This window comes from Nelumbo nucifera, chromosome 5 (genome assembly GCF_055504915.1).
Source record: "Nelumbo nucifera cultivar China Antique chromosome 5, China Antique-T2T, whole genome shotgun sequence".
Taxonomy (NCBI): Eukaryota; Viridiplantae; Streptophyta; class Magnoliopsida; order Proteales; family Nelumbonaceae; genus Nelumbo; species Nelumbo nucifera.
This window is the reverse complement of record NC_142653.1, coordinates 10,344,827-10,460,438: the sequence shown is the minus strand read 5'-3', so window position 1 is coordinate 10,460,438 and position 115,612 is coordinate 10,344,827. Positions and strand designations below refer to the sequence as shown.

Genomic DNA, 115,612 nt, shown 5'->3' with positions numbered 1-115,612 from the left:
TTATCTATTCTCAAGCATCATTTATTGCACATCTATTTTGAAAATTTTCAGTTTGGATCTCCTACCCATGCCTCACTACAGTAAGAACATACTCCGTATTTGCATGTTACCATTCACGGGGAGATGTTTGCACTTGTTGTTCATCATGAGGCTAAAAGCCTAAAACACATTCAAATTTACTATTTGGGCCTGTTCACTTTTTGGGAAGTTACTTGCTTGGGTAAATGCACTTACCCGGGTATCTAAGTAAGTGCATTTATTCATGTTGTTTTATTTTCCATGTAAATAAGACAATAATCGGTAAGTGTTTTCTGAGTGCATTTACTCATGTTATTTTATTTTTTATGTAAATAAGACAATGACTGTTTTAGCCATAAAAAAGTTATTGTTGAAAAGGGCAATTTTATCCCATCCAAGTGTTGACAATGGCACATTTGATCTATCAACATTCAACGCTTCAGCAAGGTGCCAACCAGCTGGTTGATAAGGTGTCTTGTTGGTTGTAGCGGAGACTTAGAATCAAATTCTGCCTACACCTGGTTTGCGGGATAACTACTATAGCCATTCAAATAAAAAAAAAAATCAACATTCAACACTTCCAGAATCCGTATATGGTAATGGGTCAATGGGTTTGTGTCGAGTAATTAAGAATGTCCTCCGTCCTCCCAACAAAAACTGTGAATGTGTCTGCACATTTCACCATCCCATATACTATGTCCAACCATATATTAGACGTGCATATATAGGCAAAGATTATGTTGGAACTGTCTTGCAATGATTTTTTGTTGGGAGGGGATCTGGACTCGGATCCTGTGCTTCTTACCCGAATTATAAATCATGTATAAAGGTGAATCCGATCCGAATCGAGTTGAATATCTGCTTATTTAAGCTTAATTCGATTTGAGTTAGATATTTGAACTAATTTGACTCGAGTCAAAATGTTTTATTTGACATATAACATTTAGGGAAAATTCCTAATAGGTACCAGTACTTTAGGCTGAATGCGAATTTAATACTTGAACTTCAAAATATAACATTCTAGTACTCGAACATTCATTTTTCGCGAACTTTAACCCGAACAAGTAATAGTCTCGACGCCACTCTGTTCATGCAACAGGAATGGCAATATTTGTAATTTTAAGAAAATTGCGGACTTTACAATTCTTCGTCCAATAAAACCCTAATGTATTAATTATCAACGCTCCCGAGTTTCTCTTTCTTCTCTGCCCAATCTCCCGTGTTCACTCCCCGAGTCCGAGATAGGTTTAGGGTTTTGAGAGCACAGAGAAAGCATCCACCTAATGGCGGCCGTGGAATCTGTTCAGTGCTTTGGTCGCAAAAAGACTGCCGTTGCAGTCACCTACTGCAAGCGAGGTAGGGGCCTCATCAAGATTAATGGCTGCCCGATTGAGCTTGTTGAACCGGAGATTCTCCGTTACAAGGCCTACGAGCCAATTCTCCTTCTGGGTCGTCAGAGATTTGCAGGTGTTGACATGAGGATTAGGGTTCGGGGAGGAGGTCATACTTCACAGATATATGCCATCCGTCAAAGCATTGCGAAGGCCCTTGTAGCTTACTATCAGAAGTATGTTGATGAACAGTCGAAAAAAGAGATCAAAGACATACTCGTTAGATATGACAGGACGCTCCTCGTGGCGGATCCAAGGCGCTGCGAGCCTAAGAAGTTTGGAGGACGGGGAGCTCGCGCTCGCTTCCAGAAGTCATACCGTTGAGTGGAGAAAGAAGAACAACAAGGAGGAAAAGACGAAACGGAGAGGTGTTACTTATTTGTTCGGTTTTTATTTTTTATTATTTTTTAGTTATTGCTTATTGGAACTTTGGAAGTCAGGATGTCAAAGCCGTTTACCATTTTCTTTATTTTGAGAGATTTTGCATAAACCTCTATTTCTTAATCTAAAATAGTTTTTATTTCTGGAGATTTTTTACGGCATATTTAATGTTGGATGATGAATTAGGGCCTTGGGTTTAAATTGAAAAGTGCTTATGCTTTTCTCAAGTGGAAAATGATTTACGAAATCGGTTTTTCCCTTTTCATTTGATTTTTGCAATGCTAGTTTGTTATTCCATCTTAGATTTTTGTCGCTTTAGCGGTAATTTAGGGTTTTAAAGTTGTATAGATGATCCTGCCTATTTTTTCCTCTCGGGGTTGTACTAAAGCGAGCTAGTGTTCTATGAAAGTACTTATTCTTGAGTTAGATAGATTGTAGTCAACTGTTTCTTTGGGAATTAGGATTCACGTCATTTTTTTTGTTGTGAAACATCTCTAGCCTTTTAGGAGTTTACTCCCTGATAGGCTGCTGGGACTAGCCGGGAGAGCAATGATGTTCTTAGTTTCTCACCTTTTTATTTCCCCAAGTTCTGTCTGTTTAAACTCTATCAGCATCTGCTAATGTATATCACTGATAGCTTGATGATGGAAGGTATGCCATGTTTTCTGGTAGACCCATTTGTCGTTTCTATTCTTGGTGCATGTAGTTTTATCTTTGTTGGTGTTTTTTAGTAATGCATTTATTGTTACCTTTTTTTTTTCTGAATAAACAAAACATAAAATTAACCAACAGCATCATACAAGTCTGAATAAAATAAAAGGTTTCTCATAGTCATATAGGAGGATGAAACCAAACCATCTAAGGTTGAAAAGTTTTTAGCCTTTTGTGCTACAAGGTGAACAGTACTATTACCCTGTTTTTTAACATAACTAAAAGCGTGGTTCTCAAAGTTAAAGCATAAAAGTTTAACAAGGTTCAAATTATAATAATAGGATCATAGAGAGGACACGGAATCATTGTTAAGCCCAGAGATAGCAACAATAGAACCAGACTCAATGACATCATGTTTCCACTGTTGATCTAAAGCAAATTTAAGGACCATCAAAATAGCTTTCTTCATTTCCAAAACACCTGTAGTTAATTAGTTATATTTTTGATAAGCCACCTAAACCTGCAGAAAATGAACCATTATCACATCTTACAAAGTACCATAAGAATCCAAAGATGAAAGAACTATACAACCATACAGTTAAATACCCCCCCGAAAAAAAAGAATACAACCATACAGTTAAATTTGAAATACTCAGTAGGAGGTTGGGACAGGCAGACAACCTACTAGACTCTTCATCTGGATTCCAGTGAATGGAATTTCTATGGGAAGTGATAGACTTATTATTCTCTTGATTCTTAACTAGCAATGAAGTTACTGTTCCGAACATTCTGATTCCTGAAAGTTTAAAACTTATCCAGATGATTGTTGAAAATGATTAAGTACCTATAAAAATTTTCGCTGCTTCTCTCGTAGATGCTCTACCAATTTACCATAAAATAGATAATCAGCAAAAAGAAGATACTTTACTTTAGAAGCACTTCTAACTACACTAATAGTCTATTATCCTGAATATTGATAAAAAAGTCTATTACCCTGAAATTTATGCTTCCCTTCAGCTTTTTAGTAATCTTGTAAGCCCATCCATACTCAATATAAATGTATTTGCTGATGCTTGAATCCAATTGATTATTGTATTTCAGTGTTTTAGTGTGTGCTGTTAATGAGAAGGGAGTTGCTGATTAGTTGAAAGTTGAAACCGGGAGTGTTCTGGACCATGAAAAAAATGCACACACATACACATATATTTGTTGACAAGAAAAATGCCATATTGTACGGTCGGCTCAGTTTGTGAAGAGTGCAAATGCAAATATATTCAGTGCAAAACCTTGTATTTGTAGTGTACGTATTTGTATTTGCATTCTACCTAGACTGAGCCTTAACTGTAAAAAATTCAAAAGCCTCAACTGTAAATTTATGTCAGATAAGACAAAACAGAAAATGATAGTGTCGCTTAGGCTCAGTTTGGAAATAGTACAATACTAATTAATATATGCAGTACAAATACAACATTTTGCACTCTACAAGTAGTACAAGATTTTGCACTCTTTTCAAATTGAATCTAGTCTCAGTTCGGAAGGAGTATAATTGCAAATATGTAGAGTGCAGAACCTTATATATTGTATTATTTTGCATGCTAGTGCACTGTACATATTTGTATTTGTATTCTTTTCAAGTCCAGGCAACACTGAATCTTCTGGTAAATCTGACAGTCAAAAGGCATATTGAACTTTTGCATGAAGATCTGAACAGTTAGAAGTTAGTTTGGCAGATGCATGTCTTTTGTGTCTTCCTGTGTTTTTATGCGCGAGACGCAAAAGGCTTTATTTGGAGCTTCCTGAAACTGATTTTTTTGTCAATTCTCCCTTTTTTTTTTTATTAGATGAAGTAATTTTATTGGAAAATGGATAAAATCAGATACAAGTGTCTCATGGAGAGTACAACTGTGCCTCGTACAAGTGTTCCCTCTTTGTTCCCTGCTTCGCCGATCTATTGTCAACTCCCTCTGTTAGCAAGAGTAATAATAAAGAAAGAATAACTACCCAGGAATTCGAGTATGGAGTTCTTGCCATCTATGGTCACGAACGAAATGAATCCACCGTGTCTAGTTTGGTATATACAGAATCTCGTTACGAGATTATTTCTACCTGGCTTGGTAGGAATCGGATTCTCGACGGTAGATTTATGAAAAAAAATTATTTAAGTATCACCATCCGTATTTTTTTATTTTGCATTTGATTAAATATCACATTATTCATATTTTCATCCCAAATGCTCTGTAGTTCTTTTTGGGCGGCCAAAATTAATTGTTTTTTAGTGCCTTTATAACTAATTGAATGTGAATTATGGGTTTTGCTTTAGGGAAAACCCACCCATGAATTTTGATAAATAACATTATGCTCCCTACCACGTTTATGATTCTGGTTTATTGGTCAATTGCTTTTTGGATATTATGTCTTTTCCATATCATAGTTGAAATGGGAAAATCTATGATGTGGAAAAGATATGGTATGGTATGAGTTTTGACCAATCAAAACCCACCCATGAATTTTAATAAACACCATCTGATTGGTTACGTTTATGATTCCAGTTGATTGGTCAGAAAATTTTTAGATATCAAATCTTTTCCATATCATAGTCGAACCCTTTGTTTTTTGGCCCATTCTTTCTTCTTCCCCATCCCATTTATTTCCCCCTTTCAATGGTTGGAGACCTAGTTATTTTCTTCAATGTCTCCGTGTGAAGGTTTGGCCGGACTGAAACTCCATTCTCTTTCTTTTTCATTTTCTCCCTGGTTTTCCATGTCACAACTCACAAGAATAGTGGAAATAAGTAGTGTAGCATCAGAAAATAGAGAGGGCCAAATACACAGGAGGTATGGTTTTCAGTGTTTTATTGTGGTGTGGTTGTACCAAACTTATCAGCGAATGTGTGCCAATACATAGCTTGCAATCCAGAAATATTGAACAGCCAACAATTATTGAGCTCGTGTGCTGTTGGAGCTTGTGTGTTGTTTACCATCGCAGCAGTTAGGTTGTCTAGCGCTCTCTGCTTGTGGGCTTTATTCTGCTTTCCTCCTCCCTATTCGTACTACAACTACTCATCTGATAACAAATTTAGGATGCATCAACCTGGTGTTTTCTTCTTCTTCCCCTCTATCCTCTTGGATAGGTCTTGTTTTCTTTCCACAAAACAAACATGTAAAAAGGATTATGCCCACTAATTTCCTTTCTATAAACCAAACAATGATAACGGAAAATTTTACACATTATCATTCCATCTCATCCCATTCCACTCAAATCTTCCCACAAACCAAATGGAGCCTAAGAAATTCCTTAAAAAATTTCACCACCTTTTTTTTCCGCAAAAAAAAAGATGCCCTGAAATGGTGATCAGTGCCGACTGCCGAATGGAATTCTGTCTAGATAGGGTGTTTTTAACTTGTGATGGCTCAACTCTTCAGGAACCAAAAGCCTGATAAAGGGTGAGCCTACTTGGGTTTTGGGGAAGCCGGGTTGGATAGTCGTAGCTTGCGCTCTTGCCCAAGCCAGGCCCTAACATGCTCAATTCAGCTGAACTCTAGATTTGCAGTAACTTATGTTTGGGTATGATCTTGTATGTCTCATGCCCATAACTTGGCAGATTTGTTGTTTGTTAGGTCCTTACCCTGCACAATTCTGTGGTCATTTACTCATTTATGGTCTCCTATCCTTCTATAGTCATAAAGCATGTAATGCAGAAAAGGAGCAGGATTGAACGAATGCGGTGGCTGATGAATCAGATTTGAACCCAAACCTAAAGTTGTTGTGTCTCAGTAGAAAAGGGAGAAAGGGAATTGATGATCATTTCCATCTAAACCAAACCATACACTTCTACCTCCGACAGCTACACCTCAGATGTTCCTACAAGTAAACCTGAAAAATCCAAACTAAAATCATCTATCGGGGCTGGATAGAAGATTAACGGTAAGCAAATATAAAAATGGATTTAAGACAATAATAAATAAAAAAATGAAGTGCTTTTTTCAGTCTATTATGTAAATACTGGAACATCTTTCTACTACCAGTAGAGATGCCATATGAAAAAACTGATAGATGATCATTTCATAATTTTGCTTAGCATTTGGACCCACAGTATCACCTGAAACAAATTTATTTTGGAATTTCAGATTTGATGAGTTCATTTTCAAACACTCACTGTGTGTTAATAATTATCAAACAAACTTGAAATGACCTTTATCCCAATTTCTTATTTGAAGCTGGGAATAGATCCATTTGATGTGGCTAACTTGTTCTCTAAGATGTCAAAGAAAACCACATCAGACACATTTCGTTTCACATGGCATCCAAAGAAGTAATTATGCACTCTTAAGTAGCTTGCAGTGTCTAGAAATGTACTCATAGCTTTGTAATTGAGGTTTTCGATTTGATCATTCCAGGGGTCTAGAGCAACAATTGGTAATTACAGTAAGTAATTCCTCTCAAACAGAGAAACAACACCAATTGCATTACACACACGAATGGCCATTATATAGTAATATATTTGGTGATTGTTGTGCCACAAAAAATCTCAGTAGTTCACACTTCACACATCAACAATTCCACACCACTCTCCACACAGTCTTATTTCCAACTCCATTAGTGTGAACTGGTCCACAGTGACCTACAACATCTTTTGATAATATGAAACCCTAATGTTCTCTTAACAATTTTGTTGCAACTTATGGAAGGTTGACTTATCCCAACAAATAGAGTGTAGATTTCCTGCACAGACATTAATGAACCAAAAATTGCTTCAGGATGTATGCTCAAGATTTGAGAGCTGCTAAGAACCTAAGTGGGGGCAAGCAGTTAAAAATAAGTCAGTTGCTTCTAGTGTCCAACATTTTGAGATAATAGTGCTACTAATCAAACCGTTATGATCCAAGAATGGTAGCTTCTAATGTTTAAAGGACTCCGCTAGTACCATTGTAATAACCACACTTAACAAACATAATACAAAAGTTCCCCCGTGAAATAAGTACTCACACACATATACTTACAAAAAGTGATTTAACAAAAAATTCCCTCACTAAATAACATCTCTAGCTGACCATTAGGACTCTAAAATATCTTAGCTTCCTTTCCATATAAAGTAAATAAGAGATTTCCCATTGTTGCACAAAACCTAGAAACACAGATTCGAATGACACAGTAAAACAAAGCAGAACAGAGATATGAGTTTTGCCTTTGGCCTATGTCCACAGGCAAAGGAGGAACAGAAAATCCACTATATTAACTGTAAAGGAAGGTACAAGGTTGAGCTACCTCTGTCACAGAAAAATCCTAAAGTACAAGGTTGACCTGCCTCTCCTCATGCCCAATAGAATGGCATACAAATATGAGAGAGACCCCAACATAATATATTTGGATCTGGCCCATAAACAACAAACAAGGGTCGGGTCTAGAAATTCCCCTTCCCCCACCTCCATACCCTGACAATCCAATCCAAGCCTTCTGCATCTACCAGAGATCTCAATAAATTTTCCATCTTCAGGTTTTTCTCCACAAATGTTGGGTCAGGTCATGAAGCAGGCCACAAAAAGAATTCAATGCACAACTCAACACCCATTCACACCAGACTGTAACTCGTACGAGAGTGACCAGTACAACTAGACCAGCTCTATATGGGATTGAACCACCAAAATTTAGGTTGATGGGGCAGGATAAAGAGGGCCAATAGAATGGAATACAGTCCATTAACTCTTCCCAACTTAGTCAAGATGGGAAGTTAACTCTGTCCAAATGGTCATGTTGTAACCCAAAAAGAAAAAGTAATACTAAAAAGTTTAACTTTAGGTTTTGCCAAGAAGTCAATCATCAGTTTACTAACCTAAAAATTTGTACAATATTGAATACACAAGCATCAAACTATGCACCCAGTAGTGTTTTCCTACAAATCTCCATCTAAGAGGAGGGGAAAAATCTAAAGTATTTCTGAAACACCAATCAAGGCAGACATGGTGTAGGGGTTTTGTATCCCAATGTCAGTTCCCCCAATTCTTGCATATTTATGTTTATTCCCCCTCTCCACTCACTCTTTGCACTGTAAACACACACATTAAGAGCCATTACACAATGTTGGTCCCAGCTATCTAGGGTCTTGGGAAGGGTGGACTGGATGCAAACCTAACCTGTGACATGTTATAAACAAAATTGTACCCAATGTTGTACAGAGACACACATTGGTCCAGTGCAAATTCATCAGAACAGTCAACCTATGATGCATGTACACCGGATCCACAAATTAAATTCCCAATTTATCATGTAGAAAGGGAAGTTAGAATTTCCCAATGTTACCCTACTACTGTTATACAAAATCAAAGGTCAAGACTCTCTTAGGGTTCTTAATTTGTAGTGACCAAATCAACTAAAAGTTCCTACATGAATAACTCCTAGTGGATAATGACTTTGGAATTTCCCAATGTTACCCTACTACTGTTATACAAAATCAAAGGTCAAGACTCTCTTAGGGTTCTTAATTCGTAGCAACCAAATCAAATAAAAGTGCCTACAAGAATAACTCCTAGCGGATAGTGACTCCCACATAAAGTTTTCTCCGCATGGATGTTGTTTGAGTTAGTTTGGTAATCTATATTTGATAATTGATATCAGTCAACTACTTCAACAATGCAAAACAATGAAAAGATGTATTCTGGCTACCAGAATTTCATGAACACCAATACGTACCTCTTCCTAGTTGATAAACTTATTCGATATATGAGTCTATAACAACAAATAATAATAAATTAACTTTTCTGTACTATATTCAAATACATACTCTATACCACCATTTCAATGTATTTCTCAAAACCCTTGCCATATTTTTGAATCTGATGTCATTTTAATACATTTCCGGCCAATATATGCAATATTTTCCAGTATCTAAAAAACACCAAGAGATATCTAATGCTAGTAAGGTTCCAATACTGATGCAGTTTAGTGCTAGATGCTGTCTCAATTTATCCATTTTCAAATGACATCAGATTTAAGAATGGATTTGTAGTTTTTGCTTTTTCAATAATAAAGATTTATCCTAAAGAAAAAGAAGGTGGGACAAGAAAAGGAGTACAATATTTCCTCGAGAATTAAAGGAAGGAGAACAGGATATTCCAGTTCCAGGTAGTCATTAGGGATTAGAATTTCTTCTTAATCTGTAAGAGACTCTCTAAGCCATTACATAAATTTTTGCATTGTAAAAACACTGTAAACATAAGTATCAGTAATAACCATTAGTCCTCTAAAATTTCTCTTTCCTAAGTTAAACATTTGGGTATTGCATCTAAATTTGTAGAATTTACTCCAAATTTGTAAGTCAAATGTGGATGGAATTTCTTTCTCTTAGATAAACATTTGGGTATTCATCACAACTTTCAATAGAATTGTCATGTTTTCCCTCTGGTAATGAACAAGGTATAAGGTAGAAGGACAAACAATATCAATAACATATCTCAGACAACACATTTTGTGGTCTCCTTCTACCTAGTACCTTGTATAAGCATATAGCCCGGCAAACAGATTGATTGAAAGCATGAGCTTCCTCACCATAAACATCGTATGTTTCAGTTGAAATCAAAAGTTTAGCTATCAAACAAGTAAATTTAGAAGGGTTCAATGAAAATGCAGTTCTAACTAACTATTATCTGCCTCAATTGTTTTCAAATTCCAAGCACTGATGTTCGCAGGAAAAAGATTAGGTTCATCAATAAAGAAATGAAGAAGAAAGTGATAGCTCATCAAGACCTCCTGCCGAAGAGAAGAACGGAACAGAAAACTGTGATATTTCTCATACAATAGTGACAATAATAGATTCATTTGTATTTCAATTTCACAGTGCTGAAGCACGATCAATAAGATAACTCCTAAAGTGGCATATACCTGAACCACCATTTTGATACATTGGTATTTTGGTGTCTCTTGACTTCTATCTACCAAAAATCCCCAAAACAAATCCCACCTCAACTTTCAACTTTCGCCTGAGAACTCAAAAGAGTTGTTGCTTCCACAGTTACGTTTAGTATTCCAGCTAGCCTGTCTCAACCTTCCACTAGCCAATGCAGAAATTTAGTCAACTTGTTCTAAAGCCCAAAATTTATGTAATGGCTTGCAAGGCTATATAGAGTAGAAATCAATCATCTATCTTGTGATGTTAATAGTTACAATGACAAAAATGCCATCAGTGAAAGGCAAAATAAGTTAAGAATCAAGAGATTTAAAAAATGGTTTGGTGAAGTAGAACTAGATAACTGAACATATCCAGAAAAGCTGCTTCCAGTCCTTGCTGTAGGAGTTCTATTAGTTGCAGCAGTTTCCTTGCATGATCCCTTTGGTGCTCCAACCTGCAAAAGTTTCATCAGGGGAGTGACTCTTTGAAGGAAATACATGAAATAATATTCATGTCATTATGAGAGGGTTGGATGAAGGCATCCTCCATGATATATCATAGGTCCAATTGACCCATCAAGATGATCCTAACCATCAAATTTATTGCCTTATGATTATCTAAATACAGTTTAAAAGACTATAAACAATCTCCATAGTAGGTGGATGAATCATTGAATTGAATCACTATTGAACCAAGAACATGTACTTCCATATGCTACTCTTTCACGTGATGGAGTGAAAGTTCATAAACAACTGAAATGGATAAGCATAGTCATAAACCTGGCAAGCGGTAACAGTACTACACCCACATAAAGTCAGTCCATTCATTCTGTCGAGAGCATCAAAAACACCTCCTCCATCACTCCTCTGCAATATTTGAGTTTCCCATCAGGGTGCCGAATTTTCATATATTTATCTATATATTTCCCTTCTAGAAATAAAAAAGTTATAATACCATGTAAAAGTTTATGGCAACAAAGTTAGGCATCACATTTCCAGCTGCTTTGTAACAAGTACCGACCATCCCAATAAGTGTAGCTGAGTTCTCTTTGCAGCTTTCAGATTCTACTGGAAACGTAGGGAAGTAGTTCTGTAGAAACAGGGATGCACTTCTTGAATTTAGTGGTTGTGACTCCTTTCTGTTGGAACATGAACCTTGTACAAAACCAGGATCTCCAGCTGAAAATCAAAACATGATTGCACTATAAAACAAATATAACATCAAAACTTCAAACTCATGAAAGTTTTTGTGCTTACGCTCATTTTCCAGAATGTACTTCCACTGATATGCAATTCCTTCGTCAGCTTCCTTGGAAGCATCAGAGGTGAAGACCAGGAGTCGGTGATTCTCTGCAACCATGTCAGTAATAGTAGGCCAATCCTCACCCTTCTTTGGCATCTTTGAGACAGGAAACCAATACTCTAGTAATCCAGCATTAGTGAAAAGCCTTGTCAATGCCTTAGGCGTATGCACATAGTCCTCAATTATAATGGTCACAATCTCCGATGGGTTTTCACTCAAAAATGCCTCTACTTCCTTCAAGGTGTTGATTGCAGGTTCCTGAAAATGCACGCAGCACACAGTAGTAAGATCATTTGCAAAAGAAGTTTAGATTACAACTGAATTGGTTAAACCGAAGTTTAGATTACAAAAGCAGTGAAGTTGTAGCATTGTCCACGCATCGAATGGCAGAGCCAAACATCGTCCTCGAAATCATACATGTCCAACATCAACCCTCTTACACCATTCTAAACAAGTCCCAGAATTTGAAAACTAAATTAGTTGCCAAAAGAAGAAACAATCACTCCGATGAATTGAAATTTTGGAGAGAAGGATTCTAGTTATTGGTGCATACCCTCAACTGATTAGAAACAGAGTCTTCTTGATTATAAAATGTCATCCTCTGGACACCGGGCAGGGGCGGTGCGTCAACAATAGAGAACGAGTTGTGGGTCACCAGCCATGAATACTTGTTGAAGGGAAGCCCCGGAATCTACCAACACCCAGAACACGGTAACTCAGATACCACATCAGAATAAATAAGAAGAATGAGTTAAGAGCATAGAATCTGAAAGGAATTGTATCGGAAAAACAAACCCAAGAAGAAAAGGAAGAACATACAAATGATGTCGGCTGGATGGCCTGGCCTCTGGTGCAAGTGGGCTCTGTCTTCCCGCTCGCAGGGCAGTTGCCGCAGTACAGACCAGGTCCACAGTCGGTAGGAGTGGAACACGAGTCGAGAAACTGAGAATTTGGAGTATAATTAAAGTTGGGATTTGGGAAAAATGAGAAGTAAAGAGACTAAACAATTTCAGGTTGTGCTTAATCTGATCAGAGATCAAACCTGACAATTCCCGTTAGAGCAAGCACGGCAACTGAGGACAAAGGTTGAGATGATGAACAAAAGAAGAGACCCCCCTGCAGCCGCTCTGCATGTCTCCCGGTGATCCTTGGAACAGGTTAACATGGGAAGAGATGATTGCAGAGCGGGAAGGGAAAGAAATCCGGACAGGAGTAGAGCGGAGGGACAGTGCAACAGAAAGCAAGCAGATAAATTGTTCTTGTCTTGAGGTGGCCTTTCCTTTTTTATTTTCTTGTCTTTTCGCTGTTTTTCTTTTAATTCTTATTGATTTTCTTAAGTGCTTTTCACGTGGTGGGGTTGGAACTTATTAATAAGTTAGGTTAGGTATACTGCTCCGTCCGATCGAGGTCTACCGTCTACGGTGTGATTGATTTTACAGTACAACATTTTGTACATAAAATCGTATGCAATTACAGTTAAAACCGTTGGATGAGTATTCATCTCTTTTGTGAATATAGGATCCCCGTCATAATCAGCTTTTCGACAATAGTTGTGGGACATACCCAACTGATCATTTGTGTCGTCGTGGATTGTCCGTCTGATCCAATCAGTTTTGATTATAACTAAGTAACTTTTCTCCTCGATATGTATTCCATGATGTTATCTCACGTTCAACAGCTTCGGATCGTCCGATTGATCTAATACAAATGTACGGCGGTGTAAATGAAAAGACTGCAAATTAATAAATTATGGTTTATTTTTATTTTGGGTTTTTAGAGTTTTTCCTTATTTTACTGCGGAGTGAAAACAAACAAAACAATAACATTTAAAACAAGAGTTTGCAGCCAAAAAAAATATATATATGTTTAAAAAGAATCATCAGAATTTACGGTCAACTTATTTGTACTTCTGTACTGTTGCACCACTGCAAATAAAATTGCACAACAAACAAACAATGCCTAAGTTCACTTAGCAATACCTTAACTTATTTACCAAACAACGCCTAAGTTCAATTGCACGGCAAACAACTAAGCTGAGATCAAGGTCCATGTAGTATTGCTATTTGCTACTTACTTACGTGCAGACGAACCAATGGCTGAGATCAAAGTTTTAAAAACTGACCTAAAATCAGAATCGTTCTTGATCAATGGTTCGACCATTCAGTTTGAATGAATGGCCTATTTTAACAAAAAATAAAAAATAGTAAAAAACCATTGAATGGATTGATGATTTAACCGTCTAAATCAACGGATTGTTGACCAAAGACAAGTTTGGGGTAAAATGGAATTGGTTGCCTAAATGGTTCCTAGGCCAAATTGTCTGACCATCTAGGTCAATTGAGATTCGAAAACATTGGCTGAAATTAATGGTTCCCGAGAAATCACCCTATTTTGTAAGGGTGCAACTTGGGTGTGCCCGGGTTGGGATTTTGTATTGGGCCGACTTGAGTTACACCCATATTGCTTTGTTACAATGTATATGAGTTTATTTAGGCTATGTTTGGAAAGAGTACAAATGCAAATATGTAGAGTGCAAAACCTTATATTTTATATTATTTTATATGTATTTAAGTTGTACATATTTGCATTTGTATTCTTTTCAAACTAAGCCTTAACATTTTCCCATCTTCTGGTAAATGCTTATACTGTTCAGAGAAAGAGAGATGCTTTAGCATTCAATCTAATACAAAAGGGCTTGGGAGGACATTACCATTTTTAAAAAGGAGACTCTACTTCCCAATTTAGAGAGAGATGCTTTGGTATTCAAAGCTAGTACAAAAGGCTTGAGAGGACATTATCATTTGAGAAAGGAGATTCTACTTCCCAATCTTGTGAGAGAATTTTTAAGCCTGAGCCTGCAAGTCTTTTCTTGTCCTTTTACTCATTTTTATCAAGTTTAGAAGAAAAAAATGTTGTTTCGAATATCATAAGCTATATGGTTTGTCTATTTTCTGTTTTTTTTTTTTTTCGCTAGCTGCCTATCTGTTAGGCTTGCTTATGTAGTGTTGCTCTCTATTAATAATATTTCAACTTGCCAAAAAACCTAAAGCTGTAGTAGCATACTTTAAAATTAAAATGGATATTAATTACTTCCAAATTGATCAAATAAGATCCACTTGAAATCATCAATAAATGGATGATGAGATCATTCAGAAGAAGAGTGAGTTTGGCCACAAAAACAACATTGTGTGTATGCATTAAGGGGTGTTTAGTTCATTGGATAAGAATGAAACTTTTGATATCAACAACCCATTAGGTTTAGTTTGGAAAGAGTATAAATACAAATTTATAGAATATAAAAACTTATATTTTATATATATTTATATTTGTATTCGACTCAATTTAGAACAAGTACAAATACAAATATGTAGAGTACAAAATCTTGAATTTTATATTATTTTGTATGTATTTATATTATACATATTTGTATTTATACTCCTCCCAAACTGAGCCTTAATGAAAAAAAGTATAATTAGTTTTTCCTCTATGAAGTATGAACTGGCTTGCTTAAGCAATGTGTAAATTGATGACGAATAACTAATGCGACAAGCAACTTCTTGATGATCAACCATAAAACTACAGACGAACCAAATACCGCTTAGCTAGGATGCCAATGTGGAATTTATTAAACAAGGGTAATATATATAAGTCATTCAGCTTTCAATTAAAAAAAAAAAAAGGGAAGGGGTTCAAATTTAGGTGCACCAGTCAGCTTTGTATGTTGATCCAAGATAAGTTTTATTAGAGTCTTCTCTGTGTGCTATGAGGTTGTTAAGAATTTTGGTGCTATAATAAAACCAACTACTCAGTATAGATTGTTCAACCGCTACTTAATAAATTAATTACATTTAATTCATTTAATTAGTATTTTTTCTGGGAGGGGGGTTTATCAGATTAATCAATGGACCGGATCAACTTTGCATGCTTAATTAAATCAATCCAACCTTACTATGCAATCATGAAACAAGCCCTTGATCTAAGAAGCCTCCATTGTCCTGTCCCCGTGTACTAGGATTTTATCAGCTACAAGTGTTTTAATTAACGAATTGTACAACCCTATAATGGTTGGACCGTTCAAGCCAATGGTTCATTGATAAAGTCAAAGATATGTGAAACGAAACTGATTAATTTTATCCTCTAGGAATGGGTTGAACAATTCAGATGTTTTAATTTGAACCACCAATGGCTTGGATATACAAACACACACTCACAATCAAAATCAGACCTATAATCAACCGGTTACATCAAAGTCTGGATCCGCTCCTCACACCGACCTCACCCCATGTCCTGGCCATACATCGGAAACATTTCTTATATTTGTATTTATTATTAATGGGGAAATAATCCCAATACACAATGGGATGTGAGTGTGACTGTAAGGCTAGTGTAAAGAGCGCTCTGTAAGGACCCAATCCCAATTGTTACATCAATACAGCTTTGGAGATTTACAACTTTATTTTTAATTTTTCTTTTCTATCAAACCAAACACAGCCTAAGTGAAAAAGATTTACCCTTCATATTTCATCTCTCACATCTTTTGATGTTTTTGCACAATACCACTCATTGTTACCATATCACATGTAGCAGAGAAGTATATATCCAAACAGTTAAAATATATAAACGAGGTTTTTAACGAATAAATAAAAAGGTTTACCAGGTATATAGTATATGGCTATGGGAATTGAATAAGAATACAACAAATAGGTGCAAGGTAAGTCTGTCTGTTTTAGAAAATACTAAAATGAATTTAATTAATTTTCTCATTTTGTCCTTGTAAATAATTTACCTTTAAAAGAGGTTACTTGTTTAGGTCACATCATAATTTAGGAATTTGGCTAAAAATGAACCCCAAGACTTGTTTGATAGATAACTGGATTTCAATACTGAAATCCACCTTTTTAACATTGACTGATTTTGCAAACAAATGTTCCCTTTTTTGAAAGCAAACTTTTCTCCCATTTTGAATGTAAAAACGTTTGGTTGGGTGTAAAGTTCCACTCTCAGTCCGTATTTGTTAGCGTTTAGATGGAATGTAGTTTTACATCGAAAATTGATGTAAACTCCACTCGCGGTACAGATTTACATCAATAATCGCTGTAAATACAACTGATAATTACACTTTTCAAAGTTACAGCGGTTCCTTCATTTAAATCGGTCAGTGTTGAATTCCATTGGTGTACATTTACATCAATAAATATTTACACCAAAAACAAATACAGCCTTAGGCTCAGTTTGGAGGTGTAAATATAAATATCTACAATACAAATGCAAGGTTTTGAACTTTACTGGTATTTGCATTCTTCTTTTTAAACCAGCTTTATTAAAAAAATAAATTTAGGCTGTATTTGGTTGCAGTGCAAATTCATTTTCACTGATGCAAAACTATGGTAGTGCAAATGATTTGGCTGCAAGTTTTGATTTATTTTTGTTTCAAGTTTTATCTTACTTTATTTGGTTGCATTAAGAATGAAGTAAAATAAGACCTAAAGAAGAATAAAACAAAATTAAACCAAAATTTACATTTTCTTTTTTATTTGCACTCCCGTGCATTTATACTAATGCAAATAAAATTACACTGCAACCAAATACGGTGTTACTTTCATTTTCAGTGCAAAAAAAGATATTCTTACCAAATATTTACAAAATTGAATCAGAGCACAAATTTACTTCAATTCAGAAGTTGCACTCCTATGTCAGAAACGAGTGCAAAGAATATCTCTCTCTCTCCCTCTTAATTACAGAGTTATCCAATAGAAATAGAAATAGCATTTGGGAATAACTAATTGTGAGTTTGTCTTTGTCACTAGATGATGAAAGCCGATAAAGATGCATCGACCATAATAAAAGAATCAATAATAAATGCATTAATAACATTATTGTGTGGTTTGCTGCAAATAAAAGCCAAATATAGCAGAGGTCGTGGATGGGACCTTAATCATGCTTGAGGGTTGAGATGTGGGAACAATTTGTGGGTAAGAGATCCTAGCTTATCACAACATTGGTAACAAGGTTGTTGTAATGCAAACTCTTTAGTTTTTTCCTGATTCCATGGGACCACACAGTAGGATAATCTATTCTCATCTTATCCCCAAACACATAACTAATAACTCTTACAATCCAGGTGAAGGGAAGATTTGATCCCAAGTTTCCACTATAATCAGACACAGGTAGTCTTTGCCAACTAGAATCCCCATTTCTTCTTCACATAATGGTCCTCACAGCAGCAGCCTTGCATTGAGATTTGAGAGAATTTCACAATGAATGAAAACATACAAACACAGGAGATTATTTCAGATATATGACTGCAACTGCTGTAAGTTGGGTGCAAGGAGATTATATGAAAAAATCTTAATTCTCAGTTCAGATCATGTAAGCATAACCTTGTAATCACGTTTAATAAGCGTTTAAAAATTTTTTTGACACTTGTCCCTTAAAAGATTAGAACCCACTAATGGTATAACGAATTTTTGGTTGCTTTCCTCTTTTTGGATGATGAATTTGCTTTCCTTATCACAGTGACGAATAGTCAGAAAAAACTGTTATAACCGTAGTTGCATGCAACCCCACAATGAATGGTGATTGCGCCAGTGATTGAAATAAAAATTCAGTTGATGTGATGCCTCGAATCTATTTGAAAAAAGTTGGTGTTTTCGCATTTCATTGGAGTCACAGCAGAATTTTCTCTTTGATGTCTGCTTTCTCATGCATTTTGTGGCTATTGGCTGTAGATACTTATTTTATTATATTAGTTAATAAACCCATTAGATAAATGATATATGTAAAGTGATTAAAATTGTTTTCTAATTAAGATATTTTTTTTTCTCAAAAAAAAAAAAGAAAACAAAGATATATTTAATTATATATGAATTAATACCTCTGAATATCATTGGATGGCAAATACCCATTTCCCGTACAATGGAACATCAATACAAAGGAATAAACCTCCAACCTTTTTTAAATAAGACAATAAAAGGCTTAAATATTATATGAAATTTCAATACTTATGTGAAACCATACTACTGTATAAATCGCCTCTGGGCTTTATCAAAAGAAATACTAATGACTAAATAAGCTGGATTAATCCACACATTAATACAAAATTCTTCCTTAAAAGAATCCTTGGGAGATGGTAAACCGTTATTTAAGAGTTAAGACCAATAGGTTAATCCTTTGGACACTTTTTTTTGGTGTGTGTCTCTTTTTTTTTTTCCTTTTTTGAGTTACTAATAAGTGTGCATGCGTTACGTGGCAATTCTATATGATAATAATGACAATAATAATGTTTTTAGATTTTTTTATTATTAAATACCCCATCCAAATGATAATCAAATCGAGTTGTAAAGTTTCAAGTATAACAAGTCTATCTTTTTGGCTAAATTCTTTTTCTTTTGTAATGTTTTATCTTTTTTGTGTATCTTTTTTATTCATTTATCAAAAAAAATGTTAGATTTAAATAGAAGAAATTGAATGGGGTGAAAATGTATTAGTTCAATTTATAATTTAAACTTCACAATTAAATAAAGACTAAATCCAAAAATGAGTACTTTAATCAAAGTAAAGTTCCACAATTTTATTCATATTTTTAATAGTAGTGTAAATATAAAATTATAGATGTGTGCAATTTTTTCTATATATATATTTTTTTGTATTTGTGTAAAAAAATTTTGATATGTCACGCTTACTTTTGTTTAATATGATAATTATATGATATTATACATGTACCTAAATATTTTTTTTTTGCAAAATGTATGTATTTTTTTATATTTTATTAATTTTTACTATTTATTTATGACATTAAATGCTAACACATTTAACCCAAAAATTTAACTATTGATCTTTGTCAAATAGTAAAGTAATCTCATTTTTTGTCAATTCTAAATTATGTATTTCATTTTCGTTATCAATAAAATGTTATTGTTTATTACACTTATTTTTTAATTTATTTAATAGAAATATCATAAATGTGTCTAATTTTTCTACATTTTTAATAATTTCTTATATTTATTTCTATTTAAAAAAAATTATTACCTAACTATGACTTCATAGGTTGATAAATTTGATTTTGATGGTTGAATTGCTTAGCCACCACTTGGATAAAAAAATTATTTTGTTTTTGAGTTGGTTTTAAAATATATGGGTTTATATTATTAAATAAATAGATCTAATTAGTAGCATTTATTAATGAAAATAACTTAAACGTAGGATTTAATAAAAGAAAATGAGAGTTAATAACTTAATTATAAGACTTAATGATAGAGGATTAAATGAGGCGGAAAGTAATAATTGAAGTTATATTTTCAACCCTTACAATTAGATATTGACTAAATACACAAATATGGGCATATTAAAATTGTAATAAAATGACTTTTATACCCTTTCTCAAGCAAATAAATAGAGGGTAATTTTAGTCTAAAACATCTTTCACTATGCATCCACACTATATATAGTATAAATTTATATATATGTGTATGTATAACTCAGAATATAATGCCTACTATCCATCCTCACAACTCACAAATCTTAAAAGCATTAGCAAGTAAGTTTATGCAGACTCATGGGGTGGAATAGGATTTTGATTAGGTTTGGGTTGAAATATGAATTTTGATATCAGTTTTGTTATAGGCCAAGGCCACGTTTACGGTTGGTATTGGATGGACCCTTAACCTCACTCAACCCATCTACATTCTGCCCGTGTTTTATTAGAGAGGGTCAAAAGGGGTTTAAAGATATTTAAGAGGAAATGGAGGGATTTAATGGGGGAGGGGATGTGTTACAAACATCCAGTATTAAAGTGAGATAGTGAGAAAGATAATTGAGAATAATTTTAGGGTCATTTACTAAAACACCCCTATAGTTTCATGGATTTACTAAAACTTACCATATATATAGTTTGTGTTTGACTAAAACACCCGTATATTTTGCAATCGATTTACTTAATCAACCTTTTATTAGATGACAATGGAAAATGACAGTTTTGACCCTAATGCCCATTTTAATAAGTTTAATCAAAAGGGGAATAAAAATAACAATACCAATTTTTTCCCTAATAAAACACAAGCAACCACTTTATTTGGCTCCATTAGATTAATTTTGTTTTCTGTATAAAGAAGTGTTAGGGGCACTATACTCAGTCGGCAAAACAAACTCTTCGTAGTGAAAGGGTCAATTAATTAATTAAATAGGTTACTATACTCAGATGGCAAAACAAACACTTCGTAGTGAAAAGGTCAATTAATTAAGTAAATAGGTTACAAACTATAGGGCTGTTTTAATTATAAAATGAAAATTATAGGGTGGGTTTATGCAAATCCGTGAAACCAAAGGGGATGTTCAAGTAAATGACTCATAATTTTATTAAAGGATAGTAATGAGAGTTTTGAATAGAGAAAATTAAAACAGCTTTTCTGATGAGACACGTTTGTACCCTGAGTCATCAGATTTTATGATAAGAGATTAAGATACTTAATTTGGGTTGAGTTAAATTATATTAGGTTTGGGTTGGTAAATTTGGGAGAAAGTATAGGGGGTGTTCTAGTAAATCATCCATAATTTTATAATTTTATTAAAGAACAGAAATGATAGATTATAATAGAGAAAATTAAGACATCTTTTTTATGGTGAGACATGTTTGTACATTGAGATTTATGAGATTTTATGATAAGAGATTAACATGCTGGCTTGAGTAGAAATTTGGCTAGGCTTGGGGTGGTGAATTTGGGTTTTGGCATCAATTTGGTACTAGGCCAAGGAGGTTCATATTTACAAATAGTCTTGTGCTGGCTCCTAACCCCACCTAACTTATCTAAACTTATACCCATGTTCTAGAAGGGTCAAAAGTGGTTTGGAGATTTCTAAGAGGAAATAGAGGGATCAAATGGGGGAGGGAGATATTACAAACATTGAATATTGAAGTAAGAGAGAGAGAATGATAAACTTTAATAGAAAAAATTAAGACATTAAGATTGTATTTGGTTTGAGGAAAACTTATACAAAATTTGTAAAGGTTTTCCTACCTTTCCCTACATTTTTCTTCAAACCAAACATAGAGTAAAGGGTTTTTATGAGGAGACATATTTGTACCTTGAGATTTATATGAGATGCTTAATTTTTTTTTTTTTCATTTTAGTAAATTCTCTATCTTCAACACTTGAAGTGGTATGGTTACTTGTCAAGAAATGTAACTGAATGATTAAAAGCATCTGCAACACTTTTTTTTTTTTCTTGTATAAAAACCATTTATATATATAGTTTTGGTTATGAGTATTGTGTTCCGATTATATTTGGGTTTGGACCAGATCTTGCTGTTCTGAATTGATTAAAACTTGAACGAATTATGTTGGCTGATTAGCCTGTCTTCTCATGCGGTTGACGGAGAAACTTGTAAAATGCTCGTGCACTCAGTTATATAAACACCATGGGGAGAGAGGTTATTCTCCAACAGGAGCTGGACTATCATTTGTGCATCGCCTTCAAGATGAACGGGGGTGATACCAAGGTCCCCAGCAAATCGGATACCTCTTAGAAACGCTAAAGCTTCAGCCTTCAGCGACAATAGGAGGACCTGGCTATTCAGGTATTGCTCGAGCATAAATGAATAAAGTTGAGAGCATGGTTTTTAAAACCGACCCGGTGATCGAACCGGTCAAGGGTTTGGTTATCGGGTCGAACAGTTCGATCGTTCGAACTGAATGCTCGACCTGTTCTGACAAAAAAAAAATTGGTCAAAACTGTTTGAACAGTTAACCATCCGGTTCAGTGGTTCGCTGACCAAGATCAATGGTTTTGAGGGAAAATTTAGTTTTTGGGGAAAACGGAACCGGTCAAGTGATCGATTCCCAGTTTTTTCGGTCCGACTATCCGGTCCAATCCGGTTTTGAAAACCATGGTTGAGAGGGAGTCTCTAAGGATGATGCCAATGCCAGAAGCTGAAGTCCACGTAACACCATACATTGAATGCATGAGAACTTACAATTATCTTCATTGGCTCGAAAGGTTTACCTTAAAAAACATTTAAGGTCTGTTTGGTTCGCAGGCAGAATTGAAATCAGGATCGGAATTAAAATATTTTGAAATCGAAATCAGAATGATCTATTCCCATAGTCTGTTTAATTTATATAGGAATGAGAATGTGAATTAATGAAATCAATAGGAATGAAATTTCATTCTTAAGAAAAGGGCGGGGAATGACTATTTATATTCCTTCAAATGGAAGAATGTTATTCCAACAATAATAGAAATAGATTCCAATTTCAGACCCCATATTCCTGCAAACCAAACGAGGCCTTTTTCGTTCTCCAAATCTGCCACATGATTGCAAATCCGCCAACAAACAGGTAAGTAGAATTGGCTGATCCATTACCAAGAGTCCTCGACTGCACAAGCCAGTCTGTAGTTGACCTGACCAGTTTGGGTGAGAAGCGGTCTTTAGGCTCATGGATGATCCGAACCAGATCTGCTGAGAGAGAGGACAGTAAAATAAGATGTGTTTTATCGTTTCATCCTCCCCTTGGCAAAGAGGGCATGATTTATTGAATAGGATATGGTGGGTAAATAATTCAGATCTGGTTGGTAAAGCATTTGTGATGCATTTTCATTAAATTTAAATTTAGATACTTTTCACTTCAATCAATTCCTACTTATTAAATTTAAATCTAAAATATCAATCCTCATCCTCTCATTAAATCTTATATGTAAAGTGTTTCTCATCAATAAATTGTACCACCTATATTATATCCAATACATTTGACAAAATAGAAATCATACTCTCTAAAACTAACCCAAAACAAAACTCAAATTATTCTTCTATCCATATAATGGATGAAAAATTCAACCATTTAGGTAAAATGGATCAATCCATATTGTCATAGGTAAACAATAATATTTTAAAATGGAAATACATACAAAAAATTAAAAAAAGTTGAAGAAAAAATTGGACAAATTATTATTGTTATCATTACATCATCTTCATCTAAATTGCCGTGTCTAAAGCATGTGCACATTTGCATATAATTTATAAAGCTTTTTTTAATTTTTTTTATAAATTTTGTTATAATGTAATGTCTGAAAGGACAAATTTCAAAACAAAATAAAAACTTTGTTTTATCAACATATAAGCACTTTGCCATTTACTGCCATTTTTATTAAGGCTGTATTATCAAAAATGAAGCTGCAACTTGTTAAATTTAGCTAATTATACATACCAAGTATAATTGGGTCGGGTAAGACCCGATTAATAGTCGGTTCTAGGTCTGGTCTTACAGATTACAGAACCGATGCTTCGATAGAATTTGGTTCGGATTTCGGAATCAATTCCATCCTTCCCGGGCTAGGCCCGAATCCTTGACAGCTGACAGCTCTAGGCTAAAGTCCATATTAAACTGGGCCCAGGGCTTAGAGGATAATTTTAAGGGCCTACTCTATGGCCCAGCCCAGTTAGATCCCTAAGTAAAATCGCTTCACGGCTCACGCACAGAGAGAAACGGCCTTCCTCCGAGTTGGTACTACTCATTGTGTCTTGCATGTCTGCTGTTCGTTTATTGCAGCTCAATCCTGGATTTCGGAGTTACTTCTTTGTTGCAACTTGCAACACAAACCCAAACCCCTTAACACTATTTCTCTTGTTCGATTCCTCGTCGAATTCAGATCAGTCTATCGTCATAGGAAGACTTCTCTATCGTCGTACTCGTAGTCTCGAACACCAGAACAGGTGAGCTCTCTCTTTCTCTCTCTGCGTCTCTCTGTCTCCCGCTTACCACTTTTGTCTACTTTCTGTCATTATACATTACTGTCTTAATCTACACACGATCTCTCTGGTCCTTCTTTTGATTTAGGGTTTTTCTTTTCGAAGCTTCGATTGATCAGTTCCCTGTGGTCGAGGGTATAAGTAGAGATCTGCTTATTTGGGTTACAGTGCTTATAGTTACTTAGGTTTTAGTTTCATTTTTCTTTGCAGGCTGAGCTCTATTCTGAATCCGATTCTGTGGAGACAAAAATTGTTTAATCTATATGGGTAGAAAGAAGCCTTCAGCGCGGGACGACGAGAACCCTGCTGTTTCTCAGGGTGGGGCCAAATCGAAGAAGAAAGGGCATGCCATCGACGACGAAGAATACTCCATTGGGATTGAGGTGTCCGAGGATCAACAGAAATCTGGTTCCGAGAATCAAAACCACGAGGATGACATCATGCCCATTGCCGGCAAAAAGAAGGGGAAGAAGGGCAACTCCAAGGCAACAAAGCCCAAAGATGAAGATGAAGAGAAAACCGTAGAAGAAGAAGTGGAGGACGATGTTCCTGCTATTTTGCTTACTGGTAAGAAGAAGTCGAAATCAAAGAAAACTGGTAACAGTGTGTTCACTGTATCTGCTTTCGATGCCCTTGACGAGGAAGAGAAGACCGTAGAAGACGAAGCGGAAGACGATGCTCCAGCTATTGTGCTTACTGGTAAGAAGAAGTCGAAATCAAAGAAAACTGATAAGAGTCTGTTCACTGCGTCTGCTTTTGATGCTCTTGACGAGGAGGAGGTGGGGGAGGATAAAGATGATGAACGTCCCCTCAGAACTTCTGTCAAGGAGGATGACGTTGGAGAAGAGGAAGAGGAAGAGCCCGTTGTTACTTTCACTGGTAAGAAGAAATCTTCGAAATCCTCCAAGAAGAACAATAGTCTGTTCACTGCTTCTTCTTTTGACGCCATTCTCGATGAAGGTGATGGTCTTGAAAATAATGAATCTGCACAGAAAAGCACCAAGGAAAATAAAACTAGGGATGATGATACTGCAATTGTTTTATCTGGCAAGAAGAAGTCTTCCAAATCGTCTAATAAGAGTAGTAGTTTGTTTACTGCCTCTAGTTTTGTTGGCCTTGTGGATGAGGTCGAAACCAATGATGAAAATAAAGAAGTGGATGAAGATGCTCTGGTTACCTTCTCTGGTAAGAAGAAATCATCAAATTCTTCCAAGAAAAGCAGTAGCTTGTTTGGTGCTGCTCTCCTTGATGAAGATGATGGCAATGATATTTCTGTATCTGAGCAGAAATCATCCACCAAGTCTGGTGATGACACCATAGATGAAAGCATAATGGAGAATGAAGATGCCCCAGCAATTGCTTTCTCTGGTAAGAAGAAGCCTTCGAAGTCAAAGAAAAATGTTAGTCTCTTTGCAGCCAGCAGTTTTGGCACAGGCCTTGAAGATGAAGCGACTGCTGTAACTGAAACTGGGCAACCTTCTCTAAGAAGCAGTAGTAATGAAGCCAATGGAAATAATGTGATTGATGCCAAAACTAGTAACCAGGGAAGTGAGGATATGGTGGAGACATCAAAGAACAAAAAGAAGAAGAAGAAGAGTGGAAGGACTGCCCAGGAGGAGGATGACCTTGACAAAATTCTTGCAGAGCTTGGTGAAGGCCCTCCTCTTCCCAAACCTATTGCTCATTCTCCGCAAGAGGAAAAGGATCTGGTTCAATCTGAACCAGTTGCTCCACTTGATGACAAGGGTGAGAAGGAAACTGAAGCAGAAGCTGGGGAATCTGCAGCTGCGAAAAAGAAGAAGAAGAAGAAGAAAGAGAAGGAAAAAGAGAAGAAGGCAGCTGCAGCAGCTGCAGTCGAGGTAAAGGAGGAAAAAGCAGAAGAAACCAAGAGCAAAGTTTCAGACAAGAAGGTTCCAAAACATGTTAGAGAAATGCAGGAGGCACTGGCAAGACGCAAAGAAGCTGAAGAAAGGAAGAAGAGAGAAGAAGAGGAAAGGCTTAGAAAAGAAGAAGAGGAGAGACGTCGACAAGAGGAACTTGAGAGGCAGGCTGAGGAGGCCAAGTGGAGGAAAAAGGAAAGAGAAAAGGAGAAGCTTTTAAAGAAGAAGCAGGAAGGAAAGCTCTTAACAGGTAAGCAGAAAGAAGAAGCTCGTCGTCTGGAGGCAATGAGGAACCAATTTCTTGCTCAGGGTGGTATTATGCTTCCTACTGCAGACACTGGTGTTACAACAACAAAACGACCAATATATCAGACAAAGAAGACAAAGCCTAGTTCCACACAAACAAATGATATTGCCCCTGTAAAAGATGTGGACAAGATAGAGTTAAAGGAAACCCAACAGGATGCTTTAGCTGAGGTTGAGCAGCTGGAAGTTGAGAAAGTTGATGAGTCGGTGTCAACTGTGGAAGAGAAACTTGAAGTTGATCATGGGGTTGAAGAGAATGGTATAGAGGATGAAGATGAAGATGATGATGATGAATGGGATGCAAAGAGTTGGGATGATGCTGTTGTGAACTTGCCTTCTAAGAGTGCGTTTGCTGAGGAAGATGCTGAGCCTGAGCCTGTGGTGAAGAAAGAGATGAAACCTGTCAAACCAATGACTCCTGGTGAAGTAAGAGCGCCCCCTCCAGTGTCCAAAGCCACAATTGCTGCAAAGAAGGCTATTGCTCCCTCACCTATGAGAACAAAAAGCATTGAAAGTAAAGAGGATCAAGAAGAGATTGAAGTCACAGCCAAGAATATGAAAAAAGAAGGTCCAGTGAAAAGAAAAATGCAGTCTACAGAGGTTCCTTCAAACCGGAGTGCGGAAAACCTCCGTTCTCCAATTTGTTGCATTATGGGTCATGTTGATACTGGCAAAACCAAGCTTTTAGATTGCATACGAGGCACAAATGTTCAGCAGGGAGAGGCTGGAGGGATTACACAGCAGATTGGGGCAACCTACTTTCCAGCAGAGAACATTAGGCAGAGAACCAAAGAGCTAAAAGCTGATGCAACATTGCGAGTTCCTGGTCTTCTAATAATTGATACACCAGGACATGAATCCTTCACAAACTTACGGTCACGGGGTTCAGGTTTATGTGATATTGCAATTTTAGTTGTCGACATAATGCATGGCCTAGAACCACAGACAATTGAATCTCTCAATCTTTTAAAAATGAGGAATACAGAATTCATCGTTGGATTGAATAAGGTGTGTTTTTCTCCTAAATTGTTAACCCTACAATATTTCTGCTTTCTGGTGATGTAGCACAAAACATGTTCATTTTGGTAAATTTATTCATGTTTCCCTATTTTTCCTTTGGCCATGAAGGTGGACAGGTTATATGGGTGGAAGACTTGTCCAAATGCACCTATTGTGAAAGCTATGAAGCAACAATCTAACGATGTACAAAATGAGTTCAAAATGAGGCTTACTCAGGTAATGTATATCTGGATCCCCTTTTTTTGTGCTGAGGCTTGTCAAAGGCTAACCTGGTTATAACTCCCTTTATTGTTCCCAGATTATTACCCAGTTCAAGGAGCAGGGCTTGAATACGGAATTGTACTACAAAAACAAGGAAATGGGGGAAACTTCTAGTATTGTTCCTACAAGTGCAATCAGGTTTATTTCTGATGACCTTTTTATTCTCCTCTGGATTACTAACCTTCATCAAACAAAGTTTGTCAATGATACGAGGAGAAAATCCTATACCTAAGAAATCTTCAAGCATAGAGTATGAAACACATGTAGCTGACTAACCCCGATGATTAGAAATGTATAGATGAACAAGATAGGGAAATTGTATACTTTTGTACTACAAAAAGAAAGAAATAGGGGGAACTTCAGTATTATTCCTATAAGTGCAATTGATATGTACCTTTTTTTGGATCAGTAACCATGATAAAAAACTTATTAATAAAATAAGGAAATAACCCTGCACTTAAGAATCTTTCAAGTGTGGGATAAAACACAGCATCTAGCTGAATGAGCCTTCTGATTAGAAATGTGTAATCAGGCCAGGTGGCTGCATCCCTAAGCCTGGTGCCCTGCAAACTAGACTGGACATTGTCATCCTATCCTTAGCTAGAGAATCAGCCAGGTTTACTTTTAGTTGCATAAGAAATAGAATATGCTTTTGTTTTTTGTTTGATTTTATTTTCTCTTTTATCCTTTCTTTCATTTGTTCTTTCTTTCTTTTTTCCTTTTTTTGTGGATGTTGTTAATCCATTTCTTTTCTGGTTGGATTCTGATCTTCTGATATTCTGGGAATATAACAGTGGTGAAGGCATCCCAGATCTTCTGTTGCTGTTGGTGCAGTGGACTCAGAAAACTATGGTGGAAAAGCTTATGTTTAGCAATGAAGTACAGGTGTGTCTTTTCTCTGGTCACTGTTCAGTTAGCTATATGCATCTAATTGGTGGAATCTGCTATCTCTAATTTTGGGATGGGACTGTTCAGTGTACGGTGTTGGAGGTTAAAGTTGTTGAAGGCCATGGGACAACTATTGATGTCATATTAGTTAATGGTGTGCTTCATGAGGGAGATCAAATAGTTGTTTGTGGCATGCAGGTAAGCCGCTTATCTTTATTGAAATACATGCATATGTATGTTTTTTTCAGGATTTTCATGTGTCAGTATTATGATTGCAGGGGCCCATTGTTACCACAATCCGCTCTTTAATGACCCCTCACCCAATGAAGGAGATCCGAGTAAAGGTCAGAGTTCTTTCATTATTTTATTTTGCTTTAGTTGTCATCTTGCCCTTATTTACATGAAAGTATGAAACCACTGAACCTGGAAAGATGATATTGACCCAACTATCAAGCTTCCATGCACAGCCAATATGATGCATCATTATTTTCTTCATTCTTTCCAGTCTAAATCAACATTTTCATCTACTTAGTTTTTGGTTTCTTTTGTCTTTAATACGCAGTCTAGTATACTGCTATTGTCTTTCCTCGTTTTCTTGTTTAATTCTAGAAATTAAAGTGTCCATTTAAGTTGATCACCTAGATTCTTGGCATGTTTTTTGCAATGTAATGGTGTTATTTAATTACCTAAACAGCTTTGGTTTCATGCTAGGGGTGATCATTGGCTGGGCCAGGCCAGGCTTTGGGCCTAAGTTACAAACTAAATTTTATAATATATATATTATAATATGTATTATTTTATAATATTTATATACATAATATATTTTTTTATGAATAAATGTACATAATATAATATAGAACATGTACACAAGTATGTACTTAATATATATATAAATAATATATTGCGGGCTGGGCCAGGCTGGGTTGAAAATGATCACTCTACTTCATGCCATGGATGCCAACCATCGAAGCTATCTTTTTCATTTAAAAAGTTGATATGCAAGTTAAGAAAGAGGAGGAACCTTCACATGGCTCTTATTGATCTATGAGAAGCATATGATGGGGTCCCTAGGGAGATAATATGGTGGGTTTAGGGAAGTTATCACTAGAGCATCTAAAGAGAGAGTTAAGTTCCTATTTATCAAAAATAGAAGAGTAAGTTCCTAGTTAGAACTTAGAATATGTCTACAGCATGGGTCGAAATTTTGTGCTTATATATTTGCATCAGTCATGGTTAATCTAACTAGGCATCTATAAGAGCAATGTTTTAAAAGATGTCTTAAGCATATCTAGGTGCACAAATAAAGCACATTTTAAGGTGTGCACCTTGCTTCAACCTAGGTATGACTCCTTTCAAAGGCACATCCTAGTGCACCTTGCACCTTGGCCCATGCAGACACTTTTATGAGTTTTTTTTTTTAGTTATTTCTTATCCATTCTAATGTGGTTCAAACTTTTACAATGGTTAACTTCTAAATTACATTTTTGGGTGCTTGTGCAATAGTAATGGTTTATTAACTTTAAAAGAAACAAAAACCAAAGACCTTTTGAATACCTAAAGTTCTAGTTGTTGCATATAGGATATAGTAAAATTTTCACTAAAGAAACAACAACAATACTAATTGAGCTCTGATCCTTTTTTTTTTTTATCAGAAACGATAACTTTCATTAGAGATAAATTAAACTGAAATACAGAATTCAACCCTTATCAGAAAAGGTTGATCCAATAAACATCAAACATTACAGCACTGCCCAATAAAGACTCTCCCTTACAGTCCCTTGTTTTGCTAGGGCGTCAGCAAAACCATTTGCTGATCTCCTTACCTACTTGAACCAAACACCCACCTCCCTTGTTATGCTAAGAATTTCCCTTATCAGCTGTCTATATTGCCAAATTCCCAGCTGCCCTGATTGCATCCACCCAATTACCAACTAGGGTCTCCTATCTCAATCTGCTGTAGCCCAATTGTTTGGCCAGTTTTACACCTTGATGTAGTACCAAGATTTCCGCTCTTAAGGAATCTCCAACTCCTATTGTACCTGAAAACAAAACCATTATCTTGCCTTCATTATCTCTGAAAACACCTCCTATACCAGATGGGCCTGGATTACCTATAGAGCTTCCATCAAAGTTCAATTTCACCCTTTGTTGTGCCGGTGGGGACCAAATTTCCTGTATCATAGCTTTGGAAGTAGTAGTAGATGCCACAATACCCCAACTTCTATAAATGTCTTCAACTAAGAAATCCTTAAAAAGATCATAGGATTTCAACCAATGGATAACCTTAGTAGTTATTCCTTCCACAACCTCTTCCTTGGGTCTAGAACTGCCTTTGAAGATCCTATTGTTTCTTTCCTCCCACACTGACCACAATGCAGCAGCTCTAGTGGCTGTCCACATAATCCTTCCACGAACGGTTGGTTGCCTATAAAAAGCTGGATCAAAGAGGTTCACCATGCTCGAGGAGGGAGTCCACCTGCAGCCAAAGAGAGAAGATGTTTGGGTTGGTTCTCTTCTTTTGTTTTGGGAAGATGTTTGGGTTGGTTCTCTTCTCTAAGGGAAGATGTTTGGGAAGACGTATCAACAAACACTAAAGATATCACTTTTCTTTTGTTTTCAGACAAGGAATAAATAGAAGGAAATCTATCTCTAAGGGAGTTTTCACCAACCCAAACATCTTCCCAAAACAAGACTTTATTTCCAGCGCAGACATCATATTTGAAATAAGGAAGCATAAGAGGCAAAATACCTTGAATAGCTTTCCAAGGAGAACACTGAGAAGCCCTAGGGTCGAGTCCTGCATCCCAGCCGTTATTTGCCAATCCATGAATACTAACAATCACTCTAGACCAAAGTTTGTCATGTTCCATCGGTAGTCTCTAAATCCATTTCCCCAGCAAAGCCGTGTTTCTTAATCTTATATTTCCTAACCCAAGGCCTCCATCATCCCTATTCCTAGAAACCACCTCCCACTTCACTAAGTGATCATTCTTAGTATCCCCTGGTTCCCACAAGAAATCCCTCATTATCTTCTCTAACTGGTTAGCTACTTTCATTGGTACTCTAAAGGTAGACAGGAAATAAACTGGCAGGTTGGCTAAGGTTGACTTGATCAAGGTTATCCTACCCCCTAAAGAGATGTAATTCCTCTTCCAATTTGCTAACCTCTTGGAGAATCTTTCAATTACAGGGTACCAAAAACTCTCAACCATTGGGTTCCCTCCCAGTGGTAGCCCCAAATATTGTAAAGGCCAGCCCCCCACTTCACACCCCAAAATCCTAGCTAGGGAATCCACCTCCTCTCCCCCTAAATTGAGCCCTGCCACACAAATTTTTCCCATGTTCACTTTAAGATTTGACTTCCTTTCAAATTGAAGCACTAGACTCTTTAAGTTCTGTAATTCCCCTTCCTCCCCGTCACAAAACAAGATGGTGTCATCTGCAAATTGTAAGTGTGTGGCCACCACCTCCTCCCTACCAATCCTCCAACCTCTTATCAAATTGTTAGCATCGGCCCTTGAAATCGTGGCACTCAACACATCAGCTACTAGGGTAAAGAGGAATGGGGACAATGGATCTCCTTGCCTAATACCCCTCTTTGCAGGAAAGAAACCCCTAGCTACACCATTCAACAATATTGAGAAATGACATGAAGAAATGCATCCCTTTACCCAACTGCACCATCTCTCCCCAAACCCTCTCCGCTTGAGAACCTCTAGTGAAAAATCCCAGTCCACCATGTCATATGCCTTTTCAAGATCTAATTTGCAAACCAACCCCTTTTCCTTTCTCCTCTAACCTCAACACATTCATTGGCAACAAGTATTCGATCTACAATTTGTCTTCCTTCTACAAAAGCCCCTTGATACGGTGAGATTAGAGACGGGAGGATCTTTTTTAATCTTAGCGCTAGGACCTTAGAGATGATCTTATACATGCTTCCCACCAGGCTTATAGGTCTGAAATCCTTTGGTTGGAGAGTGTCCTTCTTAGGAACGAAGGCAATAAAAGTTGCATTTGCTCCCAAATTAAATTTGTCTCTCTCATAGAACTCTTCAAAAACCTCAAACAAATCCTCTCTAATTATCTTCCAACAATCTTGATAGAAGGCCATTGAAAAACCATCAGGCCCAGGAGCTTTAGTTCAATCCATGGAGAAGATTGCATTTCTCACTTCTTGGACCTCAAATCTTTTTTCCAAAGATTCCAATAAGACACTATTTTCCACCCTCCACTCCAAGTCCTCTAAGCTCTCACTAGGTCTCCCTGGGTTGTCATACGCTAATTTGAAGTGATTAACCAAAGCTTGAGCTATATCATCTTCCCATGTCAGCAATTGCCCATCCCACTCCAATTTTGAAATAGAATTCTTCCTTCTCCCATTTGCCAACGAATGAAAAAACCTTGTATTGATGTCCCCTTCCTTTAGCCATTTGCACCTGGATTTTTGCCTCCAACTTATCTCCTCCTTCCTAAGAAGATCTTCCAGTTCCTATTTCAAATTCCATCTTTCCACCCTACCCTCTTCCCCTAGTCTTCTTTCAGCTTCTAGTCCATCTAGCTCCTGCACTCTCTGACTGATTTCCACTTTGCTCTAATCTACCAAAAACCGCTTTATTCCAAATCTTGAGTCTAGCTTTCAAGAATTGTAGTTTCTTGTAAAACCTATTACCCCTTCCATCGGAATTCCACTTGGTCCACTTCCCACCATTCTTTTACCTTAGCTAGAAACTCTAGATGAAGTAACCACATGTTTTCAAACCTAAAAGGGCACGGGCCTCCATCTAGTCTTTCTTGAGACCTGATTGGGCAATGATCTGAAATAGGTCTCGGCAATGCTGTAACACCTAAAATCCCCCATTCAACTTCCCAATCCACTATAAAGAGGAACCTATCCAATCGACAACAGATAGGGTTTTCTTGGAAGTTTGACCAGGTAAAATTTGCTTGCTGAAGAGGGAGATCCCGCAATGCAAAATTCTCCACAAAGAGATTAAACTTCCTCATGCTAGATGTAATCCTACGACTAGGGTTATTGGACTCGTTCAAGAATCTTATTACGTTGAAATCCCCACCCAAACACCAAGGGCCATCCCACAAACCCCTAACGACTGCTAGTTCTTCCCATAAACCTTCCCTTTCCCTGTAAGAGGTGGAACCATAGACATTAGTTAGCACTCAAGCCCACCCATCTTCCTTTCTCTTCAATTTTATTGACACCGAGAAGTTCCCAATTAATTCTTCTTCACACTCCCAGTCTTCATTTCTCCACAAAGTAATAATTCCCCCTGAAGCTCTCCACGATTGTGCAAAGGCCCAACTCAAATTTCTTGTTGACCAGATGCTCCTCACCCATTTCTTGTCCACCTCAGTCAATTTTGATTATTGTATTAAGACCACATCTAGCTTTTCTCTTCTCAAGAAGTCTTTGATCACTCGCCTTTTCTTTGAACTCCCCAAACCTCTTACGTTCCAGCTTATTAACTTCATGGACAAACATTTCAGGTAGCCCCAACCAATCCACCCTCTTTACTCCTTTTTTCTATCCTATCCCCACTCGCTTTATCATAAACCACCCCACTCTTCAACCTCTCCACCTCACTCAGCTTTTTTTTCCTCTTCTTAGAAAGCTCTCCTACCTTCTTATTAGACTCTTCCACCTTCTCATTTCCTTCTAGTTTTTTACCTGACCCCTTCTTCTTTTTCCGTTGTCCTTTTGATTTTCCACTATATCCACTTTTCTCCACTGTATTTGGGAAATTGAATAATCTCCTCCTCAACCCTAACCTCTTTCACATTCAGCTCCTCTTCCATTCTGATTCTAAATAGTTCCAAAATCAACTCCCAAATTTTGTCCCCAAGTTCTCTCTCTTCTACTTCTGAATTTATCTCCCCCACTACCTCTGTCACTTGTCCTGAATCAAACGAATTGACAGACTTTATAGCTGGGCTAGAATCACCTGTAGGCCAGACACACACAGGACTTGGGGAAACAGAGGTAGTAACCAAAAACTGAACCCGAAAACAATCCAAACCTTGGGAGGAAGAAGACGCAATATGAGTTGCTGGAATAGCCTGAACCCCTTTTGTTTGACTTTCGCTGGGAATAGGACCCTCGAAATCAAGATCTGGATTGATTGCAGTGGGAAACGGGCAGTTTATAGCTCTGCTTGGAGGAACCAGATTGCCAACACACACCGTACAAGCACCCATTTCCTGGTCTTTACAAAAGATTGAATCCCCCTTTCTCCCTGTTTCGGCTTTCTCCTCACCCGAGTCTGTCTTCTTTCTTTCCAACTCCTTTCTAGGCCGAACCAACTCTCCTGGAAGTGTACAAGCCTCTCTTTAATCCTAGGTCATCTTCCTCCCCAAACCTTACTACCATAGCTGGACTCTTCAACATACAACTCCTCTTTCAGAGACTCATCATCTACACTTACCCAGTCTGAAGCAGAATCCTCCTCTTCTAACCTCGTGCGATTATATCTCGGATTAGGTTTATCTGGGCTATTGGAGTAAGAGACCAGTCTTGGCTGCCACGCTAAAGTCGGACCAGACATTCGTTTTTCTTTCGAGCCAGTTGCAGACCAATCTGAAGAGGACGAAGATATACCACAGCGAATGTCCATAGTCTTTTGAGCCTTGTTCCACCTCACGTGCCTATTTAAGTGGTCACCTGATTTATCTATGGGCTTAGAGTCTTATTTCCAGGACCATCCACTTGAAGTTTAAGACTGGGCCCACCAGTACCCCTCACCTCAACCGTTGGCCCATCTTTATAATTTTGAACCTGACCCAGTCTTTTTAAAAGTTTAGTATTGGTTCCCTCACTGCAGGCCTGGGCCATATCAAATGACAACCCACCTGCTTCCTGTTCCAATCTACCTCCACCTGTTCCCACCTTTGGACACTTGTTCAAATTCAAAAAAGTCTTCTGACAGACTTTCTCCACCTTTGGACGTTACTACCTGAGCAAAAGTCCTAGCCCGATCCTCTGATTTGCCAATTAAAGTGGAAGACTGGGGTACTGCTTTCCTATCCCTTGCTTTTACAGTTTCCTTCCCAGTGTTAACTCGAACCTTGGAGGCCACGTCATCTTCTTCTTCCCCGCTCCTCCCCAATCTCCACCATCTAGCTTCTGTAGATGTTGCAATCCAAACCCTGAGGTCTACATTATCTGAAGTTAATTCCAAAGACCTTGGGATAAGCTCCGGCTTTGCTCCAGCTACATTAATCTGCACGGCACTCAGGTTGGAAGCATCAAAGGAAACCATCTCGCCACCACAATGCTTCGCAACTTTCCTGAATACCTCCATCTTTCATGGATGGAAAGGCAACCCAATAATTTTCAGATTGATAAGTTCTGTGGGTTCTACCAAGTGTACATTGCATAATGGCTTCCATTTCTCCAACACCACCACACCTTGCTCTATTACAGCCGAAACAGTAGCAAAATCCAGAGGAATCCCCTGAAAATACACTACAGCCTTGTGGTCATCAAAGGGAGAAATCTGCAACACCCCTGTAGTCTTCAATATCTGTTGAACTTCTTCACCTAGTCTCTCCCAATCTTTTACTTTCTTGTTTACCGAGAGGACAAGTTTAAGCTGCCAATCCTCTTTAGGTTTGTTCACCCACAATTTCACCAAACCTAGTCCAGCATCAATCTGCAATTTACTTTCCGTCCCTATCTCCTCCTCTCCTGGGATCTCCCTGAAAACCTTCCCTGACTGCCCTTCAGATTGTTCCTTTATTTTTTGACCATCTTTTAGGGCACCTTCTCTGTCATTAGTTACCACCATAAACTCCTGAATTGCTTCTGCTAACTGGTCCCATCCCGAGGCCTCCCTTCCTTCAGGGAAACAGGTAAACTGCTTCAGCCCCTCACCAAAGTGTTCCTGCTCTCGCAAAAATCTTCCGTGCTTGTTCTCTTTTCTTTCAGCTACGTACTTCCTGTTCTGTTCCAATAGACAGCACCTCCATTCCCTTGATTTTTCTGTTATTTTAGCTCCATCGAGAACTCCTTGGAACCATGGTACCGCCCTTCCTTCGAGAAGCAAAGAAGCTTTCCTCGATTCTACAATCTTTAGCGAGAGTTCATTTCTAGTCCAGATTTCTTCCAAGATGAAAGTCTTCGCTTCCACCTTCAACACTTTCTTCCATCTTTTAGCTCGCAGGAACTGACCTTCCCTCCCTCTTTCCAATCTTCCCCCGCTGACCTTCCCTCCCTTCATGGCTTAATTTTACTTATGATCCGAGGGTAGTATCACTGTTGTCTTGTGCATATTAATAGCAGACTTGCAGTTGCCTCTATCTGCCTTAGCACCTATTGAGCTCTGATCCTTAACCACAAAATATATTGAACTTAACCAAAATCATAAAAATCTCTTGTACTACAGGCCAAAATTTCAAGTCTATGGCACTGTCTCCAAATCCTCAATGTGTGCTTCTCAACAGATTTTTAAGAGGTATTAGTGTAAAGGCCTCAACCTCCTATAGGATTAGGAATGCAAAATGTCTAATATCACACTAGCCACTTAAAGTAATGCAATTAGGAGATAGACAAGAATATTTTAATTTCACGTGTTGGATGCTTGAAGCATTTTAGCACAATCTAAATTTGTTTGCTTTTACTTTTACTTTGAATTTGTTTTATATGTTATGCTTAGGTATTTTATCTTGTGCTAAAAAGCTTTTTAAAACATTTGATTTCTTTTAAAATTCAAGTTTTCATATTTTTATGTATTAATGTCTATTTATTTATTTTAAGAATTTGCACATTGCTTTGCACTGTTGTGTGCCTCGGGTGCTAGAAAGCCCTTCCACTTTTCTTGTGCTTTAACACTTTTAAACTACTAGGTAAATGTAACATAAAATTGTTAGAAACACTTTAGGAAATATGTTCTAAGTCTGAAATTTAAAAGGTGTGCCTAGGCACATTTGTCTTGTCCCAGGTACTACTCCTTTGAAAGACATGTGCCTGGTACACTTAGTGGTGAACTTGGTGCACCTTGCTCCTAAGCCCAGGTGTATGCCTAAGTCCAATCTTGTGCTTTTCTAGCATAGTAGCCCTCAGACCCCTAATCAAGCCCCTTGGGCCAAGCCTATACAAGTTCTCGTGGAGGTCCTAAAATATATGAAGAGATTGAATTTGTGATTGTAGTTGCATTTCATTATATTTTAGGATTAGGATTCAAATAGTTTGATGAAAAATGTCTTATATGATCCCCCCCCCTCTGGCGAGCAAAAGCTCTAAGTTGTTAACTTGTCTATTTTCAGGGAGACTTCTTGCATCATAAAGAGCTGAAGGCAGCACAGGGTATCAAGATTTCTGCACAGGTGGGAATAGTATCAACAATGTTTTCTGAAAATGCACTTCTACAATCCCATGACCCCAGATAGGGACCAACATTGGGTGTATAGAGAAAGAGTTTTTGTGCAACTATCTGACATTTTCTCTTTGTATGTTTGCTTGCAGGGCCTTGAACATGCCATTGCAGGCACTGGCCTATATGTGGTAGGGCCTCAGGATGACCTGGAAGATATCAAAGAGGCAGCCATGCAAGATATGAGGTCAGTCATGAGCAGAATTGACAAGAGTGGTGAGGGTGTCTGTGTACAAGCCTCTACTCTTGGATCATTGGAAGCATTGTTGGAGTTCTTAAAGAGCCCAGCAGTGAATATACCTGTCAGTGGTATAAGCATAGGCCCTGTACACAAGAGGGATGTTATGAGGGCCAGTGTCATGCTTGAGAGGAAAAAGGAATATGCTACAATCTTAGCATTCGATGTCAAAGTAACACCTGAGGCTCGTGAGCTTGCAGATGAAACCGGTGTTAAGATATTTATAGCTGATATAATTTATCACTTGTTCGATCAGTTCAAGGCTTACATTGACAATCTCAAGGAAGAAAAGAAGAAAGAAGCTGCTGAAGAAGCAGTCTTCCCATGTGTTCTTAAGTTAATTCCTAACTGCATTTTCAACAAGAAGGATCCAATTGTTTTGGGGGTTGATGTTCTTGAAGGCATTGCTAGGGTATTGTATTTCTTTGCTTCATCTTTACTGTTTCCACCGAACTCGCTGTTTCGGGAGTGTGAAGCCTTGTACTTTTTAGATGTTTTTCATGTCCATAATATAATTCTAAATATGCTGCATTTTACTCAGGTTGGGACTCCAATCTGTATTCCTTCAAGGGATTTCATTGACATTGGAAGGATTGCATCCATTGAAATCAACCACAAACAGGTTGATGTAGCCAAGAAAGGCCAGAAGGTGGCCATAAAGGTAAAGGGTGATGCAATGGAATCACAAATGATCCCAAGTGTTGTAAAGTTGGTTACAGAAGTCGATTATCCTGGATGTAATTTGCTTCTGTTGTTCTTTACAGATTGCTAGCACAAATCCTGAGGAGCAGCAAAAGATGTATGGAAGGCACTTTGAGGAGAATGATGAGCTTGTTAGCCACATCACAAGGAGGTCCATAGATGTGCTAAAAGCTAATTATCGGGTAATCTCAATAAATTCTTGTAGGTATTCCTTTTCTCACAGATTAATGAACAATGACAATGGAGATAAAGTGTTTTTTGTTGCCTGTCCCGACTTTTACAGGATGATCTCTCTATTGAGGAGTGGAGGCTAGTTGTGAAACTCAAGAATATATTCAGAATACAATAATTTACAAAGTGGTCACAATATTCAACTGGCTGCGCTGGCAGATGTGTGGGAATGACTGGTTGTAACCATCTCTCTTCCAAAAATGCAGGTTCTGATGTAGAGGTTGAAGAGAGTTGGTTCATGATGAACTGTATTTTTGGAGCTCTAGACTGGTATTCTTTTCAGAAGATATTTTCAACATGAGAAAAGAAGTTGCGGAAAAGAGCTTCTGGTGCAAAGCATTTTGGGAGGGGGGACACCCTTGTCTCCATTGGGCTGGAAATTGGCCTTTTTCTGCTGTTTTCAACTACCAAATTAATATCCTTAACTCTATGTGGCGCCACAGAAGGTATGGGGGAGATATTACTTTTGTTCTGAGGTAATAGCTCACCTGTAGGCTGTAAAAGTTGGGAAATTGGAAACTGTTTAGAGATTTGAAATTTATCTTCAAGATAAATTTTCTGCCATTTCAAGTTTCTGGAATACATAAGAACATTGTCAGTGATTGTTTTCATTGCAGGTTTGGTCGCAGGATATGGATATCTTTCACTAAAACAAGAAGGGCTTTTCTATCCCCATTTTCAATCCTTTCTTTAACTTTGCTGCTCCTACATAAGTTGCACTACAAACCATTTTTCTGGAAGGAATTAAAGATCTCTTTGGTTGATTGTTTTCTGACAAGTATTAAAGAGTTATGGGGTTTGTTTTTGGTTCATGAGATGAGTTCATCCCTCTTGTAATAAAATTAGCCGAGTTATTTAGTCTTTACTCTCTTCACACACATACAGTAGTTCCACCTTATGAACATGCATTTCCTGACCTTTGAAAAAAAATAAATAAATGACATGATTAGTTTGGCTCCAAAATGTAGCAACTAGTAAATGGTACATATTGATTGTTTTCCACGTTTCTTCCTCCAAAACTCCATCCTTTCAATCTAGTTGTCCTAATTCAAAGAAAAAAGTGCTATTAATTTCTTTTCTTGATCCAAAGTTATTATTTATTTGAACTTTTTGTGTGGATTAGTTTCTTTTTGGTTCTGTTTTTGTTTATGTTGTATTAGTTCTATTTTTTTTTCTTGCACTTATATTTATCTATGTAGTGAGAAAAAAAAATGAAAAATAGGTTTGTTGTTCATCTTATCATTGTTAAGGTGTTGCCTTGTTATATACCTTTTTCAGAGATGAAAACTGATATGTAAACTCCCTCAAGCAATAACGCCGGAGCGCCGCTCAAAGAGGGGTCCCCACTGAAGATGAATTTGCCCTTTCTTATTGGTTTATCTTACTTATATAGGCTCGTGGCCGTTGCAAGTAAATGATTTGCAATAATTACAATTACTGAACATGATGGCAATGATTCTCCAGTCTTTCTAATCAACTCTAACGGTCTCCAGGAGTGCCCATGGCTTTTACATAAATACCTATGCCAGTCCCGTACACGTCAGCCGTGGTAGGGGTTGAAAGATTTTCATCCCGCTGGAACATTAAGGCTTGTAACATGCCTTTTATTGTTGAGGAAGATATTATCCACAAAATTAGAGCAAGATGAGCAAAATGGAGGGGTGAGTCTAATCTAGAAAACAGTTGTAAGGCCAACAATGTTGTATGGAATAGAATGCTGAGCAGTTTAGAGACGTGTTCAAAAAATGAGTATGGTGAAAATGCAAAGGTTAAGATGGATGATTGGAAAAAGTAGAAATGAAATAGGATCAGAAATAAACTCGTGCCAAGGAACCTAGGAATAGGTTCAATGGGAGAAAGTAGACATGGGTGGTTTGTTCATGTGGGCTAGGGTTAGACAAAAAAGGACATGGGTTGATATAGACATAGTAAGAAATGATTTTAGGGAAGGTTGTAGATTAGTAGTACCCTGTACTTTGGGTCTAGTATCATTTTGGTTTTAGAACTTTAAAGTGTGTCAATCTAATACTTAAACTTTCAATACGTGCCAATTTAGTATCTACCATTAACTAGCTGTCAGTTACGTGTATGTGTAACTTAAAATTTTTGACAATATCAAAATTATTCTTTGAGAAAAATAAACTGAAGTTGAAATAGAGGTGTAAGTTTTGGGTACAGTTTTGCAAGGGACTGCTAATGATCCAGCTCCACAAAAACCAAAATGACTCCCCTCGAATCCATCAACAGCAGCAGGGTCCCTTTCATGCATCAGTGTTTCTATTAAAACCAGAAAATAAGCATAAAATACCTTGACATCATGTGCGACTTAAATCCACAAAAACCAAACTGACTCCCCTCAAATCCATCAACTGCAGCAGGGTCCCTTTCATGCATCGGTGTTTCTATTAAAACCAGAAAATAAGCATAAAATACCTGCATGTTGTTATGGATTTGTTCTGTTCTTGCGTGTGACTTCCGAGACCTGCGGTTCCAGAGTCCCATCAGCAATTCAGTACTCTTCACCACAAATTAAGTAATCAGTTGATGAGAATGAATAACGCATCAGGGAATGGATTAGGGGCTGTCCTAATGCAAGAACAAAAACCTCTTGCTTATTTCAGCATCGCCTTGAAAGGAAAACACCTGTTGCTGTCCACTTATGAAAATGAACTTATGGCATTGGTTCTCGCAGTAAAAAAAATGGTGACCTTACTTGCTTGGACGTCACTTTGTGGTTCGAACTGATCAACACAGCCTCAAATTCCTTTGGGAACAATGAATAATGACAGAACCACAACAAAAATGGCTGTTCAAATTAATGGGTTATGATTTTTCCATCGAATACAAAAAGGGCAAGAATAATGTGGCAGCAGATGCTCTCTCAAGAAGAGAAACACATGGGGAGTTCAATGCAGTCTCTAGCCCCCTTCCTCAATGGCTGGAGTTCATTAAGGGCGAGAACTAGTCACACCCGGAGCTGCAATGAATTCATCACTTATATGAGCAAGGAGAAGCTATTGGGCCATGGGAAAATCGACATGGCGTAATGTTCTTTAAGGGACGTATCTATCTTCCATCAAACTCAGAACTCATCCCAATCATTCTCTAGGAAATCCATGGTGCCGGACATGAAGGACTTTACAAAACTCTTCATCGCGTAAAAGCGATATTCTATTGGAGGCAGATGAAGAAAGTTGTACTGGATTACATCAAGCAATGTGATGTATGTTAAAGCCATAAGATAGATCATCAGAAACCAGCTGGACATCTCCAACCATTGCCTATCCCTACACAGGTATGGGTCGACATCTCTATGGATTTTATTGATGGCCTTCCCCCATCTAAGGGGAAGACGGTCCTCTTTGTGGTGGTAGATCATCTGTCCAAATACGCACACTTTATTCCAATGTCTCACCCATACACTGCACCAAAAGTGGCCCAAATATTCTTTGAAAATGTGTTCAAACTCCATGGCATGCTGAGTTCAATAGTATGTGATCGAGACTCCACTTTTATAAGTGCTTTTTGGAAAGAGCTTTTCAAATTGCAGGGGACTAGTTTCAACTTCAGTTCATCTTATCACCCCCAAACAGATGGCCAAACAGAGGCAGTAAATCGAACTCTTGAGATGTACCTGCGTTGCTTTACTAGTTCAAGACCCAAGGAGTGGGTCCAATGGGTTCCTTGGGCTGAGTTCTGTTACAACACTAGCCTATATGCTTCTACTCGCAAAACTCCCTTTGAGGTGGTGTATGGAAGAGAGCCCCTCAATTTGCTTTCCTATGTTCCGGGTACGTCAAAGGTCGGGGCTGTAGATGACATGCTCCAAGCAAGAGATCAAGTGGTGAAAGACCTAAGAAGCCAATTACAACAAGCACAAGCTAGAATGAAGGCTGCTTATGATCAAGGAAGAGTCGAGAGAGAATTTGATGTGGGTGACTGGGTATATCTGAGATTACAACCTTATCAGAAAACTTCGTTGGCACTGAGAAGATCACATAAACTATCCCTGCGATTTTATGGGCCATACCGGGTGCTGGAACGGATTGGTTCGGTGGCTTATCGGCTTGATCTTCCGCCAGGAAGTAAGATTCACCCAGTTTTCCATGTGTCACTCTTAAAGAAACAACTAGGTACAACTGATAAAATTGGTTCTTCTCTTCCATTAGTATCAGAAACATCAGGTCACCTACAACCTCAGCCAATAGCAGTTCTAAACTCTCGAGGCAAAGGGAATAAACGTGAACTACTTATACAATGGCAGGGGCTTCCAACAACCGATGCTACTTGGGAGGATGAGATTAAACTTCGAGAGGAATTCCCAAACTTTATGTGTCATTGAGGACAAGGACGTTTCCACGGGGAAAGGATTGTCATGTGCAGCAATTTACCCAGCCCAAAATAACTAGTTGTAGCGAGTTAGAGAGTTACTATTTCTTTTAGTCTCTATTTTCTTTTAGCAGTTGCTATTTTCTACTATTTAGCAGTTGCTATTTCCTAGTAGCTGCTATTTTCTGGAATTTCTATTTCTTTTAGTTTCTATTTCCCAGAAGTTGTTTTCTTTTAGTGGTTACTATTTTTTGTAGTTGCTAAGTTTGTTAGGCCTGTAAGCTATAAATATCAATGTTCTCAAGTAATGAAGAGGAGTAATGTTATGGTCCCGCACATAGGATCCCGTCACGGGTCGGTCCACGGTGCGAAAGCCCCCTGCTTCCCCTTGCGCCTTCCCTTGCTTACAGACCCTATTACGGAAACCCAATGGGTGATTTGTCCAAGAGACCACCCGAACTCTCCTCACTCTTTTCGTGGCTGGAAAACTGAATGCTTTATTTCAATTCGTGGCTCCTTAAATAGGAGCTTTACAGAAGGAAATTCCTAATTAAACTCAAACTCCAACTTGAACTCAAACTCCTAATTACCTACTCCTATTGGTAACTCACTCTTACTTAAGATAAGATAAAGATGAGATTAAGATAAAGCTAAGGGATAAGGGATAAGATAAGGATAAGGTAAGCTGGCGGCGAGTTGGCTTGATGTGTCCAGATAAGGGTGGGCCCACCCCCATGAGCTGTCGTGTGGGCCCCGCTCTACTGCTGCTGCCGGGTGCGTGTGCGCGGCTCATGGTGCCACTGCCACGCGGTGCGTGCGCGCAGTGCTGCTGCCGCGCAGTGCGTGCGCACGCCTCAGGGTGCCGCTGCCGTGCACGCGCCTCATGGTGCTGCTACCGTGCTGCGCCATGGTGCCGCTGCCGTGCGGTGCCGTGTGTGTGCGCGGTGCGTGCTGGCGTGCAGTGCGTGCTGTGCGCGATGCTGCCTGGCGGTGTGTGCTGCGCGCCATGGTGCTGCTGCCGGGCGTGTGCATGGTGCGTGCTGCCGTGCGGTGTGCGCTGCTGCCTGGCGATGCGTGCTGCGCGCTATCGGCGGTGCATGCTGCAGTGCTGCCAGGCGGTGCCCACTGTTGTGCGGCCTGTTGTGCGGGCTGCTGCCTATGACTGCGCCACGGTGCCTTGCCGGATGGTGTGACCATAACATTACACCCCTCCCGGACTACGAGCTTGTCCTCAAGCTCGTGTTCTGGATACATGGCTTGGGATTCTGCGAATGGATCCAACGACTGCACACAATTTCTCAGTCCAGCAACAGTTTGAACAACAGGGACTGCCCCGTCTCTCCGTGCGTCACGCTGGATTATTTGGTGCCGATCCCAGCCACCTTCTTTTGTTTCCCGTTCCCAGGCATAGCCATGGCTTATAGTGACTACACGCTCTGCTGCACTCAGGCCAGCCGCAAGGACATTGAAGTGTTCCCTACCTCCTGGGTCATATAGTTTGTAGTAGTTTTGTGGGAGGTCCACATAACAGAAATCACGTACTGGACCATGACCCCGTTGTGCTCTATTGTGGATCATAAGAATGCTGTACCGGGTGTGCTTATAGTAGAGGACCTCCAGAGCGGCCTTACCGAAGAGGACCATGCGTTTTAAAATATCCTCTCGGCCTTCCCCATATATTCTTTCCTCAATATTACAAAACATTGGACTATCCATGAACACAAAATCTATGTCATCAATGTTATGGTCACACCATCCGGCAAGGCACCGCGGCATAGTCATAGGCAGCAGCCCGCACAACAGTGGGCACCGCCTGGCAGCACTGCAGCATGCACCGCCGATAGCGCGCAGCACGCATCGCCAGGCAGCAGCGCACACCGCACGCGCCGCACGGCAGCACGCACCATGCACACGCCCGGCACCGCATGGCAGCAGCACCATGGCGCGCAGCACACACCGCCAGGCAGCAGCACGGTAGCAGCACCATGAGGCGCGTGCACGGCAGCGGCACCCTGAGGCGTGCGCACGCACTGCGCGGCAGCAGCACTGCGCGCGCGCACCACGCGGCAGTGGCACCATGAGCCGCGCGCACGCACCCGGCAGCAGCAGTAGGGCGGGGCCCACACGACAGCTCATGGGGGTGGGCCCACCCTTATCTGGACACATCAAGCCAACTCGCCGCCAGCTTACCTTATCCTTATCTTATCCCTTATCCCTTAGCTTTATCTTAATCTCATCTTTATCTTATCTTAAGTAAGAGTGAGTTACTAATAGGAGTAGGTAATTAGGAGTTTGAGTTCAAGTTGGAGTTTGAGTTTAATTAGGAATTTCCTTCTGTAAAGTTCCTATTTAAGGAGCCACGAATTGAAATAAAGCATTCAGTTTTCCAGCCACGAAAAGAGTGAGGAGAGTTCGGGTGGTCTCTTGGACAAATCACCCCAAAGGAGAGTTCGGGTGGTCTCTTGGACAAATCACCCATTGGGTTTCCGTAATAGGGTCTGTAAGCAAGGGAAGGCGCAAGGGGAAGCAGGGGGCTTTCGCACCGTGGACCGACCCGTGACGGGATCCTACGTGCGGCACCATAACAAGTAAAACTTTCAAAAGACTTGTCTTGACTTCTGTTCCATAGATTCTTAAGTTGTGCTCTCACCTTAGCAACATAGTTCGAGGTCGAGGTAGGGGGCGAGGAAGGGGTCGGGAGCGTGCCACCAACCCAGAACGTGACACAGTCCCCCCACCAACAAAAGAAAAAGAGGAGTAAAACAGGGAAACTTGATTAAAGAAAGTGAGACAACAAGACGCATTTGTTTGTAGCTAACTGACTAATCACGCGTGTTCGGTCTCATTGTATAGAATACTGGTGTATTTACTCGTATGGAACATGCATAGATTTATTAAATAAGAGGGCTGATAAGTTGATGAAGTTGATAACCCGTAACCTTTGAGGGAGTTGAGATAATCTGCTCTCATCTAATCTAAGGAGATATAGGACAAGTTGAAAATTAGTATTAGCGGGTTTTTTCTATCTATGCCCAGTCGGCAGTCGCGTATTGAAGATCTGTTTGGACTGAGTGTAGCGACCCGACCCGTGTGTCATAACTTGCAAAACACTTCTCTGGGCAGCTGACTTCCTCATAAATGCAGTAATGAATGCCCAAATTAAAACTATTTGCGGGTTGGGCTCTCCTTGGTTGTCACGTGAACGCGACAAGATGAAACTTGAGTACTTGAATGGCGGAATGGTGAAGTGATCGGATTCCCATATAGCAGCTTCTGCTTCTGCTTCTGCTTCAGCTTCGTCCCGCATGTGCAGACCACTACCAGGAAATTAAGAATAGGGATTTATTTTTATATTAGCACACATCTTGTGTTAGTTGGCCTCGTTTGAAAGCTACAAGAACATATATATTGGTATACCACACATCTTGTATTCTTGTGTTGGAGATCATTTTATGGCTGAGAAAGTCGGTCTTCACACGTCTACCACCGCAACCGCAAGTGAGTGGGTGACTGTGTGAGGCCAACCAAACCAATTGGACAGTCAAGTCAATAATAGTGGATGGTTTGATTGGCAAAGCAATGTCTATTATGTCTTCACTGAAAATGGCCGAACAAACAGGGAATATCTCTTTAATTAATGGACGATTGGTTTTTGTGTTGGAGGATAAGTCATGTATTCTCTGTATTTACTGTCAATTGGCAGTGCTACTGTTAATATTGGGTTTTTCAAATAATTGAAACTTGGTGCTTTCAAAACGAGCAATCAACGTTACGTACGCTACGATATAAAAATCGACGGCCGGCTGTAAAACTGCCTTTCACTGTACGCAAAGCTTGGCATCTGACTTCTGCGACTTTATCCTATTACATTACACACATGTGATCTTTCTTTCTCTCTCTTGGCTTTTTGACGACTGACGAGAATGATGGAGCGAGAAGAAGACGAGCCCGTATCACCGGCCGGACGGTTTTTCCTGCGGCCAGAAATGGATCAAGTGATTAACTGCGCACTGGGCTTAAAGAACTCCCTCGATGTTAACTACTTGAAAGAACATGTCAAGAGCTCCATCATGATACAACACCCAAGATTTTGCAGTCTGTTGGTGAGGGACAACCAGGGGAGGGAACACTGGAGAAGAACTGAGGTGGAGATTGACAGGCACGTACTTGTTCCGGAACTCGGTGGTGAATTCGACGCTGAGGGTAGTCCTGAAGACGATGAGGAGATTGTGAACAGGTACTTGGCAGATCTAGCCGTCTCATCGCCACTGGGCACGGATAAGCCGCTCTGGGAGTTTCACTTGCTGCGGGCCCAAAAGTGCTGCGTTCTGAGAATCCATCACGCATTGGGGGATGGGATCTCCTTGATGTCTCTATTCCTCTCTTGCTGCAGGAGGGCGGATCGTCCAGATGAGGTGCCATCCATCTCAATAACAGCATCTTCTTCGAATTCGAATTCCTCAAAAGCTAAAGAAAACAAGCTGAGCAGAAGCAGCAGAGGAGGTTGTGGAAGGTTGTTATGGAAAGGGGTGTTGGTGGTGTGGTTCACGATAGTTTTCGTGGTGAAGTTCATACTTCGGAGCTTGTGGGTGAAAGATGAGAAATCGGCGATAACGGGTGGCGCTGGGGTGGAATTGTGGCCAAGGAAGTTGGCCACGGCCAAGTTCAAGCTTGACGACATGAAGGCCGTCAAGAAGGCCGTCGCTAACGCGGTACGTAACGTTTCGGCCCCCCTTTTTTTTCTTTTACGTTTTCTATGATGATGCCACAAGCCCACAGGACTATCATACCCCGCCATGTATTGGGAACATCTCCCTATGATACTACCACATCCGATCATATCATCATCGGGAGATGTTGTCAATACATGTTTTATATTTCAAAACATGTATTTACACTGTACATATTTATATTTTAATCCTTTTAAACTGAGTGATATGTACAATTACGGTGTAAACGGATCGTATTGGAATTGAATCACTCAAAATTCGAATTCCATTAAAATTTTGATATATGATGGATACTGAAAATTAATATTCGAATTTGATCAATTAATTAATTTAAATAATTAATGTATACGTATATAAAATAAATGTTTTATTTATATAAATAATATAAATAGTTTAATTATTATATATAATATATAAAATAAGAATTAAATAATTGATCTAATTCGGATATTTATCGAATTAAATCAGGTTATATTTGACTTAAATTTAAATTATCTAAATTCAATTTGATTATGATGAATCTTGAATTCTAAATTGAATTTTGGAATTCCATTGACACATTTATGTCCAACTTCTGTGACATCATATTTGCAAAATTTTGGACTTTAACATAAACCTCTCATTGAATTGAAGGCTTGAAGCATAACGTTGAAAGTACATCAGAAAATAAAATATTTTGGTACGAGATATGTTGTTGTACAATGTTTTTATTAAAAGCCGATAGGACAAAATAAAGTGGGAAATACCGAAATAGAAAGCAGGAACGCCTTTCAAATGACGTGTGGGTCAGGTAGGCACAGCACATATTAAATGTTTTTTAATATTTTTCAAGTGTAAGCTGAGGGTATAAACAAAATTTAGCTTACAATGCTGTACCTACTTTCATATGAGCTGTGTAAAAAGCTACATAATAGATGATCTATGATTGGACAAGTCAACATTTAAGTAGGTATTTATTTACACACAGATGCGTGCCCAATCGGAGGTTTTCTTGTTGGGTTAGGATCCGGTACGATTCTTCCATCAAACAAAAATATGGGTGGTGTCATGGTGTGGTTTTTTGTTATCTACAATTAGGATGGAACATGTATGGTGGTGCAAAGATTCAGTTTCAATCCAATCTTTTTTCTATTTAATTGAATCTTTGGGGAACGCTTGTGGTGGGGGGGGGCTGAGAGCCTGAGACCATGGTAGTAAAATTTACCGATTAATTTACATTAAAAAGTTTCCATAATCGGGTTTAATAAGGGACTTTCTCTGCATTAAAAAAAAAAATCATATTTCTGCCGCTTGGCATATTATATAACAAATCTAAGCCATCCATAATTTAGACCAATCCAGATCTGCTGGATTTGGAATATCTTCCCTCCAACATGATTTATGTCATGAACCAACCCACCATAAAATTGGGGAACCATCATGCATGAGATCTGTGGATACGGATCATATTTGAACTGTTGGGACTGTTTTTTGTTTAGAGCAGATCTGCACTTGATTTGCGGCCCGCGAATTGTACATCAGAAGTTATCTTTATCTTTATTATCATAAAAGGGATATTTGTCTTGGTTTTGATAAGTTTAATTGTACAATATCAATTTTATCTTTACTATGCGTGTGCCCTTGACACCTATTAGTAATAAATCCCCATTCAATTCAATTATGATGAATTGTTGATTCCTCATTTCAACCATATATGATATATGGTATTTAGATTTAATTTTTATCACTTGGTATATATATATATATATATATTATTAAAATTTTTTAGAATGAAATGTTTTGACAGTGTATGAAAATGCTTTTTTATAAGTGCTTTGGCAAAAAAAGAAAAAACTGTTTCAAAAGAAACATTTATTGTGTTTCTGGCCCATCTTGGCCTGCCACTTAATTATCAAAATACCCTGTTTGAAAGAAGTGTTTTCTCACCAAACATTTGTAAAATGCTTATTCAATTAGAACTTATTTGAAAATACCCATCAGAACAATAAGTAATCCCCAATATTATTATTATTATTATTATTATTATTATTATTATTATTATTATTATTATTATTATTATTATTATTATTATTATTATTATTATTATTATTATTATTATTTCCTTTCTGGTAATAATATTTCTATATATTTTGTGCAGACAATAAACGATGTTCTCTTTGGAGTGATATCATTCGGGCTGACAAGATACTTGCAAATGCAATCTCCAAAAAGTAATTCTCATTCAAAATTTCTCTTTTAATCTATATTTAGCTATAAGGCACTTAATTGCCACAATTGAGTGGATTTTGCCAGAACAACGAGAAGGGCTTCAACTCACAGGGTTGGCAATGGTCAATTTACGACAGGAAAGTGGGTTGCAGGTATTTGTTTGAAAACCCATTCGGGTCCCTTTGGTAACAACTGAAGTGGTTTAACTGAATGGTTTAATCCATATCTTCAAATATTTTATAGTTTAAATACTTTTTCCATTAAATGAAAAAGTAATAAGTCATTTCAATGCTTACATGGACCTTTTTCTCTCATTTCTCATACATGATCATATTTTTCTAACTAAATTATTAAAAATATAATAAGAAGTTACAAATAAAATCCTCTTATGTCTTAATTTTCTTTAATAAAATCCATCACTAACTTCTACAATAAAATTATTCTTGATATTTTTTCTTTCTTTCTATCCATCATCTCTAAAATATCTGTGAACCCATTTTGACTCTCCCTACTTAAACCTAGGGTTTAAATTAAATGGATTGAGTGTTTAAAGACCAATCCAAAACATGGACCTAGGGATACAAGTTGCATTTAGTTGGGTTGGAAATTTTTTAAATTTTCAATGGGCCTGAACCGAAATCTTAGCCGATTTAGTTTAAATTCTTCCTCTTGGGCAACCCGGCATAGTTGTGGATGCCTAAACCCTAAGTGATGTCAAAACCCTTTGCCAATTCAAGCATAACCAAACTTCTATTCAACCCCAGACATGCATACATTGCATTGGTTACAGTATGTAATATGTTCAAACCGAACAACTCAGAGATTAAAACAAGTCAGAGAAACAAATGCGCTCTGTAACTTACCTTTTCAATGAAACAATGTGGTCGAAGTGAATTAAGAAGGATGTTGAACTTCATTCCCTTTTCTTTATCTTTTGAAATTCATCTAAATTCAACTGAATCACCTTGAAGTTATTCGCAGGATCTGTCGAATATGATGAAAAACAACAATTCGAGATCAAGATGGGGCAACCAATTCGGATTCCTTCTTCTTCCTGTTTATTATCATGAAAATGTGGATGACCCTCTTCAGTATGTAAAACGAGCTAAAGCTATGCTCGATACGAAGAAGCAATCGTTTGAGGCACACTGCTCATATGCGATTGGGAAATTAGCAATGTGGGTTCTGGGTCCAAAGGTGATGACAATTCAAATCATTACACTTTATCCAGAACTTGTCAGCCACAAAAGAAATGGATTTTCTGATATTGCTCCGATCCGGTGGTTTCTTCGCAGGTGGCGACCATGCTTAATTACAGGATACTGTGCAATACGAGCTTCACAATCTCGAACATCGTTGGACCACAGGAAGAGATCATGGTCAGCGGGATCCCTGTAACATACTTTAGGGTAAACTCGACTGGTTTACCCCACGTAAGATTGCCAACACCATTGATCTATTCTTGGGTTTTGTTTTCCAAAATAACAACTCTGTAATTGATTCAGTGGAGAGAAGGGAGCTTAATTATCTACCAATGGAACTTGCAGGCACTTACAATGCACATGGTGAGTTTTGCCGGAAGAGCAGAAATGCAAATCCTTGTGGCGAAAGAAATCATCCCCGACCCCCGAGTCCTCGCCAAGTGTTTTCAAGACGCATTGCTTGAATTGAAGGATGCTGCTGCAACATCCATGAAAGATTGATCCCATTGCTCAATTACTCTGGGTTACAAGCTCAAATACACGGAACCTACTACTACTACTACTACATTTTCAACATTTGTTCAGGAAAAACTGCAAATCGAAATCACTCTCGGGGCCTCGCCTTACAGACCTTTCGAACAAGGTTCAGCCCAAAAGAAAAGATGTGAGTAGCTGTAAGTTTGCTTAGTTCTAAACTGCATCTCGGACTCGGACAGATGTGTCCATGCACTCTCGTAAGAAAAGAGACCCCACTCAAAAGAGAGTTGGCATAAAATCTGGCTGGTTGTACAATTTTAAGACTAGCTTTATGATAGTTTTTCCGTACATTCTTTTTTATGAACTCTGTGGGGGCATTTCCGCATTTGGTTCTATAGATATTAAACTTTTTATTTTTCTATGAATATCAATGGAAAAAGTAAAAAAAAAAAAAAAATGTTTGGTTTCCATCTCCAAAATTGCTTTGAGCTTGCGTAATTTAGGCCAAGGATAAGAATCCCAGTTTATAACTGACAAAAAATAATTCACAACAAAAGAACTGATAATAAGTATAAATGCATTTGGATAAGCTTAAGGATTTGTGCCTTTAAAATTCAAAAGCACAAAGCTCTAATTTTAGGCCTTATGCGTTTGGGGCGTGAAATTGATTTGGCCTTAGATTATTATGTCATAAAAATGAAATTCTTACCAAACGCTCAAGACACTTTCCGGCTCTTTTTTTTTTTATTTCTCACAGCTTATAAAAGCAAAAGATTATCCAATCCAAACAGAGCCTAATTTATAAGCTTATTAGTTACTTTTTGATAAATAACTTCCCATAAACATAGTGGTAAACCAAACGCCGCATAAATGATAGAATGCTGGTAACGGCCCTCGTAGGACTGTCAATAGGTTAGGTATCAATTCCAATCTGTCGTTTAGAGAAAAGAGGGAGCCCAAGACCCAAGAGGCCTCAAATCATCTTTGAAAAAGAAAAAGAAAGGTCCCAACTCTATGCTCACACAGACTTCCCTTACTCACGTGGTTATTTGTGATCATTTATTTTAAAGTTAAATTATTAAGAAAGTAAGAAGTTGAATTGGGATCTGTTCCTCACGAGCCACATCCCACTGTTTAATGGGAACATCTCCCATGAATAATAAATATGAAATTAACGGAGATGTTCCCGATTCACACAGACTTCCCTTACTCACGTGGTTATTTGTGGTCATTTATTTTAAAGTTAAATTATTAAGAAAGTAAGAAGTTGAATTGGGATCTGTTCCTCACGAGACACATCCCACTGTTTAATGGGAACATCTCCCATGAATAATAAATATGAAATTAACGGAGATGTTCCCGATTTGTAGCTGGGACATGCTGTCGGGTCAGTGTGAAGAGCGCAGTGAGGAGCAGATCCGATCTCGTCATCATTCTAAAAACAAATTTTAAATTCTGCAACGTCATCTTCCCCATTAAATCCTTCATTTCCCCTTAAATTTATCTTAACTTCTTTTGACCTTCCCTAATAAAGTTGGGGTATAAATATAAATTAGATAGGGGTGACCATGGACCAGGGCAGAGCTGGATTCCGGGTTTGTGGCTTTTATGTATAAATTATTAAATATATATAGTATTCTATATTATATATATCATACTGTGTATGGAATTTATTTTATGCATTATATAATATAAAATGTAACATAAATATATAAAAAACAAAAAAATTTGTGGGCTGGGCATAAACACAAACCTAAACCCAAGCCCAGAATTTCCAGGCTTGACTTTCCCAGCTGGGCGGCAAAATGATCATTCCTAAATTAGATGGTAGGCCGTAGGCCCAACCAAAATCCTGACCCAAATTGTGAGACAAGTCAAATTTGCCAACCCAAGCAAGCCCAACCAAATTTCAAAGTAATTTTTCAATGATACGTCACCAAATTTCCGTTCAAGTCCTACCATTTTATGGTTCTAATCTAGACAGCAAAATGCATACGCACAGGAGACTCAGACTGTATCCATAATTGTAGATTGATGTCCGTCCCGATTCCTAGGTGACCCTTTTTCTTCCATACCCAAGATAATTGGATCAACAAATCAGTAGCAATGCCTTAAATATCTTGCTAGGTAGTTCTCTAAAATTTCCTGCTTCGACAGAAGACTAATAACAAATTAACAATTGCTTAAAGTTGAAATCAATCACAATCAAAATTCAGGAATTCCTGGATGGAGAAGAATGTCATTCCCACCCAATGGTAAATAGGAAAAACCATGATATTAATGGAGATGATACTTCTTACAAAATGTTAAAAGAATGACGAAAAATGGCATGCCATTCTATTAATAGGTTTGAACTAAGCGAGCTTCTTTGCACGACCACTTGAAGAAACTTCCTCCTTTTTGGACCCTGTAGCTTCAGGCTTTTTGGCCCAAGCAGGAGCTCGGTCTGGCTCGTAGCGATAATCATAAAAGAGTTCCTCCCCAGCATTTATCCGTTCCTTTGCAAATATACCCACCCTGTGATCCCCTGCTACCATGATGACCTACATACAATAGCATTCTTACCAGCATGAGCAACCAATAAATCCAACACATTGACCTTTCTCTTGGAAGGTTTGTTGTACATGCATACATTAGTCACGCGTGTGTGTGTGTGTGTGTGTTTTAGAGAGAGAGAGACCTTGGCATAGCAATTTGGATCAGGAGAATGATTAGCAAATTTCAATTTATCACCCTTCCGATAAGCATCAAGAACAAACTGAAAGAAGAAATAACTTTATCAGTAAAAAATCAACTAAAAGGAATAAAAAGACAAAGAAAACTATCATATATAGAATGGATGATGCCTGATCATTCAGATTGAAAAGAAATGATGAATTTTCACGATCATATATCTTTCCACGCTTATCAGCTTCTCGGTGTGAGATAAGTTCTCCGGTGTACTCTCCCAGGTATTCATGTTTGCCAACACTATTCTGAAGAATTTGAAGACCCTTAGTATTTATAGAAGCAGCCATGATACAGCACTATGTGTTTAAAATGAAAAGAAAAGAAAAGGTTACCTTAAGAAACGCTCCCCAGCCAGATACATCAGACCTTCCAAGTAAGACCTGATCATGTACATAAATCAAGCTTGAATCCTAATAAAATTATGGCCAAAGAGAAATAGCCTCATCTCCAATTTATGCAGTTGGCATATTTTTACTTCTGCTCAATATTATATTGATAAAACCAGCAACGCCATATGCACTTTATGATCATCTATACCATACTGTAATTCAGCTAGGAATAGGTAATATTCATGAAATGATAAAATTTGGTAGCCTATGTGAATAAAAATCATGAACAGTGTCATCAAGATTACTGAAAAATAGCCAAAATTGGATATGGAACAGGCAGAGTAGCAAGTCAGGCTCCTGGAAGAACAGGGACATAAGGGTAAGCCAATATAGCAAGGCAAAACAGGAAGGGAATCAAAGGAGAAAAGGTGAAAATAATTTATCATAAACATCATGATCAGGATATCTGAATTATCTCAAAGGATGCCATTATAAAAAATGTGCAACTATGTAACTAAGATTTCTTGAACTAAAAATTTTCCAGCAGGGTTGTATCTGAAATTGGAGGGAAAAAACACAAGACGAGTAGAGTGGACTCCACAGAAAGAATTAATGTACCCAGAGAAAACTGACCAAATTTCTACATAGTGCATTTGTATGTGTATCTCTATATGTGTTTTCTGCAAAACAATTAAGAAAACTTTGGGTTCCACCAAAAAAAGATGAAAAAAAAAACAATAGCCGAGTTTAGTTGCATGGCTTCTGGATGCCAACTTTTGGCAAAATCAGCCAAACCGGTCATAGATCACAGCTCATGGTGACATTTGGGAAAGGGAAAAAGTCTTCTTTCAAAATTAAAAATAGATTATAAGATGAAATTTAATTTTTGGAGGTAGTATGTCACTGCCTTCTGGCACTCAGAAAAAACTTTGCCCTAGGGATGTGTTCTATTTTTCAAATGCTTATTCCAGATTTAGTAAATGCAATCTACTGGTATATCCTTCTCCATATGATATATGCATCAAATAATATTCAGCAGAGTATGATGAGAATTTGTAAGTTAAAGGTCATCCCATAAATAACTAAACAAGAAATGCTTAAGCATTATTACCCTTTGTTGTTGCTTGAGAAGAAGCTTCATATTCCTACATTCATAATTATCACCTCTCTGGGAAGGGACTCCAAGAGTACCATCACCGCAACTGTGAGGAAATGTCAGAACACAAGTGAAAGAAACCTTAGATAAAACACTAAAGGGAAATAAGAAAAAGAAGTGAGGAAAGCAGAGCAAGATCAATAAATAAAGTCAATTATGTTGCAAGCAAATATGCATAAATTACTCAAAAGTTTGTTATTCAAATAAAAGTGATTGTTGATCTAATCACCCAAAATGGCCCTTTTAGGACTTCAAGAGGATCTGAAGTTTTTCAATCATCCAATGCAATCATGCATTAGAACATCCTCACTAAAGCATAACAGCCATGCTTGGAAATATATCCTCGTATGATGGGTACAAAGACACAAGTCACACAACAGAGTCACATTTCATGTTTATAAGACAAATTATCTACTGTTCCAATTAATTTATTTATTTATTGAGAAAAGGTGAGTTTTCTATTAAAAGAAGCAAAGATAAAGGCTGCTGAGGGAGGCGTTTCCTCAACAGCCAAGTACATCAAAGCAGTAGTAAAACATTGGCAGGAAAGCCTTATAGAACCAAATCATTATCCCACCAAATACTACTCCAATGACTAAAGAACAGACTAAAGTTGACGCCCTTAAATAAATTGTTGACTGAAGCCACTTGACTAACATCCTTTCCGCCTTGCCCTGCACCTGCTCAATTGGGAATGCCTTGTCTTTGAAAGTGTGGCTGTTCCTTTCTTTCCAGATGCACCAACAAATAATGAAAGGAGCTAAGCGCCACAAAATCTTCCCCCTTCTACTAAAGGGTTTCAATTCCCAGGAAGCCATTAATGACTCTAAGGTAGGGAGAAGGACCCAATTTACAGCAAAGAGCTTTAAGACGTGAGAACACAGACTGTAAGAAAAGCCACATATTATGAAGAGATGATGTATGTTTTCCTCCACCATACCACATAAGCAAAACCCATTAACCAGGTACATTCCTTTCTTTAGAATATTAATAGTCTGGATTTTACCTTTTAGTGCAACCCACATGAAAAACAAGACCATACAAGGGATCCTAGTATTCCAAATCTAAACACAAGGAGGGGGCTGACACAGTACGGAAATGAAACACGTGAAAAAAGCTTCAAAGAAAAGAGCAGAAGTCGAAGTTTAGGAAGAAGAATTCTTCACTAAATAATTAAGAGAAAATTGATAACAAGGGAACTGCCTTAACTTTCCCCTAGATACTCTTTGTATAGGCATACACCCTTATGGCTCCTATTCCTAATCTGAAAACACTCCTTAATAGAATCCTACTAAAACTCTTTAAAAAAGAAAATCCTAGTCTAAGAAAACACTACATAATAGAATCCTACTAAAACTCTTTAAAAAAAGAAAATCTTAATCTAAGAAAACACTCCAAAATAGAACCCTACTGAAATCCTTCAAAAGGAAAGTCCTAATTGAATATAAATTCGAAATAATGCTAACATGGTAAAAACGAACTAAGATAGAAATCCTATGATGATGCTATCTTGGTAAATATTTACTAAGCTGGCCCGGTGGCATCATCTCTGCTTCTTATGTGTCTTGAAATGGTCCCAACTTGCATAGAACTTATCGGCCTTCTCCTGTACTGCATCAGGGGCCCAGAATTCGAAGGGTTCAAGAGAGTCAACATTGACTTGGTGATGAAAATTCCAGACTTCTCCAAGGGCCATCAGATTCTATCTTCAGCTTGCGATTGGTGTTTAATCTGTTCTAGCTGTTGTAACAGAGTTATTAAAGCCTCCAAAATCCAATCATCTACATTTCTTCTTAGCCTCAATATTCAGGTAACCTGAGAAGTGCTAACTTCAAGGCAATTACAGACTCTAGCATCCCCGTCTTGTACTAAAGCAAAGGACTCTCTCACCTGAGCCTCGTTTCAAAGAGACAAGGTTGAAATTTGAAAAAGAGGTTCCTGTTTTGCATTATTACCTTCCAAAGACCAATGCCATAAGACACACTGACCGGGCCTGATTCCCACCCCAAGCTAGCTTCCCCATACTTGTTTTTTATGAGATTTCTCCACTGGGCATCATGTTCTGTGCCAAACCTCCACAGCCATTTGGACAAAAGGAACAAGTTTACTTGCTTCAGAGGCTTAACACCCAAACCACCTAACATTTTTGGTTTACAAATCTTTGACCATGCAACTAAGTGAAATTTCCTTTCATCATCCTTTCCCTTCCACAAGAAATCTTTTCTTAGTTTCTCAAGGGAGTTTAAGACAGATATTGATGCTTGGAAGAGTGTAGTAAGTGGATAAACTTTAAAGGACACTCTAAACAAGAGTTAACTTACCACCCCTTGACAGATAGTGTGTCTTCCACCCTGCTAGCTTAGACTTTACTCTTTCAATCACTGGGCCCCAAATTTCTCTAGATAGCCTAATAAGGTCAATTAGGTTACCAGTCTGCACAACCTCTCTAATTTCTTTCACGTGGAGAAGTTCCATTGCTAATCCAGAACATCTCATTATGGGATGGCTCTTAGCTGGCCATGCGTTGGCAACTTGGCATCCACTTGTATTATTTGCCCAATGGGCATTAGATTGTCCAAAATTACCAAAAAAGTCATTTTTTATAAATAATTACCAAAAAAGTCATTCTACACAAAGATAGTATTATTTGCATTTATAAAACTTTTATCTAAAGGATGCAAGATGCATTTACCCTGGATAAAGTGGATTCCCTATATGAATGAAAAATACATTATCAGATGAACTTGCTAGAAAAGAAACAAATAAGGTGGAGATTTAGTGCACCCCTACTAATATAAGGTAGGAAAAGTGATGTAGGCCACCTAACTTCAATTTTTTTACAAGATAAAACGCATGATCCATGAAGAAAATTTAAAGCAGAACAGAGGAAATATACTCTGATGATATAAGAATAACTCATCATTTTTTAGGCTGCAGAACATTCTAGGTTTCATCTTATGAAATGCAAATAAGCCGGCAATATAGGCAGGAATCAGATATGCACTTTGATGATTATGGATTCTTTTGCATTTCAATCACATGTGCAACAATTAGTTAAAACTTCCACAAAAAAGAATCCCCCAATGAAAGTAATCCTGAGAATATGATATGATTTTCTACAATAAATGATGAAAATGGCTGTAGAACCCAATGCTAGAACAATTTTGAAATTGTCAATCCTGGTAAGAAAAAAAGGATAAGCAAATGCACATACCCAACCCAGCAATTTCTACAAACATCTGGATCACATTCTCTATCTGCAGCAAAGCATGGGCATTGTCGACTTCGGCATTGGCTTTTGGCACAATGGCAGCCTCTAAACCGATTCTTGCAACTCTTAGGACACCTAGATTCGAAATTCGAGGAAAAAAAAAGCATTAGTAAGAACAATCTCTGCAACAACATTAACATACTTGAGAATACAATATTTAAGCCTATGTAGAAATAATTACTGAAAGTAGTGAAAACTTAGGGGCATACCAGCAAACTATTCCTGTACAAAAGATATTAGCACATCGAAAAACAAAGAAAAATCACAAACGAAAATCTTATATTGAAAAAATAAGGTATAGAATGACTAGAAACATCTCAGATAAAATGTCCAAATACATATATTCTTCAGTCAGAGGGTGGGTCATGGCCCTTGGCGCAACAGTTGGGTTGCTCCATTGTGACCTGGGTGACCAGGATTCAAATCTTGGAAACAGCCTCTCTGTATGTACAGGGGTAAGGCCGGGTACATCTGGCCCTCCCCAGACCCCACATTGGCAGGAGCCTCGTGCACTGGGCTGCCCTTTTTTATATATTCTTCAGTCAAATTTAAAATGAGCTGAGAAACACTGGGACTGAGTGAAACAAACAAACAAGGAATAACTGATTTTTTTATGAATACAAGAAAAAACCGCTATTTAAAATTCTATTTTAAGTGCATGATTCAGAACGAAAATAATAGGGCTTACCCACAGTATTTCTCACAACAGGTTCCATTTAAAAGGCAAGCACACTGCTTCCCACATGCTGATTGGCAACCACAAGGGTTATATTGTCGGCATGGCTGGTCCTTCCTCTCAGTAATCCGTTTCCTAATTGAATGGTAACCAGCAGACTTCCAAGTATACTTCAACCGGCGAACTCTACCCCTCCTGCGCACAAACCTTGACCTTGTTCTCAGTTCACTACCCTGAAATATTTACCAGGAAAGGAGTGGGAGAGGGAAGATATTCACTCATTGTCAGAGAAAGAAGGGTCCAATGTTGACATATTGAGGCATAAAAACATACTAACCATAGTATCATTATAATCAACTTTGGAATGGCCTTCAACCAGAGAATTTGCACCATCACCTACCCTGTATGATAGCTTGTTTTCTGTGCAATTCATGTACTGGAAGACCTCTGCACATGTCCTCATTCCATTCAAAAGATTCCTTGAAATTAGACAGCTGTTCAGATAAACCAAAGAACCCTTGTAAAATGCATAACATAATCAGTGCATGTATTGTTAAATCTCTTTTTTAGAAAAATAGAGTACCACAGTGCTGTAGAATATGTCTCCAATAGGCCAATGTATTCCATCCCCCCCCCCACCCGAAAACAAAAAAGTGATTCACCTTTACTGTCATGGAGGAAGAAACAAAAACAAGCTAAAAGAAAAGAGAAAAAAACTGAAGCAGAATATCTAACCCCTGGTTTTTATTGTTTTCTTGATTTTCTTTTTTATATTTATTTTAAATCATAATCAATTCAGTATCCCTAGTATAAGCTCTTAATCTTCAACCCTATCCGTTCTTTAATCTCATTGATTCACTCTCTTATATTATTGTTCTCTTGAACCACTTAAATCTCATTGATTCATTCTCTTATATTATTGTTCTCTTGAACCACTTCTTCAAATCCCTTAGTCCCATTATTATCACCATCCTCAGAACCCTAACCAAATAGGATTTTGAAAATCTAAGTACATAGATGATGGTCATTTTTATATCCATAAAAAATGATTATCACTTTTATTTGCGATTCCTATTTATATTATGGTTGAAAGGCTAACAAGAAAGTTATAGGTGATTATTTACTACAGTAGGAATCCAATGAAAATTTTGGATTAAGATAGAATGATTGCAAGAATTTATCATTTTCCTTTTTATTTACTTATATGAACATAAAATACTTTTGCAAACTTCAACTCAAAGCCAGATATGGATGTAAAGATCCATAAGAAATAAAACAAAGTTGCAAACATATCCCAATTTCAGAAGAAAATTAATAAATAAAATATGTACAAAAGGAGTGCATCATAAGAAAATCAACAGAAATACTTTTGCAAACTTCAACTCAAAGCCAGATATGGATGTAAAGATCCATAAGAAATAAAACAAACTTGCAAACATATCCCAATTTCAGAAGAAAATTAATAAATAAAATATGTATAAAAGGAGTGCATCATAAGAAAATCAACAGAAATAGAACAATATCAATTCTCTAAGAATTCTTAAAAGAAATATCTGAAATAGAAATAGCAGACAAGACAGTTTTACTATTATGAAAAAGGCAGATCTACATACAAAACAATTAAGCAATTTGCATAATTGTCAAGGTGATGCCTAGGTGCCACCTAGGTGATATGGCATCATTCAGGGATCACCACATGCCTCATTTTGGTGTTTCCATATGGTAAGTGTAAAGACCAGCTAAGCTGCATCATGTTGTGACAAATAATGGAAAAGAATGTAAAAGGGCATCATAAAAGACCAACTTTAAACTTAAAATCCATAAAATTGGCTTTGGTCTTTTATCTTTCTATTTTAAGCTTTTGTAATCATTCCTCTCTATCTTTGTAACTGTGACCAGAATAAGGACTCTAGGCTTTCATTTTTTCCTTTTCTCTGCAATTAACACAAGCGCATATTCTCTCCTTTATATCTTTATTGTATTTAATTCAAAATAACAAAGGCTTCATGCCTTGTTTTCTTCTATCCTTCTGCTTAGCACACATGCACACACAGACACATTCTCTTTGTATCTCCCTCCTGCATTAACAGAGTAGAGATTCATTCCCTAGTTTTTCTTAGGCTATATAACATTGTCTTAATTCTACCTAGAGTGTTTGACTATTTTATGCTAAGACACTTTCAATGTTTCCTAGTTGTTATGCCAACTAAGGAAACAAGTTAATCATAAGAGAATGGGGAAATAAACTAAAATTACCCAAAATTTTAATTAAAAAAAAAAAACATCGTGCACCAGGGCAACAAGGTGATCTGCTGTTGCCCAGCCTTGAGTTATCCCTTGGAGGCTCGCCTCGCCCAGTCGCCAAACAGTTTTGCATACTGTGTAATAAAATACTTTTATATTGATATTTTTTTTAGATTATAATTATAAAAAGACATTATTAAAGAAAACTATTCATTTTTTGCATTTATAAACTAATTTCTTTTTATTATTTTCTTATTTGTTAGGGTTTAATCAACACAAACATTGCTAACTGCTGCATTGAACCCTCAATGACTTCAAAATCTGAACCAATAAGGGAAGAACTTAAAATTGTGTCCAATCAACACATTTCTTGTTGCACATCTCCTTTTCTTTTCTTCTTTTCTTCTTTTTTCTTTTCCTATAAATAACAAAAATACGGGTTCAGCCCCTATATTTTTTGAATTTTCTTTCCTTTTTTCTTTTTCTTCTCATAAATATGTTGATTTTCTAGACTTAAACATTAAGTTTATAATTTTCTTATGAAAATTATGGATAGTTATTAAAGAAAGTCGGTTATGGAACCTAGGGAAATACCCTAGGATATGTGATTTTTACTTAAAAAAAAATCCATCACCTAGGCGATGCCTAGGCGACTAGGCGCCCCCTTGTCACCTAGCCTCACCTTGGCACCTTGAAAACTATGCTTGACAATGTGTTGCTATAAACTTCTGCAGTGTCAGTATGTCAAACTTGTTGACAGTTAACACCACCCATGTCTTAAGAGTCTCATACACCTGACTGGACACATCTAGAGTGCTCATTGAAATGAGAGACAGTTGGCATCTCCCGTGACAGGGACAGGAACAGCTGACAAGCTTACCTGTTAGCACATATCTAGAGATTCTAGACTTGTATAGCTCCATTTACTTCTAAAGAATATAGATAAACACTTGCCATTTGCAGTTTGATTGCAAACAATTACATCTATTCTTTCTTAAATTTGGTGGCATATTAAGTGTACAAGCACATATATACACAGAGGCCAACTTTCATATGTTGATATATGTAGATTTGGGGGAATTGCCATGTCTGGTATGCCATCTCTATGTTGAAACACGACACTCATGCCTGTGTTCACAGATCATAGAAAAAAACTTGCTTTACAAATCTATTTATCCATTGAAAATTTTCAGCAGCCTTCAAGTTAATGAGATTAGTAAGTTCAGATTTTCAACCAGTCATATGCCTTGGGAATATTCAAAATCTGTCATACCAAAACACAAGCCTACATGCAATTTAGATGGATTCCAACACAGATGGAATGCTTATGCACTAACCTATTCCTTCCAAAAATCTCTAAGCCTTTCGCAAAAAGGCCCTTCTCGATAGCTTTCCAAGATTTATCACCAGTTGCTTCATGTTTGCAGACATTGTCATCAACAAACTCTTCTTTTCTTGAGGTTTCATCACTAGTAGCCACCAGTGGGCCTTTTGCCATCTCATCAGATGGTTCATCATGAACTTCAGCCAATGCAGATTTCTTACTTTCCTGAATTGGTGATTCCTTCCTCCTAGACTTTCTAATGGGTGGAGTTTTTACTTTCCGTTGTGAAGAAATAGCCTCCTCATTTTCCTTGCGTGAATTAGATCTAAGCTTCATATCTCTGGGCCAAATGCATCCACTCACAACAGAATCAGAATCAGAAGTGACCATTTTCTTCTGTCTCTTCCGCATGCAAACAACAACACGCTCAGCAACTCGTTTACTGTTTCTCTTACGAACTCCACATTTTCCAACAAGCTTAGCCTTTGGAGGTGATGAAGAATGGTGGATGGAAGCAGAATCCTGCCTAGGTCTTATCTCTGATTCACTGCTCTCTGATGCATTTCTTGCATTAGATGAAGCACTTTCACTCTGATTAGATTTTGTTTTTCTGCCAGCTGATGGATTAGCACCTTTCTTTCTAGGAGATATCTGATTCCCAGCACTACAAGATGAAGGAACTGGTTTTTCTTCAAGACCATCATGCACCGGAGAGCTCATCGTAGCAATACTTTCAGATTTTTGTGCCTGAAAAATCATTCAATTCACAAGCACATGAAGAAAACTTGACAAGCCAGGGATTATAAATGCCAGTTTGATCTTCACATAAAAATTTCAGGAAGCAGTACAGGCAAGGAAACAACAGCAACCATTTTCATCATATTGAATTACATACCAGCCGATAGCAATGCATGCCACATGGTACTTTTTCCTCATCTGGATGGTTCCATGGGAGTTGCTTATCAGCCTGATAAGATGGGAATAAACAAAAAAGAACATCAATCCAACAAGCATCTAGACAGCATGAATCTCAGTGCACAACTTACAGGAAAGACAAGATCCTGTGAACATCCATGTAATCTACAATCAAATACCTGCCGGAATAAAAAGAAATTGCATCAGAAATAACCATTGGGATAAATTATCAGAGATTATGGCAAAACATAGAAAATGGTACGGATGGTTCTTACTAGACATCGCCGACAAAATAGATTATCAAAAGAATCCAGAGCTGCATCCAGATCTTTATCGAAAAAAGAATCATCCATTTGTGTATTATCTTCAATATTACCCTTCTTAATGAACAGTGCATCTTTCTCTTCCTTCGTTAGAAGTTCGTATCTTGCCTGTATAGAATGTTTGACGTTGTTTCATACCTCTGTAAAGCCAGCACAAATTGATTGGGAAACAGCTGGACCAAAGTTTCACACTATGACCAGTTTTTCAAACAAACTGCAGGGAAAAGTAAAGTGGGGCAGAGAACAAAGACAAATGCTTCCTTTAACTACAGAACTAGGGCACAAAATTTTTCCAACCAGTATCATGTTTATTATTGTAAGAAGCATACCTTAACCTCACAAGGTCTTCTTGAAAAACATTGTGCTAGTAGATCGAGCACATCATCAGATGAACCGACCTCTTGGATAGCCTTTCTGGTAGAAAACACAAGGACACAATGAGTTTCCCTTGAAGCTGACCTAGAATGTAAAAGCTATGGGGAAAACCAAAATAGCTTTAGTACATTTTGTACCCAAATTAGTAAAGACTGTTTCAGTTGTTTGTGTGCTGGCTTAATGAATCTTTTCTTTACTCCCAGAGAAAGATAAAGTCCACACAAGAAGGAATAAACCAAGTGAACAAGGAAGTGCATGAATCCAATATAGATCCATAAATAAAAATAGAATCTTCACATATCAATTACATACATCAAACTGTCCATAGCCAAGTATGGATAAATAAAGGTGGACCAGAAGCATTTGCAACAGACCATGGAAACAAGAAAGAAAGTTTTTTTTTTGGAGCAAAGGTAAATTATAATTATATTAATCAACAGGTCCTTTGTACATAAAACAGAGCAAGGAAATAAACAAAACCCTGCATAGGGAAATAATCTAATGGCAAGCATGAATTTAAAAAAAAAAACGTAAATCTTGTGCAGCCACCAAAAGGGATAAGATATAAGATAAATCAAATATAGGTGAGAAAGTATCAATACATTCTGATGAAACATATAAGGTAAATCCTAAACCATAGAACCCCCTGTTTTCACATCCTTAAGAAATGCAAAATATTGAAGCAGCAAGAAATCAATAACTAAAGTTCATTATGTCAAAGAAAAATATCCATTGCATTTTAGAACAGGAAAAGGGAAAATCCTCTTTTCTAAGGTTAATATAAAAATTGATTACAGTATCATGTTATTAGCATGATATTAGCATGAACATTGTAACATTGTACATCTGAATCCTACATTCAACTCTAAACACCATAGATACACCTTACAATATAGTAAACCATGTATTCAATGATAAAAGCTTGGCTGTTTGTAAGAAAACATCTTGGGCTGTTTCAAAGCTTCATGTGCATACACGTTAGCATGGGTGTGGGCTAGAAGAGTAATTGCAATCAATATCCTCTAATTAAAAAGACAAACAAGGAACTGATTGGGAATTGGGGTAACATGTCATGTATAGGAAGCCCACAAACAGCCAACCCTTTCCCGTATTCAACAACAAATTCAAGGTTACTTCATAACATAGCAAGTTAGCAACAAGCCAAGTATCAGGGAATACTCATCCTAGAAAATGAGCCTCGCCTGTGAGCCCAAGGCCCTAGATGCACCTGAGGTGCACCATTTGAAACACTGTCCAATCCTATGCTTGTATGGACTTCTTGAATTTTTTTTTTTTTTTTGAAAAAAGGTTAACTTTATTCGATAAAAAGAAGAGGTACATGAGGAGATGTACACAACAATTAAGCACTCAGAAAGTTACATAGGCAGAAAACTATCACTAAATAGGTAATCCCTGTGAGCGCCAGATTTAGCTAGACTGTCAGCTTCAGAGTTTAGCTCCCTCGGAATCCAGACCACATGAGCATAGGAAGAGAGGATGTCTCTCACTTCAGCCAGGTAGTGAGCTAAGGACCAAGGCCCACTGTCAGGATTAGAAAGCCAATTAATGGTGTTGGCTGAATCTCCTTTAATGGTAAGATTTAATAAGCCCGTGTCTTTTGCAATCCTGATGCCGGTTAGAGCTGCTTTATTTTAATTTGATCAACAACAATCATACAATGGATACAGCTCCTGTATCACTAGGTGGATGGCAGCCTGGCAGTAGTGCATAATGTTTTCTTAGAACAATTTGATTCATTACACCTATGAACATTTTGCACTGTACATACTCAAAACTATTACAAGAACAAATTTAGGGAATGAACACATGAATGAAACGAACTGTCTAAGCCTGAGGATTTCCTTCCATGAAACAAATATTTTTTTATAGCAAAATAAAAGAAAGAAATTACAAGAAAGGTGACAAGAAGTCACCCAAGATAAGGAAAATAAACAAGAAAAAGATGGAAAACATCCAGTCAAACCCATACAAAAATCTAAACAACCAAAACAAAATTAAACTTCTACCCTCCAAACACAAAAACAAAGACAACCTCCCCAGCCAGGCCTCAAACAAACTCAAACCCCCAACAAAAAAAAAACACTAGGTTCCAAACAAATAATTGAAGGAAAACAAAAGGAAAGAAAATCATAACAAATAACAGTCTACGAAATGATAGAACATGAGAGGACAAATCATGGATTTCTATCAGGAATTTTAAGAGCAGAAAAAGTAAAGTAGAAAGCACATCCACAGATGTATATATAAACTTCATTTGGCTTTATGGTTATACCAACCGAAGGATATAATCTTCACAATTCCCAAATTCTCTCTTGTCTTCTTCCTCCTCAACTATTTCCTCCTCGCTGTCACTGCAAATTAGAGCTTCTCCACCATTCTGGTCATAATAAATTCTTCTTCGCCCAACCACTGATTGATCCTCAGTCATTCGCTGGTTTCTGCATAGATTTGATTATGAAACCATTCAATAACTAGCATAATCTTCAAAAATGGAATAAAAAAAAGTGCCCAGCATGAGCTCAAACTTTAATCAAAATTAATCTAAAAAACTTTGAAACTTGAAGACGCTAATGTGTTTTTATTTTTTTGATCAATATTGAATACACTAATGTATTTCCAAACAGACAACAACTCAGAAACGGTCAAGCCTTGAAAAGAAATCATGCAGCCAAACAAAAACAGTAATCACAAAGAAAGCACCACCACAATGAATTGGCTAATACTGGAAAATGGATAAAGAATACCCCATCTGGATGGATAAAGCTTAGTTGACTTCTGATCAGGTGCATGATAATGAAAGATACAAGCTACCATGTATTTTTTATGAGAAAACAAAGATAAATTGTATAATAAGCAAACAAAGAAGTATAAAAAAGGCAGAGAGAAAATCTTTCTCCACAGCTTGCTCTACAATATAATGTAAAATCTAGCCTGCTGTGTTCATTGTTGTCAAGGCATTCAGATGACTCTGGGCAACAGTTGGGTGCCCATTCACCTAGGCTACAAGGATTTTATAAAATAAATTAAAAAACTATGCTCTGGTTAATTCCCTATAGTTTTATATACCAATCAACATGCATATTATTTGAAAATTAGTGATTCTCTTTATCAATAACATTAAATTTTCTCTCAAAATATGGCAAGTCATCATATCTAAAAGACATAGTATTTTAAATATATTAATTCAAATATTTTCAAAAATAATAAGAAGCTAGCCCACTAGAAAATAAGTAATTACTGCACAAAACTTTAACAAAGGAAGCTAGATGCCCTTAAAAGTTCTCCTAATTCTTTCTTTCCAATATATGCTGATGTCAAGAATGGAGGGCTTTTTCTTTCTTTTCTTTGTTCAGGTCAAACATTGGAACTAGGTATGACCAAAATTCATGTTCAACCTTGACAACAAGAGAGAGTGTTGTGTTTGTTTAAATTAGATGACAAATTTTGTTAAAGTAGTAAGTTGTAACTACATTAGACCATAAAGGAATTCTTACAGGCAAAAACAACAAATATCAAATTCACATATATATAGCAGATAATTAATTAATCAATAATAGGATAAATTACAGACCGCCATCCTATACTTTGGGGATAGTGACACTTAGCCCATCAAACTTTCATTTGTGACAAAGACCAACCCTGAACTTTCAGAATCAAGCACTCTGCCCCCATCATTAGCAATGGGGTATCTATCCAAAAATATCCATGTAGTACAGGATGGCAATCTGTAATTTACCCTAAATAATAATTACCTCATAAAATTCATATTAATGAGATTTCTAAGGACAAATAAATAAGAAGCCTAAGATCATACACCCTATGCAAATAAACAAGCACAAATGTATAAAACTAGTGAAATATTTGTCAATTTGCATACTGAAAAAAATCAAGCATTTACTTATAAATAAGCTATATGTGACAAATGTAAACAAAATAAGAAAATCTACCATCACATAAGTCATAGAATAAACACGACAAATGGCTGTGCAAAAAATGGTTGTTTAACATACCTATCCAAAAATATCCATGTAGTATAGGGAGGCAATTTCTTCACCTCTGGGAGCTTGATAGGGCGAACTATGTTATTCTTCACTCCAAAACTAGTTCCTATAAGAACTGCTGATGAGGCATGGTTATCTTCCTGAGCGCCATTTGTATCCTTTTCACCATTATTTAGATCAAGACCATTCAGCATACCAAGTGTATCTCCTTGTCTCTTCACCAGTAGGCCTAGATTTTTGTTGGTACCATTTATCCCATTGCATCTTCTTTCTTTTGACAATGCATAAACATGATTGGTAATACCCATCAGCTTTTCCTTGTTTTCTTCCATTCTTTTCTGAACAAATTAAAATCAGTTTAATAAATATTTTTAAGGGCCAAATCCATAAGAATACTAGCTCAAAGTTTGAAAATAGCTATCATAAGAATTCACCTTTATAAAAACGCATCTCTCAGCAGCAACTTGTTTCTTCAAAGAATCAATAATTGATACGATATCCTTTCGACTTTGACTTGCTTCCACTATCTGTCAATTAATGTACAGTACTATAGTTATAAATAACAGAAAAATAAGGGATGATGAAATAAAAACAAATCTGTGACAAACGGCCCGTTTGGTTTGTGGGAATAGGGGTCTGGAATCAGAATCAGAAGGGCCATTCTGATTCCAACTGTTTGGTTGGGAGGAACCGGAACCCCATTCCCGTTCCTGGTGGAATGGCATTCCCCCATTTGAGGGAATGGTCATTCCCTCCCCCTGGCCCCTCCCTTGTGAATGAAATCCCATTCCATCTGATTCTAATTCCCATTCCGATTCTTGACTGAATCAAACAGACTATGGGAATAGACCACTCCGATTCCGATTCCAACTGTGAACCAAACGGACCCTAAAATGTAATTAAAAAAGAAAGCCTACTGCAATCATTTTGTTATGGTTAACAAAGACAAATAACAACGTTAGTTAGAAGTAGAGCTTTGGTGCAAATTGATGACTCTAAGAAGGGCAACAGGAAGGCAAAAAGATTGAGGCAGCAAAAAACATATTTGAAGACATATTCCCTGAAGGGATAATTGGTTCTAAATAGGAGGGGGAAAAAAAGAATAGGTCAGGTACTGTACCAGTAGTCAATCAGAAACCCCAAAATAGGTTGCTAATTATTTAAAAAAAAAAGTCTTAAAATCTAAGGTAAAACAAAAGGTGTGATAACCCAAGGTCAAAAGTCAAAATTAATAACCAAATCAGTCCTACGATTTGAATTTCAACTTTCAAGTTTTGACTGGTTACAGTCAAGCATATGTGAACCTAGAACAACAATGCACTTAAGTACAAACAATAGGAAACAATATAACAAACAAAAAGTAAAGCTGCTAATAGACAGAATATGTACACAATTTCCATTTGTTATCTGGCAAACTGAGTACACTTAAAGCCTTTTTGCCTTTAGTTACATAGGTCAAAATTTGGGCTCAAACTTGCAGACTTCTAGCAAGGCTTAGATTCAGTTCATGAAAATTGGCAAGTCAATTCTGAAAGCCCACAAGTTTATCTGGCACTACCCATGATACAAGATTGGGCCCCTATTCCAAATGTCAAAAATCTGCTCAATATGATAGTGGTGTGCTTTGATATACCTCACTGCTCCATATAAATTCCTTTGCTGGATTATCTTCTAGTGGCAACTTGGCATGTCTAGGAACCAACGGAACAAGTGTGTCACTTTGAAAGCCAAAGATCCTACATCTCTAACCCAGTAAGATAGTATACCAAGGCCATTAGCAAAGCCTTGGCAAGATGAATTTCTTCTTAGAGGTATGGAGTTAAGAGGTTGCTTAACTCAAACAAGTGAAAGTCCAATTTGAAAGTGACAATTTCTCCTTTAATTTTCACTATTTTTTATCTATTTGTTGAGTCATCCATTTCATAAATTAGAAATATCACAGTTAGCTGCTTCAAGACCTTGTTGGTATTGTCATTGCTGATAAGAAAAAAGGGCAACCCAGTGCATGAGGCTCCCGCCAATGCAGGGTCTGGGGGAGGGACAGATGTACACAGCCTTACCCCTGCAGATTATATACAGATAGGCAGTTTCCAAGATTTGAACCCTGGTCATCCAGGTCCCAATGGAGCAACCCAACTGTTTCATCAATGCCCATGCTCTGTCGTTGTTAATAAGAGTGTATTATTTTCAGGAACAAGAAAAAATGCACTTAGAGACCTTTTTTATGGGCATCTCAAAAGCAAATAAAGCCTACCTATCACAAAAGGCTATAAATGGTGCACCCTAGTTTATAATTTGGGTTCTGACTAAAACCAGATTCAAACAGGAACTAGAGATCCTTAGTTCAGATTCTATTCCTCGATCATCTTATTTCCAACCATGGGTCTCTCTCCATGATCTTCTTCTTAATAATCAAACTATAATCATCACATTGGCATTCCATGTAAATAAGTCACTATAAATGAACAAGCAAAAAAAAAGAACGGGGAAAAATGAATAAAGTGGAGTTGCAAGCAAGAACTATAGTCAATAATGTGACTTTTTCGATAAATTAGTCGATGATGTGATTTGCAAACAACAATACTGTATTATTTATTCATAACCACGGAAAATTTCAACCTTCAATGAGCTTAACGTGAAGGAGTATGGGGGCTTGACGACTACCTAAGCATTCTTTTAATCAAATAATTACCTAAGCAATTTTCTAGCGAACCTCTAGTTTTCTTCCCTCTTTTGCCATCTTCACCTCGCCCACTGGCCTTTAAAACAAATGTACCTAACTCACTACTGTTACTAGGCAACCAACGGCAGCTGAAATGCACTTCACTGTACCAGTAGCTTCCATCCTTCTACCAACTACATTGCATTTAGCATTTGAACCGGGAAAAATAAATAAAAATTAAGTAATGTATATGACCACAAAAAAAACGGTATATTGGTCGTGTTCACTCGATTAAAAATAAATTTGACAATAAAAATGTGCCCTGTAAAACCTGTAAATCAGATTACCACCACCGGATTGAACCGCTGTAGTGCAGGTTGCAGAGAGAATAAGAGAAAAAGGGGATGCATTAAGGTAAAAATAAAAGAAAAATAAAGGGAATACCTGAGAGTCCTTTGAAGGGTCTAATCTGCTAGCGGAAGCGCAAGGCGTGTCCTTCGACGACATTGAAATTGCTAGGAATGCGAATGATGCAGATAAAATCAGGACACTAGTACTAAAATAGGTGAGACCCAAGTCCGACGGGTGACGGTTAATGAGGATGAGAGGGGAGTTCTGGCAAGTCGTCCTTGAAAACCCTAATGTCCCATGAGAAGGAGGAGCGAGGAGATGGACTCCAATGTCGGAGATGATTTCGAGTAAAGAAAAAGGCGTCGGAGGATGAACTTGATGGGGGGAGAGAGAATAGAGAGGGAGAGAATTTGTTTTTTGAAATCAAATGTGGTAATGTACCCCCCTCGGCACTCCGCAGTATGACGGAGACCCCCCTCTCGAGTCTCTCTCTACTCACTAGCTGCTACGGCCTCCCTCCATGTCTCCTATTCACCTATCCTCTTCTTCGTACTTCGTACTGCGTAGTTCATACAACTACGAGTCCTTTTTTGGTCCGGTTTTGTAGGTGCTTGCGTCCTTCCCCATCCTGGAACCAGCGACGATAGTCTCAATGACTTTTGTTGACAAATTGGCGCCTCACATGCACATCCACCGTGCATTTGAAACATCTTCCGTGAATAAAAACAAATAAATACGGAAGATATTCTCAATGTACGATAAAAAGTGTGTGTAAAACGCCATTAGTTGCGTGGAAGTGGATTTCACAGCTGAGAACGGGCATCGCATTCGGCTAATCCAAATGAATATCAATGATCCATCTGGATATTCTGATTTGTCATCTGTGTGAGCTATGAATTCGTATTGGCATCCTGCGCTGTGCGCCCCACCGTTTTCGGTGTAACTTCATACTTCATCCATGTAAAGTATATCGATAGAGTTCAAATGCAAATGGGTTTAAAATAAATAGTTCAGATCTGCCTCTAAAGGGGGTGCCCACAACGTCCCTCATCACATCTGTATTGGGAACATCTCCGATGATAATATTAGAATTGATGAGGAAATGTTCTCAATACATGTCAGGGATGTACTGTGAGCCCTTGTGAGGCATAAATCTGAACTCTAAAATAAAGTGAACGGTTGGAACCTTTTTATGTGTGATGATTATGTAAAAGTATATTGATAAAATTGGTGCATTATTTATATTGATTATTGATGAAAAAACTCAACTGATGGGGAGATTGACATTGATTTTCGATGAAAACCTTACGTTGAAAATAAACGCATGAAAATACAGACTAGTAGTGGAGTTTTACATCAATATGTATTTGTACTGGAAACAAATGAAAGCGCAAACAAGTGGCGGAGCTTTACATCAATTCACATTTACACCACAAACAAATGTAGCCTAAATGATATTAATGCCTCATTTGTTTTTGAGAAGCGAGGTGGATAAGTTGGCGAGTTTCACGGAAAATAAATAAATCTATATTCATATTTTGGTATTAGTGGGTAATGTGAAAAATAATGATTTTTGAATGGTTGGATAATCAATACTTTCCCGATACTTTGATAAATTATTTATCCATCTCCACGAGAAATTGCTAACACGTGATGGGATAGTCCGACAGTACTGTCCCTTTAATCATGCCGCTTTTTTATACTAAGGCCGCATTTGGATTTGTAAATACGATCCATATAAATTGCAAAGTTGGGTTAGTTTTGCACTTATAAATATACCTACTTACCAAACAGACTTTTAGATGTAATGGATGCAAACACGAATTCCAATAAAGCATATGTCTTTTTTTATCAAAAGCCCACTTGAATGCATATTTACTTTTTTTTTATTGATATACTTGTACATATCATTGTCGATGTAAATATGCATTGGAAAATGTGTTTCATGTCATTTGTCAATGCATAAATGCAATGTTGCCAAACATGGACAAAAGTGAACCAAAGTGCAAATTTACCCTTAACCGGATTTACACTCCATTTGCATCTTTTTCAAACGCAGTCTAATAATGAAACATTACAAAATTTACATATGCACCCCATGATATATCCCAATCATGTATTGAGAACATCTCCCATTTACAATTTCATGAATCAGAGATGTTTTCGATGCACGCTAAGATGTGCCTGTGGGAGGACGTATGTGATCTCAACATTGAAAACTTGTTTGTTGATTCATTCATCCACCGCTCTATTTTGTGTGACAACCATAGCCCTACTTCGGTTTTTTAATAAAGTCAACTTTCTCCACTTGGTAATTGTGTTAGTTTATTTTTTTTAAGTTGTGCTTGGTTGCAATGCAATTTTATTTATACTAGTATAAATGCAAAGAAATGTGAATGAAAAAGAATGCAATTTCTAGTTTATTTTTATTTTAGGTTTTACTTTATTCTGCTTCAGATCTTAGTTTACTTTATTTGTACTGCAATCAAACAAAATAAGACAAACTTTAAAATGAAAATAAATCAGAATTTGCATCTAAATCATTTATGTTACCACAATTTTGCATCCGTGCAGATAAATTTGCATTGCAACCAAACACACCCATAGCTACAAATCAAGAATCGTTTTCATTGTTTGTTATTGGCTTAAAGTGATTAGGATTGCTTTGGTTCAATTGAAAATTGTGAGAGAAAGACAAAACCATTGCTTTGGTTCATTCTTATCTGGTCATACCTGGTTAATTAGTCTGACTGATAGTCTGTTCAGTACTGGCCAAGGCTTCAATTCTAACCTAATCCGAAGTTAGGTTCATAGTTCATAGCTTTCAGGGTAAAATGCTTGAATTACACCTGGATCTTGCGAATTTAACTGTATTCCTGTTTGTAAGATGACTTAAAGTATCTCTCTGTTTTCTCACAACAATACATTGCCCTTAAGAATGGATGAAAGATTGAAACATCTATATTATCCTTCATTATTCTTCAAATTTTCAAAACACCTTTCAAAGATTTAAAACATCTCATGTAGCACGATAATGGAGAATACAATATCAACAACAAAAACAATGAATTCATCTATATTTATCACAACAACAATGAATTCATCTATTTCTTTTGACCATATCCACTCCAAGCCGGTTTGACTTATTGTTCAGTATCTAAATCATTTGACAGGTCCTTGTGGTACATGTAAATGGAATGTAATGGATTTGAAACTTGAATATCAACTAAATTGTGAGAGAATCAAGAATTGACAACAATGTGGCAAAATTATTCAGCCTCATATGCACTCCATCCACTTTTAGCATCTATAGAGCGTCATATGAGATGGAGCAGTAATTCAAATCCTAGCAAAGAGGAAGCCGATGCATAAATGGAAATCAGAAAATGTTCTCTCAAACAAATTTTGAAATCCAAACAGGAGGAAATCTAATAGCCTTAGCTTCATAATCAACTGTCCGGTACATAAAAAAAAAAAAAAAAAAAGAAAAAGAAAAGAAAAGAAAGCATCATGGATAGGTTGCTCTGGTGTTTAGGAGAATGCAGTGGAGTATTAAAGTTGGTCTTACAAGTGGAATTCCACCTTGGATTACCATTCTCATTGCTCATAATGTTTCTCTTTTTTCACTACTAGTAAACATGTACGTGTATTTGCACGTGACAGTATCTCTAAGACAAAATTATTTATAATTCATGGACAGTTTTTTAACTGTTATAAGTGGGCAGTTTTTGAACAGTTGTAAGTAGGCGGTTTCTTAACTGTCATAAGTGGGCAGTTTTTGGAGTGAAAGTAAAGGATATATATGCTCTTTTTTATGCCCATTGTATGTTGCTTAGATAAGGGGTAAAGTCCAGAAAATTGGGATATTCGCTCTTTTATCAGTAGTATTGATAGATGCGTTTGGTTGCATTACAATCTTATTTGTACTAGTACAAATGCATGGGAGTGCAAATGAAAATAACACAAATTCCGGTTTAATTTTGTTTTTGATTTTATTTCATTTGGTTTCATGTCTTCTTTTACTTCATCTGTATTGTAATCAAATAAAGTAAGGTGAAATTTAGGGCAAAAATAAATCAGAATTTGCACCCAAATCATTTGTACTGTCATAATTTTGTATCAGTGTAAATTTATTTACACTACAACCAAACACAGCCTGTGACTCAATTTGGAAGGAATATAAATACAAATGCATATAAAATAATACAAAATACAAGGTTTTATACTCTACCTATTTATATTTATACTCCTTCCAAACTGAGTTTAAGTTGGGGCTTCATATTTGCATATAGTAATCACCATTGAACTCATCCCCATTTATGTTGGAGCCAATCAGTCGAAAAGCTAGCAAACAAATTGATGTTCAGCTCTTGCTCAATAGGTAAGCAACTATTTTCATGGGCATGGTCACATGGCATGCAACTGAAAGTTTTAGTTACCCATAACAGATGTTATTAGGTATTCATTAAGTCAAGCTCAAAGAAGCTAGTTTATTTTATATCACTTTTAGGCCTTGGTCGCTTTTCGATAAGTTACTTACCAAAGTAAATGCAGTTACCTGGATAAGTTTTTCCTGGGAAACACTTACCCGGGTAAGTGCATTTACCCGTGTTCTTTTATTTTTCATGTAAATAAGATAATGCCCATTTTAACCATAAAAATTCATTATTAAAAAAGGGCATTTTTGTCCCATTCAAGTGTTGACAACTTTCCCCCTAGGTGGGAAAGTTATTTACCCACCTGGGAGATGAGTATCATTTACTCGGGTAAGTGGTACCCAGGAAAATAAACTTTTCCTAGTCCCCACATAAATATGAAAAAATAAAAAAGAACATAAGATTCTTGGTCAGTGGGATCCAATATCTCATTGACCAACTTTCCCCCTTCTCAAAATCCCAAAAAGAACATCCCCTTAATAAAAAGATGGATCAATGGGAGTTCAACTTCAGTCAGTACAATGATAATTCGAACAACCTTTACAGCATTGCACCAGGAATATCTCCGTAGTTATGTACTTTATTTCATGGAAACTGAAGCAGGTAGGAATGGCAATGGGGCGGGGCACCCACTCCCCATCGGGGACAAGGAATCCTCGAATTTTCCCTGCTTTAATGCAACCACTTAAAAGTACATCTTATTGCCTTGAAAAAAGGTACATATTATTGATATGGGAATTTAGGATATTTTAAGAATTGAATTGTAACATTTTGGGAGTATTATAAAAATGAAATTAAGGGATCCTAAGGTTTTAAAATTTTGGGAATAACTTTGAAGTACTTTAGAAATCAATACTAAACCCATGAATATTTTACTAGTTTGTTATCGAGTTCGGGGCTAGTTCGAGGAATAGGGGTGAGCAAAAAAAACCAAAAAATCGAACTGACCAAAACCAAACCGACTAATATATTTGTATATAATATTATATATATATATTAATTCTAATAAAAATGGTTAAACTATCGAACTGACTATTGATAGTTTGAGACTTTTAGGCTGCCAGACTGGCGAACAACCTGTCTGACAGCCTGAGTTGTTTGACTTTGACACCCACCGCACAGGATCCCTATTCCCTCATCCCTCTCTCTCTCTCTCTCTCTCTCTCTCTCTCTCTCGCCTCTCGGACTCTCACGCACCAACAGATCAAAGAATGAAATCAATTGAGCTGAGCAATTTGGTTTCGTCGTGTTTTGGGTCAGTTGTTGAGTCGTCAGACTCTCTCTTCTTTCTTTGACTGTGTTTTCCTTTTTTTATATTTTAAGGGCATAAAAAAACCGAATAATTGAACCACGACTAACCGATCCACCAGTTAACTAGTCGACCGATTATTCGGTTGCATCGGTTTGGTTTTAGTTCGGTTAAATGTAAAAACTGAACATACTGGTTCGGTCCAAAAATTTACCCCCGTGAGCACTCCTATCAAAGAATTATATGCAAATCCTATCCCTGGTTCGGGGCAATAATGTTTTCCCTATACCCGCCCCATCCCCGTTTAAGATTGGGGAAAACTCGCCCCATTCATGGTAGGACCCCGGTTTTATGGGGAAATTGCCATCCCTAAAAGCCGGTCTCTATCAGTGGAGATAATAAATAAGATTAAATTTAAATGAACTTGTACATCATATTATAAGAACAAGAAACTCAAGATTCTTACCAAATTCCTAATTTCCAAATGGATGTTTTCACATACCACCAGTTGAGGTTAAGTGTGTATCCGTAGACAGGAAGCTGAAATATTGAAATTTCTAGATACCATTGATTGGTTCACATCCATATCTACAGACAAACATGCTCAACTCAAGATGTTAGTTTATTAGACTAGTGATTATATGCAAGAAGATGGGAAGGAGATAATCTAAGAAACAACATTCAAAATGGTCACAAAGGAAGTGGTTAAAAAAACATTACTATTACCTATCCAGATGAAGGAAGATAGGAACTTTGTATTTATCGATTATGATTCCAAAACCAAAAATTATGGAAAATTAACAACACTTTGAAGATGTTACAAGCGTATATTCATTTACATAAAGAAACGGAAGTAATCTTTGCAAAATACAAGTAGAATTTAAGGAGGAAAATTTGTATGATCTTAGCCCTCGTTTTCATCATTGCCAATAAGTCCTCCTCTATCTCCTCTCTAGAAATGGAAGTAATCTTCCCAAAATACAAGCAGGATGCTCCTTATGGTATGTTTAGTTGTTGCGATGGGGAAGAGAAAATGGGAATATTCTCATAAGATTTTAGTTTTCAGGTATTTGTTCGAAGGGATGGGAAGGGAAATGTGTGGAATATGGGTTCCTAAAATGGATGAAATGGGGTTGGGTTGATTTGGTGTGATCCCAGTGCGAAAGGAAACTTTTGAGAAAAAAGATCAAGCTCTTCCTCCTACTATCTTTTTAGACAGCCATCACTGTGAACCTGTGTCAACAACGGTCTTTTCACCGACGCCGTTATCGTTGATCTTCAGACAAAGAAAGAGTGTAAGACTATGAACATGACCGTCGACGACCGGCGAGTATTTTTTATACTATTTCTATAGCCATCAAGCTCCTCTTGTCGGTGAGAAGAGATGGCTGCTCTCTGGCCAGGATCCATTCTTTACGGCATGTAACCTTTGATTTTTTTCTATAGATTAAACGTTTTTTTTGTGTGTTTGTTTGTGTGTTTTAACTTGTAGGATCCAAATCTCCTTGCTCACTCGCGCAAAGGTAAGATATTCTAACTATTTTCAAATCCAAAATGATGAACGATTGTTATAGATATATCGTAAGCTCTACATTTGTTCGGTTTTGTGATTTTTGGGTTTGAGGTATGTATCATTTTTTGCTCACTTTCGCAAAGGTAACAATGTTCATACAACCACTTATTTGTGTTCATTTTTTCATTTTTTTTGAATAACAGGATGTATTCTACACATTATTGCGATGAATACTATCGTTTGATGTATGGATGCTTTGCTCTGAATTTTTGAATGAATACAAAACTTTTGTTTTGCTAGTTTTGGCATGAATACAATGTCAAGCAATTGAAAACATCACATTGCAAAACTGATTGGTTTTCTCAGTAAACAGACACAGGAAACTGATTATTTAGCATATTGTTTCTAGGGAAACAAACATGAGATGCAAATCTAAGAAAAAATATTTTCTCTTCCCATCATAGTCTTTCTCATCCCATCCTTTCTAGTTTCATCCTTTATTGGCAACCAAAGGTACCATAAGCCTCTTTTTTTTTTCAATAACAAGTCGATCACAAAATTGACAAAGTATGGATGGATTTTGGTGATTAGGGGTTTTTTTCTTTGTTGGTAAATGGTGATTACTGATTAGAGATTGGTGAATAAGATAGAAAGAACAATTTAGGATTTTCAAAATATTATAATAGTTGCGTGGACCCTTTTTAGATGCAGGCCTAATTGGCAGCCCTACATTAGGAACATCACGGTCTTGCATTGAGAATATCTTTTCCATGGATGAAATAATCAATTACGGGAGATGATTTTAATAGAATTGAGATATGTTTTTCACAAAGCGTTTCTCACACCAACCTCACAACCACATCCCACCGTGTATTGAAAACATCTATCATAAAAAAATAATAAATAAAAACAGGAGATGTCCCCAATGTGCAACTGGAGTGAGGAGCAGATCAAGACTCATCCCAATACATGGCTGAAATGAGATCGGATTCAGTCCTCACAAAACAATGCTCACACAGTATTCACAATCACTTATAGTTGTGTATTGTAAATATCTCCCCATAAATAAAACATTCAAATACTGAAATATTCTCAATTCACATTTGGAAGTGGCTTTGAGTATAATGTGAGTATGGATTTGTGATTTACCTGCTGAAAGAGCTTTAAGCTGCGTTTGGAATTAGTGTAAAATGTCATAGGTGTAAAAATACATTGATAACTTTTTACATTGAACTGTGAAAGTGACTGTTGCTTTTTGAAAAACATGATGGGTGGAAGAATGTAAAGTTTTACATCGATAAAATCGACGTAGTTTTTTCATTGATTATAGATGCAAAACTTTATGCTTAATGAGGTTTTACATTGATTATTGACATAAAACTCATCTCCATCCAAAACGCATGCAAAATTGAACTGGAGTGGAGTTTTATGTCGATCATAATTACATGCTCCTTCCAAACCGATATAAATTTTACATCGATTCTTGATTTATATCACTTCCAAATGCAGCTGTAAAGTTCTTAATTACATGCTCCTTGCAACTAATAAATTGGAATTTGCACCTCACACAACCCCATTCTACCATGTATCGGAAGTAGGGGTGTCAATGGATTGGATTTGGTCTAATTCGACCCAGTCCAATGTATCTATGGACGGTCTAATATATATATGTTCAAATTCGTTTTGATTTAGATTGGTTTAAACCCAAATCCGATCCATTGACACCCATATTCTTACCTTATATCAATATATCAATGGATCATATATTGACTTAATCCAACCCACGAGGTCTACTTCGTTCTAATAAATATTTTAGACGGAATTGGTCTAATCCACTATGTCTTATTGGTCCGTCCAATCCGTCCAAATTGATTTTGGATCGGACAGAATCCAATCCAATGGCGAAGAAATTCGGACTCGCAAATTCGCAACCAATAGGTGCTTACCGCGTCATGATTCTTCACACGTTTCGTTCAGCATGACCATTCCTGCGTGATTGGACCTGGATAGGAGAAACTAGAAAAAGGATACTATAATTAGGTCTGGCATGGTCGTTGTTGTGGCGGTGTTGGTGGTGGTGGAACAAAATGAAGGTGGGCGGGGGAGTGGTGAACGGATTACCTTGCGCAAGGGTGCTTCCCACATTATTTCTCCGCCGCGGCCGACCTACAATCAGATGCTCTTACACTTCCTCGTTTTCTGGTAATGTTTCCACTATCAGCAGTCGTCTCTCTGTACCCGCTGTTGTTCTTGTTTGTGTATATATGTGGATAGAGACTGAATCACAACTCAGAATTTGGTAGTATCTACTTTTAATGGATATATGTCCAATTTAATTGGCATTTTCTCGGAAAAATAATCTTATCTTTCACCTTTTAGCGTCTGCTAACCTACATATTGTGCTGCTTGCCCAAAATATATATTGGTCCTCAACCACTCTTTGGGTCTGAGTGTCTATCTCATATATGCTCTTATTTTTTGTTGATTGAAGAGGATTTTCTCAGCCTAACTATATAGAACAAGGGAATTGGGAGAGGGTCTTGGAGGCTATAGTACTTGCTTAATGTTGTTTTGTGCACCACCATTTTGAGATGGATACTAAGTTCTGGGTTAGCATTGCCATTATTATGTACTAAAAAAAGTAATCAAACTCGAAAAAGATATGGAGAGGGAACATCCCTGAACAGTCTATGTGTTATCTTTTGCAACCTAAGAGTCTCAACTGTTTTTTTTAATGGTTGCCTCCACTGACGTGTTTAATTTGAAGATACGAGAGATCCTTTTCAACCATATTGTTTTTTTTTTCCTGGAAATGGTAAGTCCTTGTTGTCATAGCAGAGCTTGTTTAGCTTTGCTACCTGGGCTGCTTTGGGATGGGCTTATAATTCTTTGACTGGCACTGGCCTCCACCTTGTAAGTCATTATTGTATTTTTTTTCTGCTTTCTTTAATCTTAATACAAATCTTCTTGACTACTATTGTTGATTTGTGTTTTTGTATAAATAAAATGTAAAAGGAAAAAGAGGAAAGTTATCATTTATACTATTGCCTTTGCTGAGCAGCTATAAACTTAAAAACAGTTTTATACTAGGTCAATGGATGTGTTTCTTTCTGTTTCATGTCACCTTGTATATTTGACCTTTTCATGAGCATACTGCTGATGAAGTTAAAAATTCTTTTCTTAGTATCGCTGACATGAGGAGTTAGTTCTGCTTGACAAACATGGTATAATTCAATAGTTTTGAATAAAATGCAGACCATATCTCATTCATCAAAGATGTAGCTGCAACTCAACCTCCTGAACATCTGCAATATTTGTTGAAAATGCTTCAAACGAGAGGTAAATTGTGTCAATCTGTTGATGGCCCTCATTTTCTACTAAAACATCTCTTGATTATTCTGCTCACTTCTATATTATCATGCATTTCCTTTTGTTATTGCCATCTCAGCATGGGAACGTAACTCTATTATGTAGCTCGTGTGGAGTTCATATGGTTACCTCTGGTTCCATGGCTGAAAGTTGGAGCTATACATAGCAATGGGCAAGAAATCCCTGTATTTTATATTTTATACAAAGCAGTTTTACCTTGGCATGCGGCACAAACACCACACAGTCAGATATCTGGAGGTGTTTGTTGGGTCAACCTTTAGAAATAATGGCAAGGGGGATACTATTGTATGTATATCTTAGATTACATAAATAATTCAAGATATGGTAAAATTTAGAAAATTAAGAAAAACGGCTTGAAAAACAAAGCTTTGGTTCCTTGTTGGATATATCTCTTTCATTACACATTTCCAAGAACACTAAGTGCTGATTTTTTTTTTTTTGGTGACTTCAACTTAGAGCTTCATTGGTATGTTAAAAGAAGTATCATGTCAAGTGTCCATGGAATTTGTGGTGGCCTGTTAGAAGTTAAAACTGCCACAAATGATAAGCAAGAGGCTTGACCTATGTAGAGTCATTCGAATATAGTCTCTAGTTGTGAAGCTGTGATTGAAGGTAACAAATCCATTCCTGATGTTCCTTTAAAGTTTAAACTGGATACCCAAAACATAAAAGCTTTCTTCTTTGCCTTTTGGCTTTATTCACTGCTCATAGGTCTGAGGTTCTACACATTTGCCTTTGCCACCTGTGGTTCTTCATAATTGGCTTTGCCAATTAGCAATGCTGTAAAAAATTCTGATTGTTGTTAATGTGGTTGTCAAGAATATTACTCACTGTTTGTTTGATACCATGTGAGGTTACTAATTGCATTGTTGCCATATTATTACTTCCCTCCTTTTGTGGGTTCCATGCTAAGCCCAGATCTTTAATTTTCTCTTTTGTTGTCCTATCCCAAGTTCAAATGTCTCGTAAGAGAGTGGTACTCTAGAATTTTCTTTGTCACTTCCAGAGAATAGTGCGTTTCTGCTCTCTGATGCATTTTTTCAAACTTTAATGCCTTGTTTATTTATGGAACTTCATCTTTAAGACTATTCTTTTACCCACTCAACCTCCAACACACATATTTACTATATGATGCCGAGAGTTGCTTTGGTTCATCCCAGTATCTTTAATATATTGGGCAACTCTCGCAATATATTGTGCAAGGTGCCAACTGGTTGGTTGGTAAGGCCTACTGTTGGTTGTAGTGGAGGCTTGGGATCGAATCCCACCTGCACCAGGGTTGGGGGATGGGCTACTCCCTGTTGTGTAGCTCCATGGAGTGAAAAAAATCTTTCCACTTTTTTTTTTCCTGTTCACTCACATGCAAAAGCACATGCTTTCTACCAGGGGGACAATAGTCATCTATGTATTCTTTTTTTCCAAATCTGTTTCTGGCTTATTTTCTTTGTAACAGGTGAAACCATCATTTCTCCTGGAGCTAAGCAAGGTTTAATCCCCCTTGCTATTCCCCTATCAGAAAGTCAATCAGGTTTGGATAAAGTACTTTCTATCTATACTATCAGCTAATCTCATGGATTTCAAGTTGAATTATTTTTATCCTTTGACTCTTCCCTTTCTCCATAGGTGCTGTAACTGCCTTGCTGCGATGGCCAACAGCTCCTTCTGGGTAGGATATCAATAATTTTAATAATATATTCTTTTGTTTTGCAATGTCATTAACAATATTGCTATTGCAAAATTTCTCCTGTGGTTTTATTTTCATCTGTCATTGCATTCACACAGGATGGAGATGCCAGTTGTGGAAGTCCGTAAACATGGGGTGTGGCTTTTAGCCAAGAATGTAATATGTTGAACTGACATAATGCTTGTTTCTGTTCTCAGATAGATGCATTCTACTGGTGAAAAATTCAACATATTTCAATTTTTATTTGCTTTTCTCTATGATGTATCCTGACTTGTGTCATCTGAGTATTTCTAATCCAGGTAGATCAATATATTCATAGAATATTGGTTGAGGAGGATGCCAACAACACACAGGAAAGTAATGACAAACTATTTACTGCTTCATCTGAGGCTGGTAATAAACTTTACAGAAGGGGTGACCTTGCTGAATCTCAAGTTGCAAGTCTTGATGTCTATCTTTTGAAGAAGGTAAGAAGTGGTGTCTGAATTATGTTGTATATAATTAAACACCAGATAAATTATAAAATCAAATTTTTGTGTTTCAGGTTGGTTTGTTTCCAGATGTTTTAGAACGTAAAGTGATGGAACACTTCGAGAAAGGGGACCATGTGAGAGACTTCTGTGATTTAGCTTAGTTTATGATTTGGGGAATTCTGGATTTTAGGGTTGCCCCCCCTAAATTAATTTTACTTGTGGTAAAGGTTTCAGCACTGGTGACTGGGGAGTTCTACACAAAAAAGGAACACTTTCCAGGATTTGGGCGTCCTTTTGTATTTAATGCAGAAATTTTGCTGAAGTTCGTAGAACCCTTGCCTGAATAGTTTCAGAGGATGTGTTTTACTTGTTCTATGGAAGTGGTTTATGAAGTCAGCCAAGTGAAATGGCATCTTACAATATTCTTAAGAAACCTTGTAATGCATCCTGACAGGGTTGGACGTAATCTAGAAGCTAAAGATGCTGCGAGGGGGGCACTTAAATCACCATGGTGGACTTTGGGATGCAAATACGAGGTAATTGCTTCCAGTTGTCATTAATTCATTTGTTGTTTCCTTTACCAGTCCAAAATCTCTCTCTCTCTCTCTCTCCATTCTGACATTTCTCTGATTGCAAGCATATTTGGAATAATGGATCCTGTAAGTCCTATTCAGGAAGTTGCTGAAATTGCACAGTGGGAGGATGAACAAATTGAATATATCAAGGAAAAGGTAACAGAAGAAGGTAAACAAGAAGATCTGAAGAAGGGAAAGGCACCTGCTCAGGTTGTATGATGATAGAGATTTTCTTTTTAATTTTATTTCTTGAATTGATTAATGAGGTAGTTGACATTGATTGCAATTGCAGGTTTCATTGGACGAAGCTGCATTTTTATTGGATTTAGCCTCTGTTGAAGGGACATGGGCTGAATACACAGAGCGAATTGCTGAATGTTATAAAGATGCTGGACTGCATGATATTGCGAGATTTGTGCTGTACAGAGGTTGAATATTGATAGGTAAGGTTTAAGTTAGTGGATTGAGAAGAGAAGCTGTTGAGAAGTTTACGGTTTTCCATTTTTGAATGTTCTTTTGTTTCTGGATTGGTGGTGCAATTAGGAATAGGGCATCATACAAGAATGTTGCGAGAATCCAATGGCTGTTGGTGCATTGGCAATAAGGCTTCTCATGCAGGTCTCAAAGGATAGCTGGATGGTTCATGCTCCGTTCACAATTTTTAGTCTGCACTTCGCACTTCCGCAGGTTGTCTGATGGATCTAGGCAAAATTAAATTGTTCAATCTGCGATTTTGATGCATTAAATTCAGGAAGTAGATCCATTTCTTGGATAGATAGAAATATGGGATCATGATTACAGCAAGCAGATTGAGTTTCTTTTACTTGATTCGTCTAAAAGTAGGGGTGTCCACAGTCAATTTATCGAACCATAGATATTATTTTTTTTCAAACTCTACCAGTCCTACCAGTTTTTTAGTTTCTCCAAACCGAAACCGAACCGGTACCATCGGTTAATGAGTTGATCGGTTTTGGTTTTTGACCAGTTTGATTATTTGGTTTTTCGGTTTTTTTATATATATTATATTATATAAATATATATGTATAAAATTATATTATAAATAATAAATCATATATAATATATTATAAATATTATAAAAATACATAATACATAATATATTTATAAATATAATATATGTATATATTTATATATGATGCATATATATTTATAAATAATATATAGATAATATGTGACACAAAATATATATAATATACATATAAATATATACCGGTTGGTTTGGTTAATTGCTGATTTTTTTAGGTTAATCTAAAACTGAGTTGATCCTTCGGTTTTTTTAAAATACCGAACTGAAACTGAACTGATCTGTTCAATTAACCGCATTTTCCGGTTTGATTATTTGGTGGTTTGGTTTTTTATGGACACCGGTAGTAGAGGTGTAAATCAGGTCGTGCCGCTTGTGGCCCAGCACAGCTCGACATGAATTTGGACTGGCTTGACATGGCCTAGCACAACGGTTCGTGGGCCGTGTTGGGCCTGGGGTTTTAGGTTCGTGGGTCGGCATGACATGATTGAGTGAGCAGTGCCACCCACAGCCCGCATGCCGGTATGACCTAGCCTGCGACATGGCCCAGACCCAAATATATTATTTATATACATTATATATATAATATTATATATTTATATAAGTTATAATTATATAATATATTAATAAGATGAACAATTGTTTTTAATTTTATTATACTAATTTATTTAATTATTATATATATAAACAATTGTATACATAAAAAATTAAAATTTAAGTTTTTTTTTTCATTTTTTTTAAATAAATAGCTTTGGCTCGGCCTGGCCCAAGGCTTGGCCCACGGACCAGCCCGGCCCGTGGCATGGCCGAGCACTGGGGGCCACCTGCAGGCAATGTCGTGCCAGCCTGGCCGTTTTACACCTCTAACCCCTAGTCGCAAGGGCTTAGAGGTAAGTTGAGAGTTTCAAGCTATCTATATGATCATGAGGAGAGCCTGCCAAAACGGCCTCCATGAACCCCATAGTCATACCCCAAGCCCGAAGGCCCTTAAAAGCAAAGCTTCAACGAATCAACTGTAACTATCCCATCAAGGATCAAGCTTGTTATTTGTTACTGACTTGCTGCATTTGATACCAGGGCTGATCATGGGCCGGACCAGGCTTAGCACATATGTGAACGGTTATATCCTAGGCCTGGGCCTATGCGATCAAATGATACAATTTTTTTATTAAAATATTTTATAAATAAAAATATTGTATAGGGTAAGCTAGTCCAAGCTTGGCTTGGCTTTGCGCAAGTCTGTATAAAATAATACATTGTTGCCTCCGAAGCAAGGTTTTATTCTAAGGCAATGAGTCATGTCCCACATGACTCGTGAGAAAATACTGACCGGTGAGTGGTCTTCTCTCTTTATATAAATGGAGGCCTTGCCTTCATTCTAATACTTGCCGATGTGGGTTTTGAGCAATACTCGTTATTGAGGACTCCGGATCTCCTGTCCACGAGAATTCTGCCCACGTTTATTCATAGTACACCACCCCTGTGAATTGGGAACATCTCCCCTTACATAATACTATGCAGAGGGTGAGATGTTCTCCATGTGTGGCTGCGATAAATGTGGGCAGGGTTCTCGTGGGTAGGAGATCCGGGCTTGTTATTGAGTGCTACGATACTACAATACTGAGTTTTACCCTAAAAGACTTCGGAAAAACTTTGGCTGTTGGGTCCCAACTCCCAACAGCCTAGACTGTTCTGTTGAAATGTTTTGGTGCATGACACGTTACCATGGATGGGGTAAAAGAGTAATTGCCCTCAATATTTTTTTTTACAAAAAAGACAAGCAGGGGTTCGAACCGCACTAGAGAAAAGGCTACTCTCCACTACATGAGTTGTTTCAGGTGTCATTAGGGGTGTCAATAGATTGGGGTTGGGTTGGACCCTCTGAATCAAAATCAAATTGAATGGATTGGATGGACCAGTAAGACATTGAATTGAACCAGTTCAGACTTATAGGGTGTTTGGTATGGTTTCCGTTTATTTGGTAAACAGTGCCAGGTCATCGCCATGTGGGCATTCTGTCCTATCATGTTATTTTGCATGCCTATTTATTTTATAAATGTTTGTCTTACTTTGCATGCAAATCAACCATTTGGGGGACTTTCATTTTAATGTTTCCCCAGCACAAAAATGCTTATTTACTGCTCTGCTTATGTGGCGTTTAGTGGTGTTTAGTTGTCAATAAATACCAGAAAATATTTATCAACCACTTTTTCTCAGTTTTGAAGGCAAATCAAGTATAAACCTTTATTTAATGGTTCAAACCTATACGTAATGGTTCAAAGTGTTTATCAGACTGCATTGGACCTGATTTATCTGTAATAAAAAAATTTCTATTGGATTGGGTTGTATCTAACCAATGTCTGGTCCATTGACATGAGATAAGAGTAAGTGTCAATTGACCAGGTTTGGGTTGGATCTAATCTAAATTAAAACCAATTTGAACTGTTTGGACATTGAATTGGACCAGTCCAGATTGATCCAAAGTATTCATCGGATTGGACCCGTTTCATCTCCAATGGGCTCGTACTTTGGTTACACTTTCATGATACCGGCTGATTGGTTAAAGTTTTTCTGGTATCATAGTCGAACCCTAATTATGTAATTACATATACAATGCATATTGCGAGCTAGGCCCGAACATAAAAGCATATGCATTTAAATAAAACTAAATTTGATCATGTCGGATGGATCGGATGGAGTTTGTCCATATTCAATCAAATTATAAACAGGTCGAATTCGGATCACCCTTGACCACATCGAATTCGAATTCAAATGTGGGCACATTTGCAGGCTTGCAGCCCTACTCGAGAGGAAATTATCAACAAAGACGTGAATCGCATTTAAGTAGGCTGCAGCGTATACAGCCCTCTCCTCTCAATCATATACTATTTTGTGAATAGATTCAATACTCAAGCGTCTTGGCCCCTAACCCAAAATATATACAACGGGAATCCAACAACGCAAAATGACAAACATTATGAAACTCTCTCTCTCTCTCTAACCTTTCAGTATTTCCAATCCCAAAGTCCAAACTCCAAAGCTGTAATCAAACACCAAAAGTTAATAAAACCAAACCCTGCTAAGTGGAAACTACTGTTGTTGTCACCAATTAATTGTTATCATGTAATAACAGTGAGAGATGTCTTCTTGCTGTTACCCATCTTCTTTCTTAATAGTAGTTTTCTCAGAAAACCTGCACCACCTCCACGTTTCTTAATCGGCACAATAGCAAGAGTTTCAACTGTGGTGGTCTCATTTTTTTGCTTTGATTTCTTTGAATCCAGAGCCTTCTCTGGAGATTTCACTGGGACTATGGGACCATGGAAGGAATCGGAAGGTGGGCTAGGATGTTTCTGTGGATCCATAGTGCATATGATTTCTTTGGTTTTGGGAGACTTGGCAGCATCATCCTCAGCTAACATCTGATCAAGTAGGGAGGAACGATGGTTCGTGTTGATGTTCTTGTTGTTGGAGGCGGTGGCAGGGGAGGGGATAACTTTGTCAAATAGAGCTGCCTCCCTAGGCGAAGCTAATGCTTTCAATTGTTTCCCCAGGTTTAAGATGGTTTCCTGGCATTCTGCCAACTTTTCCGAAGCAGCTGCGATCTCCCAGTCCTGCAAAGTTGAATTGTAACAATTGGAATTATTCCATTGCATAATTAGTAACTTACTTGGGATACATAACAAATATGTAAAACTTTCAAATATCATTCCCATCAATTTGTCTAGGCAACAAACAAGATTATGGTGTTGAGATTTCTTGGCACCAATTACTTTTCAATCTCTTATTGTCAAGAAATTGATATGTGCAAAATACATGTATTAGCATGAAATTATGGGGAAATTTTTGGCTGTTGGGAATGTTCTTCCGCATGATACGTTAGCATGGATGTGGTGTAAAAGAGTAATCGCTCTCAAATATTCTTTTGGCCAAAAAGACAAGGGGACTGAATGGGTTGACCTGTCATGCGGAAGAACGTTGCCAACAGCCAAAAGTTTCTTGAAATTATGGAGGATAAGTTTCTTTTGAAATTTTCTGTGTCTCTGTCTCTTAGAAAACTTCCTTTTTTTGATTGTTAACAGGGTAAATATTTTATTATGTAAATTGTACAACTCTTCTTTCCCAAAGAAGAAAAGACAAATATAACCAGAAATTAGCCAAGGGCTAACGAATAAATACTACTGGTTCAATTACACATTAATATCACTCTCTGGTCCTGGTGTACCCCACTCTAAGGTATTTTTGTGCACCACCAATTGTGCTAATCTTGACCTTCCTTCATTGAGAATACTCCATGTCATGGAAATTTGTTTTTTTTGCTTGGGCACCGCACAGCTCCTTGTGCAGATTTGTTTTTTTTTTTTTTTTGTTTTTTGCTTTGTGGCTGATATATTACTTTACCTTTTTCTCAAGAGAGAGAGAGAGAGAGAGAGAGAGAGAGAGAGAGAGAGAGAGAGAGAGAATACTCCATGTCAAGGAAATTTGAAGCTTAACACACACGGGCCTTCTGGTGGAGTTTGAAGTCTTAACCTTGTTGCTCAAACTGGGTAATTTCTGGATGTGTTGTAGTGTTTTTGGGAGCATGTTATTGGAGTGATCTAGATGGAGAGTAGTTCAAAACTTGCATGTTAACTTATTATTAATAACATCCTCCAAACTGTATTAGAAATTGTTGAGAATTTCCATGATCCATATTTTCACAGAAAGCAACTTGCTGGCAGATGATTTTGCCAATATTGGTTGATTTGGGCATGAATTTCCCTCTTCCTTTGTTCCCCGGAGTGGCGTTGTTTTGCTTCCCCCTTCTATTTTATTTGCAATGCTTTGGGAGGGAATGGTATCTCTAACTATCTATCTTCTCTGAGTAACAGTTAGAAGATGCTTTCCCTCTAGAATTTTCTGGGGTTAAAAAATGGTCATCCAATACCTCCAAAGCTCCACTAAGGTGCTAATGTGAAATTAAAGGCAACGAGTATACCATCATTTAGCCTTTTGTTTATTTGTTTGTTTCTTTCAACTTTCCCACTAAAAAAAAGAAGAAAAAAAAAAGAGCCTCCTTTTTTCTATATTCCATAGTTCATTAACTCAACAACGATTGGAGCCTATCACCTCTCCTACAGTGTTTTCCTATATTTTCATTTAAAATATACCCATGATGTTTTTTCCCTATTTATTACTCCCCATAGATATTGATGCATGTAGAAAATAGATTAGGGACATTTCTTCTGCATCCTCTTCTTCATCTTACTTTTCCTCTCATCTGATTTTTTTTCTTTACAGCTTTGTTGCATTTATTAGTTTATAACATGCTGAAGGAAGCTTTGCTCAAGTCAATATACATGTCCAAAGGTTATAAGACCCAAGGTTAAATGATAATGCCCGAAGTCTTTCCCTGGTGAGGCATGCATTTCATAGTTTATGATATGAAAAAAGGTCATTATCCAATGTTGTCCCAGCTATCTTAGGTTTTGGTAAGGGTGGACTGGATATGGCCTTAAACTTTGCCTTTTTTTTTGGCACAAAGTGATAGCTCCAGACTTGAACCCATTACCACTAAACCAAGCAATGGCCCCTTGTTTACAATTTAAATAGATAGACCATTAAAAAGTCTATTTACTCTGTCAAGTTCAAATATAAAATTTTTACTGATGCATAATAGAAAAACAAATCAGGATCCATGATCAAGTTTGGCAAAAGTTTTGGTTTTGGTACCAGCTGCCAACCTGACACAATTCTCCTCCTTTGTCTTGGTTTGATAATTTGTAACAAGGGAGAAATTGAGGAGGATGTCATGCATAGAATTAGAGCATGATGGGAAAAATGGAGTGGTTCATCCAGAGATTTATGTGATAGGCAAACACCGGTATACCACTTAGATTAAAGGTAAAATTCTATAGAACAGTTGTAAGGCCAGCTATGCTGTATGGAGCAGAATGTTGGGTGGTTAAGAAACAACATTGTCCAAAAAATAATTGTTGCAAAAATGCTTATGCTGAGATGGATGAGTGGAAAAACTAGAAAGGATGGAATTAGAAATGAAATCATTCAAAGGAACCTAGGACTAGCTTCAATAGGTGATAAAATGAAAGAAAGTAGATTAAGATGGTTTGGTCATGTGCATTGAAGACCATCAGCAGCACCCATAAGAAGTGATCAGTTGCAAGTTGAAGGGGATACAAGGGCTAGGGGTAGACCAAAAAGGACATAGGTTGAAGCAGTAAAAATGATTTAAGTGGCTAAGCACCCATCATTTAACAATGGATATGGCTTTAAATAGAACAGAATGGAGAAACAGGATTTATGTAGCTCACCCATATAATTGGGATAAGGCTTCGATGAGGATGATGATGCAGAATAGAAAATTGATCTCTTAACAGAGGTAGATATTCTAGACTTGCAAAGGACAAATATACAGGTAAAACAATAACCTTTACTATTCATTTCAATTCGTCAAAATGATTTATTCTACTACAAAAGAGCTATCAAGTAAAGAAGACGGGATCTTACAGTTCGAAGATGCTTTTTCTCTTGATCTGGATCAGGATTTGGAAATTCCTTCTTTGTTAAACTGTGAAACAAAAGTTACAGCTACCTGAGATGAATCATCACCGTAGGAGCAAAACTTATTCAGATTCCAAAAACATAATCGTGCAAGAAAAAAATTTGTACCTTTCTAGCTGGAGTTGCAATTCAAGACAAGTTACTTCTAGTTCTTCACAACAGTTGCTTTTATCCTCAAGCGCTGCTTCCAGAGAAGAGAGCTTCTGGAGAGCCTCTTTTAGTTCAACTCTGGCAACTGTAAGCTGGGTATCAAGATCTTCATTAAGTAACTTGTGATTTTCGATTTGATCCTCTATAATCCCTTTTGATTCTTTTAGGATTTCTAGTTGCGTTTGTAAACTTGCAATGTTTTTTTCTGATTCCTGAAGTTGAGTTATCAAGGATTCACTCTTATCAGTTGCTGACTGGAGCCTCCCTTCCAAATCTTTCTTTGCAGACTCCATGTCCTTCAGTTCATCCTTTAATCTCCTATTTTCTTCTTTGAGAACACCCTGAATTTTTTCCATTTGGGATAAATTACTGTGGCCATTTGATAGATGTTCTTCAGATGAATGGGATTTATCTGCTTCTGGAAGTGAACCGTTCAGAGTAACTTCATTTTCAATTTCACTTCGGGTATCATCCCAATCAAAATTTTTCCTAATTGTATCCCTCATGCTTGAAACATCTTGAAGGGAGAAACAGTGGCTTGTCACCCACTCGAAAGCTGAAGTTAATTCTCCGGCAAAATTCTCAAGACTAATTTTTCCATTCAACAGATCATTACAAGTGTGGACAAACTGCTGCAGAACAACACCAAGTTCAGAACTTTTCCATTGAAAGAGACGAACTATGTAGCCTGTAGGTGTTGCTGGATTCTTATATGGCAAAGAATTCCCATCATTTTCTGTTAAGATCTGAGGGGTACCATAATCCATTAAAGAAGGTTGGTTAATCCCTTCAATAAGTTCAATAAGTCTAGAGATTGACTTGTTAAGATTTGATTGAAGCTGGTGGTTGGTGACCTCCTTTGATAACTTGCTCATTCCATATGGTCCATCAAATGAATGCACTGGTGGAGAGGCACTAACATGTAGGTGATCTGATGCTACTGCATTGCTCAAGTTTTTTCCTGCATCAACAACTTCACCATTGTTTGTATGACTCACATTTATCAAAGCAATTTTAACTTCCTCAAGAATCTCACTAAGGCTTCTCTGTGTAACCTGGCTTTGCTCCAAGACTACCTTGAGGATATCCTGAAGCCAATGAGGATATTTTCCAATTAATACATCCTTTGATTGGATTTTTTGATTTATGTGACCAGAGCCTGAATGACTATCCATGACTGGAACTAGTTCCTTACCGGTAGTATCTGAAGGATAAATACCTGATTCAGTTTCTAAGGGTTCCACAAGTGCACTACTTTCATCTGAAGAAAGAAGGGAACTTTCATAAGGCGTATCCATAGAAACAATTGCCAATTTTTCCATCTCAACAAAGTCATCCATCAGACTGAAGTCTGAAATTCCTATAGATTTACATGACAATGGTGTCTTTGGCTTTCCATTTCTGAAGTTTTCCAATTCTGAGATCAAAGCAGAAGCCCATGATTCAGCACAGCTTAATTCATCTTCATTGCCAGCACCAGATACTGACTCAAGGGAGAGTCTATTTGATCTAGGACTACTCCTTGCCAACTCCATGGCTTTATGACCTTTCATCAATACTCCAAGTTGAGCCTCAACTTGTGATAACTTAAAGACTGTTCGTGCACCCATGATCCTTGAGGATTGGAGTTCGCTCTCTTTCTTGCTTAAAGATTCTTTGAGAATCTTATTTTCTTCTTCCATGCCACATAACTGTTCAATTAAGAAATTGATCCTTTTAGTAGGAGTTTCAGGAGTATTGTCTTGCACAAAGTCCATTGTTTGAGCTGCCACTGAAGAACCTGACTTTCTTCTCCTGAAATCAGTTGGATCCTTTCCAAGCATCTCAACTTCATTTTTCATTTTAGCCAAAGCAGCTGGACCTGGCAATCTCTTTCGAACCAAGAGCCGCAATCTATGACATTCCGTTTCTAATTTTGCAATCTTCTTCACACTCTCCAAGTGTTGCTTGTGTGATGCATCAGCTGATTGACGGTTGAATTCCCTCTCCTCATTCCGGATCTCAACTTCTTTCTCAAGCATGCGGACCTCATATTTGAGAGAAGAATTATCCTTCTCAATAGAATTTAATCTAGCCATTAGTGCATTAAAATCAGCTTCTACCTGAGCCTTGCTTGCACTCAAGTCATCAATGAACTTCTCCTTTCCCAGGAGGGCCTTACTCAACTGAGTATTCTCAGCACCTAACATGGTAACCCTTTTACTTGTTTCAGCTAACTTCTCCTCTAAAGTTATCCGTGTTTTTTCAAATTCTTTTGTTGTCTTTGTTATAGCATCATGAATCCTTTTCTCCTGTTCTTCTCGAACAAATCGTAGCTGCTGCATGCATTCCTTCAAAGCTCCATCCAAGTGAGCTAACCTTTCTTCTGTAGCCATCCTCTGCTGTAAAGCTTCATCCAGTTCTTTCCTGAGAGAAAATGCTTCTGCTTCTGCCTTCTCCCAGCCTAGAATGATTTATCAATTAGATAGATCAAGATAAAATCTGAAAAATCCTTCAACAACAATGCTTAAGGAAAAAAAAGTGCACACGCTGGAATATAAGTTAAGTAAGAAAGTTTTGGGAAGGAAAAATTAGCAACATTAGATAACCTGCAATGGCTTCTGCTACAGCTTTTGCATGCTTTGTGACAAGATCATCTTTTGCATTACACTCAGAGAGGGCAGATGAAAGCTTCTCATTCAGATCTTTTACAGATCTTTCTAGATCTACTTCTTTATCTGTCACACGTGCCTGTCCTCAATCAAACAAAATATAGAATAAATAATTTTCCAAAATTAATGATTGATAGGAATTACAAGTATTAAGGCTTAATGGCATGGAGACACTTCTTCAAGATAATCCGATCCTCTCACAAGTGTAAGCAAAAATCAATGGTTATCCATATGTAGAGATTCAACCAATGCCCAAAGGATCTAAGCCCTAAGAGAGTGCATTCTTTAACAACATTTGGTTGTCCTTAAAATTTCTGAAGATTATAAAATTTCATTTCTTAAGAATTTTGAAACTAGCCAAAAAACAAAAAATTTCATCACATTTGAAACACAATTTCCTGACAACTTGGTTGAAGTTAATATGTCAAAATATACTATTTTTTTATAGGTTGTCAAAATATACTTAAACCAAGGAATTTTTTAATCAATGATACTTTGGTCCAAAATACTCCAGTAGTTTATTCTGGAAATATGTGGCCATAATGACAACAGAGTTCAAAATAATTTTGTCAAGAAGTTATTCGAAAACATAGTCATTTTTTTTAAAAGAATTGCCATATGCAGAGATGGAACAAGTTCCTGAATTGGACTGCTGGATTCAAAGAGTGGATGAAACAAGTTCCCCAAGATGACTGATGTATCTGTTAAATAATAGATATATTGTGGAAAAGCAAAAAACTTCAGTCTCCTGGTGGTTTCAGGAGTCTGGATTCGCTGCATCATTCTCCATTTGACACACTTCTCCACTAGCCCTCTTGGTGGGTTCTATATAGACCTGGTCATTGGTATTCCTTGATTCAAATAATCATAACAGGTCCATCAATGACTCATGGGCTTTGATAACTCTCTCATGCATGTATTCGTGAAGTGTCTTGAGCCCTTGACCTTGTCCAAAATATTTCACAAAATGAAACCATTGACTATATTTGAAATCAAATAATGTTTTTAAAATCCTTCAAAAAATTAAAAGAGAGAAATCTTAAAAAACATATGTTTTAAGTGTATAGAGCTATATGATTTTCAAACATTAAAACCTCCCTCCATCATCATGGACAATTCTATTGCAAGATTGGCATTTGGGATCTAACCTCCCTTATGACTCTCCAAGATAACAGAAAGATGCATATTTAGAGATGCTATCTGGTAAACTATATTATGATTAATAAAGTTGGTACACTTACCAAAGAAGGAATTGGTCCAAGTATGATCAACTAATTGACAAAAAAAAAGTAAGAAACAAAATAAAAAGAAAATGTAGTTGGAAGCATCTAATGGATTTGAAGAATCAAGATCTAGATCTTTAACTCTTGTTTAATACATAAGTGGTTGCATAAGTTACACTTCTTCCCCCTTCTCTTGAGCCCTCATGTAATGTTGGTTTTGATATCTCCCAGTAAAAGAACCATTTTGTTCTCCTGGTTCTGTATCTCACTATTTACTTAACTCTATTGATGAATGGAATACAATTAAGTCAAACTGTAGTTTTCTTCTCAACTGAGGTGTAACAACGGTTTGCTTAGTGATTGCATAGGGTTTTTAGGAACAAATTTCACTTCAATCCATCAAATAGTTGGATGCAATATAGTTTACTGATAACATCATTTTTTATCAGTAACAGTTGAAATTTTATTAATTGATAACAATATAAGTATAATGCTAACACCATTAAAATATAACATGTGATGCAAAAAATGCTCTGCTTGCATTTCCAACATTTTCTTTTGTTGAAAGGCAGAAAGGGAACAGTTCAACCATCAATATATAAATTGAATAAAAGGTCACCAATTACCTCCTCATCTTTTCCTTTTGACAAGAGGTTGGCTTTGTCACTTACAACAATTGTCTTCTCTGATGTTTTTTTCCCCCAAAGCCATGTCTTCTGGTCCATGATTTCACCAAATCCTGCCATACAAATAAAACAGGAAAATTTTCATGAGAAAAACAAAACTAAGCCTAAAAGAAAAAAAATGAACATCATTATATTTTTAGTTAAGCATATTTTTGATGAATGTACTTTTCTGGAACTTTTTTTGGTATTACATGGTCTCTACTAAATGGATGTTGTGTTGTGTCAAAATGTGTTCGAGTCTAACAAGACAAATCCGATTTTTTTTCTATCAAACAGCACTTAGGCTCAGTTTGGGAAGAGTATGGATACAAATATGTACAGTGCAAATACAAGGTTTAGAAATACTGTTTACAAGGCTTTACACTGAACGTATCTGCATTTACACTCTTCCCAAACTCAGCTTTAGCAACAAAGGCAACAGTTTGTGTAGGTATATAATATTAGAACTCAAAAACTATGAATTGTTTTAATAGTATGTATTTTTCAATAGAGGTGTCTATGAGTCCATGTTTATCATCTTGCTGGGTCAGACTCTTGGACATGCGTTGGATCCCAACTCACATGTCCATGTATATGCAACACTGACTTTTTGGTGAATGTATACCTCTATGAAAGAGAGTCATAAATAAAAGGGCCATGACCCAATAATGATCCCTGCTATTCTGGTCTGGGAGAGGTGGACTTTATATGGACCTAACCTTCAGCATTTTCTTGCATGAAATGGCTGCTCTCAAACTTGAATCCACATTCTCATGCTTTTCAGTCTGAGATGTCTACCATTGGATTAAGCAATTACCTCTGTCATAAATAATTACATTTTCCTTTATAGTACATCCAACTTGTTTTCCATAAGCCCGACATATTTTTTCTATGCACTTAATAGACGTGTCCTTATTTATGCCTAACAACACTAATGAAGGAACTGTGCCTTCTATTTCTGACAAATCACATTTCTTGATGGACACTTAAGTCCAATTGGTCCATTTTTAAGGCACATGTTCAAGTCTGACTTCACAAAGCAAACAAACATACACACACACAATTAAAATTAGCCAATATTTTTTTCCTCAATTCTGACATTAAATACCTACTATATAAAGGTCTAAAATGTTTTCTGTGTTACTGAGTAACATTTCATAGAGAAAATAGCATTCATCATGTACATTAACTATTTATTTATGTATAACTAGGAGAAAAAGGAAAAAATTATGCAGAAGTATCCCTTAAGAATACAGAGAATTTGAAATCTGAAAAGTTTTTGACCTGGACACTTCATCCATTTAGAAGAGTCCAAGAAAAACTGATTTGTAGGAGGAATATGTTTCTAATAACAGTATGCATATTTCCTACGGTATATCAAAGACTCAATCTTCCACCTTCTTCAATAAGAAACTGGTAGGAGTTGATTTGACACCATCTAAGTAATATAAAGTAAGAATCAGTTGATGTGGGTTGCCGGGGTAACTTTTGGCAAGTCTATGTTCCTTGTGATATATTTATTACATGAAGAATCCGATTAGGCAATGGAGAAAGGACGAAGGAAACTTTACTCTGCAGTTTGAGAACTCCTGAGATACATAAAAGCTTGTCTGTGGAAAACGATGGCTTTAGTTCTTCTTGTGATAGACTATACGAACATAAATCAATGACTTCTATCTATATTTTTCTTGGTCGAAACTCAATCTCATATTCTCATGGAAGAGGAAGCCCACAATCTTGTCTTCAGTTCAAGAAATGAATCGAAAAGCAAGAATTGTCTACAACCAGCAAACCAATTAAGAAACTAAAATTTCTACTTTCTACTTAAGACCCAAACATTTTGAGACGGATCATCATATGACAAAGAGAAAGAATACAGCACCCATGTCAAATTTATATAGTATACATATTTCAATACGAAAACCACAATCTCACAAGTCTAGACTTGCATGCTAGTTTATGAGAAATGATGCATAACTTCAATATGCTAGTGCACAGCAACAGATATGGTACATGTGCACACAAGCTCTCATCCACAAGATAAAAGTATAAGTATGAAAAATTTATAAACATTCTGCTCTGAATCTGGAGTCTGGATTTCAAGATTCTACACAATGACATAATATGCAAGGTTATGAAGCAGCAATATAATAATGATTTGAAAGGTGTATAGCTTATGGAAAAATCACTCCATGGCAGAAGAAGCCAAAATCCATACAGTTGCAGGTAAATGTAAGAAAGAACTCCCAAGATCAACAGAGTTTGAGACAGAGTGTGAGTGGAGAGGAGTCGTCTGCATGTGAACAAGAACCTGGCCATTATAAAGGAGCATAGGATTGATTTTATTATTATTTTTTATTTTTTTTAATGTCATAATCAAATCAATGAGACATCCATGGATATACCCTGGTTAGCGTGCGTCGCATGAAATGATCATACAGGCAAAAAACGACCGTATGTGAAAGACGATTTCGTTCGAAAATACATGTAACTCAACCCTGCTCTGTTAAGATCAAAAGGAATGGGGAAAGGAAAAACAGAGAAAGCGCGTTTTCAAGGTCAAAGGGAAGGGGGGGGGGGGGGGGGGGGGAGGAGAGGAGGAAGATAGAACCCAGACAAGAGAAGCAGCAGAGCATAATTAAAATAAATAAACAAAACGTATAATGGTGCCCGCGTACAAAAACTAAAACACGTGTAAGAGAGTTCGGAGCTGCTAGAGCTCTCACCTGACGTCGCTAATTAGCACCAGCAGCTTACTACTATGCATGGATCATCAACTATCACCCATACCCAAACAGAGAAACAACCAGAACCAGAGAGTACAGAAGAAGACTGTAATAAGAGGGAAAAAACAATAGTGGGGAGGGGTAAAAGGAAGGGAGGACAGAGATTTTAGGAGGTTGAAGTTGAACACCGCCGACACCCCCTTGACCGGAATAAATAGTTCGTTGCAAGAAACAGAGAAGGCAAGGGAGAATAAATATGTGGGGTATTATAAAGCGTAACAGCAGAAGGCGATCATTTGATTCTGCGAAAGGTGATGTCAAGAGAGAGAGAGAGAGAGAGAGAGAGAGAGAGAAGTGTCGGCCTAGAATTGCCACGAGGGAGTTAGGGACGCGTACTTCCGGGCGATGAGGTTAGAACTCGGGTGTTGTTGTTGGTAAGTGGAGACCGTGGAGAGAGGAAGAGCAGATGTCTTTGTCATCAACCATCCAATCCAAGTAAATAAGAAGTTAAGAACTAAAGATTCTTTGTTTTTCTTTTTATATTTAATAATTAATTAATTGGTCGATGGCATTTTTATTCCATTCCAAAAGTAAAGATAGATAAGATTTTTTTTGGGTAATAATATAAAGTGGAAATAAAGAAATAAAAATAAGTATGAAGTGTGAAGGCGTTGGTCACTTGGTGATGGACTGATGGTGTTGGTGGGAATGGCTATGATTGGGCTGAAACGTGGGTCCACCTACCACCTCTACAGAGAAGGACAATATGGGAATTTAAGTATTTTCATATAACATCCATTGACCACAAAAGGGCTACACGACGGTGGTAGGAACTTGGTGAAGGCGGGATTGTTTGTTACAGGTTACAACTTACAAGTAGCGAGAGACAGAAAGACTCCACCATGAGACTAGCTGGCACCTTCAAATTCAACACCAGACGATTGTCCCGGTGTTTGGTTGTCGGGATTCGGGACCTTAAAATGGTAGTTTGTTCCGGTATACACTTCTGTTGGGCTCAAATGAAATTGGGTATCGTAGGACTAAAAACAAAGAAGTTGGTTATACGCTTGAACCATTTCCAATTTAATGTCTTCCCATTGTCAAGACGGCATAAAATCTGGCATGTCCTAAAATGGCTTGGCTCGGACCTAAGTTAGACCGGGTTCAATACATATCAGGAATCAGGATGGGCGGTAAAAATCGGTAAGGCTATGAAAGACCCATTAAAAGCTTTGAATAATAGAATCATTTACATTGGAACTCTCTTATTTCTTATTTGCAACCGAGTCGAGTTTTAATCAGATAATTCATTCAGGTTTGAGTTCAAATATCAAAGTAAGTTCGATTAATCATTTATAAAATGTTCAGCTCAAAATTCGAATTTATCGAATATTTAATCAAATGAATTTCAACCAAAAAATAAAACTCGAATTAAATTCAACCTCAGGTGTAAGATTATTTAAGTCAAACCAAATCAAAATATGTCAAAAAATTCAGCTCAGCTCGGCTGGATTGCACCCTAAGTTCAATGATTCCTAACCCCTCTTTCATATGGGAGGATACAGTTAACACAACTCTGACGTGGGAACCGAGCCAATCGATATAATGCACTGATTTTTGAAATCGGACCAGTATGCCGGTTTGATTAATTGTCCATTTTTTTTTTTATGTTAGTTGAAAACTGAACCAATCTGAACAAACTGCATCTTTCGATTCAGTTTTCTCGGTTTGATTCCATTTTTCACTTTATTGGTTTTTTATGAACAATTGCATAGCTGACAGTCTGACAGAGTAACCTATTTGATGTCAATTATAAAAAAGAAAAAAGAAAAACTAGACCGTTTGATCTGATTGCAGTACTTGCATACTCAATTAACGCATGGATAGATAAACGGTAAGTTCCAGCCAAAAGTGCTCTGCCATGTGCAAGAAAATCGCTACTTTCTTGATTGAACAAAAAAAAAAAAAATTGAAGCACGACCAGTTGCTAACTTGCTACGGTGCACGTGAAACCGGAGCTGCGGGTTTGATGCAAGAATAGATGACAGATTAATACACGTGGCTAATTAAAAGACCGCATTGTATTTGTACATGGCAGAGACAACAATGATGCTTACACTGCAAGCTTCTGGATCCGGTGGCCAGAAACGAACAGAAAGGCGTGTTTCATGGTTTATTGAATAAGTAGCGTCCATGTAATAAAAACTTTGTCTTTAATTAAGAAAAAGAAAAGCGAAAAAAGGAAAGAAGATGAGCACTTTGGCGCGGAGCTATGATTGCGTTTGACGGATGGTCCTGCCTTCTCCCTTTATTTTGCTTTCCTTGTTACACTTGCACTTGTTCGATGGAAGGATGATGCCATAGTCACGGTTTGATACAGGTTTATTCTTGCTTATATTTGGTGGCTTATTTTAAGGGACATTACCGATTATTTTTTTCAGTAAAATTATTGGGAAATTTTATGTCATTTTCAGGCAGATTTTCAAAAGTTTTAACGTAATTTTTGATGAGGGGTGGTCGACCTCTTTGGGTGCTTAATGTTGGCACTTCTAGACCAAAATCTCTTACGGGGCGGCCTTGGTTAATGGCTAACATGGCTATTGGGGTTCATCATGGGCACATACAAGCTCATGGGATAGTGTATGGACCGACATTGCACCACCGACACTCAAGGGAGGCTATGCATGTGCGTCTGGCTAATGCATGTCCCTGCACCTCGCTAGCCCCGTGTCTGAGCTGAATGAGCTATCCCGTTACCCATAGTGCACGGGTGTGTTTTGGCCCAGTGGTTGCCTATCATTATCATCACATCAGGTGCTTACATCATCAACATACAGGAGTCCCTCTCATCGGCACCCAGTCGCCTCTCATCATGGTCATCCCCCTTTAGCACGTAAGAGGCGCCTCCCATGGATCGGCCAGAGCCAGCAAAGAGCCCCGACCATGCGAACTAAGTTCATGATCCAGTGCTACTAAACTTGGTGGAGCCATTTCATCGGGCAACTCCTAGCCTCACATCACACAAAAGGCTTGTCCTTAGCCTGCCTTGGCCTAGACATCGCACAGGTTTTCTTCCGCTACAGATCTACCCCCGTGACAGTTGGTATCAGAGCGAGCTAGCCAATTGCTGCCGCAGTTGGTATTAGAGCAGAACAACATAGAGCCAGTTGAAGTGGTAATCTCGACAAGCACCACATCGTGGGGTGCGGTCCCTACGCATTTCCAATCGGGTTCAAGCAAGCAACTCACATCAGGCCTAGCAAGAGGCCATTCATCGTTTCCTCATTCCAATGACCCCGAAGTAGCGCTCATTCGGGGGCAGACGCATTGGCCATCTCATGGAAGGCATATTGCGGTGGTTTGAGTGGGGGAGTGCCATGCTTCCTCACGGACATTAGTTGTTGTTCATTTTAGTGAGCTGTGGGTGGTGCGCTTACACCTTGGTTTCATGACGAATGAGCCATTATTCCGTAGCTTGTCAAAGACACTACTAAGGCGGGGACAGTAAGTTCGAAATTGGTTGGTGTAGGTGGAACACTTGCAGCAGTCAATACACATCACTTAGGCGAGTGCATGTTCGGCAACATCATGGGAAAAAGTTGCCACACTCACGCACATTGCGGTCAGATCTCCTTGAGGCAGCAACACATTGGGGCCCCCTCGGAGCGAAGAGGTAGCCCGAGTCGGCGTGGTGAAGTGTAGTTTTGAGGGCCAAAAGAGCATAAGCCATGGATTAGGTTTGATTGACTCGCACACGGTGAGATGAAGTCTACAGGCCAGCATGGTGAAAGGGTACCCAGGACACATCGCCAATAGCAGGAGTAGACCTATCACTTCGTATTCGGTAGCACCACCGAAAAGTTACCATGAAGACAATCGAGCCATGGGGTAGAGAAATACATGGGACGGACCTTCGCGAAGCCGACACATTCAATTTTTTCGAGGGCCCTTCTTTCACACAATTCAACGGCATAGTCATCGCGTGGTTTGAGTAACCTCAACACTAGGGGTGAAGTCTAGGCAGGCTAGCATGGTGAAATGGTTTCGTCCCCATAAATGAACACCAACACAAGTGTATGACATGGGACATAGACGCTCATTCACAGAAGGAGCTATTGTTGAGGACGGCAATGGGTTGAGTGGGGGAGCCTGTCATGGTCTGACACAGGCTTAGCCTTACCTACGCTTGGCAGACTTACGTTAAGGGACATCACCATCATTTTTTTCCAATAAGATTATTGGGAAATTTCATGTCATCTTCAGGCAGATCTCTAAAAGCTTAACGTACTCTTTGAGGAAGGGTGGTCGACTTCCTTGGGTGCCTAACCTTGGCACTCCTAGACCAACATCTCTTGCAGGGCGGCCCTGGTTAATGGCTAGCATGGCTACCAGGGTTCCTCATGGGCGCACACATGCTCATGGGAACAGTGCATGGACCGGCATTGTGCCATCGACACTCAAGGGAGGCTCTGCACGTGGGTCTAGCTTATGCATGTCCCTACACCTCGCTAGCCCCGTGTCTGAGCTGAATGAGCTATCCCGTTGCCCATAGCTCACGGGTGTGTTCTGGCCCAGCGGTTGCCTATCATGATTGGCACATCAAGTGCCTACATTATTGGCATACAAGAGTCCCTCTCATCGGCGCCCAGTTGCCTCTCATCATGGTCGTCCCCCTTTAGCACGTAAGATGCGCCTCTCATGGACCGGTCAGAGCCAACAGAGAGCCCTGACCATGCAAACTGAGGTCATGATCCAGTTCTACTGAACTTGGTGGAGCCATCTCATCGGGCAACTCCTAGCCTCGTATCACACAAAAGGCTTGTCCTGGCTTGGACGCTGCACGAGTTTTCTTCCGCTGTAGACTACCTCTGTGACAGTAGTGCCATGCTCCTGTCACGGTTTGACACAGGCTTAGCCTTACCTACGCTTGGCAGGCTTACGTTAAGGGACATCACCATCATTTTTGCCAGTAAGATTATTGAGAAATCTCATGTCATCTTTAGGCAGATCTCCAAAAGCTTAATGTACTCTTTGAGGAGGGGTGGTCGACCTCCTTGGGTGCCTAACCTTGGCACTCCTAGACCAACATCCCTTGCGGAGCAGCCTTGGTTAATGGCTAGCATGACTACCAGGGTTCTTCATGGGCGCACATATGCTCATGGGGACAGTGCATGGACCGACACTACGCCACCGACACTCAAAAAAGGCATTGCACATGAATTTGGCTTATGCATGTCCCTATACCTCACTTGCGCTCCTTATACCACTCTCACAGCAAATCCCACCTTGCTGTGAGGTTAGTGTGATGTGTATAGCAAATCCAGTTGCACATCGAAAATATTTCCATCCAAAATATTTTCATACTTGGATGTTGTTATTGATGAAGAGATGTTTCCAGTGCACCGTGGGATGTGATATGAGGTTTGTATGAGGACTCTGTGGAGAGCAGATTTCTAATAACTTCATGGGATGGCAATAGTTCTATTGATAGTAGAGAGTAGAGACTTGTAATTAAATCCTGCCGCCCGCTGTGAGGATGAAATTTCAATTCTGAAGATGGGCTGTAAGGAAAAAAAAACTTCATGAGAAACAATGGCTAACTTCATGAATTAGTTCCTTTTCTTCTTCTTCTTTTCCACGAGCTACAGTGTAACCTATCCTCTATATTCACATTCCCACAACCCTGGTGGTAGTGGAATTTGATTCAGGTCTCCATTGAAAACCCTAGAGATTGTATCAACCGAATTATCATCAATTGATCCCTTGTTACGACTGTTTGGTATCATTGCTATTTTTACCAGAAATATTGAGGGTTTATTAATATAATAAATAGGCCATTTTTTATATAAAAAATATATATATTTTCAATATCAAATGATAATACTATTACCATTTCATGAAAAGCCAAATTTGATGTTTCTATTATAAATGCAAACACAAATCCAATGCATACATTTTTTCATTGGAAGTGGTTAATGGTATGATGTGATGGGGTTAACTTTGGCTGTTGGGCCCCAATAGCCTATGCTGTTGAGACTGTTTCTGGGCTGGGCAGTTCACCTATTCATGCCTATGCTTTTGTTTTTAGTCAAAATAAATTAAAATATAATTGTTAATTTACCCATTTTCATGGTAATGTGGCATTTCTAAAAATTCTCTCAACAGTATAGGTTATTGGCTCCCAACAGCTAAGGTTTTTCTGATGTAATGGGATAAGATAACCTCTCAAAAATTTATATTGATAAACCCTAAACATTTTTAGTATAAACAGTAATAATATCAAACATAATCAATGTTACTGTTTTAAAAACCGGACCAGATCAGACTGTCGGACTGTTTGACTTGAGAATCGATCATAATTCCAGGTCTGATTTTGGGTTAGACCGCCTTTTATGAAAAAAAAAATGCATTGACTTGTAATTATTTGTAAAATTAGACTGATTTTGGGTTGGACTGTCAGACTGTTTAACCTGAGAGCCAGGCCGTCGAACCACTAAACCATTCAATCTCCCGATGTTCACAATACATGGCGGGATATTAATTATTAAACCACAATACATGGCGTTGTGGGTTTTAGTTGATATTAATTATTTGTAAAATTGAAAATTTGAAAAAGTTCTTTTGATAAATGACGGGCATTATCAACGTCTCTCTCTCTAGGCATTCAAATTTCAAACGAACGAGTACGTTATTGTACGATGTGGAATGACACTGGGGAGATGAATTCAAGGGCAGGTTTGTCTAAATTAGGAATACTATAGCTTGAATGCTGGATTTGGAACAGATCCATCCGCATCGAGTCTGATTCGATTATTAAAAGATTAAATCTGGATGTGATTTTTGAATTTATTTGATTAGATTATTAGATTTAATCAAGATGTAATTTTTAGGAAGAATGATTGTTCAACACACTTTAAAAATTCTTAACCTCACATTACAGTTGGGATAGGTGTTAGCTCGAAATTGATACCAATATATGGGCATGTATTGATGTTTTAGGATGAAGGTATTTATCATTTTGAATTGTATAGAATCATAATAAAATTCAGAATTCTATGGTATAGTGCGGTGTACTTTTCCTTTTTTTTAAGCGTATGTAGAGGTTTTTTATTAAGACATGCATGCTTTAGTGAACACATCAAAACTCAATGGGGTCTTGGGTTTGTCTTGAATCGGGGGTCATAGAAAATGTGTTATCCATAACGATAAATGTATACCAATTTGTCTTAATCAAACCTAAACATTTTAAGTAGAATTGTACCCAAAACTTACATCTCTTGGTTTTGCTAAAAATTCATTAGGCATTTTAATTAGATAGATTAAATTGAAATAATAATGGCATCAAAAAATGATTGAAATAAATAAACTATGATATGAAAACTATTAGAATTGATTTTCAAAAACACATAAAAAAACATGTTAATATTTATTAGAATTAATTTCCAAAAGGGTTAAAGACTAGAAAAGAACAAAAAAAAAAGATGGAGATAAGTAATAAGTAATACAATGCATGTAAAAAAATTAAATAAAATATTTTATTTAGTATCGTATACTAAATAAATATCAAAATGGGTATAAATTTCACACAATACCTTACCTATACACCTTGCCAAGTTGCCACCCCCTTATTATGTAATATAATATTGTAAGACTTCGACCGAATTAAAAATCATAATTCTTTATGGATCATTTTTTTTGTTAATTACTGTTAACCCATTCAACTTGTAAAAAAACATCATTTTTATGATTAAAAATAGTCACCACTCATTAATTCTTGTTTTTTTCTTTCTAAAAATTTGGCTTCGGCCAATGCAACGCCCATTCAAACAGTCTTTACAACCTTGTATTAATATGCTTTATTTTATTGAGAGATATTTCCGATACAAGATTATAAGAGGTTATTAGAACAGTATAAGCACGGATTTGTATTGACCGAAGCTGAACTCTTTTTCAGTTTTTCTTATTCTAATTATTTAGTCTGATATGAATCTTACAACACAGGTGTAATATGCAATACTTTCTCAAAAAAAAAAAAATGCAATACCAAAATAAGCAAGAATACAATTTTACTATATAAAAGGGAAGGGATAGTTATGCATTTCATGCATGTAATAAATGTTAAATCTAATTATCATTTACAATACGTAGTTAATATTTACAAATATATATGGCACATGCTCTCGTATATAAAAAATTGAAAGTACTATGACTATGATGTCAAAAATGATACTAAAAGAATCGTATAACCAGTCAACTGGTATCATCATAGTGGTAATCAGGTGCATTTTATCAAAATTCACAGGTATTGATTGATCAAAGTTTTTCCGGTATCAGCTATTTTCGATATCAATTTTTTTAATCAAAATATAAATACTCTAGCCATGACCCATCCCATGAATGGAGGTGTAAATTGGGTTGTACTGTTTATGGTCCGTCATGATCCAACACGAATTTGGACTGACCCAGCATGATGGTCTGTGGACCGTATCAGGTCTAGCACGATCATGTGGGTTGTGTCAGGCCTGACACGGTCATGCAAACTATGCTGGGCTTAAGGTTTTAGGTCCATGGGCCGGGTTAGCATGACCTAGCCCACAGCCCGACCCAGTCCATATATATAATATTATATAATAATATATAGTATATAATATATTAATAAAATAAATATTTTGTCAATTTTATTATACTAATTTATTTAATTATTATATATATATGAGCAATTGTATTACATTAAAATTCATATAAAATTAAATTTTTTAATTTTATCAATTTCTTTAAATAAATAACTATGGCTCAATGCACGATCCGACTTGGCCCAAAACTTAGCCCACCACCCATAGGCCAATCTAGCCAACACCTACGGGCCCGCATGAGCCTGGACTGTGGGCCATGCCAGGCCGATCCCTCAAGTTATCCGTGAAAAAGGCAGTAGAGCCCGTTTTACACCTCTACCCACGAACGTCTGGGATGAGATAACGGAGATGGTTCGAATTTCAAAGTATCATAAAAAATCAAGTTGATCGGGGTAAGTAGGTGGATCACTTACCTACGTCGTGTGTTGTGTAGAAACACCATTGTGTGGCTTTCACTTGACACGGAATTTAATTGGGTACACGCGTAATTAAGGTACTTGATATGCCTTGTGTACTATGTACTACACCTAAGTCTCCAACAGTAAACTGTCGGATCCACCTCCACCATTTCCCACGTCCAAATTCAAATCCGGGACTTGTTTAATTGAATTCATTTCGACTGTCCCAAGGCTTTTTTTTTTTTTTTCATGGTAGCCCATCCCCCATCCCCTCTCGGCCTCACCCCAACCCTGGTGTCCTGATGTTTTTGACTGTTCCGAGGCTCCAGCCGTTCAACGTTGTAAATCAGATTTGAAGCCCAATTTCTTCCAATACCAGGAAAATCCATACTCCATTTTAGTAGTCAATAATTTTTAGAGAAATTTATAGTTTTATTGGCTTCATAATATTTTATTGTTTTTTTTGAATATATTGTCGTGACCTTTAATTATACCATAGTATCCCTTTGTATTATAGTAAATTTTCTTACCCATCAAGTTGTCATTGTTTCCAACTATATAAATTCATAAAAATTTTTGAGGTAGAGGAATCAATAAAAATACCTCAATTGGATCCCAATTTGATAATATAGGATGGTCATTAAAACAATTGAATGGGTGGGATGTGAGATTAAATTAGTTGAACACAATAACTGTTCATTGAATGCAAGAAATCGAAGTCGTGCATTGGAATGACAACATATAAGTACGAGAGATCTTCCTAATACATAAAAATGACTCAGAAACGGAATTATTCTGGGCACCGGTTTTTAGGTCAACGGTCCGATCATTTGGTTCGAACGGACGGCTCGTTCTGACAACAAAATTAAAAAATGGTAAACAACTGTTAAACGGGTCAATGATTTGTTGACTTTTCAACGGGTTTTTTACTAAATTTTGAATTTGGGGAAAACGGAACCGGTTGCCTGGATGGTCTCGGGCCAAACGGTCCAACCGTCTGAATCAACGGCGATTCCAAAACGTTGAATCTGGATACTGAACACAAGGCTATTCAGTGGCACTATGACAATGATAATGGAATCTGGATTTGTTCTTCACAAAGTGCTCCTCACAGCACTTCAGTCACACACATGAGAACATTTCCTTTACTCTAGGGAGGATTAGGAGGGCCAAAAGCTAATAAACATGGATTAGCCGGGGGCAAATGTTAATAAATATGGTTGGAGCCAAAATATAAGTGGAAAATAAATGGGGATTGTGGGAATTTTTAAGGTATAGGGGGTCATGGCTCCCCTCTGCCACCCTTGGCTTTGCCTCTACTCGGTATTGTATGTTGTCATTCATGGGGAATGTTCATAATGCATGGCTGCAACATGCTATGAGGTAGGATTGAGGAGTGCTTTATGAGGAGCAAATTCAGGTTCATGTTAACACCCTATGCCAATCCTAAATACATGGGCCCATAACTAAGCTTCTGTCAAGTTGGGTATGATTATCTCTGCGTTCTTGCCAGTTCGGGTGTCATCACCTCTGCTGAGGCAGAACCGCCACTGCTCTCTTTGTCGGAGCCGTCTCTGTAACTGGAGATGGCGGTGGCAGGTGGCCGTTGGAGTGCGACTGTCAAGCGTCAGATCCCGAGTCAGTCAGGTACGCCGCCCCTGGATACGGACTTCCTCGGTGTCAGGCACGGTACGGTTGTTCAGTTCGGCGTCTTGGAGGCGAAGTGCTGGAGTGGTGAGCGAGGTGAAGTCTTGAGTTCGGATAGAGGTATGTCTCGAACTGCCATGGAGCAGGCCAGTTCGGGTTGTTGCCCTTTGTGTTTGTAAGGCTCAGGGCCTAAGGGAGAGCTCGGGCTCCCTGTGGGGAGTTTGGGCTCCTTGTAGGGAGTTCGGACCGCTGGTTCCTCCTCTCGGAGCTTGCGCCTTGGGCGTGTTGTTGTGCCGAACTGTTGCCTTTGCCCCGTGTTGTGTGATTACGAGGTCGGGTCAAATCTTCCTTCATCAATTGCCCCCCACTCCTCGCGCTAAGGGACTTGCCCTAGCGCTGGTGTGGGGAGTTTGCGAGGTGGCGGGTGGATTTGTCCCGTACTTCAAACTGGTTTTGACTAATAGCGCGAAGTGCGCGTTAGGATTTTTTTTGGATTTCTCGAGCGCCAAAAAGACGGGAAACGCTTCAATCTGTCTATAAATTCAGACAGATGTGATGGTGCGCTCCTATTTCAAAATTCAAAAGGCGCACCGCTGGGAGACGTGACAGCGGGCGTCTTTTCAAATTTGAAAAAACGCACTGCTGCCGCCTTTAATGTGAGGAGAGGTGTGCTGGCGCCTTTTTCAGTTTAAAGAGATGTGCGGCCAGTCACGTCTCGACCTCAGGAGACGTGCGGTCAGCGCGACTATGGGCCGTTGGATTGGCTTTGATCGGAGCCGTTGATTCTCGGTTACTGTGGATATAAATAGTGGGGGACCCCAGTCGCTGTCATTATCCTGCGTTTTTCTTCTTGAACTCGCGTCCAAGCCTCTAGCTCGCGTTCACATTCCCGTAGTCTGTTTGCTTTTTTTTTGGTGAGTACTTTCCTGTAATCCTTATTCTCCTTTCAATGTCTAGCTCGGATAGTTCAGACAGTTCTTCAAGGGGGTCGGATGCAGGTTCTACGAACCGAGTTGCATTCCCCGACAGTCCTAGTGAACCTGAGGTAGAACTTGAGGAAGAGTTCGAACCCATAGGCCGAGTCGCCTCGGGTAGTTTGGCGTCCTCCTCTCGTCGAGGTCGGACGTTGGACAAGTTTGGGCCTTTGACCATGACGCTTGAGGGGCTTCAATCCCTTATTACCCAGTTTAACTTGCCTAGGGAGTACACTTACTTCATACCCTCGGGCAGTTTCTCTTGGGAACACGGTCCTGATGAGATCGTTATATTCCGGGAGCAGCTCGTTGCTGGGTTGCGCCTGCCTTTCCACCCTCTCATTGTCGAGGTAATGAACCACTTCGGTGTTACAGTCGGCCAGCTTCACCCGAACTCTATTCGTAACTTGGTGGGGACAATCTCCCTATTTTGAGAATAGGTCTTGCCTTTAGACCTAGAGATATTCTCCTCCATTTTAATGCTTAAGAAGCAAGCGGGTCCACATCCCAGGCGTAGGCGAGCGTATTACTTGTCTCCTCGCCCGGGTTTTAAGCTTTTACACGAACTTCCCAACAAGGTCCCGACGTGGAAACGAGACTTTTGGGGTGCGAAGTGCATTGGGGTGGCCGTTCCAAATCGGGTGGGAGATGGCCACCCCGGACGCCGGTGTTACGCTTGATAAGGAGACGGTGAAGGGCCTCCGGCAATGGGCACGGCTTGGGCTAAAATGCCATCATTATCTGATGGAGGCCAAGCTCATTGAAGCCAGTCTGAGTTTGGGTAGGTTCCTTACTTAGAGGTTTCTTTTTGTTTTGTTCTGTTCTTTCATTTTTTCTGATGCCGAGCTCTTTTTGCAGGTGTGATGGACTCAGAGAAGACTCGTGGTGGGCACTTGTTTCACGGCATGAAGAGGAGGAAGCGAGTCACCAAACGAACTCGTGCCGAGCTGCCCCGAGATGTGGAGCCCGAGGTATCAGACTACCCGTCAGTGGATCCGCCCAGGGAGCCCGAGATGGCCCCTCCAGTATATGAAGCGACAGGGGCCCCTTATGCCGATGTTACTTACACGGGGGCTCTCGCTTACTCTGAGCCTGCTTATACACAAGCTGGGCCCTCAGGCTCGGGAGCCCAAGGCGAGTTCAGGAGCGTGTTGTCACCGAACCACGCTCTTCAGAAGAGTAGGGAGGCCATCTATCTTGAGGAGGTCGCGGCATGGACCGAGCTTCCTTTGAACCAGGTAGCTTGTCGTGCTGCCACTCATGCCATGGTGGTAAGTCAGATTTCTCGTCGGGCTCTTTGCTTTTATCTTTCTTGCTGTTGTTCTTTTGATCATTCGTTCTTTCCTTTTGGTAGGAGAATTCTTCTATCCATGCCTTGACGGCCTAAGTGGAAAGGAGCTGGAGGCAGGCGCGAGCTCTCGAAGTGGCTTTCCGTGCTGCCAAGGCGGCTTCCCGAGCTGCTGAGGCGGCTTCTTGCGCTGCACAGGCCAGGCAGGCGAGGTCTCAGAGAGATGCCGAGGCCATGGGAGTTGTGGTGAAGCACATGGCGGACCTGAGGCTGGATTTGCAGCATCAGGTTGAATACCTTCAAGAGGATATTAGGGAGAGGACATAGATCTTTTCTCAAGGCATTGAGGATGCCAATAAGAAGGTTGTCGATGAATATATCGCCTCGTCGCGCTTTGATGACCTGATGGTGGACTCGTACAGAAGGGGCTTTAAACTAAGCCGGTGGATGATCCGGAATACATACCCCGAGCTCGACATTAGTGCCATATCTACTTCGCGCATTACTCAGGAGATGGCCGACGCCGCTGACGGTGAGCCGGATTCCGAGGGTGAGGCAGGACCTTCGGGTATCATTGAAGTGCCTTCTGATGGTGAAGAAGTACCTCCGAGCTTGTGAAATGTATTTACTTTCTTTTTTTTTGAAATGTACGCAAAGTATTTTGCAATGGAATGATTTTCTTTTGATTAAGTGTTGGTTGCTCTTTCCTCCGAACTGGCCTTACTGCTGAACTGACCCTATGCTGATACCCTATTAGTTCGTTGTTGGCACTTTGCTTGAGCTTTTAGTTTGCATCTTTTGCCTTTGCTTGTCCATGCCAAGGTCCTTTTGGCATCCCAGCCTTATGGCTCTGGTAGTGACAGTCCATTTCGCTTGGTGATCTATAGGTAGTATCGTCTCAAGTTAACGACGTTCCAAACTCGGGGTACTTGTTTTCCATCTTAAGTTTCGAGCTCGTATGCCCCCCGAGTGCTCTCTTTACTCGGTAGGGCCCTTCCCAATTCAGTCCAAGTTTGCCCACGCCAGGCTCGGGTGCCATGATCTTACGGAGAACTAGGTCGCCGACGCGGAAATTCCGCTTTTTTACTCTGGCGTTGTAGTACCGAGCTACGTTTTGCTGGTAAGCTGTAGTCCGGATGTACGCGAGGTCTCTTACCTCGTCCAGTAGGTCGAGGTTGGTACGTAACTCATCTCCGTTTGTTTGATCGTCGTATGCTTCTAGTCGCAGTGTAGGTATTTCGATCTCCGCCGGGATTACTGCTTCAGTGCCATAGGTGAGGTTAAAGGGGGTTTCTCCTGTGGCGGTTTTTTCCGTGGTTCAGTGAGCCCATAGAACACTTGGTAGCTCGTCCGCCCACAACCCTTTAGCTCGGTCTAGTCATGCTTTCAGCCCGCGGAGGATAGCTCTGTTCATTACTTCCGTCTGACCGTTTGCCTGCAGGTGTGCGACCAATTTGAAGTTCTGCCGAATTCCCATATCTTGGCACCATTCCTGAAACTTGATATCCTCGAACTGCTTGCCATTGTCGGAGATCAGTACCCGAGGTAACCCGAAGCGACATACTATGTTCTTCCAAAAGAAGTTCTGTACGTTTCGAGCTGTAACTGTTGCTAGAGGTTCAGCTTCTATCCACTTTGTGAAATAATCTACCGCCACCACTAGGAACTTCCTCCCACCTGTTGCTGGCGGGAATGGCCCCAGGAGGTCGATGTCCCATTGCGCAAAGGGCC

General features: G+C 38.0%; 7 protein-coding genes and 1 pseudogene across 14 annotated transcripts; 5 read left to right on the top strand and 3 right to left on the bottom strand.

The window, feature by feature from the left end:
* Window positions 1-1,190: 1,190 nt before the first annotated feature.
* LOC104606670 (small ribosomal subunit protein uS9) lies at window positions 1,191-1,939 on the top strand. The gene has a single exon (XM_010271989.3). The coding sequence runs from the start codon at window positions 1,302-1,304 to the stop codon at window positions 1,731-1,733; it is 432 nt and encodes a 143-aa protein (XP_010270291.1). The 5' UTR covers window positions 1,191-1,301; the 3' UTR covers window positions 1,734-1,939.
* An 8,263-nt stretch (window positions 1,940-10,202) lies between these two features.
* Window positions 10,203-12,882, bottom strand: LOC104606676 (PLC-like phosphodiesterases superfamily protein). The gene is made up of 8 exons (XM_010272002.3): window positions 12,668-12,882; window positions 12,445-12,567; window positions 12,179-12,316; window positions 11,973-12,071; window positions 11,580-11,883; window positions 11,278-11,501; window positions 11,103-11,189; window positions 10,203-10,777 (listed from the first exon to the last, which is right to left on the bottom strand). Exons 1-8 carry the CDS (start codon window positions 12,788-12,790, stop codon window positions 10,595-10,597), a joined length of 1,281 nt encoding a protein of 426 aa, XP_010270304.1. The 5' UTR covers window positions 12,791-12,882; the 3' UTR covers window positions 10,203-10,594.
* Window positions 12,883-24,098: 11,216 nt separating this feature from the next.
* LOC104606686 (uncharacterized) lies at window positions 24,099-40,242 on the top strand. The gene is made up of 13 exons (XM_010272014.3): window positions 24,099-24,331; window positions 24,578-27,561; window positions 27,682-27,789; window positions 27,872-27,972; window positions 28,629-28,719; window positions 28,810-28,920; window positions 29,001-29,066; window positions 38,002-38,061; window positions 38,201-38,758; window positions 38,888-39,007; window positions 39,111-39,230; window positions 39,332-39,725; window positions 39,897-40,242. Exons 2-12 carry the CDS (start codon window positions 24,631-24,633, stop codon window positions 39,395-39,397), a joined length of 4,332 nt encoding a protein of 1,443 aa, XP_010270316.1. The 5' UTR covers window positions 24,099-24,331; window positions 24,578-24,630; the 3' UTR covers window positions 39,398-39,725; window positions 39,897-40,242.
* A 6,810-nt stretch (window positions 40,243-47,052) lies between these two features.
* Window positions 47,053-52,704, top strand: LOC104606698 (wax ester synthase/diacylglycerol acyltransferase 5-like). Of its 2 annotated transcripts, XM_010272031.3 has the most exons (6): window positions 47,053-48,320; window positions 50,476-50,548; window positions 50,631-50,698; window positions 51,528-51,743; window positions 51,842-51,979; window positions 52,094-52,704. In XM_010272031.3, the coding sequence occupies exons 1-6, from the start codon at window positions 47,532-47,534 to the stop codon at window positions 52,247-52,249; spliced, it is 1,440 nt and encodes a 479-aa protein (XP_010270333.1). In that variant the 5' UTR covers window positions 47,053-47,531; the 3' UTR covers window positions 52,250-52,704. The 2 variants fall into 2 exon arrangements, with proteins under 2 accessions (XP_010270333.1, XP_010270343.1); XM_010272041.3 differs by lacking the exons at window positions 50,476-50,548; window positions 50,631-50,698.
* Window positions 52,705-54,387: 1,683 nt separating this feature from the next.
* On the bottom strand, window positions 54,388-73,103 carry LOC104606710 (histone-lysine N-methyltransferase CLF-like). Of its 2 annotated transcripts, none has more exons than XM_010272053.3 (17): window positions 72,697-73,103; window positions 70,025-70,117; window positions 69,600-69,928; window positions 67,866-68,027; window positions 65,523-65,607; window positions 65,146-65,301; window positions 65,002-65,049; window positions 64,851-64,922; window positions 63,969-64,702; window positions 60,725-60,881; window positions 60,400-60,620; window positions 59,655-59,786; window positions 56,396-56,486; window positions 55,288-55,335; window positions 55,072-55,200; window positions 54,906-54,983; window positions 54,388-54,768 (listed from the first exon to the last, which is right to left on the bottom strand). In XM_010272053.3, exons 1-17 carry the CDS (start codon window positions 72,757-72,759, stop codon window positions 54,580-54,582), a joined length of 2,787 nt encoding a protein of 928 aa, XP_010270355.1. In that variant the 5' UTR covers window positions 72,760-73,103; the 3' UTR covers window positions 54,388-54,579. The 2 variants fall into 2 exon arrangements, with proteins under 2 accessions (XP_010270355.1, XP_010270364.1); XM_010272062.3 differs by having other exon boundaries at window positions 60,788-60,881.
* LOC148791227 (U6atac minor spliceosomal RNA) lies at window positions 63,445-63,562 on the top strand (annotated as a pseudogene).
* An 8,707-nt stretch (window positions 73,104-81,810) lies between the features above and the next one.
* On the top strand, window positions 81,811-86,815 carry LOC104606724 (protein IN CHLOROPLAST ATPASE BIOGENESIS, chloroplastic-like). Of its 3 annotated transcripts, none has more exons than XM_010272070.3 (12): window positions 81,811-82,003; window positions 83,057-83,140; window positions 84,645-84,719; window positions 84,815-84,857; window positions 84,974-85,031; window positions 85,175-85,342; window positions 85,420-85,482; window positions 85,576-85,670; window positions 85,803-85,884; window positions 86,023-86,133; window positions 86,216-86,366; window positions 86,467-86,815. In XM_010272070.3, exons 1-11 carry the CDS (start codon window positions 81,889-81,891, stop codon window positions 86,354-86,356), a joined length of 1,035 nt encoding a protein of 344 aa, XP_010270372.1. In that variant the 5' UTR covers window positions 81,811-81,888; the 3' UTR covers window positions 86,357-86,366; window positions 86,467-86,815. The 3 variants fall into 3 exon arrangements, with proteins under 3 accessions (XP_010270372.1, XP_088743625.1, XP_088743624.1); XM_088887499.1 differs by having other exon boundaries at window positions 81,866-82,003; window positions 83,250-84,719; window positions 86,542-86,815; XM_088887498.1 differs by having other exon boundaries at window positions 81,866-82,003; window positions 83,250-84,719.
* A 2,965-nt stretch (window positions 86,816-89,780) lies between these two features.
* On the bottom strand, window positions 89,781-101,396 carry LOC104606738 (filament-like plant protein 7). 4 transcript variants are annotated; one of them, XM_010272097.3, is made up of 7 exons: window positions 100,621-100,776; window positions 100,434-100,508; window positions 98,177-98,289; window positions 96,265-96,406; window positions 93,635-96,119; window positions 93,473-93,533; window positions 89,781-90,579 (listed from the first exon to the last, which is right to left on the bottom strand). In XM_010272097.3, exons 3-7 carry the CDS (start codon window positions 98,273-98,275, stop codon window positions 90,085-90,087), a joined length of 3,282 nt encoding a protein of 1,093 aa, XP_010270399.1. In that variant the 5' UTR covers window positions 98,276-98,289; window positions 100,434-100,508; window positions 100,621-100,776; the 3' UTR covers window positions 89,781-90,084. The 4 variants fall into 4 exon arrangements, with proteins under 4 accessions (XP_010270399.1, XP_088743623.1, XP_010270417.1 ...); XM_088887497.1 differs by having other exon boundaries at window positions 98,222-98,289; XM_010272115.3 differs by lacking the exons at window positions 100,434-100,508; window positions 100,621-100,776 and adding an exon at window positions 100,942-101,396 and having other exon boundaries at window positions 98,222-98,289.
* Between the last annotated feature and the right edge of the window lie 14,216 nt (window positions 101,397-115,612).

Coding starts and splice junctions, on each gene's coding strand:
- LOC104606670 (XM_010271989.3), top strand. CDS start 1,302: ATGGCGGCCGTGGAATCTGTTCAGTGCTTTGGTCGCAAAAAGACTGCC.
- LOC104606676 (XM_010272002.3), bottom strand. CDS start 12,790: ATGTTAACCTGTTCCAAGGATCACCGGGAGACATGCAGAGCGGCTGCA. Junction 12,317..12,444: donor CCATCCAGCCGACATCATTT/GTATGTTCTTCC, acceptor GGGTGTTGGTAG/ATTCCGGGGCTTCCCTTCAA. Junction 11,190..11,277: donor TTGCCATAAACTTTTACATG/GTATTATAACTT, acceptor CAAATATTGCAG/AGGAGTGATGGAGGAGGTGT.
- LOC104606686 (XM_010272014.3), top strand. CDS start 24,631: ATGGGTAGAAAGAAGCCTTCAGCGCGGGACGACGAGAACCCTGCTGTT. Junction 29,067..38,001: donor TGAAGGAGATCCGAGTAAAG/GTCAGAGTTCTT, acceptor GTCTATTTTCAG/GGAGACTTCTTGCATCATAA. Junction 39,231..39,331: donor TGCTAAAAGCTAATTATCGG/GTAATCTCAATA, acceptor CGACTTTTACAG/GATGATCTCTCTATTGAGGA.
- LOC104606698 (XM_010272031.3), top strand. CDS start 47,532: ATGATGGAGCGAGAAGAAGACGAGCCCGTATCACCGGCCGGACGGTTT. Junction 50,699..51,527: donor GACAGGAAAGTGGGTTGCAG/GTATTTGTTTGA, acceptor AGTTATTCGCAG/GATCTGTCGAATATGATGAA. Junction 51,980..52,093: donor ACTCGACTGGTTTACCCCAC/GTAAGATTGCCA, acceptor TGGAACTTGCAG/GCACTTACAATGCACATGGT.
- LOC104606710 (XM_010272053.3), bottom strand. CDS start 72,759: ATGTCGTCGAAGGACACGCCTTGCGCTTCCGCTAGCAGATTAGACCCT. Junction 64,703..64,850: donor GCATGCATTGCTATCGGCTG/GTATGTAATTCA, acceptor ATGATTTTTCAG/GCACAAAAATCTGAAAGTAT. Junction 60,621..60,724: donor TTGATTATAATGATACTATG/GTTAGTATGTTT, acceptor TAAATATTTCAG/GGTAGTGAACTGAGAACAAG.
- LOC104606724 (XM_088887499.1), top strand. CDS start 84,320: ATGATGCCGAGAGTTGCTTTGGTTCATCCCAGTATCTTTAATATATTG. Junction 84,858..84,973: donor TGGCCAACAGCTCCTTCTGG/GTAGGATATCAA, acceptor GCATTCACACAG/GATGGAGATGCCAGTTGTGG. Junction 85,343..85,419: donor ATGTCTATCTTTTGAAGAAG/GTAAGAAGTGGT, acceptor TTTGTGTTTCAG/GTTGGTTTGTTTCCAGATGT.
- LOC104606738 (XM_010272088.3), bottom strand. CDS start 98,275: ATGGACCAGAAGACATGGCTTTGGGGGAAAAAAACATCAGAGAAGACA. Junction 96,120..96,264: donor TGTAGCAGAAGCCATTGCAG/GTTATCTAATGT, acceptor AAATCATTCTAG/GCTGGGAGAAGGCAGAAGCA. Junction 93,534..93,634: donor TTGCAACTCCAGCTAGAAAG/GTACAAATTTTT, acceptor TTTGTTTCACAG/TTTAACAAAGAAGGAATTTC.